The following is a 144179-nucleotide window of genomic DNA, read 5'->3' as shown; positions in this document are numbered from 1 at the left end:
CCTTCTACAGAGGGAAGTAAAGGTCTTAAGAAAAAACTGATCATCTTCCAAAAGGCCAGCAATAAGAAAGCTTTTCTGAAAAGTTTCCTCGATCTGGCCAATATTATGGCAAATCTTTCAAGCTTTGGCAGTAAAGTTGCCCAGGGAACATGGGAAACAAAGAAAGAGGTTGGCAATTGTCATGACCAGAAGCAGAAGAACTGGAACGTTATCATCACATCTGGAGGTACTGAATCACCACCAGGTGCTGAATCAGACATCTAAATGAAGAACCTGCAAGAACCAACTGGAAGAGAGGACATGCAGGTCGTGGAGTAGGAAACTGAGAAATGCTGCTCCTCTCTAGCTGGGCAAACCTCAGAAAAACCCATAAAGGCCTCCCAGCTGGTCCCAGTCAAGACAGATGATGCAGACGGTTGTCTCTGCAATGCCAACCCGGAGGGGCTGGCAGTGCATATGGCTCTTGGAGGCACAGGTGGATCCCACAGCGGTTTTCTGCTTTCCAGAAGTGAAGGGCATCATCACAATAATAAAGGATACTTATGTGGGGCATCCCAGACTGGTATATTTGGTGGGGATCTACACTGGTGACATCAGTTTCACCTAAGGCACTGTCCATTAAGGACATTGCCACTTTTTAGACCATTACAGATCTTGACCAGGCTCTCTGAAAGGTTATAGGCTACACTTCCAAGTGGTGAATTAAAGAGATGTTGGTGTTGGTGAGCTTTTATTAAAGTGCATCTAATCTTATGTGATCTTAATCTTTCTATATAATGTGCAGTAAAACTGCATTATCATGTGCACCTTTCTCTCAGGACGCACTGACTAGACTCCTCTGGCCAGTAGCAACATTTCCTGAGTTTCCAGAAATGACGAATGATTTCTTAATGCAGAAGTGCTGTGGCTTCGCTGCAGTCACAAAAGCAGATTAAATTAGTATTGACCTCTGTGCTGCAGTAGCCGCGTGTGTATCAGTAGAACGTATGACAACTCCACGTATCGGTTCTCATTCTGCTTGAAGAAGATGAGATCATCACTGACCTAAAAATTGGCAACTGCCCCTGCACCAGTGAAAGCAGCCTCGTTTCATTGACCTTGTAAAGAAAGTACGAACATCTATCACGTATATCTGGAACTTCAAAAGGGAAAGTTTTCCAAAAACTCAAACCTTTTGCTGACGTAACTGATTTGTAATGTGGGAAGCATTACCTCAGACTGAGGATTATTTCATGCTATCCTACTGGCATCCCTCAGCCTTGGTTCTGCAGTCACACGGGGAAGTTGTGCTGCCGGAAAGATTTCCAGGCTGAAAGGATGGATGGACAGTGAAGCTAACAACTGTAAATAATGCACAGTGATGTGGTGAGCTAAAGGAATCACTCACATAGCTTGGGATTAAATGGCTAAAGGCAATAAGAAGGTATTTTTGTCATATTAGGAATAAAAAATGTGTAGGTCAGGTAAGGGTCCACTGCTACTTGCAAATGGTGGATGTGAAAATTGGATCTCGAAAAGGCAGACATTTTCGAAGACATTTTTGTGCTGTAGGTGGGGTGGAGCAGGAGGATATGCCTGGATCAGATGAAGTTATAGCCAGAAGTAGAAACTTCTCGTGTACAGAAAAAAGTGCATGAAGCAGCATCTGCTAAAGATAAAAACTTTCAAATCAGCCTGTTCAGATTATGCATAGCCAAGAGGCTGAAAGGAGTGAGTCAGGGTGCTCAGACCTTGAAAAAACTCGGATACTTAGGCAAGGAGTGAGCAGTGTGATTCAGGGAAGTATAAGACCCTGATGAAGATCTTGGTCAAAATAATAGAACAGTGAATTCAGGACTCTACAAACAACAAACTAAGCTCTAGTTACATCTAAAATTATAGCGAATGCCAGTCAGTGTGGTTTCAGGGATGGTATGTCTCATCACACAAACCTGTTGCCCTTTTTTGCGAGGATTACTTGACCGCAGATCTGCATAGATATATACTCTTATACTTCTCAAAGCCATTTGTCTTAATACTGCATTACCTTTTGATTGAAAAACTTGCACAGAATGAGGAGCACTTTCTTGGAAAGTGGTACTGAACAGAAGGACACAGGGGTCATTGCAAATAATTACCCAACCACAAGCACTTAATGCAATGCCGTGGGAAAAATTGGCCAATGCAACCCATAGATGTATAATAAGGGAATATGAAGTAAAAGAAGGAAAGTGATTTTGAATTAATGACTGCTATTATGATACTTTGTCCACTTCTCATTTTCATGCTTCAAGAAAGATGTGAAATACTGCAGAGAATTCAAAGGACAGCTACAAAAATGACCCAAGGGCTGGAAGACAAGCCCCAAAGATAAGGCTTATGCAGGTTGAGAAGTGACTTGATCTGTGTTTATAGATATTTACACAGAGAAATGAGATCTAGGGCAATGTTTTAATGTCATATATAAAAACGTAACAAGGTCCAATATCTGTAAGCTGAAGTTAAATGAATTCAACCTTGAAGTAAAACCAGCTTCCTAGGAGTGGTGGTAAATGACTATTGAAATAGCTTACCACAATGGTGGTGGGCTTGACATTGCTTCATGTCTTTAGGGTGAGATCAGTTGCCTTTCTGAATGATGTGTCTTTATCCCGCTACTGTCAGAATGTCTATGGCGATACAACCATTTCTGGCTTTGGGAAGGAGGAGGCTGAGCCCCACACCTGAGATCGACCGGTGCTGTGATGGAGCCAGGGCGCGGAGGGATGCGGCTGTTGGGTGGCACAAAGGGTTGAGAGCCAGGTTTGTAACTCGGGGCTGTGCAGCAGGAGCAGAAGTTTGCTGCTGGGCGTATCTGGGCATTACCCCCTGATTATTTCCTTTCCACAGTGGTGGCCACAGACATTGGGGAAAATCGGTATTTTTCCTGCATTGGGCCTGTGGCTGAGAGTCCCAAGGCTTACTTTAAATTTTTAGGCCTTATCTTGCTCACATTATTTAGGCTACATAATGTTTATATACGGGACAAAATTATTCTTATTATAAGGAGTGCTAAGGAGCTAAACCAAGATAACTTCTAAGTGATGATAAACTTCTTGGGTGGAAGTTTAAAAAAAAAAAGAGGTTTGACAACTGTCTGTAAAGCACGGACCTGCCTGATTCAGACCAGGGAGCACAGCGGTTTTCACAGACTGGCCTGAGGGCCATCCACGCAAGCAAGCCAACGCTCGGTTTTATGCTACAACTAAGCTGATGCAGCCAATGCCTTGAAAATTCCCTGCTACCTCTGGCCCTTTGTGGTCCCGCAGCTCCCTGCGCCGCTACCAAGTGTGGTTTGGTGACCTGGCCCTGCAGTGACCTGGCTGGGGCAGAAAGCCAGCAGGAAACTAACCCCAGAAGACAAGGTGAGTTGCTGCCTGTGGGTTCAGCTCCTGTACTGGAGGACCCTGGCCTCATATGACCGCCAGCGCCTGGGAGGAAAGAGGACACGAGTAACTCATGGGGATGATGATGAGGTGGAGGACCATTCATTTTGGCGATGGTTTGCCTTAGGTGTGATGTCGGGTTATGCTCAAAAGCCACCTGAGTTCACCCATGCCACCTACTAACCTCAGAAGAAGACCTTGCTGTCACAGGGAAGGTTTTCAAGGCCCACAGTTCAAGGAAGACTGAGAACAACTGGAGTAGGTGATATCATCCTGTCCCTTCCAGCCCGACTTGGCGTGCTTCTGCGGTAATGATGGGAAAACATCGGCCGACAGAAGGACGATGAGAGCAGAGGCAACAACACGTTTTGTCGGTGTCACATCAAATATGGAAATGTTTAGCCCCAGCTTTTGGAAATGGTACCAAATAGGATTTGTCCCAGTCTTCACTGACTGTCATGTTGTGTACAGTGCTGGTTCAGCTAACCGGCTTCCTCAGGGGTGCCTCCGAACAGCTCTGCTTTCTTCTATTATTTCTGTGTTTCGATGGTGTTTGTATTCCATACGTAATGAAAAAATACCCGTTCTAAATCAAAAATAACTGTTAAACAGTTTATTATGCAAATGACCTGTGTTTTTACAGACAGCATTCTCTAGTCCTGAGATGGCCAGATTATTGATACCAAGTTTTAAAAAAGAGAAATATAAAAATTTGGATTAATACATACAAGCAACATGGTATAATTATTTAAAAATCATTAAGACAGGTGTTAAAATTAAGAATAACAATCTTTTTGCTCAGTCACCAAGTTCAGGATCGATCATGTCTTTGGACAATTCATGTAAAATGCTTTTTCTTCCCCTGTTCAAGAAGCGTGTGTGTGTTTTGAGTGTAGGTGTGCATATAGATTAGGTCAGGAGAGGACCTAATGGTCCTAGCAGACATATAGGCTATCAGACATAGCCACAGTCGGATCTGCTCTGTTAGTCAGCAGTACTTATATATACATAAATGCACAAAGATACCTTACTTTGAGACATTTTTCTACTGGGATCATAAATTTATATTAGAGTGCTTTTATTATAGTCCGCTTTCCTTGGCTTGAAAATACCAGAGTATAATTTAATCCTTCCCGCTCGCTGCCTCTCTTTTCTGTTCCTCCCCTGAAGAGAAGGAGCTTGCAGTAAGTAGTGGCCAGAAGATGCCCCGAGGAAAGCACGGTCCCCCATAAATAGGAAATGAAACAGAAAGCTGCAATCATGAAAGAAGGGGCTAGGAAGGATTTTAATAACATTCTTCAAAAGGTGTCTTCTGAACACTCACCACAATTTAATCCTCGAGCGTTTAAGTGCTCCTGAAACGTTACATCTTCTAAAGGGGGAAAACCACCCCTTTCTTCTCTAGAGTTTCTAAACCCCGTGATTTTTTAGCAGTACATTTTCTTGTAAAGCTAGTACACGAGAAAGGGAAGACAGTCCACACCCCTTGCAAAAGGTTTGCACCAACACCATCCCATGCTGCTTGCAGTTGTTATTGGTGTTCCCTTTCCTAAAGTCAGTCAGAGCAGCCCTCGGGCACTGACTGCTCTTGTCCAAAGGGCTGACTGGGAGACTGGTGCAAGGCAAATGTTGCAGCTTTGGCTGTTTTACAATTTGCTGGTAAAGCTGCGTAGCCACTTTATGCCTCCAGATGCGACCAGACTTGCTGAGTAAAGGCTTGCTGTCTGAAAAATTACCTTCTAACCCTGAGCTTGCTGCTCTCCCAAGAAGAGCGCTTGCTGGATTTGAGGTGAGGGGGGCCGGTGGGCTACGATGCCTTTCCCAGCCCCGAGGCGGCCAGGGATCTGCAGCAGGAATTGCGCTGGGAGCTGGACTCCGGACTTGTCCTCTGGACTCCCAGCCCTGCAACACCGGGCGCTGCAGGGAAGAAAAACCCTGCAGGAAAGGCACACGTTAAAATATCCGAGTGAAGAAAGACACTGTGCAGCCAGCGCAGGAAGCAAGCATGTACTGGTCAAGGAATTAGATTACTCAAGGTGGTGACTCACCCAGTAACTATTCAGTGTTTGTGGTTAAAAGCGAAACCTTTGCCAGAGAATGACTAAAATCCATTGGCACAAGCTCTAAAGGAATCATGACTGGGCCTAAATGACTGTGTACGCAAGTGAGTTATTTTTCCGCCCCTTTCCACTGAAGCAAGGCAGAGGATAAAAAAAATACACCATGCCTGTTTACGTAGGTTATTACAGTGCTGGAGTCGCCTCAGGGGGCCTTTCCAGCAGCCGCTGTCGCTGGGGCCAGGTTCAGGCTTACATTTCCCTGTTCAGGCTGGGCTGTGATTTTTGTGTTCGTTTTAAGGGCTTGAGTTGGCAGTGTACAGCTAGCTCCGGGGCATTCATTCTTGCTTCGTTGAATGGTATATAGGAGGAGAAGGAACAAATTCCAGGATCTTGCAGTTTTGCCACAGAAATGAAAAACAGAATGACTGGCTTTCACAGGCTGCACTGGGGTAATCTGGGACTAATCTCAGCTCGATTGCTGCAAGCTGCTGAGTCTGGCTGTAGCTTGTCGCTCGGCATCTGGCAGGATCAAACCAAAGTCATCTCAAGTAATTCAGAAAAAGTACTGCTAATGTATGCAAAAAGCAAGAAGGACGTGGCGTGATAGAGAGATAAATGAGATGCCTATTTTGATTCCCATTGGTCTCCAAAGTTGTTTTCATGTTACTGTTTTCTTTGTTTAATTCTGAGATCCCCGATGCCCTGATTTTTTTCCTCCCTACAGCCTAGCAAACCATATTTACTGTCTTTGTCAAAGGTCAGTGAAATATTTCAGTGGCATGGGCTGTCAGCAAACATGCTTAGAAGAACTTGAGAGTATTTGGTTGCTTTTGTCAGTTTTTTGTGGCTCTAAGGGAACTATGCAATAAGGCAATAGCCTGGCATGCACAGATGTGTATTTTCCTCCAGTAAAGGTTAAAGCACAGCCCTGGCATCATTCAGAAAAGCCTTCCCACACCTGCTTTTCATTTCCTTTTGCTATTTCTGGTAATGAAAATTGGAAGTGTTGCTATAGATTTGGGGTGTAGAAGGCCTTCTACACATTTTCTTTTTTCTTAAAGGCAAGCCTGGGATTAAATGAATGTTTAAGACTCAAAAAGATGAAACCAGGGAATTTCTGGAAGGAGGAGAAGAAAAGGAAAAAATGCTTGCTCTCCGTTATTCTTTTTTACTGCCGATCCAGCTGGGAAGCTCAAGTTGCCTTTCGTCCTTTTCAAACCTCCGCTGGTTTTGCACCAGCAAATCCACTGCTTGCCGGAGCTGCCCCTTTCTAGGGTTTAACATGGAAACAACAGCACTGCAGTCTGTTTTACAACAAGCCATTGAGCTTCCTGTAGAAACAAATTCCTTTCCAGCACTTTCTTCCCCTGCTCGCCAGTCAGTCTTTTGTTCTCTGTCTTTTCAAAGCTTGGCTGTGCTGCCTGAAGGAAAGGAGCTAGCCTAGCCAAATGCACTTTGTTGCTGCTCCCCCCAACCCTGACTGCTACCGAGACACCCCCAGCAGACTCTGGCAGCAATTAGGGTGCTCTAAATCCTCAGGGAGATCCTGGTTCATGTCACTTGGCTTCAGCAGGACTTTTGGGTGTGTTCTCTTTTTCTGGGTGGGATTTTGCAGCCCCCTGAGGGAGAGCAGTACCAAGTTCCCACCAGCCCTGGCGAAAGAAACTGCTGCCTTAACGGCTCTGTAAACAGTGCAGATGAAACCCTCAGAGCAACGCTGCGTGTATGTTCGCATCTCACCTGAGTGTTCAGAGTATTTCCCCAAAACATGCAAAGCCCAAGCTTCACTCTTGTGCTGCAGAAACCACTTTGAATGTTTGCATCCCGTGGGATCCCATCTCCCGCAACAGGGTATGGGTTGTAACAACTGGAATGTCCTTAACGGAGGAGGTCAAGACTCATCCAAAGTGCTCATAGTTTGGCAGTGAGGGCAGCCTGCATACATGGTGGGTGTCCTGGACTCATAACCTGCTCCCATCAGAGGTGCGGGGCTGTGAGCACAGCTCCTCTCCCCAGCCGGTGCTCTGTTTGTGGGCTAATGGGTGTACAAAGCTGGGACAGGGCAGGAAAGCTCTTTGCCTCCTGTAAGAAATGCCCGGGCAAGTTTTGGCAGCCAGCTCCAGGTGAGAATCCCAAACGGAGCAAAGGATGTAGCCGTCCTTGAGGGGCTTTGCCTAGTCCATGGCCGCTCACTTTCACAGGGCTGGTTGCTCACTCCCCGCTCACCTTGCCAGCTTCTCGAGATCCCACTGTTAGGATTTTCACCCTGCGCGTACAGCCTGTGGGGAACGCGGGTTTCTGCCCTGGGGCTACGTTTCCTACCGATCTGAACCACCAAGTCAGGCAGCACTGAGTCACCAGGAGGTTTAGCCTCGGGTGCGCCAACGCCCTCAGGCGTGTTTGCAGATCTCATCCTATGACTCCAACCTCCTCTTTTCCTGACAATGCTTTTGCTCCTCCAGGGTTTTTGGTCAAACAATAATGTTGTGATGTCTGTGCTCATAAGTGCCATTTTGAATACATGTGAATGTGCAGATTTGAGTGTTTCGTTTCGAGATACGGATGAGATGATCTCATTTTTTTGGACGTCCCTGCCTACCTCTGCATGTCTGTGTGATTTGGGGGTGTGGGATTTCATATATGGAGCAACATTCCTACCCTTCCCGCTCTCTCCACTTCTAAATCCCTTTTGGTGCCTCTCCATGCTTTTGCACTCCATTAAGGTTATTAGAAGACGCTTAGGAAGAGTGTAGCTTGGCCTACCCGCTCTGAAAGCTTCTCATCTAAATGGGAACTTTATAGGCAGGTCTCAAAGCCCGCAGGTCAGTTTAGTGTTTTCCAGACACTGCACGTTCTCTTTTAGCATTCATAAAGCAGACTGACTCCATCACTTTATCTCATGGCTCAGGAAGAGAATCTCTCTGCTTGTTAATATCCTTATTTTAACATTTAGGACAGAATCCCAATTGCCATATATGAAGAGTGAAACTGAAGATGATGGGCCTTGAAAAAATGAGCAGGATCTGGTCCTGAGTTAAGTGCAGCACTGTGCTTAGCTCCGGGGAAAGCAGGAAGGATGCAAAAAAGCGATCTCCACTGAGGCATTCCTTTACTACAGGTTTTGTATCTCATCTTTATTCTCTGTCAGGGTTTCCTCCACCTCCTTTAAACCACAGTGGATTGCGTGTGCTCCTTTGAAAGAAACATGCAATTGTTAATCGGTATATGCGATGCATAAAGAAGTGTAATAGCCGAAGCTTTCAACTTTGGCAGTATCGGATTGTCCTGATTTACCCGTGGTCTCATTTTTTTTTGGTAATATATGCTGAAAGTGCTCTAACATCCCCCATCACCGTAAGGATTCAGACTTAAAACAACCACCCCATCCTTTCTGCCTTTGGCACTATTTGCTGATTAACCATCTGCTGTCATCAAAGTCCTGGTGAAGAAACGTGTGCTCCGCAGTGCTGACTGAGCGGGCGGTGTTTGGCAGTACCAAACCGCAGAAATACCCAAAGTGGCGTGTGTGCAAAGACCGGAGCCCCAGGCAGCGTATCTATTGCAGGCTGGGCAGAAAGCCGAGGGAAGCACTAGGAACCCCAGGTGCTGTGAGGGGCTCCGGTGATGGGCATTGCCACTGTCCACCTCAGATGAAACATTTTCCTCATGGGGTGCCCCATGAGATTAGTCTTGCTTTGGTTCAAACCTCCTTGAGTTTTATCAGGGTATGACATCAGCTTCTGTGTTTGGCCTTTCAAATAAATAACATAACATTTGCAGGAAATAATTGCTGTGAATATAAATGATGTGCTATCATGCGCCCTAAATTTTTAGGAGGAAAGATTACTGAACAATCAGGAATGGCACTTGGTCAAGAACACTCATTTGTGCCGATGAAGAAGCAAAAGTGCCGTGTTTGAAAGAGAGCTGACCTCCTGCAGCAGTGTTGCTGCTCCTTCACTTCAGGTGCTTGTTGGTTTTTGTTTGCTGTGGCACACTCAACTCATTATTTCCTACAAGAAAATAACTGCCATTTGACGTAGTGATGCTAGTCTACGCAGAAAAATAACATCAACGTCACATCCAGTGCACCATAATAATACATTACATAAAGACCCTCTCTCTATCAAAAGAGACCCTAAAAAAGAACATTTGCTTGCATTTTTCTGATTATGCACCACACACTCAACATTGAAGGGTGGATCTGTGGATGTGGACACATATGGATGCTTCACTTGGGCACCTGTGTTGGCCTCTAGATAAGGAGGGGGGGTGCCGGTCTGTGCCCCTGTGGCAGGGTGCAGAGGACACCAACACATCCTGACTCTGGGTGGGCAATGACTTTTTTTGGTCCCAAATGTCTGGCAAGAACATGGCCCACATCTGGGTAGGGCTCCATCTCATGTATCCCCTCTGATGCCAGTGGTGTCTTCTGCTGCAGGACTAAGTAGGGTTCAGGACAGCCTGTTTAAGCACCCACATTTTAAGACCAAAGGCCCTAAGCCACTTTCCGCGTGAGGCTGACTCAGGATGCAACTGGCTTTGGACTGAACAGTGGCAGCAATGCAATGATGTGCAGAAAAAGAATGTAACAAACTGGGACAGGAAGGGGACACTTTCCCCACACCTGAAATTACTGGGAGAACTCTAGGAAAAGAGTATCACCTTGTCCTTGGAATTCTGGCTGAGGCACAGCATTTAAGCCCCCTACTGAAAGTGCATCTGATGTCCCTTTTTCAGCTTCTGGTTAGCTCTTAACAAAATGTCTGTTGCACTTGGATCTCTACCTAATTAATAGAGATCTTCTCCCCAAACCAAGAAAACAGAAAGCAAAAGAAACTGACAGTGCAACCCCTATAGGTGGAGAACAGCAAAAAAATCTCCATGAAGCTGTTTGCTAGACACAGAGCCCCAGAACACATGATGGGATGAACAAATGCATGGTGAAAATTTAACACACTCCCTGAAGCTATAGAAACAGGCTCACAAATTTTAAACAGTCCTCCAGTGTCCCCAGTGCTCCTATTTGGGACCAGTGCTTTATTATGCAATCATCTGGTTAAAAAACCCCATGTTTCGAGGCACGGCTGGGTGCTAGTAGGGAAGCCGAGCAGCAGAGACAGAGCCGACATTACTATACACAGTAGTTATTGCCATTGGGGATAAAAGGATGCAGCAATTGCCCTTAATTTAGAAACAAATAGCAGAGGGACAACTAGCAGCTGGGCGAGTCTGCATGCACGTGCACTAACAGAGAATCTATAGCATGGGAGCAAGAGGATGTGTTTTCAAGACGACATGGAAAGAACCCACTTTGAAGTTCCCAGGCTGAGTAAAATCAATATCTAAATGCTTCAGTAAAACATGTTTGATGTTGTCTACATGTAGAAACCCAATAGAGGCCACTTATTATTGAATAGTACTAGACTGAGCAAAGTAGGTCATATTACAGCTTTGTTTGGGAAGCAGCATTGTACCTGCCAGAACAGCATCCTTAATGCATCATATCTGGCACTGGAGAATATGTAGGATATGCACCCAAACCACTTGCAAGAATGAATACACAGACAAACAGATCTCATCTGTGACTGTTTTCTGAAATAATCATTGGTCAAATAGCCAGATTCTGTCAAGTGGCTACTTGAACCCATCTCACATGCCAGGCATTTGCAAAGGCTATTTATAGAGCAACTATGACTGCGGTGGTGCTGAAGGTCTGTCAGCATTTCCATTACAGGCTCCTATAACTTGGCAGTATGATACCCACTCCAGGCTACAGCCTGACGTGAAGGGTGGGATCTTGTTTTAAAACAAACAATACTTCTCCTTACCTTTGGGTTCCTCTCCCTAAATGCATTAAAATTTGTTGGTATCTATTAGACTTTTGCGTTCCTGTAGCTTTAAAAAAAAACCAGTATAGATCTTCTTTATTTTTTAAATGTTTTTTTTTTCATGGCCAAAAATCAAGCTATGTTTTCCTGTAGGGAAAACAGAGATGTCTAGAGAATTGGAAATGGCAAGTGGCTGCCCCTGTGCATTATTAACACCGTTGCTGTCTGATGGCCGTATGTGACACGGGGATGTTGTGTTCCTGGGGAATGTGCGTGACACTCCCCTCTAGCCACGCGGAGGGCTGTCAGGTGTTCCTCACAAGACACAGAGAGCTGCTCTGCTGTTGTGCTTGACACCCTCTCACACCGTCACATGTTTCGGGACACAGTTCAAGCAGATGGGGGTCTGCCCGCACCTGCAGCTGGGCACGGCCCCTGCCTGCGCGGACGCCTCTGCTTCTGGGGCCAAGGAAAGGGCTTGCCGTTGCTTCTCTCGCTGCTCAGGACCCCTTGGATCTCACATCAGGGAGAGCCCGGGAAGAAGACGACGCAGCTCGCCCGGCCGCTTTGCGCTGGGGTAGCTCCATCCACGTGCTGCCCGAATTGTGGGTGACCCCGGCTGCGGCGTGAGCGCTGCGCTCACGGCCCGGCGGAGACATCCTATGCCCGTGCGTTCGGCAGCTGCCCCGCGTGCGCGTCCGTACATGACGGGCGTCTGGAGCCGCCTTCTTTACAAACAGGAGGTGGGCTGGCGGGGCAGAGGGTGCAGGACGCCCGGGGCACTGCCTCCCTCTGATGGTCCCCGCTGCCTGCGGGCACTGGAGGAGATGTTTTGTGGATGTGCCCTTCCTTGCTCACCGCCTCACTCTCGTCGTCTGGCCCAAGAGGGATTGCAGTGCCTGGCAGCCCCAGCTCCTCGCCCGCTCTCGTACGGAGTCTGGACATGCATTGATTTTTCCGCTTTTCTCAGACTGCACTCATCCGTCATTTTATATTACTGGAGATACCATTAGCAATAAAATAAAGGATGAAGGGTACAGAACCCATTAGAGTGCTTACTTCATGTGTATGAGAGAGTAAGTGAAACAATTAAAAGCACATCAGCTTATAAACATGCTGATACAGTTATTAGCACAGTGAATAACATTCAGAGCGTGATACCAGGGGATAGAGATGAAATCTCCCCTTTCCTTTCTCCTTCCTTTCCTGGGAAGCAGAGGGAGGGATCTGATATTTCATAACCGCTCTGAATGTATGTAGCCACAGATATTGTACACGAGCAAGATGAAAAGAAGATTAAATAATAAAATCAAGGGACATTACGCAACAACCAGTGCGCAGTTGCCTTCTACGTGAATGAATTTCAGACCCTCAGTGTTAAAACTAGAGTGACAGGAAGGTTAAATGTAAAAGGAAGAGGTAGCAATACAGTCCTGGAACTAGTTTATAGTAAGCTGGGAAAAGCTTCAGCAAAGAAAAGAACAATTTTGATTATTCCCATGCACGGAATGATTTAACCAAAATCCTTCTGAGAGCTTGATACCCTGAGAGGATGATATGAATAAGAATAAAATGTGTATAAATATTAGATGATAAGCAGGCACTCACCCACCTTCCTGAACACTCCAGCGTCATTTGCAAGGAAAAACATCTGCTGTGTGTGTTTTGCAGCTTTTGTTATCATTTGCCTTTTTGTCTCAGCAACCTCAGGTGAAGTGCCTGGCATCTGGAGCCCCGGGTAACTTCACTCCGACCAGCAGGAGCGGGCACACCTTACTGGTGGCGCCAGGTCTCTCCCTCCAGGTTTTAGACCCGCTTACTCCAAAGGGTTTTGTGTTTGGTGCCTCTGTGGGTTAGTGGTCCCCATTGCAGATAGCCTTCTGGCACTTCAGATAGTGTCCCAGATAGTGTCCCAGGAGATCGGGCCAGGTTAGGACCAAGCCATTTTGGAGGCTGGTGGTGCTTGAGAACTTGCACAGAACAGAAAGTAATCGAAGAGTTGCACTGTTATTTGGCATGGGAGTTTTTACGAATGGTCATTTTGATGAGGTCAGTGTTGAAAAAGCATGGACTTTCTGTATTTTTTCTGTATCTCTTCCTTTTTTACTCTGTGACACTGTGTAGAAAAGAGCTCCTGCTGTGATAATGTACCGGACGACAATGTACTGACGTGGGGTGGGTGAGTCGAGCAGGACAGGGGTGCGGCGGTGACACGGTTAGCCCAACTGACAGCACCACGTGGTGGGCGAACCAGTCTGCGGCTGCTGAGTGCACACTTGCCTTTGCACACTTTCCCTGCCCTGGGCACGCTCTCCTTGGGCAGAGTCTATGCAGGCCTTGGTCCTGCTGGTCGCTGTTGCTCCGTGCTTGTGGCTAAGAGCTCCAAAGAGCCAGTGAGGCAGCCAAGCTCAGTAAAGCATAGCCCAGTGGTGTCCACAGAGTGCTCTCTGGGGCAACCACCCTCCTTTCTAGGAAATGGTAGGCATGAATATGGATCTTAACTCTGCAGAAAGATGGTTACTAGAAGTTAAGGAGCTTGTCTACACCCACACCTCCATGAGTTTAATTGTATCAGTGCAAATCTCTCTGGACTGATTTAGGATGTGGTTATGCTCATTTACGTTGCTGTATGTGTAGAAGGTTGAGTTAAGTCCTATAAAGGGTACTCGTGTACAAACATCTGCCCCAGGTTCAGTAAGCAGATGTATTCACATGGATCAAAACCTGCTTAATATCTCACCTATCAGCTAAACGAAAAACCAGTGTGTTTACATCAGGCTTAATAACTCCCTGTGGAGTAAAACTGTGGTGCCCTGATGCCTGAGTTCAGTCATGTTTGTGCTTGACAAGGATACGGATGGCAGAAGTTGAAGGTGAAATAAAAGAGAAGAAAAAAATGCCCTCAAAGTTATTAGTTTGGTAAAGGGGGATCACTTTGAAAAAAAGAAAAAAAAGGAAGGGAAACGATCTTCTGATTTTGACCCGTGTGGTGTTTTAATCTTGCTTTGAACAGCAAGCACCGCAATCCTTCAGCCTCCAATTCAACACAAAGTTTAGAGCAGAGGTAGAAAAGACAAAATGGATCCTGCAAGCCTGAGCACGTTTTGAGAAGACACATAGTGTCAGGACATTTCCACGGCCCCGGGGCAGACGGCAGGGTTGCAGCACAGGTAGGAGTAGCGTGAAGGCTCTCCTCTCCTCTCCTCTCCTCTCCTCTCCTCTCCTCTCCTCTCCTCTCCTCTCCTCTCCTCTCCTCTCCTCTCCTCTCCTTGGCTCTTCTCTCCTCTCCTCTCCTCTCCTCTCCTCTCCTCTCCTCTCCTCTCCTCTCCTCGGCTCTCCTCTCCTCTCCTCGGCTCTCCTCTCCTCTCCTCTCCTCTCCTCTCCTCTCTCCTCTCCTCCTCTCCTCTCCTCTCCTCGCTCTCCTCTCCTCTCCTCTCCTCTCCTCTCCTCTCCTCTCCTCGGCTCTCCTCTCCTCTCCTCTCCTCTCCTCTCCTCGCTCTCCTCTCTCCTCGGCTCTCCTCTCCTCTCCTCTCCTCTCCTCTCCTCTCCTCTCCTCTCCTCTCCTCTCCTCTCCTCTCCTCTCCTCTCCTCGGCTCTCCTCTCCTCTCCTCTCCTCTCCCCGGTGGGCGGGAGGCAAGTGTGCCCAGGGAGGGCGAAGCGCAGCCCTGGTACACACGCACCGCAGTTCCTGTGGTGGGATCAGGAAGGAAATGCTGACTAACAGGAGAGCTCTCAGCTGGGGTTTTTTCGTCACCGATCCCCTGGCATTAAGCAACGGTGACTTTGCATGGACTGACTCATTTCAGATATCCCAAGTACGGAAAAATAACTGAAAGATCCCAAATCTGTCACAAAGCTTGTTTTGATTCAGGTATTTGCCTACCCGAATATTTAACTAGATCACATCAGCACAGCTGCGTACCCCTTCTGGGTGCTTCGGTTTGTGTTCTCAGGGAAACTGCCAAATGCAATTATGATTTCCCTTTCTCGTGTGAAACGGCAGGGCCCAAACTTTTCAGGTCGCTAGGCCACGTGGCTTATCACAGTGGCAGGCAAAGCTGTGCCGTGCAATGCCTCCAGTCGCGTACAGCCCCGGCGAGGTCCTGGAGGTGCTGAGCACGCTCCGCACATCCCACTCAGACCGTGTGTCCCAGGGGAAGGGGCTTCGGGAGCCAGCGGCACTTGTCCAGAGCTCATACAGCTAGAATTGAACCAGCTGCTTCCCCGGACGAGCAGCCGGGCGATGGGGTGAGTCAGATAATTTGGGGTGGCGAGCACCCTCCCAGTCTCCTTGGGACCCTTCTCTGCTCCCCTGCCGTGCGGTGATATTGCAGAGCCGTGCCAGGGCTGTGCCCCCGTGGGAAAGGGGGAGGTCAGCAGCCGGCTGCTGTTGTCGCCACGGGATTTGACCCAGACCTTTGGATTTCTGGGAAAGGGGGTGACTAGGCCATGGGATGCACGATGAGGCTGCGGCCAGTCAGCAGGGCACTGCTGGTAAACGGGCCGTGCGGTGCGCAACCCACAGGTCCTCTTAAAATGGTCAGGCGCAGGTTCTCAGAGGGGATTTCTGCGGTGCCTAACTGCCAAGGGCTGAAAGACCTTCTTTAACTGAAAAGATCCTTTATTTACATTATTTTGTTCTTCAGAACAAATAAGGTTGTTGGAAATAGAGAACTGCCGAAGAGAAAACCTTGTGAGTGGGAAAAGACAGAATAAGAAACAATGAGAAGAAAAGTATGAGAATAAGCCAGAGCCACTCAGCTCTTTACTTCGCCACAACTATTTCCTGACCTGTTTATTGCAGTAAGTGCCTATTAATGGCCTGACTCGAGCTCTCAGATGTGTGAGCTCCTACCCCAATAGTTATGTTGTGGTAAAAACAAAGCACGAACAACAACAACCCCAAACCCTCCACAACCAGTTCTTGGCATTGAAAGTGTTAGCAAGAGCTAATGTAGTAATTAAATGTACCCAATGCTTTCTGACTTCACAGATGACAGTCTGTGGTTTGCCTGCCCACCCAAAATGCGTGGGAGGGCAAACCCAAGTCTTAGAGCTCTAGTGTCTCATCACTTTCCTTATCAAGATTTTCACAGTCACTGGGAAAGGGTTGCACCCATCAGCAGGAGACATTCCAGCGCAGGAGATGAGATGACTTTCCTACAATTCAAGCTGCACAGGATTCCTGCATAATCATACTCCCGTATCTCATCTCTTTCTGCTGTGCACCTTTTTCCCTCCTGTGAAATTTTGCATTGCTTCTTCATCTGAATATAAAGGAAACTCACAGGAAAAAGCAGGAGTTTAAAGCAAAAAGAAAACACTACAGCTCCACAGAGACCTTAGAGGCATGGCCAAGGTTGTTCTACGGTGACTCTGAGTACCTGCACTTTCAGGAAGCCTTTGACAAAGTCCCTGACAAAAAGTTAGCAAACCAAATAGTCCCAGGATGAGGGGAGTTGCGTTTAATGGCTGAGAAGTGCAGGGCAGGAGTAGGCTGGCAATTGTCAGGGTGGCTGATTGCTAAGGAGGAGAAGCTCCAAGCACCTTATCTAGAGCAAGTGTTTGAAATATGTCAGTCTGGAAAGGTGGGGAAACCGCTGCAGCCACAAAGATGTACACAACCCGTCATTGGTTCATGACTCAAGAGAGGGCTGTGAAGAGCAACAAAGAGACCTGAGAAGATGGAGTGAGATGGCAGGAGGGAAACCGAGCTGTTCACAGCAGTGGTGTAACACTTTTGGAGGCTTGAGTCTGCTGGGGTGCCTGCTTGGCAGCTATATGGAGAGGTGATCTTTCCTTCTCCATGCCCTTAGTTTTTAGGGGTCAGGTAGTTTAAATAGTATTTCTGGCTTTGGAGCTGTAGACATGCACTTTTGCCAATGTCCAGATAACTGTAGTTTGAAACATGCGCCACAAACGTTTTCCTATCTCGTCCCTGGAAGTCCTCTATTGGCTTCGTGCTGCTGACAGATGCCATCTTATTCCTCTTCTCCTCTCTCCTTCGTCCTCCTTTTGCTGCTGCTGCTGACCAGGACTCTCACCTTTTTTCTGACACCCGCTGTGTTGCTTGTCAGGCTGACTGTGGAGCTGATCCACTTACCTGATCCGTCAGAAAATGTCCTTTGCTTCTGACATCCATTTTCCTCTCGTTCCGTGAGCGGCTTCAGCTCAGCGAGAGATCCAGGAAGCACCGGTGCTCCGGGGTGGGAATCAGCGCAACTGCGTGATGTAGAGGGGTGACCCTATCTGACTGCAGTTCGGTCATGGTGCCCCACCAGCGCTCAGACCACCTCTGCGGCCCATCACCGGGGGAGAGCTGGGCTGGGTGTTCAGGTTGCCGACTGCTGTACAGCTCTAGCCCAAACTGGATTTTCCAAAAGAACCGGAAGGATTCGTGAGTATCTTTGAAAACAGCAACATCAAGATGCCACAAAATATACCATAGCTGTTAGAAAACAAGCAAGACGCTTCGGTCAATTAAAGAAGGAGTGAGAGCTTACTGTTTACATCTGCAAAAGCATTGTAAGGTAATCTGTCATGCAAAGTATGCTCACTTTAGTGGTAGGCCAGTCTTTCTAAAGAGGATCCAGAAACCTGGTGATAGAACTACTAAAGTGATGGGGGACTTCTCAGTGAAAAGTTGACAAAAAGGCTGGGCTTGCTCAGTTAGTGAATAAAAGGGGACAGACAAGAGCATCCTATGGCACACAAACAATGCCTATAGCACTGCCTGAGTTAAAAATGAATTGAAACTGAAAGGTAACCATTTCCAGTAAATGGTAAATACTTTTGCAACAATCTGTCAGGTACATTGCCACAAGATATGAGGAAAGTAAAGGCACTATTAGGCATTTAGACATTTACATCTGTAAAAGAATATGTATTGTTATTCTCTGTAGGATAACTGGAAAATCTAAGTAGGTAAGTACTCACATCGCAGATGATAAGCCACTTTCTTTTCCTGGTGCAGGTAAATTGGAAACTTGGAGATCACGTAAATTTGGAAATCGTGCTACTCCACAACTACTTAATAAGATCTTGGCACCTTTCTCAGAAACATCTAGAATTGGCCAGTCTCAAGCAGGATACAAAATGCTTTAACCTTCTATGGAAATCTTCCTATTCCTAGCACAATAAAGAAATCCCATGTGAACACAAGTGCAGTGGATGTCGGGAGCTCATTTTTCTGACACTAAGAACCAGGAATATTTGAAGGAATGGGTAATGGTGTGACCCCATATGCCCATCTCTGTCTCCAAAAACGGCGATTACGAGGTGCAGTGACAGCCCCTGAATAGCCATATAAAGGCATTCAGGGCAGAGTGCAAGACCCATCCATCCACTCTTCTTCTCAGCTTTAAGCCAAGAAACATTCAGCAAATTGTGTAACCCAGAATTATAACAGATCCTTCCAACAAAAGGCACTGCAGGCCTGTGTGATGTGAGGGTCTTCTGGCATGTATCGCCATAGAGGCTAAGAGAAGAACAGCACCCACTCGTGAACAATATGAGCCAGGAAACTGAAATTAAGAAGCCTGTTTCATGTTAGATTAACAGCTCTTAATGGCTTTTTGATCTGCCATTCTGTATGAATTTATAGGAAAGAACTCACTTGTTTTGGATCCGTAAATAATCATAAACAAATGTTGGACCAGATAATCTTGCTCCTCCACACAGAGGAGGATTTTGCAAACCTTTCAGAAACATCACGTCTTGTTGCATTTGGGTACAGAAATTAAAGTTGCCTTGAGGCAGCTTTAACTTGTGTGACCAACACTTACAAAGCAAATCACAGTAGGTTTTACTGACCTTGGCAAAATGAGAGGTCATATTTTCACAGATATAAGCCCTTTTAGACATACTCCCCTGACGTATTCACGGCAAAAAGGTTTCTTTCTGTACCTCTACAGAATGTAATGCATGTCCTCACCTTCATTCTTCTCTCTTCAAAGTATTACTGAGGCTATCGAGAAGGAAATTAAGTTCCTTTTAGAACATTTCAGTACAATTATTCAGGGCAGGATTCTCTGCCACGCTCTTGGGTATTTTTATATTTATGAGTTCTCTTTAAGGCTTTAATGGGGCAGCAGCCACAGTAAGATGAACCAGATTGAACTCTCAAAGAGACACTTGGTACATTAGGGGCAGATTCTCATTCTCATTAGCCTTATAATTTTTAATCCTCTAAGCAGTGGCAGTGGTTGCAATGTGACTTGTATTTGAGTGAGGTGCAACATAGGGTGAATCCAGTTTTCAGAGTCTGACCCTTCCTTATTCCACTAGAAAAGCTCAGACCAAAATGGCGGTCATTTCCTGCTGAAGAACAGCTGATGGACAAGGGAGGTTACCAGATCAGCATATCTTCATTTTCTTTATAAAGGAAGCAACACTGCTGACAATTCAGGTAAAATAAGAATGAAGACAAAACATCCAGAGGGTGTTGAGAGGGTTTGCAAAAGCCTAATACCAAGTATTCTGCTTCCCTTCATGCATTCCGTGAGTTGCCCCTTTTAGTTTGAAGTAAAAGAGCATGCAATGCCAAGGTGGGATGGAGTAGTACCATAACTGTGTGTGGGCTCTTATAAATTTATGGTAAATCTGAAGCAGGTGATGGAGATTAGCTTTCAGTGAAAAACATTGAGTTACCTCACATTTAGCACAGCCTGAGATCAGTTCCTATGGCTCAAATGATCCAGCATGAGAGGACTTTGCCCAGACCGAAGCCCCAGCTAGCTCAGTACCTGTCTCTAACAGTGGCTTACAGTGGATAGGAAAATGGTTTTGGGGTGACGGTGATACAGGTATATTCCCAGCTTCTGACAATCTCTAGCCTAGAAACTTCCTGAGCCAGAAGTGGCATCTTTGTACATACTAGCTCAGGATGGTCTTTTCCCATTACTTTGTCCAGCTGCTTTTTGGAACCCGTGCAAACTTTTGGGATTTACATCATCCTGTGGCAATTAATTCCTCAGTATAACCTTTGCATTGTGAAAAAGTGCCACCTTTGTTTTGTAACTACCACCTGGTAGGTTCAAAATTTGATGCTGTGTATGTCATGTTGTATAGGAAGAGTGAATAATCATTCCCTATCCAACTCCTCCACGCCATTCAAGATTTCCTAGATGCCTGTCATCTCCCTGCTGATCTCTCTCTAGGCGGAAGACTCCTCAGTTGTTTACTTGCTTCTTGAATCTTTTTTTCCGTACTTCTAATCACTGTATTGCATGTCTGTCCTTTTTGTAATTGTATTGGGTTTTTTTTTTTAGATGGATGGTAGGACTGGAACTCCACAGAGGGTTCAAGATATGGGAATAACAAGGAGTTTTGGTTTCTGTTCCTTTCCTAATAGTTCCTAGGATGCCATTTGCTCTTTTGGTGCTGCTAAACCCTGAGCTAACATGGTTGTAGAAAAGGCTGTTGTAATGCCATGTTTACTTTTCTGAGGGGTAACAGGTAGCTCAAAACCCACCACTGTATCTCTGAAGTTAGAGTTGTTTTTCCCTGTATGCATAGCTGTTGTGTTCATAGGCACCAAATTTTGTCTGACGTCTTATTGCCCTGTTGTTTTGTACCATAGCACTGAATTGTGATACTGCAGAGTCATCACTCATTTTTACAACTTCAGTGGCTTAGTATCATCAATAAACCTCATCGGCTTACTCTCTGTTGCCTTTTCTAGGTGGTTAGTGAATACGCTTAATGACACAGAAGTAGAACAGATCTCCAAAGGACCTTAAGGTTTATTCCTCCTCTTTGTTTTCTTTTACTTAATCCATGAAAGAACTTTCCCCTTAGTTTGGCATCTTTAAGACCCCTTGGTGACGGATATTGTGAAACCTTGTTGAAAATCCACTCCTACTTTATCAAGCAAACGAGCTACATCTACATGCTCATTACCTCCTTTAGAAAACTCTGGTAAATTTGTGAGATACTGCTTCCCTGCACGACAACCACTATGACTCTTCTCCATTATATCATATTTTTCCATGTGTCTACTTGTTCTATGCTTTTTCAAAAGTTTTTATTGATTTGTCCAGTACAGCTGGTGGTGTTACTGGTAAGGCAGCTCCGTGTTTGTCCTGTCTTTATTTCATGAAGCCACATGCCAACCAGTGATGTCCGAAACATCAGGAAGAGAAGCCTGGAAGATAGAATCGTTCTGAAATGTCCAAGGGATGCAAAGATTGCTACACAGACATTTTCAGGCCTCCTTCCTGGAACTGCCATCTGCTAGCAGATATGTGAGCATCAGTTGCTATGGTAGCACACAAAATGCTATGTCCAAACCCTGGAAACACAGAGTATAGGTCTAGAGCTGGGCTGTGGACCAAGAATCTCTGCAAGGTCTGGAGGATGAGAGTTTTATCCCCTTCCTGGCCTATGCAAAGAAATCTTTTTACTGTTGTATAGTCTCACAGCTGACATGGGTTCAGTGGCAGATATTGTCATCCTGCTTGGGGATGACAATATGTAGAGCTTCTTGTAAAACAAGCCTTACTTTTGTTTTGCAAATCTCCCAGTGGAGAGGCCTATATGAAGCAGCAATGGGCTGCAGTGAGACATTTCAGTGACTGTTTCCCAGTAAACTTATGCAACATCCATTGTGCTTGTGCAGCCTGTTGCAAAAAATGGATGCCATCCCCAGAATGTCAGCTGAATATTGATTTAGCAAATGGGGAGAAAAAAGGAATGAAATAAAAGGCCATTGTAGCTGGTACTGCATATAAATAGCTGGGAGGTTAATTTATGTTATTTATGGAAATCTGGAATACTGGGAATGCTCTAATGCCTATCCCAGCTAGACTATTAGTGCTTTCAAGTTCTTATATGCATTCATCACCATGTTATCTAAATGTTGCTAAGCCCTCTTAAAAGCAGTCAGGCAAGGCTTTAAACAGTCTAGAAAGGGGACTGTGAAAATAAGTATCATTTTCTGTAACTATTTATAAACCTAAAAGAATGCATGTAATACAAGTGCACGTAAGAAATGCTTTTATTTACCAAACAGTAGAGAAAAGCTGCAATAAAAGAAGAAAAAAAGAATCTCCCTCCCCCAAAAGAACAGTTCCGGGTGATTTTAAAAAAAAAACATATATATAGTTCCTTCCTTTTTTTTTTGCTGCTGGAAGGGTGCACATGTGACTAAGGGAATCTCTCTGAACCAAAGAAAACACTTCAGACCAAATTATGTTCAACATGAATTTACCTTGTACAAAACACACACTCCTCACTCATTTGACTATGCAAATAACATAAATTAAAAAAAGAAAAAAAAGCAAATGGAATATGTATCATCTCGTCTCTTAGGGGGATAATAACCACAGCACTTCTACGAGGGGTGCCGCAATTTGCTCTCAAGCCTTCTCTTCTAACATCTTGTGGAAAAGGTGTGACAAGGAGATCCAATGGTGAAATGACTGTGCTACATCAGCTAAAAATACTCCCTGGTCAAAGCAAAGAGTGGATGAGAATGTGCCAGAGGTGGGGAGGGAGGCAAGCCTGCAACGTGTATAAACAAATGCCCCAGCGACAACTGGAATGTATACAAAGCCATTGTCGGAGATTTCCTACACCTTCAGGGGCTCATTCTTCTGCTGAGATGCACAAACATAGATGCTTTTCTGACAGGGTATCTCAAAGAGTGTAAAAGCAAAAGCCACCGCTAAATATAGACGGCTGTCACATGCTGCCTTTAGTCACATTTCAATTCATTGTAAACTGCAGCGTGCCTCACACCACGGTTCTTTTAACCTTGGCGACGTGTTTGAGGCATTTTTTTGTTTGTGCACATCCTTTTCCCCCCTCTAATTTGGAAGTGCAAATGTAGATGCACAGTCAATAAACAGGCAGTTCTGATGGTTCTGTTGAGCTTTAAAATGTACAGGCATGTCTGAAACAACATGGAAAGTGCTGGTGAAAGGGGGAGTGAGTGGATGAGTCACTTTTAAAGCAAAGCAGGCAAACTGGGGAAAAAAAAAAGAAAAGAAAAAGATCTGTGTCTTGACTCAGTGCCCAAACTCCTAAGCTGATGCTTCACTGCAGACTCTGAAGTTCAGCTTATTTTTCCTCTCATTTGTTCTCTTATTTTTATGTCTTACATAATGGAGCTTTGATTCATAGAAATCTATTTATATAGTCTAGGATTTGGGCCAAATTCTGAAGTCCTGACTCCATCTTTCCTCAGGCAAAATGGCCATTGTGGTAAACGATATGAATGAGGTTTGCTAGGACTGTGTGTTCAGGGCTGGATTCCTGGGGGGCTACGCTCGATCACCCTGCAATTTCTTATATTCTTGCTAGAGTAGTGACTGAATGTAAGGAACTCTAGGCTGTATTGCAGCTGGAGGACAAATTGCCCGAGACTAACAAAATATCCCGGCTTTTACTGGTGAGGCCGGTACGAACCTGTGCTCCGTCCACATGCCCAAAGGCCACCGGTCAGCACTTTGGGTCCTGGCATTTTGCCTTATTCCCCTCCCTCCGTATCAGTCCTGCAGCGGGACAGATGTGGAAGCCGCCCGCAAGCTGCTGGCTGGGAAAGCCCTGATGTGAGGATGGGGGCACGCAGCCCCCCCTTCCCATGGCCCCGGCGTGGGACGTTTGCTGTGGCGTAGGAACGGCTGAACCACGAGGCACCGGCACCACCCCAGCTGCAAATACGTACTGTCGAGGGCTGCAGCTGGTATAACCGAGGGCAGGTTCACAACTGAATGGGATCTTGGAAGCGGAGAGCGGGAGCTGGCTTGTCCCGGGGCTGCTTTGCTTGGGGTGGTTGGGTGTGAGCAGAGGACCACATGTGCTAGGTCTGTCTAAGGAGCCGGCAGAGCCGGCTGACCTTTTATCTGACAAGCTGGCAGCGAGGAGACGGCTGCCAGAGAGAGAGCTCCCCACTGACATCAGAGTTATTCTTGGGGCTAGATGGAAAACAGCGAGAGATAATGCTCTTTGCTGTAATGATGAGGCTGATTTCAAATACTTCACATGAAAATAGCAACCCAAACCCAGCTAAGTAGGACAGAGGAGCAGGACTGAGGGAGGTTGCTTCTCTGTGGCACTATGACCAGGGGCTGGAGTTTCTGCTCTCTGATAAAGTGTGAACCCCCAAAGAAGCTCCTCTGGGGGCCAGACATCCCCAGGTATATTCTTAGCAGGCTGCTAATACCTCAGCTCACCGTCCAGCATTTCTTCCAGTGCAAATGGTCTCATAATCCTGGTTTTTAATGGCTGCTTGTGACAATGCAGCATCTTTGATACTGCTACCTCTTGGTTATATTTCATGACACCACGTTCATGTTTTTAGCCAGACTAAAAGAGATCATTGTAACAATTCAGGGGCAATCAGGGAAAATGCTTTCAGTTTATGCTAGAATACATGCACACACATATTTATATATAGCGCACTCTCTCTCTCTCTCTCAAGTTTTGTCTTTTGACTAATTTGTCACAGCTCAGAATGCAAAAGCCATAGATAAAGTACTCCAGGTTTTGGCAATACCAGAGCAATGAAATAGCCAAACGAGCACTCCTTAGCCCTTCACTCCCTCAGCTATTATTCTTCGAATGTTGGAGATAAATGTCATTTGTAAATCCCACTCATTGCTAACATTAGTACTATGCATATGTACTTCCTTTGACAAGTAACCCTACCAGTGAAATCTGCAAGGCAGCAAACTTTAAACAGTTTTCTTTTAAGGATGGGTAATTAGTAATTGGGGGCATCTGTCTCTGCTGAACACCCACGCTCGCTCTTCTTTAAGGTGTTACAGGTTGGTGACTTGCAGTCAAAGAGCTTTGAAACGTTTGACATCCATTCTCCTAATTATGAACTCCATTATCAACTTTCTCTCTGCTGGAGTGGCTTTTCCTTTCTCTCCCCGTCTCTTTCGTTTTGCAGTGCAAACTCTGTCTATGGGGCTCAGGCTATGGTCCTTTTCACTTACAGCCCAGCAAACCGAACTGACCCGCAGGACAACCCTGAACGATTTGAGCCCGTTGGCTCAGCCGCTGCTTGGCCTCCCACCAGCTCTCCGGGAGCATCATGCAGCCGAGAGCAGAGCCACTCTTGTACGATACTGTCCCATGCCAGGAAATCTGAGGACTTCGCTTGTGTGGGAGGAATCATCCCTTTTTCACAAGAAAGATGCTGTTCCTCAGGAGTCTGTTTCCACTAGGTTGAAGTTTGTGTCTGGTTATATTGCCACAGGAGGCACTGTGAGGGGTACAGCCCATGGAAATAAATCATCCAGCCTGGTGGGCAGAGCTACTCTTTCCCTCAGCCTGGAGAGAAGAGCACATTTTCTCCCTCTGCTTCTCTCCCAGGCTTTGCCACAACAAGAGGGAGGGTGATAACGTTAAAGGTACCTCAAGCCACCATCACTTGGCTCCTGGTGTGCTGGAGCACAAGGGCTCTGGATCTGAAGTCTCTCAAGGTCTCCTGAATTGCCTTCTGGAGTTGCCTTTCTTTCTCCAGACAGGCCCTTGGGAAACTGGCCTCCAAAGTCAGCCTAGAGAGGAGGTGAAATCTGGCGTTTGTGAATACCTCTGTCTCTTGTCCTTCCCTTCCCATCTCACCCAGGTATCTTGAAACCTTGAAGCCATTGGTGGTGATGAAAGGATGGAACAGAAATCCTAAAAGGTAAAAACCATCTTTGCTTAAATTAAGCCTCTTTGTGAAATCATTTTTCAAAGTACAATGATGGCAATGCTAAAACACAGAATTTATGAAATAAATAGGTTTCCAGGCTGAGATTTTTATGTCAGCCTTAACACCCTTGCAAATACTACCACAGTTGCCAAGCTATAAACTTCTAAAACCAAAAGTTAATAACAGACATTGTCACTAATGGACATTTAACGGTAACAGCACTAGCAGGTGATACAGCAATAATGAAAATAACAGCCCATTGCAAATAAAGGATGGGTAATGTCTTTCCATGATAGCCCCGCACCACTGAGCACACAGCACAATTATGGCATCTGCACTTTCCAGTGGTTTTATGAAGAGCAGATTGCAATTCCCTGACTATATTACATTTTGATTTCTGTGTGGATGTTGCAAGGTACATCTAAACTGAGGTAACCCATAAGGAAATTAGGTTTCCTTAAGTTTACTTGACTCCCTCTCACTGTAATCATTTTTCTTTTCAACAAGTGTCAACCTATGCCCCTTCATGGGACCCCCATGCCACAAGGACCTCTGTGCCCCGAGTCAGCCCTTTCCCGTCTCTTTCTAAAACTCCTGTTGCAAGTGATGCGTCACTGGAACAACCCAAAATTACTTCATCTGATCCTGGAGATGGATGGAAGAAGTCTCCAACAACATGAATTTTCCAGAGTTAAGTCAGGAGGAGAAAGCAGGTAAGCTGCAATGGGCTCACCCATGCTGCCATGTCCTGTGAGAGCACGCCTGGCAGGATACTACACAGAGTATGTCTGCCTTCCCCAGATGGTGGCCCAAATGCATTCACAATACATATTCACAAGGTGTATATAACTTATTTAAAAAAAAAAAAAAAAAGAAAATTATTTTCTTCCTTTCAGCCCTGGCAATTCAGTGCTTGAGTAGAATTGCTTCCTGACCCCTAACTTGCAAATCTTTTAAACACCAAACATGCTCATCAGATGGGCAAAGCAATGCTTGCAAAACAGTTGCGCTGGGCAAAGGAGGTGGCAGGTTTTAGTAGTGATGGAGGGCTGCAGAAAGCCCTGCTTCCTTCAGACTTGGCAGTACCTGAGAGCAACACCAAACACCTGCAGTGGCTGCCTCCTTCACCCTATAGCATGACAGTAGTTCCAGGCAATTTTACTTTTGCCATTAGCAAATCTGATTGGTCTTATGGGTTGCTGCAACTGGATGCTTTTGTGAGAGGTCTTAGTGTGAGCACAAGCTTGTGAAAATATTAGCATGCCTGAACTGGAGATATTTTTGTGAAGCTGTGACTTAAGTTTTCATTCTCTGTATGCTTTCCTCTTTATCATCCACTGCTGTTGCATTTTTGTTTTACCCTGTAGTAATCACTGCAAGCTCATCTGTGGTCCTAGCAAATTTTTTTTCCTAACAAGGAGGAGCCTGTTGGTGCTTCCAGGAGGAGAGAAAGTGTTAAGTAGCTTTTGGGATACGTAGAGAAATCCCTGCTGGGTCTTTAACCTACATTTGTTTTCAATTTACAGGAGTGTTCAGGTCTAAGTCTGCTGTTAAAGATGAAAACAAAGTAACTGAAGTAATTCAATAGGATTTAGCTGAATTACTGAAAAGGCCATAGTAACAAACTTTGTAGTGTCTTTCCATGGAGATCACAAAGTCTTGAAACAGGGAGGAGATTACTGGACAAGTTAAATTTCCTTGGAGCTGACAGCCTTACCTTTCCCCAGTTAGCAGCTCATTTTAATTGTAAAGATGCTCTCTGTCCTAAGCTCAGCATTTGACAGACAAATTCAATACCACGCGGGCAATATTATTCCCTGGCAGCCCTAGGCAGGTTGATGAGAGAAGCAAATTCTGCAAAACAGGGAAACAAAGGCAAGTGGCAAGCCACACAATGCATTTTTTGTCTGTGTGTATGTGAAGTTCATTGTCAAAAGCCTTCCTTTCCTCCAACTGTAGGAGAAGGCTGCAATTGTGGAAATTCCTAACAATGGTTTTGAAGTAACAGGGGCTCTAGCGCATCTAGGCAGAAGTACTAGATGTTCAAAGGGACAAAAAGGAAGGCCCTCTAAAGCCCAAGAAAATGGAGCAAGGAAGGATAAACACACAGTTTGTCTTTATAAAGCCAGCTACTGAGCAGCTATGCTTCCCTTGTAACTCCCAGTACTTGAAACTCTGCTGCCAGATCTTCTGTATCTTAAATTCAATATTTGGTGCTGCATCTCATAACAAGGAACTGGTTAAAGGCAGGGTAATCTTTTAAAATTCTGCTAAAGGATTTTGCCTAGAAATTGTCTGCTTAGGAACATTTTTGCATGCTACATTCCTGTCTGTGCTTTCGATGTGAGTCTGTAGTTTCACACCTAGACTGTAAGTAGAGAACATCTGTAGGGCCATGTATAAATGGTTACATAAATAGCTGACAGTGGACAAAGCAATTGCTTTGGTGCATCAGGTAATTGCTGGGCAAGTTACCCAAAAGAAAAGCTGACTCCTCTTTCTTGAGAAAGGCATAACAATCCTTCTGGCGTAAGGTTTTTCAGATATTAGTGGAAGCATTTTTTTCTTTCTGATGACCTAAGTAATTAGTATTTTCTCTTTAAATAAACATGCCAAGTTTATGCCTTGTTGGTTTCGTGTTCATTACCCATCTACATATAACTTTTCCTGGCTGTCCGCACAGCTTCTTAGCAGCCAGCATTTTCATGGTTTTATTGCAGCAGGAGCTTTGCTGCAATGGTCATTTCCTTAGCCCATCGCTCGGACTACTCCATCGTCACTTTTTCTTTGCTGGCTCCTTTCTCTCTGTGGTGATCACATCCCTGTGCTGGCTCTTGCCTCTGTGATATCAGGCAGAAATAATTTTTCTTCACTTGCAAGCTCTATCAGAGCCTATCCCCACCCTGCCCATAAAGCTTCATTCACTGTCAGGAGGCTGACTTCCACCTTCATCAACCACAAGCAAGCACCTCTGCTATTTTCTCCTCAGGCTTGGGAGGAACTCCTCATTAAAAATGTGCAATGCTTTCTCCCTTTCTTCCAGCCCCTGTTTTCAGAAAGACTCTCCTTTGAACACTGCAGGCCAAAATCTTGTCAGTAGTTTGTTGGACCTGCAGGACGGCTAAAATTGTCCCGTGCTCTCTTGTGGCTCTGTCTCCGGGTCTAGTTTTTCATGTTTGTGTTGTAAGCAAGGACTGTGTTCTTGTGCGCTGAATAGTACAGTGGGGATCCCAAGCCTGCGACAACCACCAGTGACTCATTGTACGGGAGCGTGCTTGGGCAGAAGGAAAGGAAGGGAGGGGAAGGTACACAGAGATTTTAAGAAGCTCCTTTCCCTCCCTTTAAACACTCTCTTTGATACACCTCAGTACCGTCCCTCCGGGGGAGTGCTGCGTAAACCTCACAGACCTTTACTTCAACCTCCAGCTCCGGCCTGGCTTTCTCCAGGAATGCAGGGACCTACACAGGATGCCTTCAGATACTGCATTACGGTCTGAAACCAAGGCAGTGCTTTCGAGTGGAAAACCCAAGTCAGCCTCAAAGAATTGGGAATTTGGTCGGTAGCCAACTCCTTCTGTGTAGCTCTGCTTTTCGCCTCGCCCTGCCCTTCCTTCTCCTCTAGGCTTAGTCCTGAGGAGAGTTAGGTTCTTGCTTTCTCCAAGAGTTTTACTGTTCTGAACGGTGCAGTGTTTTACCATCAGGTGCGTCCTCCCTCTGCGACTATCCCTAAGAGGAGAAGCAGCACATGTAGGAGAGAAAAGAGTGTTGTGAAGGACAGTTTATAAATGACTTCAGTGAGGCAGAGTGATGTGTCATTCTGGCAGAGAGCCCATTAAAGAGGAAGCGCTGCTCTTGAATGTGTTCAGCTGGGGTTTCTGAGAACTCCTTTATACCCACTCATTATCCATTTCACATTCTGGAAGTGGATGGTTATGTTTGCCTATGTGACGCAGATCTTAATAGTTTTCTGCAGTACTACATCATTTAGCTCTCAGCTAATACAAAACCAAGCTAGTAATTAACATTAAATGCTGAGAAATGGATCTGATGTGATGAACACTCGGCATATAATGAGAACACTGTGATTTCTTACTTGGAAGCCATCATGGTCTTACAACATAACCAGTCGTTACAGATGCCCAAACAGAGCTGGGATTAACAATAGGATCTGGTTACACTTGCAAACCTAATTGTTGCTAGTCTGGTAGAAGTTGCACTCTTGGGCTCCACTTCGACGGATAACAGCTCTGGCATCTATTGTCATTTCATAATGGTGTAATGCTATTTATGCCACAGAAATCCTAGCTGAGCCATGAATTACACGCAGATCAGGCACACCACGGAAAATGCAGCTGTGTCGGGGGACAAGGCTTGTAAGCGACCGCTCTGCAAGGCCAACTCGTACACTATGGAGTGAGGCAATGTAAGTCAACCATAATAAATATTAATAAAAAGATTTGTTAGAACAGCCATTAAAGGGCCACCAGAACTGGAACCCAAGTGTGCCAGACACTGCAAAATCAGCAGCTGGTTCCTGCTGGACAAACAGACAGACAGACAAAGCTAGGCCTCAGCAAGGGGTAGGCTGGAGACCTTGCCCTTGATGCCGCTAAGAAAAGAGATGCCAGGAGGAGGTGAATATTCTGCAGCCCTTCTGTCTCCTGATGCTGCCAGGGAACCGATGGTGGTAGTGACTGTGAGGGCTCCTGCAGGACCGCAGTCTCCTGGGGTCGAGGATGAGGGGACCAAATGTCCTGGGATGACCCCTGAATGCGAGGCCATGTTCCCAGCATCCCGTTTTTTCAGAATGAGCTGAGCAGGGGAAAAGCCCCAGTTTCTTGCCCCATGCAAAACTGCTGCAGAGCCCCAGCTTCTCCAAGCTGGGGGGTCCAGGCCCCTTAAAAGCCACCCAGGCAATACTTGTGATAGAGAAATGTAGGGAGAGGCCGTCCCCCACTGTGGGATGGTGACCCTGCCCTCTCTACAGAGTCTTGACCTTCCCCGATTTAGCTGCTGCTGCTGTATTTCTCTGTTGGGGGGGGGGAGAAACTCACTGGGGCGGTGGCGATGCCCGAGAGCCGTGGGGAGGAGAGGACCTGCCCCCAGCCCATGGGGTGCCCCATCGCCCTGTGTCTCTCCAGCCTGGGTGCTTGGTGCTTGTGGCAGGGGAGGAGAGGGGACCCAAAGCAATGTTTAAAAAAAAGGGAGAGTAGGGTGGCCCCAATATGTCTTCATCTAGCTCTGGACCCAGGCAGAAATAGGATGTAATGATCAAGCACAGCAAATGATGTGATGGCAGCAAATACGAGACTAATTGTGTGCTTCTTGTGTGATTTGGGTTTGGATTTTGGGGTTGGGGGGGGGTGTCTTTTGTAGGGTTGTATCTCCAGTTGAGAAGGCACAATCCAAGTGAAAATAAAAGATGAGTGGGAGGGGGGTTAAGGAATGAAAACAGGGGAGAAACAGGTGAGTAGAAAAGCAGAGAGTGAACTCAAGGTGAAGAGATCACAAGCAATTTACATAGATTTGAAACAAAGCGCTGATTAACCCAGGCCAGAGAAAAGCCAGCCTGTGCTGTGGAAAATTTTGAGTGCACTGTATCAGACTTTAGCCTCACCCTGACCAAAATGTTCCATGTCCATATCAGGCAGATAACAATGAAAGTTCTTATGAAAGTTCCTATAAAATTTCACACACAGTAGCAGCTTGGAAAATACAGTGATGTGAATTCTAGGAGTGTAAAAAGAGATAGAGCACTGACAGGTATTCACTGGGCTTACCTTCGAAAAATTAAAAGTGTTGCGTTGATTCTACTAAAATTGGAACTTGTCTCAAATGCAAAGGCTGGATCACAAAACTTGCCTCCTTGGTGAGTATGCAACAATTCCTTGCAAATGGTCATTAACTTGTGGCTTACCATGAAATACCTTATTTTCCCTTTTTCTAATAAAAGTACATTTTCTAAATTGCCGTAAACTGAGCCGAATAGAAACTTTTCTACCAGATACAGGATGTTGAACATCGGACATACTACTTCATGGCCATCTCTCTCGGGCTTATGCCTTTGCTTTGTGTATTTTTAAGATTTTGCGTTGCTTAGAATAGCCTGCAGTTGAAACAGCAGGCATTGATAATATATCCACAGTCCCCGTGGACTAAATTAAACCCCAAAGACATAGAAACAGGTTCTCAAGGGGGAATTCTTCATGTACCCTTTCAGTAAGTCCTTCTTTTCTCTGTGCTTTTATTTTTCAGTTTTAGTGTAAAAATGTCAGAGTCATGATCTGTCTTGTTTGTATGCTGGTGATTTAATTTCCCAGGTTTGTTCAGTTCCCCTTGAGCTATTGGATGCAAAACGCACAAAGGAAAAATAAAAATATTTGAGTCTAGTGGGGTAGGGTCAGCTTTGGTCCTGCAGTATGAACGGGGAAAGGATAATCTCTGGCAATGTGTCTTCATGCACGTTCTGCAATGGCATATATTAATTTTTAATCTATTAATTTTCTAAATTATTCATGTCAGAGAAATAGAATAAAGAGAGGAAAAGCAATGGCAGTCAGTACCTAAAAACACTGTTCCTGTGCAGCTAATGGTCTCTTTCCTCTCTTGGTATGCTCTAATTCTCCTTCTCTCCACCCTGGTACTCTTGCGGGCACAGCTGTGAATGGACATATGTTGTCTGGCAGCAGCAGAGGTGCCCATACCTAATACTCTTGAGGCCGAGCTTTGCAGACATCCCAGTGCTGGTGTCAGTGCCAACTTCAGGAGCCCCCACCCCACCTTCAGCCGCTCTTTTTCCCCCTGCAGGGCTCCTTCCCCATAGCTGTGCTGACAGAGCTGCTTGTGGGTCCAGGCTGTAAATTAGATCAGGCATCTCTTCTGTTTGAAAGAAAGAAGCAAATGTATATTTCTAGGGTTCCTAGGTCTAGAAGCATACACAGTCCACAAACAGTTGCGTTGATACAGATGAGGAGAGGGTTTGCTGTGATGTGAAGGTGGTGGGAGATGCAGTAGGGTTGCCTTGTGCCAGTAGTGCTGGCATTGAAGCCTCTGCATTGCTACACCATAGCCCAAATGCACTCCTGCATGAGAGGTGTAAAGCACCCAGACTCAGGGGGAAACAGGCTTCAAGATGTGCAGCTTTCCTGAATATTTCTTGGTAGCTGGCTCATGGCTCAGGTGCCTCCACAGCATAAACGGTTGTGCTGACCATGTGCTGACTTGTTACATGTACATATGTGCAAAGAGCGGTCTGAGGATTTTGAGTATCAGCTTGGGAAAACAGCCAAAATTCAGCTAAAAGTACTCCCAGAATGGATGCAGTGCATGGACAGAGCTACGATTTGGTGAATCAGATCAAGTTTTTCTTTGACAACACCTTGTTTTAATAGTGTCAGTAGTGCACGTGCGTGCAGATAACACTGTGCAGACCTGGCCTCTGGCTTCTTCAGCTTCTGCTCTATCTGTCAAGTGAGAGTTGCTGTTACCTCAAGATGCTATACAGATCAAAGGCAGCTAGTTAAATATGCCTACAGATTTTCAGACCTGCAACTGTATCTCTCTGTGTATTTGGGCGACAGACAGCACAACTGATGCTGATCTTGATTGTGCCTTTTTTGCATTACAGTCAAACAAAAAATGAAAGAGCCGTGAAGAGCATCCTCTAAGGTATTGCCGTCTGCATGCCATCTCCCCGCTTGATTTCTTCAGGTCAGTAAGACTGTAAGAGCAATCCTCTGCAGGAGCTTTTGTTTTAAATTAAAGATGCTACAAGACTATTATGTGATGAGGCATCATGAAAAATACCCTTTCAGAAGATCAGATTGACACTTCCACGCTGTAAGTGCACAGTGCAAAGGCTACACGTATTGTTAATGTTTGTGTAGGCGCCATGTAAGGTCCTTGAGGGCAGGCAGGGAGGCACCGCTTTGTTCTTTCACCTGTGCTGAATAAAGAGTGTTATCAGTGTGCCAATAAATCCTGCCACAGAGTTTTGTTACGCTTGGAAGGAAAATAATATGATGTGTAACAAAGCCAGGGAGGTGATAAGAAAAGAAAAAGTTTGCTTTGCTTTGTTTTAAATGGGAGTTGTTTTGTGCGTGGGAATCTGCACAAGGGGATACAGCAGTGATCAAGAAGGCTAGATGAGGAGATTGACAGCTATGTTTAGACTGAATTCCAATGCCCTGCTCTGTGCTTGTTTCCTGACCCATCTTCAGCATGGTCTTCAGGTAAAACGTTAACAAACAGTTCCCCTGCTGGAAAATTCAAGGCCAGTTTTCTTCATTGCCCAGGTGCCCCATTGTCGAAGCAGCATGCACTTCAGCTAGCATCTCTAGGGGTGAAACCTATAAGAAACCTGCCCTTATGTTGCCCTCCACAGCACCCACTCTTGGAGAAATGGATAGTGCTCTGCAATACCGTCTCCGGAGTTTGCTCCAAGTCCTGTGCGCAGCCATGAAGCTGTGAGAAAACTGTGTGACAAGATCAATCATATCCTCATGCACCTTTTTGCGGTTTGCCTCCCAGAACCACCGAGGCATGGACAGAAGATGTATCCTGGTGTACGGCCTGGCTGGAGTCCCGTGTCCTCCTTTCTATACTGAAAGAGTAAGTGTGGGATTGCTGCTTTGGAAAAGCCACCTGCAACAGCCACCACTGCACCGAGATTGCTGCTGACGGCAACAGGGGTTATGGGTAAATTCCTGCCACAACCAGTGCCACAGAAAAAGGGAAGAACCGAGGAAAGCCTACTACCAGGCTAGGGATGGGGACAGCCCCAGGAATGAAGTAAGGATGTGGGGAGGCAATTCTGCCACAGATGTGGGGTGCTCCACACAGCACCTAAGCCTGACCCTGTGGGTGGCCCTGGGAGAGGCGAGTGGCCCAGCTGGCAGATCTGCAGGGCTGTAGCCCTTCTTCTGACACAGCCACACCAGTGCCCCAGCAGACACCTCCAACAGCTGGAGCCAAGCCTCCGCCTTGGCTTGGTGGCCTGCTTGTCAGGATCGAGATGGCTTCTGACTGCCTTGCAAAGTTCAGGTAGACTGGACAGAGTAAATGACATCCTGGTTGTTGCTGAGAAGGTCCGGAAGGAGTTTCATTTGGAGGAGACCTCCTGAAAGTCAAATACTTGAGCAATGGGCTGCATCTGGACCGTTAATGCGCTCAGGAAGACCCTGAGGAGTAGCAACCCAGGCAATCCTGAGGACACTGGGCAGCAAGAACTTGACTGCCAGATCTTAGCTCTGCACCACCTTGTGTAAGACCATGAATGCATAGCCACGGTTGCCCCGCACACCTCCTCAGTGCGTCCGAGAGGGGTTATACAGGCTGGTGTCACCTCTGTGAGCCTGAGGGCTCTGTCTAGGTAGCCCCGTCTGTGGGACATTGGCCTCAGAGCCAGGCCAGTGAGCTGGAGGCAGTGGTTCACCAGGGTGGTAAAGGACACCATGAAAAATAAGAACAGGACCCAAGGGAAGACCATCAGGCTATTTCCTGGATTTTCCACCCCTTTGATTTTCTTTTGGTAGGGTAAACTGTTCTGTCTCTGTTCTTTTACAGATGATGGTAACAGATCCACTTTACCAGGAAGATGGATGGATAGCTCATAATCTGGATTTGAGACCTGACACGGTAAGTCAGAACAGGCTAGTGGCTCTAATTTTTTATTTATTGCACTTCTGCAGACCCCAAGTAAGTGCTAAAAGGGCAGACTGTATTTCTTACTTATTTTTAAGGTTTTGGCCACATTACAACTTTATGCTTTCTGTTTTTCTGCAGTAACCTATTCCAGCCATAAACCAGTGACGGTCTGGGCACATTTAATCTGAGGGGATTCCAGATGGCTGTTGTAATAGAGAGTGACCAGTCTTTCAGTGTGTGGTCTGTGCTTAATCTGAGCTGGCCCAAATAAAAAAGCAATATGAAAATACCTCTGTATCTGTGGATTCCCCAGTGAGGAAGTCTGGAACTTTTGTAAAAGTTTTATTTTATTTTTAGTCATTAATGGCAAAAAACTATTGAATGTGGACTGTTTTTCACGTTTACCCCTTGCCAGTAGCCTCTCTGCAGGAAACCATTACAATTTTCTTGCATTTGAGAACAGAAGTTTTTGCGTTTGACAATTGCAAAATATTTTTGCACTCTACAACATCTGCTTGTTATTTTGATTTAGGGCCTTGGGCAAACTCTTAGTCCGCACACCATCTTCCATCCCGTATGTGCAAAAAGTAAGTGAGGTTCATGATAGGTGCCCTGAACTTAACAGGTCTGAGCTTGGTGGAAGTAGCCTCTAGAGCTTTTCAGAGCTCCTAGTACAGGGGAGAGCAGTCTGGCTGTGGCCCGCCGTGTCTGATCACAACATGGGTGGTGTTATCACCCCCTTTTCTAAAAGGTCCCTTTCTGCTCACCCATATCAATCTACCATAGCACCATGATCAGCGGGAAGCCGAGGGCTGCAGGGGTTTGGACACCTGACGTGTCTACACTCCCAGGGGTTGGGATCAGAGGGTGTAAGAAGTGCAGGCACGTCAGGTATGGGGCAAGTGTGAGAACGACCCTTTGAGGTAGGTTGTTCGGTCAACCATACCTCTGGTCTGATGGCAGCTAGGGTGCCCTAAGGGCCTGCACCGTGGTGGTGGCCTTCAGGAGGGACCTCACCAAACCACGTGGGCGCTGCCTCAACCTCCTGGGACCTCTGCTGTGAGCACAACAGAAGATAACAATGCCTCCCTACCTTACAGAGACTTTGGATTTGTGTTTGTAAGGTTTTCTACGACGGCAGATAAGTAATTATCTAAGTAAGGGAAACTAAGTACCTAACATAAGCAGATGAATCTTCTCATTTGCTTTGCCTCATCTCTAGCTGGACTAACTCCAATCACGAATCGTAATTCCTCTCTCCTTAAAAAATCAATACTCCACTAAATCATTGTCTTTTTCAACTCCAAACATGAACATTTTATTGCACAATGACATCTACCTCAAATCCAGGCAATCTTTCACCCTGAATGCCCGTGAATTTTCGGGGCCAGTATTTGACGATGTTGAGAATAGTGTAAATGAATGACATTAGGTATTTTGGTCTACAGGTTCTGAAAAACACTGATAAACTTGAAAGAAATATTCTGTCAAATGCAGCACAGAGTGTACACTGATATGGCATAAACACACCATCTACTCTTCCTGGAAACACAATGTGACAATTTACTAGTCTAGCATAAGGTCTCTTTACATAACCGGTCACCCCGCACCATATGGGAATCACCTGCCTGTATCTTAATTATATCTTATAGTCTGGCACCAGAGCCACCCTCACGGTGCGTCAATAAGCAGCCCATTTTCTAGTGCTGTCAGACCTTATCTATAGAAAGGAGAGGAAGTAACTGTTATGTTCTGGCAGAAAGGCCAGAAAACAGTGATGGGGACTTGTGGGATTATTGCTGGAGGGTTCCCAGTGCTCAGGGTGGATGTACCTCGGTACGCTCCCGCCATGCCACGGGATGGGGCAGGGTGGGAGACCAGGGCATCGGCGTGAGCGCCAGAAATGCATCAGGACTTGCAAGCTTGAGCCGGGTTGTCATCTGCCCCTGTGTGGCCACCACAGATGCTTAACGTAGGGCGATCTGAGAATCACTGTAGGGCTGCCATGACTAAAGGTTTAAATTTAGTAGCACTGATCGCTGCCAGCATTGGTCCGGTGGCCCACTTAGAGGCTGAATGAAGCGTCCTTCCTATAAGCTACGTGACATGTCAGGACAATGGCTTGTTTGCATTTTTATCCATTTCTTTATGAGAAGATGACAAGTTTACTGAGTAAAAGTGTGAAGCTTTTGTTCAAAGTGGTGGTGTCTCTACTTGACTTGAGGGGAGCTTTGCCAGAAAAAATCCTGAATGAAAAAGGAGGCAGGGCTTCAGGTTTTGATGGAGTGTTTTAACTGACATTTTAAGTTGAAGCACATTTGCAAGGGGACTCTGACTGAAAGAAAGTTTTTGTGGTAAATATAGCAATTTGGGATTCAAAGGAAGTTGCAGAATTGTTGCCATGTGTGCTTAATCTTATCCCATGCAGGAATCCTTCAGATGATAGACTTTGACTAGTAGAGAGGGTGAGATTAATAATGATTTGAATAATTTATATCACTGAAATATTTTTGTGGGGGTTTTGCACTTCCTACAAACGTCTTAGTTGGACTTTTAGCCACGATGTCTAACAACTTTGAATACATGATTACAAATGCTTAAACTTACAGCAAGTATGTAATGCTTTTTCGTGCTATTCACCCATTACTAGACATCCAGAGTAATAAAAGCTGATCAGGGCATAAGGCCTCCTTTCATAAGATCTCCCGTGCAAATATCTTATGAAAACAAAGGCATAATGAAGGTACTAGTATTTTCTCTTCACATCACTTGCACATGCCACAGAGATGGAAAAGAGGAAAATTTTACCAAATAAGGAGAAAAGGCAAGCTTTTACGTGGGTCCCGAGTGGGTTTCTTTTCCAAATGGAGCTTATTTGTCACTGCATTAACACAGAAAAAGAGAGCAAAGGTGGGATCTCGGGGCAGCCCTGCCTCTAGGCACATCTCAAATTAGAACTGGCACATTACAGCTTCACAGCTACGTGTACAGCATCAGGGGTGGGAGACGTGGCACCTGCAAAGACTTGGCCTGGAGAGGTGAGGAGAAAGCCTGGGCCAGCTGCTGATGCTGTGCAATGCTCACCGATAACCCACTTGGCAGCATCACGTCGGTGCTCCAGGTTCCACACTCTTGCTCAGGGCCTCCCGCCCATAGAGGCTGCCGCTGCCTGTGTCCTCGCGTGCACGTTATATTCACATCTTACTGCCCATCAGATCTTTGAAAGAGGGATGGGTTTTTTTTCTGTTACAGGGGTGTAGTGTCTCATATTGTGCCGTGGTTCTCATTAGCACTTACAAATCCAGCTGCAATACAAGTAAATCTTCCCGCTGCTGTCGATGAGAGCTTTAGCTCTGAATCTGGAGTCGAAAAGGTAAAGGTGAGAGGTGGGCTCCGTAAATGATGTTTCAGACATCAGAAAAGACCTAGATGTATGAAGCCGCCTGCATCCCTGTGAGAGAGCCCTTGTGCCTTGCTGTCCTCCCCATGTCTTTCTTGAAAGGGAGGGGGACCTGGTAAGACCACGTGAAAGAGCTGAGTGAAAATGAGCAAACGTCATTAAAATTATCTGGTGGACCTCAGTAAAAATGTTCTGAGCAGTCCTGGCTGAGAGAGACATTTTTCACGCTGTAATGGCCACATGGCTCCCTAAGTGGAAGAAGGAAGGTCATTTACTTCACAGAAGAAAAAAAAGTCTATGAGATCATTTATAACATTACTCACAACCATTATCTATCCCAAATCATTCTTATGCCTTGTCTGTGATATTGGCTGCCTTGCAGTGCTCTGAGTCTCTCTTAACATATAAAACCCTTTCTTATTCCTTAATGGCATACCAGCTGAAATATTTAAAGCATTTGCAGACAAATTTATCTAATTGTATCCTAGATGCAGGAAGGCCCCGGGGAACGCTAACTGCTGCCACAGTCACATTTACCTGCCCTGGGGAAGGCTGTTGTTTCAGTAAAACCCATGTCAAACACAGGTTGGTTAATAAGAAAATGCTTTTCCACAAATCGAGCACATTTAGGCTCACATCCTGTGCTGACGCACTCCTCCGAGGGACGAAAGCTCCCTGACCTCTCCCACAGCCGCCGGCCCGCTGCGCCCTGGAGAAAGGGCTTCCCTGGCAGCACTCGGCTCACCTCGGGCCAGCCACCGAGGTCCCCCTTCGCCTGAAGAAAGAGGGGGGGCATGGACTGGGTTGTCCTCCGAGAGGCTTCCGCGTTCAAAACTGGCCCTGAGCGCGTGATTAAATACAGGTGCAGAAAGAAAGACCTAAGCCCTCGCTCAGGAAGGTCAGGCAATGAAAGAAGACTAGATCCTTGCCACCCTTGAGCCATGCAGTTTCTTGCTTGATTTGTACTCGAGTCCCGTTTCCCATCCCCACGCAAGACCAGCCTCAACCCTGATGTGTGTGACAATGGCTTTTCATGTGTGACCCTAGCAGATATCTCCGGGCTCCAGCCCACCGTGACGGCTGATCTAGTGAACGTCTTGAATAGCTTCTTGTCTGCGCATGATTTTTAGTGGTTGGACTAGCAACTACAGAATGATGCCCGGTCCACTACGTGAGGGGGTGGTAAAGATCATTCATGATTTCCTGAATATTTTTTTTCTCACTCGCTGCCTTTATTTGTCTGTGAGTCCTACCCTGTGCTTTCCAAATACATTTGTTTTGCCTCTGCATCTGTGCTGCAGAGCAGAATTGATGCATTGCAGGGCCCTGGGGGAGTGTCTGGGGCCTCCCGCCAAATCATCATTATGTTTTCTTCAAAGATCTGGCGCAGTTGCTTCCTCTGACTGGGGCTAGCGAGTAGGTCCTGTTTACCATTGCCAGGAACACGAGAAATAGTGATGTGCCTGTGTAAGATAGGGTATCCAAAAAGAAAACCACTCTTTGGCGTGTCCCAATGCTGAAGAAATTACACCTATTGCTCAGGATCTCCGCAAACAGCCCCTGAACACTGCTTGTTCCCTCACACATTCAAAATGACCACCGCACTAGTAAGACATTATTTGAATAGCAGACAACTGTGGAAACGTTTGGCAAGAAAACACGTGGGAGATGATAACAAAGCAATTGCAAACTTTGGCTGCCACAAAGCGGAGTGTTTGAAAATCCTGCCCAGAAAGTCCTGAAGGGAAAATGTTACGCGTGGTGCCCCAGATTATTTCCTATGAGACATTAACATTTTTGCTGGTAATGACTATCACTTTACCTGCGCTACTGGCAGTGCTCTAAACCGATACAAGGGCAAAAATAAATTGTCTTGCCCAGCTCTTTTAACTGTGAAAAAGCACGCCCTATTCCCCAGAGTAAAAGTGGTTGAATTATCTACTCTGAGAAACATGACTCCAACTATTTAGTGGCAACCATCTCAGATCACGGCTGTGCAGCCTCAATAAAAAAAATAAATAAATTGAGAGGTGGGTGGTGAGCAGCTGAGAACACCATGAATGAGCATGAGTTAGTCCTAAACCTGGGTTAAGACTCACAGCCAAAGAATAAAGGAGCTGGTGAGGGGAGGAACACGTTGTTCTCATTATCTGACAGTGGTTGCACATCTGCACTAAAAGTCAACAAAAGGGCATTTTTTGTACAATTGTACATTGTGTAATAAGATAAGAATAAAACTAATTCACATTTATCTAGAATTTCTCAGAATGGCTGTAGTCCCTATAGACATAGCTGACTTTATAAAATGTGAAAGTCTGAGTCACACCAGCAGATTGTACATGGCAGGGAAACTAATCTGATGTAATAGAAATGTTTACAAGCCCAGTAACCCTTCTCCCTCCACCCTCCTCCGCTTTAAAAAGCCACGTAAGGCCATGGATCAAAGCAATGCAGCGGCAGCATGCTGAACACTGAAACAATAACAGCCCTGACTTCCTCAGACGTCAATAGTACAAGTTACCAGAGGATTTTTGCATTCACTGGAGAAGGAGGTAATACAATCATATGCATCAAAGACTGGAAGCAGAGCTATAATAACACCAACTCTTATCACTAAAATATTGCTAAACATGATTAAACACGGTTCAGTGGAAATATCAGAAGCTGACTACCCAGTGGGATCGAAAAAGCAGCAAACAGTTCAGAAATGTGTACTCGGTTAATGCTTACCAGATGCGATCAATTTAAGAGCAATAGTCAGTTCCAGTCCTTAATTCATTTCTTTATGAAATGAGTACAGATACACTCCTCTTATGTCTAACAGATTTCCTGCCTCTATTTTTTTTTCTTTCTTTTCCAAGCAGCACACCACCTTTGGTTTCTTGAACTCTTTGTCACTCCCTAAAAAAGCTGGAGGTTCCCTCCAGATAGCAATTTGCTATTGCTTCCTGAGCAGATCTCAGGTTTGGTAAGGGTAAATGTGATGACACAACACGTTTAGGGTTTTGTAAGACATGGGACTTCACTGCGCATGACACTGTGAAAATAAATGAGAAGTGCAAAGTCAGAAGAGCCCATACTGAACAGATTAAATGTCGCCTGTAAATGAGAATTTGTCACCCTGGGGGATATTCCTCGCAGGGTCCCACAGGTTTCCTTTCTGGTCCTGGTCGAAGATCTGCAGATAACAAAAAAACTGGTGAAGAAGCATTAGGGGTAGGTCAGCTAGAAAAATTGATCTGGATTACTTGTTAAAGGAAGGTCAGTTAAACAGTATACATTTTGACAGCCAAATGAAAGACCATGAAGCTAGGGATAAATAAAGGCAGCTTACCTACAGGAATGGGGGCTTTATTCTAGAAAGTGGTGGTTTAGCAAAGGATTTAGGTGAATAGGCTGGTAACCAAGCCTATGGGAGCTCTCGGGATAATTCATAGCATAAAGGCCGATTTGAATCTCAAAGAAGAGCAGCGATATATTTAGCTGCCCTACTAATGTGCTGGAGAAAGCTCAGACAAAAGCAACAAGAGTGATCAGAGGTCTAGTAAATGTGAACTCGGGGGAAAAATCGAAAGAAGAGACTGTCTAGTCAGGAAAAGAGAAGCCAAGACAACTGTCTTCAAAGATGTAAAAGGTAGCTGCAACGGAAACTGTAATAAAGTGTTGTCTGTATCTGCTGGCAGTAGCACAACAAGTAACAAGCTTAACTTGCAGCAAGGAAGATATAAATCCATCAGAAACATTTTCTAATGATAAGGACCACTGAGCACTGGAACATATTGCAGATTACCATAGGTTTAAGAACTGGTTAGGCCAGTGGTTTCCAATCTTTATTTTGCACCAAACCTCAACTGAGAAAACCGGCAGGGTTCTGCCTCCCATCGTTAAATGGCAAAATAGTTTTGTCTTAAAGAGCCTTAAAGGCTTTTCAATAGTGGAAATAATGAAGATGACGATGATGACACACACAAAAGACATGGCACAGGGAATGCACCAGGTCTATTAAAACAAATGAAAAGTCAGCTTGGGAGTTAGCCACCTTTCGTAATGGTCCTTAAGAGTGGGAGGGCGCTGGAAAAATGGCTGGGAAGTGACTGGGGTGGGCAGGAGCTGATATGGTGGTAAAGGTTGGGAGGCTGTGCAGGAGGAGTCATTGCAGACAACTGCGATGAATCAGTCTTAAAGCAAGCAAGAAGTAACTGGGGTTTGGGACGAGTGGAAATGAAGGGGAGCTAAGGACTCTTGTGGGTGGTCATGGGGTTGGTAGCATGACACAGGGCTGGGAGCAGAGAGGACTGATGTGAGGGACATGAGATGATAGCAAGGCAGAGGGCACAGCTGGGGCACTTGCAGCAGCTTGTCCTTCTCCCTTCCTCCACAGCGGTGGTGACCCCACAGCGTACACCTTGCTGGAGGGACTACCAACAGAAGTGGCTGTGCACCTCTGAGGGAGGCTCAGACCCAGTCTCGAGGTGACGGTAGTCAAGCAGACCTTTTTATGATTGCAAATACCTATGGAGCAGCCTTTGTCAGATATATTGCCCTTGCCAAGCAAAAAGTGATGCAGAGCTGCTGACAAAGGAAAGGGGGGCATCTTTCTGTTTTCTGTGCTTCTTGTGCTGTTTAAACTGTACCTGTCTGAAGCCTAACGAAATGTGCACTGATGTAAATATGCACGTGAAAATGGGGAGGTCCTGCTCTGCTGGCCATTGAGGGGCTGTGCAGATGGTGTCCTCAGTTATCCTTTTCCTGAGAGCCCAAGGATGTGTCCTCACATTGTGTCACTCCTACAGCCTCGACCAAAATCCCTTATTGCTCATGTTTGGGAGCTAGAGTCACGATCTCAAATGTTGTCACATTAGCTGAGTAGAAAAATGCCAGGCCTCCCACTATGTATGCGTGGGTAGCACCTTTTCTTTGATTATCTCAGAATACTTTCTAATAGGAGTTAACCTTCGTGACATCCTTGAGGGACTGGTCCGCTGTGATTAATCTTAGTATCTCTATCTTACAAATAGGAAAATCAGTACCAAAACTTGCTCAACATCATCCTCTAAATCATTGCTTGAGCCTGAAAAAGAGTATGATATTTCTCTTTTTTTTTTTCCTAATGAGTTGCTCTAACGATTAAAATGTACTGCTAGATGTAGGGAAGAAGCCAATCTGGAAATGCAACTCCTTAACAGTATCTATACATTAAAGGAGGCCTTACTGCTATCGTAAGCCCTGCCTGGACAGATCTGTGCATCCTCTCAGTTCCTGGCCCGACAAGGACTTGAAATGTGTCTGGCTGGAGTCACAAGGGTCCAGCACTGCCGCAGTGCTGTATATACTGTAATTCCTTGTGGAGGGAGTCCCAGCCCATGCTCAGCACCCTGAGATTAAGAAATGCTCAGAACTGTAAAAACACAAATCACAAAACAAGCTTAGTAAAGTTTGAAGAGCAGTTTTTGAACACCCCGATGTGGACGGTAAACCACAACAACAGTAACAGGAAAAGCAGCACCACAAACGAAAACCCAGTACTCCATTTGAAACTAAATTCATTTAATAAACTAGAAGAAATTGCTCAGCAATGAAAAACTCCAGCACCACCACCCTGACCACATAAGATACATGAGAATAAACAGACTTGTGGGCACACCTCAAGCAAGCTTAAAACAGCAGCCTCCTCCAAAACAGTCTCCACACTAGCAAGGTGATCTCACTGTCTGATAGAAATAACGCTCATCAGCCAACTGTAATCAATCAATTTCACAGGAGTGCTTGCTATATATAAAAAATGAGGTTGGTAAAATGTACAGGACGTTTGTGCCAGACTGCTATCTTCTGACCTCGATGAACAAACAAACTGAAAATATTTCTCACGGAAACCAGTTTTAGGTTACAGATCAGGTAATAACTTGGGAACTTCAGCAAAGGACAAAGCACAGCTCAGCAAAGCCTCCAGAAAACATTTGCGGTGATGTTTTGATTTGGTAGTGAAACCCCACCTGGGGGCTGCTTTTGCAGAAGGGTCCAGGGAACAAGTTTTATTCTTGCTGGTGGCCTGGCAAAACAACTTTGGAAGGCGGGCGATCTATGTTGGAGAGGCAGGTCCTAGAGGGGATGAAGGTCTACTTGCTGCAGCGGGTGGCAGGTAACCCGGAGCCCCTTTCTGGTGCTCGGGCACAGGACCAGTTGACTGAGCAAGGGAAATATCTAACTTCCCTGATCACAAGCAAGACTGTAGATATAGACACACAAGTGTCATATCAGCAAATGGTAAATTACAACATTTCTTACTCACCATGTGAGAACTAATTTTTCCATGATTTTTGTCAAGCAGTTGATGGGTGGAAGTAGAAAGTCAATTAAAAGTACACAAATCAGATCTTTTACCATCATTTGCTATTAATAAAAGAACCCCAACTGCTTCAAATGTGCTGGGTGTTTTGTGGGGAAGGTTGAATAGACGAGGCATCAAAACAAGTTTTTTACTTACATCTAACGGATGTATGAAATAAGGGAAGTAGTAACTGTAGTTAATGAACGGACAGGCTGTTTCTGGTCACTGTGAACTAGATATTCAAAGACATGTAAGTTCTTAAAGATACAGATGAGTGCTCTGTGGAGTTTCCCAAAGCATCTCACTGGAAATCGGTGACAGTTGTGTGAAGCGGGAACGCTACCTGCTCGAGTTGCAGTTTGGAAAATCTCACCCACATCCTTCATGTTTCTAAAATGAGTGTGTCTTGACCTTGCCCACCTGTTTCTAGTCACAGGCTGGAAGAGGAAACGAGCTTTGCTGCTTCTTCCACTCCCAACTGATTTCTTAACTGTGAATGAACGAGTCCAAATGAAGAAAGTGCTCTTTTCACACCCGTTAGCTAAACTGAAACCAAAAGTCACTACACGAAACAGTTTTCTACATAACAGAAACCAAAAGTCTGTGCATTTAAAAAGGGTAAATACCAAACAGAAAAATATTGATAATGCGATACATGTTTCAAACCAGTCATAAGAGTTAAGATGGTTTCCTCTTTTTTCCTGTGACTTTGCATCTTGACTTGAAAGTCACCATTATCAAACTGGCAAATCAAGGGCAGCAATTGCTGGAGCTGAAAAGAAAGGTTTGTCTGAAGTCTCTTCTCTGCATGACCTCTTCTGCTGGGCAGGGCAGATGATCTCCACCCAAGAGCAGGGCCTGATGGCACTAGGCCTTCTCCCAGTACAGTGGAAGAGTGGAATACAGTGGAGAGTGCAAATGGAAAGGATAAAAAGGACTGGGAATGGAGGAAAGGAAGGGTTCACAAGGTGCTGGGAGGCTGGGTGTGTTGTCCGAAGCCACACAGGAAATTTGTGGCAGGCAGGTGAACCAGCCGCCGGCGCCTGTGGAGGGTGTGTGCCGACTTCAGTGCCTCTTCCCCAAGAAGCTGCCAAGGCAATGATTATCAACTGTCACCCAAGTGTCCCTTCACAGTGACATTATCATTCATCAACTCCTAGTAGAGCATGTCCACAAGTGACTCGGCAGGGAAAAAAATGATCTTTTGTGCTAAATGACATGCTGCTGTATTTTGCACAAAGCAGGAGGTATCAGAACATCTAGCAGAAAGTGAAGCAAATGGAAGTCACCTAGTAATACCATCAGGATGCATTTGATACCTAGCCAAACCCGTTCCTCTCAGATTATTGACTAATTCAGCCCAACCCAGGCGCATACAAGCTGCTGGACCACATCGGCACGTGCAAGATTGGCACCTAACATGGTAGACAACTTAGTCCTCATGGTGGAGGTCTTTTGGCAGAAGATACTGTAAATTGCTGTATCTCATGGTAGCCAGTTAGGAAGGATTCTCTATTTTGACAGCAGCTCTGCTACCAAGAGGGAACACTATGAATCTTGAGGCAAGCATGGACTCCAACAGGTAAATAGCCCTAAAGGAGTTTTACCATGTTCAGAATGCTTGTTAGCATAACTACTCCTGGGTAGTTACTGTCATCATCTGGGGAAAATGAGGTGGAGAGTTACCTGCCTTTGCTAAGGCCACAGAGGTAGGTAAGCACTCCAACCAAATTCCTGTACCTTGTTTGCAGAGATCCTCCAGGTCTCTCTGTATCGTCCTCATGCATATTCCACAGCATCAAGGCTGGGGACTGGATGGATCCTATACGTGAACTTTGCCAAATAATGAGCATCAGGTATTATTTAAATGCTACCAGGTTTAGGAATGGGAAACAGGGAAAGAAAGAAAAGCGCAATATACTTTCCCCAGAGGGGTAGGGCAGTGCCTACAAATGGAAAATGGTGGGTTTTCTTTTGCAACAGACATAAATCCAGACTCCCTTCCCTTACTCCCCACACCCTCATGGGAGCTTCTGCTGAATTGTAGCTCCCCTGACATGGCCCTTAGAGCGGCGTGTGGCTTTCAGCCACAGTGTTTCTAGCTCTCTTTGGGATACAAACTTTGGGCTTCATTCAAGAAAGCACTTAGGCATGTGTAATTCCTTAAATTTCAATGTGACTATTCATAAGCATAGAGTTAGCACATATTTAATTGCCTTCCTGAATATGGGCCAAAATAGAGAGTATCCCAAGAGTGCATGGGAAAGAAACTTAGTTTTCGTTGCTTTAATAGAGATAGCTGCTCCACTTAGAAGCATTTGCAAATGGTTTGGGAAGGTTTGGGACTTCTTGCTAGCACATCTCTAGAGGGTAAAGCAGGCAACCAACCCTACAGCAAATGAGATGAGGATCGCGTGTGTCTGCACCACCCCATGGGGGAGGACGCACATGAGAATTGATACTTTTTCTCATTTTTTTTTATGTCTGCCCAACGAGAGCTCAGCTCCAATATTCTCTCCATCCATTTGTGAATTTATCAGTTTTTTATTAATGTCCTTTGGGAAAGAGCTCTGGATTTAGAGTATTCGATTGTGCAGGTAAAAATGGAAAAGAAAACTTTTTAAGTGTCTCATTTTTAAGGCTCTGCTTTCCATTTTAAAAATAAGCGGAAGGTGATGAGGAGAAAATCATGCTTTTTATGTTAACTGTGACGTGGGAACAAATTGGAGGTACAACACCAGTAATGATGGCACATTTCCTTAGTGCTCAAATTGCCACCTAGATCCCGCGGACCTCCACTGTGTTCAACAGAAATTGTTATGGAGTGTGAAAAACCACCAAAATCTTTAGTATTTACCACCAGTTCTTGACCAAATACCCTCTTCACTTTTTCAAAACCAGCTCTAAAACTTGATGTGGGTTGTCAGTGAGTAGCTGCAGTTTCCATTTGGCTTTTCAGTTGTAAATGCTGAACATCTGAAGCTGTGCTGGAATTTCAAAAACAAAGCATTTTGCCCAAGACTTACATTCATTTATTCACGTGTGGGTAATTATGGTGGATGCCTCCACATCTGTGATGAGATTCATCTAGTCTTAACATAGATGTCTCAAACATCTATTAGATGGCTAGTGGAGGCTGAGCAATCATTGCTTAATTTTCAGACCCCAGTTTGCGACACTGGCAGCTAGCAAGAAAAACCTACTTTCCTCACGGTCACTTTTAGTGGTAGCTTGTCCTATGACAGTCATGACCCATATATGCACGCGCCGAGCCGGCTGAGCCATGCTGAAGATTAGCACACTGACCACTGCTGCAGGCTTAGAGGGTTTTGGGTTGAGTCATGTGTGGGTGGGGGTAAGGCTTTCTCCTTCACAACCAGTGTTATTTTCACTGCCTGCCTGGGTGAGATGGGGGAGGAAGGAGCTTAATCAAACAGTGCGTGTGAGTCCTGCTTGTGGCAGCATCGGCTGCGATTGCACAGCACGATGGAGTTGAGGGTGGGCGTCCGGCCTCTGCGGTGGGCGAGAGGCTGCTGAAGCCTGGGGAGGGCACGTGGACCGTGCCTTGGGATGCAGAATAGTCCCCTTTTTGCTGCGAGAGGCACAGCTGAGCCCTGGTACGGGGCTGCTCCTCTCCTGCAGCACTGCCGAGTGCTGGGGACACTGGGGGACGGCTGGGACGTGGTGGGGGCTTGGCGCAGTGCCTGTGTGCTGCCTCGGTCCACCTCTCCTCCTGCCCTCTCTGCAGCTGAGCTGCTCTTCGTGGCGTGAAGGCTCCTTCACCTAAAGGATCCTGGGCCATTCCCAATTTTCCAACGGCAGAGCTGCTCTGTGCCATAGGGTGAAAGCAGATGAAGCCATGGTCCTACCCTCCCGGGTAGGAGGTGGGGTCAGTGTGCACAGGAGTGCGTGGCTGAGGATGCTAGGCAGCAAAGTACATTGCTGATATTGCAATACACTTGTCTGCCTGAGGTGACACGTGAATGTCTCCCTGATGGAGGCAAGAGAAGTGCTTTTGAAAGACATATGTGAGAACTCCAAAGATAATTTCTACTTTAGCTGTTCCTGAGGAGGATGGCCCAGGAAAGGCAAAACACAAAGGGATACTCACATTTACACACAAGCACAGTTTTATATGTTGTGTGTGAGGCTGGTGATCATGCGTGGAGACAGGTAACAGAAAGTTTGCCCAGGAAAAATGCAATTCTAAAGCAAGGCTGGCCTGTACAAAGAAAACGCACTATAACTGAAAGGACTATTTTCAAATTAGCAAACCCTGACGGTTCACTTTGGTTTTTCTAAAAAAAAAAAAAAAAACCACCAAACAAACAAAAAAAACTTGCTTCTAAATATAAAGGCATACCTATAGTGGCATCTAGTGGCTATTGTGTTTATAGAGCCCTCCTCCCCAACACGGCTGCTAGCGTAGGACTCAGGAGAGATCTGCAGCGCCAGTTGTTTGCCTTTTTGTCCAAGATTGACTTTCCAGTAGCATTTTTCTTGTCCATACTCTTTTTCTTAGAGTATTGTCTCATGGATCAATGCAAAGATCAAACCTGAAGTGGGTGGAGTCCCAGACTTTAGGGTGACTGTTTTGTTAGAGCACCTTAAAAAAACAAAGGTGAAGTTCTGGACTCAGATCTTCATTTTATTTCAGAATTATAGAAAATGAATTTGAAAAGGCAAAAATTTAGGGTGGTTCAAATTGACAAAAGCTGGAGGCAGCTCAGACCCAAGTTCCCATTTCATGTGAACTTTTAACGTTACAGCAAATGGGAAATGCACATGCACAGGTTTACCAAAGGGCAGGCGAGCTGGGTTCTGGCCATACCTCCCTTCGTGCTGGCTGGTGCCCACCTGGTGGGACAGGGTCACAGGGCATTTGCTGAGAGATGGGCCATGCCTTCTCCTGCTAGCGAGTACCCTCACGGGGGACACTGACAGCCAGGTTGCTGATAAAATGACCCAGTAAGCGCTCTTCCTCCCAAGAGACTGAACTGGCAGAAGAGCGCTTTCCCACAAGACAGCAAGAAAAAAGAGGGAGGTCCGTGCTGATGGCAGCTGTGAGGCCGTGCCAGAGAAGGTGCAGCCCCGCTGCCCGCCTCCTGCTCCTTTCCTTCACCTGCAGCCACCTGACATGGAGGGGAACACGCCGGCGGCTCCCGTGATATGCTCCAGCCCGGTTCCTTGTTGCTCACAGCATCTAGCATCTCTTTGCTCCTCTCTCGACCTGCTCCTCAGCCATGTCTCTCTCCTCTCCGTGCTGTGGACATCACCGATGATAGAAATATTAGCGTGATGCTGAGTTTTTCTAGTGCAGACTCCTCCTCTGTTTCATCTGCCATTGCACTAACTGGTCTCTCCACCTTCCTTGAGTCCTACACCAGGAATTTCAGCTCCTTTTCACCTGCTTTGGCCCATGCCTATCTCTTCTGCCACTGCATTCCCTTCTGCACCTTTCTGCAGAGCCCAGCAGGTTTTGCTAAGAAAAACAGTGAGCTCTGCTGTGACCGATCTCTTCCGTTTGACCCACTCTTTCCTTTAGTCACAAGCACAGCTTTGAGTAACGATGTTATTCTGGGGATTACGGCCTCTCCTTCTGCGAAGTTCAGACGCAACAGCCATGCTTCTGCTACAAAACTCAACAGACCAAGGGAAAGGGACTGAGCAGTGGCATGTCGTTGTCCACACAGTTAATTAGCAAGGTCCTGGCACACTAGCACTCTCTTGTCAATGCTGAGACATGGACCAGAACTACTCCTAACAGGCTGCAGCAGCCGGACGGGGTTACCTGTGCGGTGTGAGCGGGTGGGTGTCAGACCTAAAAAGCACTCTCAGGCCCATTTTATTTACTAAGGTAGTTGTAATCAGCATGATCGAAACTGTTATGACGAATGGCTCGTTGTCCGGAAGATGACACCAGTCCTCAATGAATAGCACGCTGGTCCTTCCCTCTCAGCAAGCAAGGGCTGTACGGGCATGGCTGTGCACCTTCCGTGCGACCTGCCCTTCCTATCGGAAAGATGTAACGGATTTGGGGAATCACTGAGATAGATAAACTCATGCAGAAAGCCCCACCAAAGAGCTTCAGACCCTTCATGCTTTCTTCAGAGGTCCCCAAGCCCCGGGTCACTGTGAGGTGAGTGGGGTGGCTGGGAGAGGAGGATACCTCATACCTGCTCTGCTTCTGACACGGCTCCCTAAGCATCCCCCAGCGGCTGCTCTCCGGGACGGGCTGGATGTGCCCTTGGTGGCTGTTCCTCTTTGCTTGCCCTGTACACAGTAACAAAAGCCAGTTCAAGGGCCAGAGCTCTAAGGGTGGTGTTTTCTTCAGTGTGAGGACGGCTAGATTTACACACTGAATTGCTGTGTTAAAACAATTCAGGCAACAACACGGGGGAGGACCTTGAGAGCTCACGCGCTACAAAAACCCAAGGGAGTTTTTTCTTATGTGCATACCTTAAATTGTAATGTATGAAATATTGTAGCTAATGAGACCCATTTACCTGAGATGTTAATACATCCACATCCTGTACCACTTTATCTTTTGACATTTTAGTGCTGCTTTTTTTTTTATGGAAGCGATAATTTTCTTGAGTATATTATCATGAATTCATTTAAACACCTAAAAGCTCAGCTATAGTCTAATTGTGACATAGATGTTGGTAATATGAAATCTGCTTTTGCAATGCAAATGCCTGTATATTAGCAGAATCTTGTAAATTTGATTTTGAGTTTGGAGCAGCAGCTGTTTATTCAGTTCACAGGTTTCTTGCGGTTTGTGGTTTCTTGTGGTTTAAACATTTGCAGGGTGTAGACACTAACGAGAGCACTGAATTGTTTATGGTGATCTTTGAAGCAGCATTGCAGATTTGTTATGAATTTTTGCCAGGCCAGCAGAAACATATTAGCCTCTCCTTATGCAAAGCCCCATGTGCAGAGTAACCTCACTAATCCAGTGCTTTGGGACCATGCCACCATGCAGGTCAGTGAGAGTTTACACTGCTACTGTATGGCAGTTGATCATATCCTTTCGTCAGTTCTATTATTTTGAGGATCGTCTTTTCCCCAAAACAGGGCATTCAGGCGTAAAGCAAAAAAAAAAAAAAAAAAGAAAAAAGAAAAAAAGAAAACTAATTTTAAAGTGCTTGCAGCAAAAGCCCATGTAAGAGCACTGGATGAGGCAGCAGGTTAGTGGCCATCTCAGCGACTTGTGAACTAGCTCTGTGATGCTGGCTCTGTACCAGGAACACATGAACGGGCCCTCCTACTTGGAAACTCATCTCTTACAACAAAAACCTCCCACCAGAATCTGTGAGGCAGAGCTCCTCCCACCTTTTCTGTGTACTTTTGCTGGTAATTCCATGCCAATTCCACCGCTGCCTGTTTTCCACTTCAGTAGTCAGCAAAATGACTTTCCAGAAGCCTGATCAGTTCATGCCAAGCTCCCTTGCATGAGCTATGGGGAGAATGGGCTGGTTATCCTAAACTCAGAGAGCAAATGGCCAGACTTATCCTAATGACTCCTAAGTTGATAAATACTGATTGCAGAGTGTCCACTAGATTGTTGTCACCTCTGTAGGGAAGGAGAGGAAGCTTATTTGAATTAGGTTGGGCAAACCTCTGAAGAGATATAGTTATTGAAACAATATTGCACTATGGAGGAATAGGAAGATTAATCTCACAAGCCCTTTCTACCTAATTCTTGACGACATGCTGCCTTCCTTAGGTACATGGTGAAAGGGAGCCCTCTAGGGTAAGTGTTGTATAGGAAGATCTCATTTTTCAAGATGCTTCACAGTTGGTTTCATTTTGTACTTCAGCAGCTATGAAGGTTCATGAAACACAACGATTTATGTTGCAACCTCCAGCTCAAGGGAAACCCAAGCTGCTTATCCCAGCCCAGGACACTTTGCCAGCAGAAAGATCTCAGCATCTATGCCCTGTTTCTCTAAGCATCCATCAAAGACAGGCTGGAAGGGCTGGGAGACCTTTGTAATGGCTCAGACTGGCCATTCTCATGCTCCCTAAAATGGGGTATGAATGGGTGAATGAATGCTGGGGAGTGGACACCCCTCTTACCTAAGTCCTATGCTGGCCTTCACTTTTTGCATTCCCGTGAATGTTTCGCAGCTGCCAAAACCCCATGTAAATGTGCTGCTTCTCCTTTTGCCATCGTTACCCATCATCACACACTGCCCCCACTCCCAGTTACCTACATGATGCCAGTACTGCCAGCCATCATGTTCTATTTGTCTACTTTTTCTGTAATTATCATGTCTTTTCCTCCCCCTGCGCTCAGACTCCTTCAATAACCATGCAAACCCATGCTGCTCAGGTTGTGTGTGCTGCAGCGTCGATGGGGAGCGCAGAAGGGCAGGAAGGGGAGAGCAGTCGTGGTGTCAGTGCTGTGCCGAGGAGAGCAGTGAGGGAGGAAAAAGACTGCTGGAAAGAGTGGGATTGACCGTGGTATCTAAAAATACAAGGAGATCTTTGTACCTAGCAAGTTAAGTGGCTTCTGGTTTATGTAGGGTCTCTTCCTTCCTATTGACTGAATGCAAGACTCAGACCTGCTCTGGTCCTCTGACAGCAGCCCCAAGGACAGGAGGGTGAAACAAGACCCTCAACGCTCAGTGGGATGGATGTCCTTCAAACCGGGCTCGGCAGACCCCGGCCAGCTGCAGCCCTCTTGCCGCTGCCTCGCCAGCCCTCCCCTCGCGCCCGGCTCGGAGGCACCACATCTGCTGGGCTCCGTAGCCTCGTGCCACTTTCTCATTAAGGATTTACTGTCGTGTCAAGTCTGACGGTACTCCCTCCATTCTCCCTGCCATTTTGCTAAAGCGCACGGCAGTAGCTCAGGTAAATCACAGGCCTGCAACACAAATTACTGGGTGTAACTCCCTGGCCTGAGTTAAAGGATGATAGACTCAGGGACTGCAGAGCTCCCTTCTGAGCCTGAGAAACCATGAATCGCCTTGCGAAGCCTGTGGCTTTGCACAGTACTGCAAAGTCTTCTTTTTTTTCAATCCCTTTTGTTTACCACCCCAATGGCAGTGCTGTTACGGGCTCGGGCAGCTGCATAGCTAAAGGACCATATGACTGTATCTTCTCTGGTCTTTTCTTCTAATCCAGAAATACTGTAGACAGTAAGAAATTCTTGTTCAGAAATTACTGTCAGGGAGGCAGTGTGAAGCGTTTTCATTTTAATGGGATTTCCCATTTCTTCTTTTTCAACTCTCGTGACAAAGAAATAGGAACGAGCAGTTTTGCCTTGGGTGCCAGCCTGTGGTGGTTCCTCTGCCACGCGCGGCAGCTCAGCCTCATGCTTCTAGCGGGACTGAGCTTTCTGCGCAACGCCTGACTTCAGGCAATGAAATATGAGGTGAGAGAGTGCAGCTGTGTGGGTAAGAAAGACACCACAACTCATCTATTTCTGTGCTTGTTAGAATTGGACTAGAGCAAGGGTAACACCAGTAAAATTCATTTCTGTTTCTTTCCTAATCAGATGCCACGGCAGTGTCAGAGATAGTTATGTGAAAACTTCCTCTCAGACTTCACTGCTGACCTGGAGCGTGCTTTAGATTTCAATTTTTAATTCCTCTAAAAGTTTCATCCAATTTTGAACTGGCTTAACCTGAGGGCCATCCCTACGTCAATGTGCCGCTCCGTTATCTGCTGGGGTGTCTGGTGAGTGCTGTGGGCTAAGCCCATCATGCTTCGCTCTCTTCAAGGATGCTTCATTCTCCCTGCCCGGACTACATCTCCTATCATTCCTCACTCTCCCACCTGACTCAATTTCTGAGGTGCATCCTGGTAACCACCCAAGCACAGAGGGGCTCCAGGCATGGCAGCATGGCTCACGGGAGCGGGGAGGGCTCCGCTGGGTGCAGCCTGTGGTGAGATCCGGCTGGAAGAGAAGGCAAAGGGAGCGCTCATCGGCAGGGCAAAACATTTTCAAGAGCTATCAACTGGCACAGTGCCCTTACCTTCCCCTGATGCCAACAGCCTGTCTTCATCAGAAAGGCATGAAGGCTTCGTCTTGGGTCACCAAATGGCATCAGCCTCCGAAAATAACCTCCTCCTCCTAGCACAAACCTGGTTATTGGGTCAAGCCTATTCAATACCTCGTCACTAATACAAGGGTTTGGCTGTGACAGATGCCGATTGCAAAAGGCTTGGCCTGATAAAGAATAGCTCAATTAGTCAATTTGTTGCTCCGAAGGGACAGAGAATGGCAAAAGACCAGATTTTGGGGCATTGGCTGCCACCTCTGGAGTGACAGAGAGTGTAAAACGCAGCACACAGGCGAGTTACGCAGTGTTTCCAGCCAGTGTCCTGGTCTCTGGACCAGAGAGGAGAGGTCAGAGTGTGACTGTCTTTTCTTTCAAAAAGGCCTTTCCATCCCAGCAAGCTCAATGTTCCCAACACTTGTACTCCTTTTTATCCAAATACTCCTCTTTGGAAAAAAATCCTTTAAAAAGGATTTGGCCAAAACCCAACCACCACCAACCAAATAAACTAGCAAGCAAAAACTCCAGGGGCTCCCTCAGGACAACATTTCTGTCACCTCTTGAACCTGGGAGACTTATTTCCTATGGCGGTGGGGCAGCACTCTTAATGCCTAGCTAGGTAACAATGATGCCACTTGCAAAGTAGTGTCATTAACTGTATTACAAAGATTGGTTTGTCAGATGCTCATACAGATGTTGTAGCTCCAGAGCATTTACAAGAGGCAAAGAGTAACTTAACAGCTCCCAGTTAGCTTGTAGAAAAGGATACATAGTGCTTAAGGTACGCTAAAAAAGCAGCATGCAACTCTTCTGAAAAAGCAATGCTGCTACTCCTTGTGATGCTTTAGCCTCCTGCAGTGCCAGATGTAGCTAGTGTTTTACTATTTCTTTCTTCAAATAGCAGTGCTCAGGGGGGATAAACTTTACTTAACCTAATTAATTTTAATCACAGCTTTCAAATCTCATACTGTGCAAAGAATTACAAATTGGAATACATTAATAGAAGCCATGGTTTATGCTGCAAGCTAATCGGGAAGTGTGCATTTACATTTTCTGCATGAGTTTGCAATTACCATTAAAATAAAATTCAGTTATGTCCTTTTAAATTACTAAAATGTGAAGAACAGATTGAGCTGGTCCCATTTGTTGTAGAAAATGACTTGAAAATGGCCTACATTTCAAAGAATTAAATGATTCTTACTGAATAAGAGGTTTTAGAAAATGATTTCCAGTTGTCTAGAGTTAAGGTGCTTCCAGGCATTCTGGTTTAAACAATCTTTCTTTTAAAATAATGGATTGGTTAATGTTTCCTACCTGCTTCAGTACAGGTTCATGGAGGGAACAAAGAGAGTTCTCCCACAAAGCCTCAGCTACATCTTCCTTTAGGAGTAAACCAGAGAAACAACATCTCAGCCGACCACATCCAAAACCTGCCTCTAAGGTACCACAGCACTGAGCATCAGTCCAGAAAATTTCCTTCCCAATGGGGAGGTTCCTCCTCATGTCATTAATAATGTGTGTGTGTGTGGGGGGACAGCAAAAATACCCCCAAATACTAAAATGCAGCAGATCTGGCCTTCCACTACAAACACAAAGCTCCTCCACGTGTCTTTGAAATTGTAATTCTGATAGGACCAGGCTAAAAATTTTACATATACCCAATGACTTAAGAGCCTTTGTCCCATTTAAAATTAGTAAATGTATGCACTTGGACAACTGATCCCTTCAGCTGCTGATGGTGACTGGGGCCCATTCCCCAGTGCCTGGCTGTGGGATTGCTGGACCACTCTTCAGCAATGCCCACTTTTATATCTGGAAGGTTAAGTGCCAAATTTCTGTGGTCTGTGTCACCCCAAGACCAGGGGCTTCAATTTCAGGGGTGCTAGTGACTACAGAAGGAGTAAAAATAAGGTGGTCTTGGCCTTGCTGCTATACACCAAAAGAGCTGTTTTGGTTTTTTTTTACAGGACTGTGATGCCAGATCAAAATGATTTGGCCAACTAGAGCTCATTTTCAAAAGTGACTCGATCTTTTAGGAAACTAATTCCCATTGGCTTCAGTGGAGACCTAGGTCTCAAGGTGCCAAACACCCTTCTGAGCATGCAGCTCAGATACCGAAGTCGTCTGGCTCTTTTGAGAAAGTGTTATCTCACTAGAAATGGCCTCATTTGCAAGAAAAGTTGAATCATTCCCAAAAGGAGCATTGTCCTCAGGAGTGTATTCTGTGTTGCAGTCTGACAGTGCCCAAAATTGGTTTTAATATAAAGTTTTACATCATAATGACAGCGTTCAAGAGAGTACAGCAGTGTTTGTATTTATTTTCCAGCATAAACCTGCTGCAACTTAACTTTTTTTAAATTCAAGATCATGTAAAGCGAGCAGTGCAAAATCAAGAGGAAAACCACAGTCCCATCATAGTTTGTACAGACACATAAACAGTTTACTCTTTTGTAAAGCAAAAAGGTCAAAATGCGTGGCTTTTGGGAAAACACAAGCAGATGTATCTATTATAGATGATAACCTTTAGCTAAGTTGTAAACTTCATGCTTATTAAATAATTGATGGTACATCAGAGCTTCAGGAAAGCCATGTTTAACATGCTGAGTTTAAATAAAATGGCTTGTGATAATGATTTTTTGTAAAACATAATATAAACTACAAATACTGACAGAGACCAACAGAATGAAACATTTCCTTTTTATTAAACAGATTATTATATCTAAAATAGCACTGAACCTCACTAAATCTCTGAAGAGGAAAACTAACCATGTTTTCACCACGAAATATCACTTCAAACTTGTATTTGCAACAGAAAGCTTGTTGAGGGTTCCTTCTCCTTAAAAATGCAGCTTAAATGCTTTGTAGAGTGCTCATAACCACAGAATGATATAAGCAGCTTTAAAGGAAATGATGAGCTGATTCTTAACTGATGTAAATCACCAGAGCTCTGCTAGAGTAAGTGGAAATCTACTCAATGGACAATTTTTATTTTAAATAAGATACAGACTGTAGATCCACCGAAATAGTTTCCATATGCGTTCTTTAAATTGCAATGAGAAGAGGAAAATTCACTTTTCCACCCCTCCAGTTTCCATAGGTGACTGTGAGACTACATGCTCATTTGGCAGAAGCAAATGCAAAAACACACCTCATTTTCCTTTCTGTCATGCTCAGGTAAATCACCGGTAAGTTTAGAAAGGTTGCACTGCAGCAAAAAAATAGTCGGAGGAAGCATGTAGTTAAATGCAGAGATGCCTCATCTCTAAGTGATTTGCCTGCATCTTTTGTGCCAGGTAGGAGTATGAGTGGTACAAATGCCACACTTCTGCCCCTCAAAAGAGCCCTGCCCGCTGCTGAAGCAGAAGCTGGACTCTAAGAAGCACTTTTTGAATCCTTTCAGGTTTAAAGATAAGAAGCCACTACGGGTATGAGGCTCATGCCAGGGCTTACCCCCGGCAGTCGCCAGCCGGAGCAGGAGAGCCCTGCACTTGTCCTGCTCCTTGGTGGCAGCTGCAAATACTGCAAGCATCCCTCCTTTGGCTGCTTGAGTCATTTCAAAGACTACTCTAGTAATTAATCTGGGTGACTTAGGTACTGTGTTGTTTTTTGCCCTTTTTTTTTTAAATGTGGAAAATCCCAAAGCAAAAGTATCATCTAAGGTGTTTATTAAAAATAAATAAAGGCTAATTTCAGATGCTTCTAAGATTACTCCTTCTTAACTGCTATAATCCAACTTCTTTTTTGTGTCCAAGCCTGTCCAGCTGTCAAGGTCAGCCTGGGTTTTAAGTAGGCTCTTTGTAGCAGCTGCAAACCCCAGCCTCTACCCAAGTGTACATTTTCTTTGCTCTTAAATTATTAACAGCGTCTAATTTCAGACACAAAACCATTTTGCACCCATTAGAGAGGCTTTGTGCATTGAACAGGCTCCACGTGACGTTCCTTCCGAACAATTCCGGACCAGAAGGAGGAAACCACTGCAATTCCCATTTCCAAGCTGTAAAGCAGCTTTCAGCACCACCAGCTGACTACTTAGTGCATTTTAATTAGCTCAGGAACATTCCCAGGCCACTGCATCAAAATGAAGTGTACGCACAACTGAAGACTCGCTCATTGGCAATCAGATTTTTAAGTTACCAGGCTTGCCAAGTTCTCTCTGCAGAGCAGAGCTGCTTCTTCAAAAGCAACGATATTCCTTCAGGGGCAAGAGGGGAAAAAAAAAAGGCCATATTTTTGCATAATCACAGCTTTCAGTAGTACAAAATTCACTGCTCTGTGGGAAATAGCAAAAGAAAAAGTCTTCGTAAGTAAAAAGTCCTTGGTGCTCTGACATGTTAAGGCAAGGGAAAGATTGCCTTGCACAAAAGAGATTATGAAGGCTGTTTGGCACCGTTTTTCTGTTGCCAGGTCTTTATTCAGGGTCTCATCGCAGTTACAGAGTGGAGTGTCACGGTTTGAAGGGCTCCGTGAGCAATATAGCTCAAAAAAAAGCTTTCTCCTGCTGCTCAGCCCTCCTTCAGCAGAAGTCTCTCTCACCTCCAGTAAACCCAGGTTATAGCATGATGTAATTTAGCCCCTGCTGGCAGTCTCAGTATTGTTTAATTAACTTTTTCAAATTTATTGTGGTTTCTTGCAGATCCAGCGTAAATGCTGTGTCTTGGCTACTGCAAAGCTGACACTGAGAAATTCTGCAGAAAAACTACATGCATTTATTACCACTTACATAGCAAAAATATATTGCTTTTGTCTACTAGTAAACATAAACCACACATAAAAGAGGAATAACATGTTTTTATTTTTCACTTTGAATTTAGAGGCTAATTTGTGTCTATCGTGTATTTATTTCTATATATTGGCAAATAAGATCAATAATTAGGCAGTTTAAAACCCATCTGTGCACACGTCCAGTCTTACAAGCGAGATTACAAGCAGAGGATGACTGTGTAAGACCTCTGTACTTGCCTGAACTTCAATGATGAAGAATACAGGAAAAAGAAACCTGAGCTGGGCAGGAAGAAGCCATTGGTCAAAAAATGGACCTGTCATTTCAATCATAATTTAAGGTACTGGTGGCGCAGATGTCTGGCACGCTCCACCGGACAGGCGCTAGCCTTGGCTGGCTCCCCGGCTGGGGCTGGGTGAGGGTCCCCAGGGGCTTAACAGCACCCCAGGCTAAGCATGTATAGAAATTTCTGCAACACTCCAAAAGGTGATTCTCCCAGCAAGGGACGACAAACCAGATCTTCGCTAACACAGCAATGGTACACTGAGAGCAAACACAGAACACAGTGCCGCCATTCTGTAGTGTGCTGGGATTTGGTTGTGCCCTCCTGAATTGAGCTGTATTTTTTGGATCATTGCAAGAAACTGGCATAAATTTTTTATTTTTTTTAAAGTAAAGAGAGTTTGGCCCGGTTTCTCAAGCCAAGTAGGCCACAGTTCTCTCAAAATGATGGGCCTCCAGGGAGCCAAGAGTAACTCATCTAAGTCAAGAGACTAGCAAAATTTATTATTTTGCAGAGCCTTAAAGGTTTTCTCCAGATATAAGTAAAACATGCCTTTATTGAGTTTTTGTTTGCTCTCTCACTGGTGTCACAAGAAAGTAATACATTTTTATTTACGGCTTTGCAGTCACTGCTGGATTTGTAAAAGGAAGACGATCTTGCGTTTCCTGTGTTCTAAATAGTAGAAAAGAAAGAATTTGAGCTTGGTGACAAATTCTTTCTTCTTACGAGCACTGCATGTAGAGATACAGCTTTAGGCACGTTCTTTCCTAACTGCACAGCATTTTAATGTAATTAAGCACAGTCACTTGTAAGGACAGTCGTGAAGCGTATAACAAATAGATCTCTCTTAGTTCAACAAAAAATGATACCATAATTTTAAAATGCTTTTACAGAATTTTTAACAAGTAACAATGTGTTTGGTTTAGAATATTTTGCTCTCTCCCTGAATTATAAAGTTCTTTAGAGCATTACCAGAAAGTTGTCTCTCAGATTGTTTTATTTTATTAATAGTTATGACCCTGAGCAAGATTAAGCAGAGTTAGCTAGTTTGTAGCAAGCCCAAACTCCATGGTCTTTCATACATAGGAAACACATTATCTCATATTTAGATGTAATTTCATCACCCTGCTATGTATATCCAAAAGATGTACCCATTCATTCATTGGTATCCCACTTTCACAACAGCTGACCTGGTTTGTAATTGGTTTGCTTCCATTTGTATCAGTCTAATCAACTTAGCTGCAAACAGCAGTTAAAAACAACAAAAAAAGTACCCAATCCTTGCCAAATAGAAGGATGTATTCTCTAGACAAGCTAGATCCAGGAAACCTCTCCTGAATTGTGCTGCTTAACTGATATTTAATCAGGGACAGAATCACTGGAGCCCACTAAATAAATTACTGGATGGACAGACAGGAAATGTGAATCCTATTCCCAAATTAGGTATGGACCTTCTGGAAGGTCAGCTATGCTCCCTTGGGCCTCTATTTTCCTGTAATCATGCTTTTTGGAAAGTGATTTGAAGCTTTCAGGTGAGAAATACTAAGTGTTACATATCAGTAATAAAAGTAGGCCTGATGACCACATCTTTTTCACTTAAAGGCTTCCCATGGGGCCAGCATCACCCATGGAGACTGTCCTGCAGCATTTTGCTCGTGTTTTTACCCTATGAATTGTTGCAAGATGGGCTCCAGTTACTGGTTTATCATTATAAGCCTGTGCTGAGATTTGTGCATCTAAATACTGGTGAAAATCCAATCGCTGCTGTAAATTTTCTTACTACCTATGCTCTGTACATTGCCAAATAAGCTTTTACCTCCTGGTTGCTGCTATGACATTTTTTACAAGACGCTGCTGCCTGTGAGACCAGATGACAGTGCTAATGACCCATGTCCTTGTTCTCTGCTTCCCTTGCTTACGCCTCTTGTTTCTCCACACTCAATTACAGAAAGGAATTGAGGTTAATATTCCTGTCCTTGAAATTAAATCTATCCTTGCCCCACAGTGCAATTAACAAAAACAATTTGTATACAGAGCCTTTCATCTGTAGGTCGCTGGTTTATTTAGTAGGAGTTGACATCGACTCACACCATTAATTTGTCTGCTGGGCGGCAGAGTGAATCGGCGACGTTAGCCTAGATTATAGGCATTCACCTTGCAAAACCACTGCCACAACTTAACACCCCTGCTGTTCTTTGAGGTGAAGAGTTGTGGTGGCAACAAGACTTCTCCTTGTATCACAGGTCCTCCTGCAGCCTGCCTGCAGACACACCAAGGGTACACATGGTCTGTGCTGCTCTTGATACTACTAATTCTAGGGATAATTAGATAAACCTGGCTATTCTATGTCAAACATTAGCCTTGGTCCAAATAATAGGGCAAGTTATGCTACGCACTCTCACTGTGAAAACTGCAGGTCAATTATATATTTGGCTATTAAATGATTTTAAGGTCCAGAACATGTTCAGCAGCACAAACACAACAGATGGGTCAAAACGGGTGTAGGTATCATCTCTGGTTTTCCTCATTGGCAGATGCTGACAAATGGGGAGTTCTTGGGATATTCACAAACGCTAAAGGCATCCGAGAGTAATCTCTCCCAGATCCACCTGTGTAGTCTATGGGGAGGCTGACTTGCAAGGCAGAGGGATTTATGGTCTGCACCATCCACTTCAGAAGCCTAAATTAGGCTCACGGCTTGAATTACTGTGGAGGAACACATCCCTCCCTTGCCTGTAAAGCAAGTGGGAGAAAGCATCTTTGTGAATACTTCTACCACCCCTCCAGTTACCTGCTCTGAAGCTGAGCTCTGAGAAAATGGTCAGTATGGGAAGAATAGCCATATACTGAGTAGAGACAGCATCATCCCTCTATAGTCCTGACTCTTGTTATAGAGAAGGCTGTGTATCTTCAAGCTCAGTGACAGGAACGTCTTCCATTTGCTGCTGCCCTGATACACTGGGGCAAGCTTTGCAACCCTGACAAGCACACTCAGCTCTTGAAAACAGAGAAACCTGTAGTTTTCTTTCCCATGTCTCTTCAGAGCAAAACAAAAAAGATCCCCAGAGTCACGGCTTGCTTACAATCACGTTGAAAATTTTTGAACTCTGCTGTGCCTGAAAGAAAGGGCAGTCGGCATTAGTGCATTATCATCACTCACAGAACAACTATTAGGTCTGTGCAGATACCATGGGGAACATTAGTCCAAGTAAATACCAGCCACTGGATCATAAAGGTTCAGGAGAGCTCAAAGTGCTTAGTGTTCATCATCTGATTCTTAAGGGATTTGTATTTATGCCAAGTTAATAAGTGAACAGCATAGTCTGCGATTCATTGCCATACTATACAGCAATATTTTTATGCAACTGACAGCAATAACACTGATGTTGAATTCAATTTTTGACTGGCTTGTGAAGGCGGCCACTTTTCTTCTCTTGACATGCTCAGGCTGGACCGCAGGGCAGACGATGGAGTTGATAGCATTGAGATTTCAGAAATCTGTTGTGATGATCTTGCAAAAATCTTCACAATGTAGAGTACTGCTGTGGTGGCTTGAATACAGATGAATAAACGCTTCGCCTGAATGCTTCTGTATTTAAGGCATATTTTAGAGCTACTGCACACTTGTCCATTACACAGCAGGAGGGACACTGAACCAGAACATAATCAGTCAGCACTTTTAAACTTCTTTTAAGCACTTTTTAAAACATTCAGCTCATTCATCCTGCAAGCAAAATGGGCTCTTGGGACCTGGCAGCATCGGCTGACAGAGGGCTACTACAGATAATTTTATATTAGACTGCCAGCATGGATGGCTCTTTTGTTTTAACAAGTGATCTAAACTTCAGATTTCTTAAATGTTAATTTATAGATTACCTTTTAATTGATTCTAATATGCTTTCTGGGGGGGGGGGGGGGGATAAGTAATTATGAGAAATGCTGTCTTTCGGTGCAAGAAGCCAATTCAAACAAAGAAACCTTAAGCAGCAAGTTGCTTATCACTATAAACCATTCATAAGAAACCTGGCCATTGCAGCTGCTGCTGTGATACTAGTGAGACTTTCCTGGGAAATGTGGAAGAGCATACCCTCATCCTACCCCTGCATGTGCTGGTACCGCTCAAGGACTGTACTGTCTTGGGAGCCTGACGTTTGTTAAAGAGCAAAGAGTGTGATATCGTCTACAGTTGTGATGGTGAAAGGGTCTCAGCCAGGCACGGTTTGCTGTAAGAGTAACAACTTCTCAGACCAACTGACAGAGTTGGAAAAAGCAAAATTTTTGGAACACCATCTCCCTCCTGCATCTGTGAGGGTAATACACCATTTGCTTCCCTGCCCAGCCAGTTTTAGACATCTGGATTAACATGCCAAATTGACTGCAAATTCATTTTCCTCACTGGCATTCTCCTTCATTTTTCTTGCAAATTTTTGGTACTTCAGCATTTTCTTTGATTTCAGAAAGGGACTTTGCAGGTTCACTTTCTGTGAACCCAAAGCTGTGCTTTCCCGCAGCAACTTCAATACCCAGACTAGAAGTAACCACTTGGGCAAACGAAGACACAGTGCTCCTTAAAAACTTGAAACATCAACACCTGCCATTGGACTGATGTTCTCTCTACTAAAGATATTCTGAAAATGACTAGCTTCACTGTTACAAAATCTGCTCCCAAATAAATCAAGTAAAGGCTAAACTTCTCTAGAGCCATCTTCTTTGTAATTAGATTTTATGATGTACTTCAGCAACTGTCTAATCTCTATACATGAGCCTCATCGGCAGAGACTAAATTTGTAGGAGCTTAATAGAATACAGAAAAGCTGTGTGCAATTGGTTTTATCAGCTAGCTCCTCTTCTAGCTCTGAGACTGGGCACCAGAGAAGGAAAAAGATCCCTAAAATCTGAGCTTTCAGACAATTAAAATCAAGTTAGATTCTTAATGTTCATCCCTTTTTGCACCTTTCATGATTCATCACAATAGGATTCTATTAAAAAGAGATCAAGTTCTTAGCCTGAGGTCCTGCTCCAGAAGTAGTTAGATAAAAAGTTATGCTTTATGGAGGGGCAAATTCACCTGCCCCTCCACCTCACTCAAGTCACTGACTTGGAGGAAAGAAGTTGCTGCTGCTGGTAGCTCTCACCTGAGTACACTGGCTCCTTCCACTCTTGGAGAGGAATAGCCCTTTCAGTTGTACCTGCTCAAAGCCAGTGAAGGCTGAGGTTTGCCCAGGAGGTGCAGGTTACACGGTCCTAAAACCAGAGAATTAAAGCTGCTGAGATTGAAAACTCAGTTTGACCTATAGCACTTTTTGGGGGGTGGCATGCCATAATACGCAAAATAGACAATAAGCCAGCCACATTCAGATCCCCAGCTGTGTTGGTAAGGCTTTTTCCTCTTTCTCCTTTCAGGTCTGAGAAGTCAGAGCACTCAGGAAAGCAACCACGAAAACCTCCTCCACACCTCTCGTTTCACCACGTGGTTCCTTCGGTAGCGCACTCGGAGGAGGGCTTGTGCCAAGGCTACGGGTGATTCCCCGATCCAGAGATGTGGGACACAGTCCGCTCAGTGACCCTCACCCTCATTTTTGTTTGCTTTTTTTGTTTTTCCCCCAAACAAATCCCTCCTCAGCCATCCCTTGGTACCTAGTGTTTTTGATGAGCATACAAAGATCACCCTAAACCTCACGCTTTGCGACAGCGTCGGTGTCTGCCAGCACTCGCGGACAGCCGGCGCGGTGGCTAAAGACCTCTAACGACAAACGGCAGCACGGCTCTCCCCAGCAGGCCTGCTAACGTTCAGCCACGGCACTCCGCTCTGGTGTAAAGACCAGCTGCGCCGACCAAAACAGCTCCTTGCGCCTTCTCTGCCTCTCGAGTCCTATCTGAGCACTTTACTGACAGAAGCAGTCTGTGCCCAGCAGCCCTGCAGACCCCAGGCGGCCCTCAGAGGACGAGCTAAATTAGCTTCACCTCCTACCTCATCAACAATTCCCGGCTACGCTCTAGCCGCGTTGCTAACGATGATGTAAGAAACTTTAATAAGAGTCTGATTTGCACGTACCAGGTTTAACTTTTTGGAGACAGCTGTTTGAGGAGTCCGCCGGTGACGGGCACAGGCAGGCTCTTCTGGGGCCTTGGAGAACTAAGACGTTCACAGGAACCCTTCTGCCGCAGCGGCTTGGCAAATACCTCCTGTCATCTGAGGATGTCCAATTTATTCCCTCTCTTAGCCTCATCTTTGTAACTTTGCCTGGTTTTGGAAGGGAGTCCGAGTAGTCTTACACGTATATTGCATTGACACCAGCAACGCTGCGTAAAAGGCTCCGTGCAAACAGCTCTCCTTTTCTTAAGCAGCTCTTTGGCCACCCCTCTTTTCACACTGCAGGAGCTACCACGACAGCCACGGTGGCTTTGCACATTGCTCAAAGGCGGCCCAACAGGTGAGGTCCACCTTGCTGCTCCTCGTGAAAAAAGAGAGGAACAGACTCAGGTAGAGCGCTCAGGCATATCCACCTCCTCATATGAAGTCTCCTCCAACTAGGGTTTTTTTTTTCTCATCTTCTGCTATAAGCCAAAATCCTGTCCCATCCCACGTGCTGTGCCCACAGGTTATATGAATGTAAGTCACCCCTTGGTCCTCTGCCTAAATACCACAGGACAGCAGCCTACGTGCAGCTGCTCCACAGCCTCTCCCATTCGACACCAGTGGGAGGGAAAAGCGTGGCTGGGAAAAGGGAAGACCGCTGCATTTCCACCAGTATGCGTGTCAGCATTAGCCGATCCCTATTTACGCAGGGAGCACGCACTGCTCAAGCGCAGGAAGAGGTCCGAGGGAAGCCACAACTCGCAGCTGCAGCCCGCCCACAGCGAGGGACCCGCCGTCGGGGTGTGCTGTGCCACCCCCCATCTCCCCCAGCACTGGCGAAGAGCTGTGGTCTCACACCGAGGAGGCAGGAGCTCCACTCTACCCGCTTCCAGGTCTGCCTCTCCCAGTGCCTTTTGCTTCACAAGGCTGGATATGCTTTTAACTTCTTACGATGCATCAATCTGCTCCTCTCTTTCCACCCGTAAAAGGAAACAGTTCCCAAGCTAAGAGTAGCTGGGCTGCCTTTATCCAAGTTAGAAGGGGGGTATTGACAAAGCATGTGTAATTACGTGAACACAAGCCTATTTCATCCTTTGGAGTATCTCAGATTTTTAGCTACTTAGTTTAAAGCACACAGCTATGAATAAAAACCTTTTTTTCATTAATGCTTGTTTAGGTTAAAGCCCTAGGATTAGCAGTGCTCTAAGTATTTTAAGACAGTATTTCATTAATAATTAAAAATTCAAAGTACTCTGTCTAAATTCAGTTTTGCTCTTTCATTAAGCACCTCTCCATGACCAGAGTCAGGATGTACATTCAAAGTCAAAACATTTATAGCAAATCTGTCCAAGTGCGGTGGGAGATCTGAATTGTCCCTGCAAGAAGTAGAAAAGGGTTACACGGGCACAGAAAATAACCAATGCACTCTCACATACACAGGCCTGTATTTATCTGCCTCTATAGAACATGATCCTCACAGGCTTAGAGCACCACTCATCTAGTGACATTATTAAAGTAAATAAAAGCTAACTACAGAAAGCTCAGATTTCGGAAATAGAAAGATATCTATCCATTATGATTTGATATATGCAGCTCTCTACACCTATATACATAAGTACATAACAGTGTGTATGTGTGTGCATATACAGGCACACAGGCTTACTTTCAAAAGATCCTCCTCTTCAACCAGTTCACCACAGGGAAATCTGTATTTTGAGTGTTGAGTTTGTGTTGAGTGCTGAGCTGAGGTTGAGTGTGCCGCACCTTTCTTTGCCCTCATCCTTTCAAACTTTCCTGCAGGTTTGAGCAGGGCACCCGAAACGGCTGAGTTGTTCAAAGCAGCTCAGAACAGCTCTGAAGCACGACTGTGTTTTCTTCATGGGCAAAGAGACAGTTAATGGGTTGTCTCTGTCTGTGGTATGGTAACGGAAACTCTCAAGCAGTAAAATCCATTATGAACAAAATAGAGAAGTTCAGGGAATGGAATTTGTCCAAAGCGAGCAACAAAAGACGAGTGCTTATCTTTTTGCAGAACATCCGTATGAAAGATGTCGCATTCTTAAAATATCTTGATACTCAGTTATGAGTAGGACTATTCATCCTACACCCTACTTCTGCACACAGGAAGGGAAGAGCTAATAGCAGAAGAATTTTCTTTCGGCAGTGGGAACAACTGCATGATGATTATCCCCCACCCCGTGTGGGATTCCATCGGAGATCAAGGATGCCCTGGCAAGTGTTGGGGCATTACTACATGTTTGTGGAAGGCTCTCAGCTTTTATTAATTAGATTCCTGACAACGCAATAAAACCCTGTAGCAGAAAGCCACACTCCTCATTTCTGAATCATATGAAATCATTCACCATTTTATGTACAAGTTTTGAATTACAATCTTCAACTTCTCATCAGAAAAAAACCCCAAAAGCCTAAAAAAAGCCATTTTTGGCAGAACTGCACAGTGTACAGAAGCATACTTTCAATTACATAACATCTTACAGAACACGTACTGTAACAAAAAGCAAAGCCTGTTACCTTTTCTGAGAAGGCAGTGCCCAGACAAAACTAGATGTTTCACCTCCGTTAATAGAGGAACAGCTTTAACTGGACAAAAGAGTACATGAAAAATTTCCTGAATATTCCAGATAGTTTAAGAGAAAAATAAAGGTACATTTGTAAACAACTTTAAAACAAGAGTCTTATGAAAATAATAAAGGTCACTGAAAGTTAAGCTGTTAAACTCTTCTTAGCCCAAACCACTATATTCTACCCTTACAGGTTGTTTTTTTTTTAATGATACACAGATTTTGCCACACAGAACACTTCACTGAGAAATCTGGGCAAATACTTTTCAAATTTTTGGTGGAATTAAGAAAGGGACAGTTTGAAGGCAAAAGGTCAAACTCCAAATTCCCTTTGAAAATTACAAGAGCAATATAATCTAACTATTGAATGGAGCCGAGTTCAACAGTGCATGGTAGCACAGTACTTATTTTGCCATCTGAGACCCTTTTTAACATGAACGCTGAAAAGTCATCAGCTACTGTTAGAACAGACTTCCATATTATGTACCATTAAGTTAGCATTGCATTCACTTTCATATTCCAACTTTGCCATAAAGTGACTTTTCATATACAATACTGATTTACCTTGAGCATATCTGTTTTATGACAAGGCAAACTGTAAAAACTGTCCTGGGAAATGATTTTGTGTATGTAATTACCAACCATGCATCTGAAGTTGAGCATTAGTATTTATGCTGTTCTACTTCATGCTTCAGCATATGTTAAGTAAGCTGCTGATCACCGAGTGTGTCCATTTTTGTAGATGGACAGATGTATGTTAACAGCAATGCTTTGGATAACTTGTGCTATTCCTAATACTACAGTTATTTTCTCTGCCAATTACATTTTGCTATAAATATGTGTGCCCTTAAGTTGATCCCAATATCAGTTTCAGCTAACTAATCAAATTATCTGCTAAGGTTTTGGGAATGATAACCCTTCCTTTATTTAAATAAAATGAGGGAAGGGTTTCTAACTCCCAAAGGTTCACTAACAATAGATTTATTTTCAAGACAGGATGACACTGTTCAGTAAACTGTCATCTTTGTTATTCACAGATAAGCACAATAGTATTAATGCTTTTTATCAGGTAGGCAGGAAGGGGAAGAGAAAATACTGTGAGGTTTTTACCCTTAGTGTTTTTCCAAGTTCTGCTCATGGACTTCTATGCATAATTATTCATTTGAAATAAGCGTAAGTCAAATTTCAGATTATTTCTATTTTGACGGCTCAGGAGCTAAACTTCAATTTTCTATCTTCCTTTTTCGAAAGAGTGTTATTAAAACCCTGCCCACAACCAAGTACACCAAGAGCTTATGTAAGGAATAATTTCTCATTATATTTAGAAGTGCCTCATTTTTGTACCAGTTAAAAGTCAATTCATAATCCAAATAATCAATCTGCAATGTAAACAAGTAGTTATTTTCTCCCATGTAATAATGGTAAATAATGACACTGATCATTACATATTCTGTTTGAGTTCATTAAACGCGATTCTTCAGTCACAAAGGCAGCAGGCATTCTGTGGTGGACTTCCTTTGAACTATGTTCAAGTGAGTGGAATAACTGAGATTCCTGATGGAGATCTAAGACATTTCCCTCATTTTCTTAATAGCTTCCGCTATTTGCATACTCAACTCCATTTCATGATTTGCTATTTAAAATAAATTCATTTCCCCAACCCATTGTCTCCATATCTAAACCAAACTTATTTACATTTATGGTATTTGCTGAAAAGCATTTCAGTTGTAAGAAAAAAAAAAAAAAATCCAAGAAGTGGTATAAAGGGACCAAGTATTTAAAGTTTTGTATTAATTTGCTTTCTGAATTTCATTCCAAAGATGCTACAGGAACAAAAGCTTTAAAGGTTTAAAACACACTGATTCTTTCTCTCTTTTATAAAAGGGACCAACTTTGCCCAGTGAATCACCTTCATAAGTTTTGCCCAGTAACTAAATGAAACTGCATGTCATTCCCCCCAAGAAAGTAAAGAAAATACAGCCTTTTACTTCAAATATTTTATGAATGCAAGATTACAAGAAATATATTAGTCAAAATGCAGGGCTATCAAGCACTGAACCAAGGATGCTGGCATCAGTTTGCCTACCATTTTGCACGTGGAAAAAATACACTACATCTACAGGTAAAAGGCATCGCTAATGCATCATGAATTATTCTGGTCAGCCAACATCACCTCTGCAGCTTGGTGCATGTTTAAGTCCTGAAAATAACTGTCATATTAATAGTTTGAGATGAGACACTGGAACAAAACCATTCTTAAACAGGAAAGTTTTTGTTTCGCTCTTATCGAGGTAACACCAAAAACTAAAACCAAGATCTTACAATTTAGCAGCCACTTTAACACTTGTTAGGCTAGCCTTCACACAAGGAGCATGCATACAGCCACTGTTCTTACTTTAAATTGAGGGCTGTTGGTTAATTCAAGTCACTGTTTTCTCACCTTATTTGATTAACCTGTTGAACTGGATGTCCACCATAGGAAAAAGAAAATTAAATGGTGTTAAGTGTAGCAGACAAATACAGATCACACCAAGAAGCTAACACTCATGAGTTGTCATAATAAGGGATAATAATAACAATAATAATAATAAAAAAAAAATCAGTCTTTTCTGTGCATATTTTTCATGTGAAAGGTCCCAGGAGATCATGATGTGCCTGGCCGTTTCTGTTGCTGATTTCTGATGACCTCTAATTGTTTTTTGCATTGCTGATAGTAAGTGGAGAGACTTTTGTTTTCATCTAACAGCTTTTTATGTTCTTGTACCAGACGGGATGTGTTTTGCTGGTCTTTTTCATCCTGGTCCAGTTCTGCTATTAGTTCTTGTCTAAAATTAAAAAAAAAAAAAAAAAAAAAAAAAAAAAAAAAAGTAATTGCCATTTATAATCTACTTCTGTTTGTGCGTAGATGACTTCACATGTTTCAAATCAGTATTTGATTATCAGTCTGAACTCATGGCTGGTGATATTTTGTGGGGAAAAAAAAAATGTTGCCCCAAAGAAATCTTACTCTTTACTCTAGTCTGGGGAAAAATTCTCTTCCAAATCAAATCCACATTTAAACTTTAAAAGAGCTGCAAGCCATAGCCTCAATCTCTAAAATTGTCATTTATATAATGTCTTTCAGATGTAGTTCTACAGGTCACAGTAAAACATCTAAGGATCTACACAGAATTTCATAAATATATTCAACTCTAATTTTGCTTAACTGTATGTACATTTAAAAACTCAAAAGGCAACTTAAAAGAAAAAATTGCAATAATTTGGTAACTTTTTAGTGAAGTGCTGTTTTCTATTTGGACTAGAACTTAAAGCAGTGGAAAAGTAGAATTAAGCCAATTATTTCGGTAACTGTCATTTCACTTAATTTATGCCATAAGTGTTCAATTTGTTTTTTAGCAACAATTTTAGAGGAACAAACACACTGATAAACTTGCTATAAATTATCCTGCAAAACTGATGTAGCAGTTTGTTTTACTATTTGTTTATGAGGTGACAAGACGGCAAGCTGCCAGCAATATTTTAGCAACAAAATAGTGGAGGAGAAAGTTCACGTTAATTAATTGTTGCCATATGGTTTGTAATTACAGTTAAAGAAAACTTAATCATTCTATAAAGGTTGAACTAATAACTACCTTAACCAGCATTAAATTCATCAATCACAATACCATTTTTTGTTTTAACTCCTATGCACAATTCTGTTCTGACTAAGAAAAAACAGTTTGGGAGAAATGTGTACGCAAACTTCCTAGAAAAAAAGATAAAGTAGGAATCTAAAGTTACAGAATTAACAGTTTTTAAACAGAAACACATTTTTATATAATTTATTGACCCTTAGGGACAACAGAAATAAAGCCAAAATTATGATCTTCATGCTAGCTTCAGTATCTCCTCATGAAGTCTAAAAATTCTAGTTGCACTTGAAAAAAAATTCTTCTCAGGATGCTGAGCCACAAGTGAATACATGATAGGAGGTCAATCTTACAGTAGCTTTTTTTCCCCCTTTCTGTATGCTACTTCTAATGTCCAAAAGGTTTATACACACATTGTTCTCACTAACTATTCCACAAACACCAAGGCAAGCTCCTCATTAACAACCGCTTGCCTGCAGTGACTCAGACAACTGGTGGGTAACAAGGTGGTTGCTTGGCCTAGCTATATGGGAGTATAGATGGCCTCTCAGAACTGCTGCCCAGCATCGGGAAACGAGCGATGAGAAGCAGAACACAACAGAACTTATAGCAAACTGAAGTTCTAAATCAGCAATAACTTTGGCCCCAATGCAACAATACATGAAGTTGTTTCACTTATATGTATACACTATGTGAGAGGAAAGAGTTTATTTCTAGTGCACAAGGATAAGAATGTATATAACAGCTTTTAAGTATTAGGTCCTAGATCCCTGGTAGAAAAACACAAGATGTGTGTTGATAAAACTGTTGTAAACGCGATGATCGGCAAAAGTCAGCTGTAAGATAAAAACTAACTGCAAAATGAGTAACATTGACATACTCAAAATTCTATAATCCATTATCCAAGTGATAGTCTACAAATTACAATTGGAAGTCTTTTACTGGACAGCGTTGTAAGTAAAATTCCAAGGTTCCTCATCCTCAACAGTCCAGGTCTTTCATTTAAGATGATACAAACATTACTAGTATACTACATACACTGATGTGCCACACACTTTGAAGTAGGACTTGTCCAGAAGAAGAGTCTTGATAATGATTAAAACTTTCAGTTACCTGCTCTAAATATCTCACCTGTACTGAGCAGCTCAGTATTTCTGAGATTAAGGCTGGAAAATAATTATGCCCTATGAAATGTAACTTTATAAAGCCAGAAATAACAGTCACAGATAACAGACTTCGTGTAAAAGAAACATACAAAAGAACAGAAAACGTTAAACACGTTTCACTTACTTCCTCTGCAACAGCAATGCAATTTCTGTCTGAACTTTCATATATTCTTGTGCCATTTTGCAGTGCTGTTCAAACACAGCCATAGATTCTTTGGAGTTTGGGCATGGTGCTAGAGGCTGAAAATAAATCAGACATGTTAAAAACTAATGAACTGATATCTTAGTATACAGTGTGTTAGAATGTCTCTGCAGTGTATTTATAATGTCTTTTAAAAAACAGTAAGCTTTTAAAAATAAGTGTTAAACCATGCCCTGAAAAATGTTACTGCGCTGATGTCAAAGTTGACTCAAACCTCAAATCTGCAGTTATTAATCTGATACTCTCTCTATCACAAAAATCAAAGTAGTGTTTAATCCCACACACGACAAATAAAGTGAATACGACAATTTAACTCAGTAACACTCAAGCAAATAATGTCTTATTTTGACAGTCAAACTCAGCTTACATTTGGTATCAGGGATCATGTTTCCCAGGGCTTGTTTTTAATAGCTTGATCAAATCTGAGTCAACCAATCTCAGATTACATAATATATTTTTTTAGCCTTGGTCAAAAGTTAGACAGAATATAAACACAGGTAAATATGTGGCACTGTATTTTGCAGCCCTAAATTCACACATTAGAATGAAATGCAAGATAAACAATCTAATAAAGCATATATTTATTACCTGTAACTGATGATCTAATGTAAGATATGCCATTGGGATGGAGTTATCTGACCCATTGGTCTCTGTAACAATACCAAGAAAATTTTCATGTATTTTCAGTTAATTCTATTCTTATAGGACAAAAACAAGAATTCTAAATCATTTCACAATACACAATCTGAATGTGGAAAGGCAAATGGAAATAGCAGCGTTCCAATCCCAAGGCAGATGAATCATTTTGTTTTTCTGATAAAGTTAAGAACTTCAAAAGTATGGTCTATCACACCAAGAAGAAATAAAGATTAAGGTTATCACCCTACACTTGTAGAAGCCATGTAACAGCATACAGATTTTAAAAATACTATTTTTGTACAGTTTGCAATCACGTTCTCTATTTATAAAAAAATTTGCCATTTCATTCTTGTTTATGAAGGATCAGCCAGCCAGCCCATGCATCTAATGATTTTAAAATTAGAAGCTGTGCAAACCAGCTCTGCCAGAATAAAATAAGCACAACCTCCTGCTCAGTTTTGAAATCTGCTCCCAGTGAGGTCTGTAAGTATCTTCCTCACAACATGCTCTAGGGCATCTTCTCTGCTCTGTAGAGATACTTTGTGGGTAGCAAGGAACCCAATAACCAATCTATCTCCTGGGCCTGGCTGCTCTATTCTTACGCTGCAATTACTCTGGATTTCTCTAGTGCTTTCATTCCAGATTTAACATGTTTCTGAATTCTTATACATCCTATCTTTTGGTAGCCCACAATCTGGGGATCACAAAGGTTACTGTTAAGCTTTAAGAGACATAGGAGTAAAGACACATGGAGAAACTACTGATTTTATAGCTGCATTATTGCTACTAGAGGATTATATGGAGGAGGGTAGGTGGGAAAAAAAAGGGGCTGCTTACCCATACCCCAAAAGCACCTGCCACAGAGTAGTCGTGGTAGAGAAACTAAGGTGTTGCCCTCAAAGACTATGCTATCTCCAAGAGCAGCTTCAAAAGGAAACAGAAATAAGAGGGTGGGAATGGAGAAAAAGTGGTTAAGTGTATGCTTGTAGGGAAACTGGAAGGTGGTAAAAAAAAAAAAAAAAAAAAAAAAGAAAAAGAAAACAACCCTAAAACCAACTTAATCACCACATTATCTTAAATGAGAACTATATAAAAAGTCCTTCCCTACATCAGACTATTGCCATATATGGAATACTGCTACAGCAAAGGAATTATTGCAATGTTTCAAATACATCGATCCACACAAAATACTTCAGATTACATTCCTGAGCATTTCAGCACTGTCACAGAACTGTAAATTTTCCTGTGACTGACCAGATTCGTCTGCATCCTCATTTTACCATTTTGCCTCATCAACTTAAAAACACACCCTCTTTTACAAAACACTACAATTATTTCTCCCTTTAGAAATTAAAAAAATTCTTTGTTCGTGGACTGCATAAACCTAACAAGAAAAAATATACATGTGGTACATTCTGTATTTACCTGAGTATAAGGTGAGGGATTTCTGTGTGCTAGAAAACAGACCTGACTTTTAGCTCTAGTGCTGTGCTGCATTTATGGCCAAAGGCTTGGGACAAACTGCCTTTGCACTGGCACACGATCAGCAACTTTCAGTACCCAATGAACTATTGATTGGGTAACAGCTTGCTTCCGTGTGAGGCAGCAATTCCCATAAGTGCTCACTGCCTACAAGCAACTCAGGACCCATGCTACACAAAAGAAGGCACAGGGTGGGCTGTGGCAGTGGGAAAGAGCTTTGGGACATTATGAGTGACAACGCACAGAGTGTGATCAGGCAAAGTGACAATGGACAGAGAGAAGAAAGCACAGAAGCAAAATACAAGAGTATGTTGCCCTCCTCCCACTAAAACGGGGGGAAAAAAGAAAAAGTACACATCTTACATACAGAATCACCTTATATTTGGTAAAATACAAGTGTGCATATATATACACACATACACACATATATATATATATGCTTGCGCAAGAGTCAGTCCACATGTGAGTTTCCATTTTGCAGTTGGTTACAGGAAAAGAATGAAAGAGTCTGATCAGCCAAAGATGGAACAGATCACAAAGAAAAAGATTTCAGAATTTGAGGCACTATGAGGTACCAGCTCAAGACTACGTTTAAGATTCAACACGTACATTTTGGTAGCAAAATGTAATTTTATTTATGTTCTGAAAAGGAATTTGTGGGGATCCATTGCTTTCATGCAGTCCAGTACTGGTTCTTTTCATAATGGAGCGCATTATGACTTTTAAAATTGAATGCAACTACTAAATTATGTTCATTCTTAATCCTATTCCATAACAAAAGAACAGTGATGCTACAGCAGAAGTATTTACAACACTTTCTGCAGACACACTTATGTTAGTTCATTTAAAAACAGAAAGATTGTGTGCACATGTACATTCTGCATAAGCAAAATTACAGCACAGATAAAAAATAGAGTTAACGTATTCTAGCTGATACTCACCTACATAACATTTCATTCCAAAAGTCAGAGCAATGAAAGCTTTAACTGTGCATTCATAATACAAATGCACAAGACTAAAATGCTCTGAGATGTCTATTTCCCTAATTCCCCCAAACCACACAACAGTCAAAAACTGGTGCTAAAAGATCTGCATTATATACTACTATCACTGCATATGTACAGTACTATCTTACAAGCAAAATGCTTACAAGTTTATGTAACTTAATATAATCTATATATAAAAAAGTTCTTAAAGCCAGTGTGCAAAACAAAGCAGTAATGTAATGATTTAATTTAAGCAGAAGTAAAATGGACTGTGACTTTCACTGCTTAGTTTTGTTAATGTCTAGGCACACACCACTGCATAATCAAATAAATATTTTATATTTTTTACAGGCAAAAAGTTAACTAATGAACAAAGGATTACCTGCATCATCAGGTGTCCATGGATTACGAGTTGGCTTTTCAGAGGTTGGTCCCGAGGTAGTGATCATTCTCACACTAGGACTAGATGATCTACTGCTGTTTCTACTCTCCTGAAATGATAAAATAAACAAAATAAAATGACAAGAAAAGTTAACAGAAGATTTTTTGAAGGGTTCATTTTAAAAAACATTATTAAAAAGAAAAATAGTGTGAAGAAATCTGAGTTTATAATCCTCCCAAATATCCTCCTCCCCAAGCTTTTACCCTGAAAGCTCTCCAGATAGTTTGATAAACTTTACAGGCATTGCAGGCATAATTTCATCCCCATTTCTACTCCATCTTCCCCATATAAAAAGAAATGGATATAATTTGGCTATTCAGCATAATAAAAAGCAGTGCTGAACAATGTATTCAAGATCTTTATATAAAAGCATGACACTATGTCTAGTAATTTTCACACCACCATTCAGTGAAATCTAGCAGCTCTGTAACATAAGGAGGAAATAAAAGTTTGTTTCCAATGTTTAATCAATGAATGGAACTACATTCAACTAAAGGAATGCAGCTTAGTAACTACACCAGACTGCGCTGTGTTAATCTACAGTTTTCTTGTGGTTCTTATGTTAACTCAGAGGTTATGTGATCCATCTTCAGAAAACATGAAAAAAGTGTTTAACCCAATAGGATCAATCAATTAAAGCAAAACAATTAAAAAATGAGTACATTCTCTCTCACAAAGCAAATTAAGAACTAAACCAGAAGTCTTTAGGAAGTTCCATTATAATACAGCGTGACTCCTCCAATCCTTTTGTTCACCAAAGCGCAAAAACATACTACAGACTTCATTATTCTGAGCTTCTTTTTCAGAATTATTATTTACAATATATATTCTTGTATTTCATACACCCCCTCACTGACATAAAAGTAACACAGTAAAAAGTTACATAAAAGTAACATAAAAAGGACTTAAGACTATAAACCCCAGCGAGTTTTGCAGGAAAAAAAATGAAGTAAAAAGAAAAGAAGCTATTAAAATACAACTATTTTCAGTATGGTATATTTATCATGAAATAATTAAATGTCTCTATTTTTCAAAAGAAGTACCGAAGTATGCATTACCCTGGAACTGTATTTCTTTATGACTCTGATTTCCAAATATCCTATCTTAAAAGCTAGGATTTCAGTCAGGTAACAATCCAAAGAGTAACAAGATTCTACACACTGAAATATCCGTTATTTCAACTGCATTATGTTTGTCTTGTAATTTTTATTAACCATTTAGTGTTTTATGTTAGTAGCCAGAAACAAGGCAATAAACTATTGTAGAAATAATCCAATGGATGATATCATCAGGATGACGGACGGCATCAGAGATTTTGAAAAAGCTTTTGCGTTGGAGTATTTGTTGACATTCAGCAAGGTTTAAGTTGCCGAGCTTACTGCTTACTGTCAGTGTCCTCAAATATGAATGATAAACACACTCTGCTCATGCGAAAGGTCAGAAGACAGAGAAAGCACTTTTAACAGTGTCTAAGTCCTTTAAGCAAAAATAGATTTGAGTATCTACAGCTGATAGCAAAGGGCACCTGAGATGTACTCTAGTTACAGTAAGTTCTCAATGCTGTACTAAATTGCTTGCTGTACCAGATTGTTTTGATCCATCAACAGAAAAAAACCATTTCCTTGATAACATTATTTAGACAAAATTAGTAGAGATAGAAATGAAGGATTCTTATCTAAAGCATATCTAAAAAGCATCGAAAAGTCCCAGGGAAGTTCCCCAAACTGAACACCTGTTAGATTACAGCATTTGAGTGTGTGTTGAGATGCTTTAGCCTGCCTGGACACCAGCCCCTCTGACAGGTAAGCCAGTGACTGTTCTTTAGCAACCAGTTTCTGCTACCCTTTCACAGGTTATCTTTTCATCCTTCCTTCCTCCAGGTATCTCAGTACGCTCAACAAACTTGTTATCAGGTTACTCTCAAATCATCTTTGCCAGGTGGCGAAAACCACATGGCATTTTTAGCTGCTTAGCTTCCATTTCTCAAAGACTTGCAGTCTTGAAAAGCTGGTGTGCTCTGAGGAATAATGCCCCCCTCAAGTTTAATTTAAATGGGCAACCCAATTTAAAGAAATCATCATTACTAACCCTGTCTCCTCATCTGTGGATTTTATCTCGCTGTGAAAGGGGAGAAAAAACCCATGTGTATCCGTGACCAATTTCACAATCTCACGGATAGAATGATTCATCTGTACAATATCAGATCCCCCAAATTATCACACTTAGCTTGCATGCATGCGGGCATGTACATTCTGATCGTGCTTTTCAACTGTTCAATACAGTACATGGTTTTAATATATTAAATTCTTTTTCCCCCTTGAAAGTAAACCGTAGGAGTTATGAAGGCCCAGCAACAGTTATTTAAAAAAAAAAAAAAAAAAAAAAAAAAAAAAAAAAAAGTTTAAAAGAGGTAGTTTTGATATTACAATAGCACTGTGAAGGATGATGCACCAAAACAACCAACCCAATAAAAGATACACAGGACGTGGACACCTTACTAGGCATCTGACCACAGCCTGCAGTTCTTGAGTGATTATGCAAAATATGTTTCTCAGTATCTGTATAAAATATCGAATTCTGTAAAGACTCTATCCAGTATAAATAGCAGGTTCGCTGTGTTCCTTCAAGCCGCCACAAGTTTTTATGGCTGCAGTTCAGAGTCTGCACATCTGTTTCTGTGTTACAAAGGTGTTTAGGCAAGAGCTGGAGAGACGGCACAATACGATGTTTTAAAATGCATGTTACAGGGAAATGGAAAGGCAGAAGAAACAATTCAGTGCAAAAAAAATTTATGTGGAAAAATGAATAGAGCATCACAGTATATGGATGGAAACAAAGGGAAATGTAGCATTTGACTGTACAGGGAGTGTTGCATCAGTGCTGCTCATGTCACTTGGAGTAAGGTCCAGCCTAAGGTCACCAAGCACTTGAGAAATCTGTGAAAAATTGAACACAGGTTCTCAACACCAAACCACTCTAACAGCTGATCCAATGACAGAAAACCTTTGGCTTAGCATATTTTCTTATCTAAACTGTTGATGTAAAAGGGTCAGTTGAGTAGCAAAATCATCTGCAAAGCACTATTACTGTGCTGTTGATAACATCAGTAAGAGCAATACTGGAAAATGCCTTAAGTGTCTCAACAACATAAAAATAGTAATCATCAGCCATACAAACCACACAAAAAATTCTTCTAACAGCATGTGGAAATAAAATATACATACAATCACAAAAACATACAAGAAGGTCAGATTAAAACAGACCAGCAGTTAAACAGGGAGACAAGAGTCATGGTCTACCCTTTCTGGTAAGCACCCCAAACTTTGGTATATTTATTATTATCAAGTCCAGTGTTTTCCTCCACCTTAACAAAAATTCCATTCTGAATTGGACAAACCTTCCTGATTGAAAAAACCAGTTAGAATAATTTTCTATTGACACAGTGGCAATTTTCAGGAAACACACGTTTAATAAAAAAACTTCTGATCAGCTTTAGTGTCAGTCAAATAGTTAAAAAAAAGGAAACGCAGCACCGTGGCAATCCTTCAATTTTGAGCGGGATAGGGGCTTACAAGGGCTGGGTGCGGGAGCGGAGGCACGCAGTGCCATCGCTGCTCAGTGAAGAAGGCTGTGCCGCAGGGTGGGTGTAAAGCAGAATGGAATGCAGGGAAGAAGGATGTTTGCAATGAAAGGAGGGGGGGAAGGGGATTTTCACATTAGAAAGGATAACCTATATATGGTATGGTGCATATGGGGAGAGACGATAAATTGACCAGAGCTATGCTAGTCACAGATGTTTTTTCTGCTTTGGCTAGTAGATTGCTTATATGGATAGCAGTTCGAGATTTTTAATAAAAATTCAAGGCAGTGAGGTCCAGAGCTATAGAAACCCATAAAGAGTAATCTTAAGTCTTTTGCCATAATTACATTGTGCTTGCTTTCTTCATTGTTTTCCAATTTATTTTTTAAAAAAATACACAAGCATACATATGTCAAAAGTCAGAAAAGTCTGCTGAAACTAATGCTATCTCTTCTCAACCAAAAAGGGGGTGAAAATTCATTATTCGTTTGTATGGACAGTGCAAAAATTTCTTCCAAAGTGCATTTTTCATGCCTGTTAATATATTATGTTTTCCAGATTTTATTATAAAGTTGCCCCAAACTGCAAGATAGAAGCAGATAACTGTAATTCTTCCACTTAGATTTCCAATATGTACACTCTCAGAAGCAAGAAAGTAAAATGTGATTCTGGTACTTCTACAGACCCTCATCTGAAATTGGTGAGGTAAACAAAAACACTTTTCTGTATCCTCCCGGTCACAAGGAAAACTTAGCTAGAACATCCATATAAGCAGTAGAGCAGCTTTCAAAGAAAGATTATTATAGTAGTTATTAAGATATGAAGTAAATGCTGAAATTCTATATTTTTAAATATTAACCATTCATTAAAACGAACAGAATAAAAAAATTTAAGTAAAAAAAAAAAGCTATAATTAAATATATTCATATATCAATCAGTGCAATTTGGGATAACTGATGTACTGACACTTAATTTTTTTTCCCCCAAGTCTTTCATAATTTTAGTTCTACAGTTAACTGAATAGGCTAATCTATTTCTTTACTAAATTTTGCAGATTAATTTCTTTCTAACAAACGCATCTTCTCTAAAGATATTAAAATGTATTTAAGACTCATTTGTTATTTTCTGATAGATGTACATAGTAAATCCTACTAAGAATACCTGGGGGATTGATGAGGTTTCTGTGGCTATCACACTCTACAGAATTAAAGAAGGATCAAATGTTGATTTCCCTGATAACTATACGCCCCCCAAATTACCCCCTATTTTACATTATTGCAGTAGGTTGTTTAAGATGAAAACCTGATTAACCCAATGAATATGCTAAGCTCCAGTTTCCCACATCCAAAGAATAGTAGGGATATCAAAATTGCCAATTCACACTAACGACCAAATAGCCTTTGTGAATTACTGAAACAAACAATGAAGCAATTAAAAACACAAAATAAACACATCTGAATGAAGCATTAGCTGTACTTTTCTCATTTAATATGTTTTTAGTTTAATTTGTTCTTAGTTTAATTTCAATTTAATGTAGCATACCACTGTGTCTGTTACCATGGCACTTACAATACCAGATAAGAAGCTATGTTATTATAAAATATCTTATCGAGATAGTCTGTTTTTAAACAAAACTTTGTGACAGCACCCTCCTGTAAACCTTTCACAAGAAATGGAGAGATACTACTGTCAGTTACTATTCAGGGCTCAGAGATTGATAATAAATACATTTATAATACTGATGCACATGCTTTTTATTTTTATGCAAAAAGTGAGTCTAATGTATGTATAACTGCTTCAGACAATCTTATGTGGTAATTAGAATTGTTTTCTACATCTAGAGAGGTGAAAAGGCTTTCCTGCCTAACACCTATCCTCAGCCAAATTAAGTGGTACACGAAAACTATGTGTACATAAAAATGATAAATGCTGCATGAGCTATACAGAAAACACTTCTTATCTAGAGCTCATTCATAGATTACCCTTGTGGAACCTCATTTAAATGCAGTACAAATGACACTACAGTCTGCCAAACTTCCACATCATTTCTACGAAAGCATCAAAGGTGAAGACTTCCAGACCAGTTTCCCTGTATAGATTCGGTGTTGACTTTAGTGAAAGATAAAGAAGAGACGAGAAAGACGTTACCTGACTGGACTCTGTTCCAGCAACACTAAGATCTTGAATGGATCTGCGCCTCTGCTGTCCGTTTCCTGCTGGGAAAAAAAACAAAACAAAAACAAACCAGTGAAATCTATTCAGAACAAAATAAGAAGGGTGCGACTGTTGCAGAGGAGCTTGGAATTTGTACAAATCCACAGAGAGAAAGTGAGAGAGGGGGAGAGAGAGACAGCTGCAGAATTTTAACTCAAAACATGCTGGCCTGTGAACAAAAAGTATACCCTAATACAATAACCACTCCTACCACATGAATAGCTGCTGCACTCTACTCCACCATCTTCTGTCACATGTATTTGGTCAGGCTTAGTACTCGGGGCAGGAGCTGATGACGACATCTATTTCAAGTGCGTTACGTTATGGGGATTTCTAAAAGCTAGACCGCGAAGATAACAGGCTGCCAGCTTTAACCTGTTGCTCTTTGGCGTGCTCAAGGAACACAGCAAGGACTTCTGCCCGCGTGCCGCTCCCCTCATGAAAATTAAGAAGCGAAAGCGCTTCCTTCTGGTCTTTGTCTCCTTCGGATGAACGCAACTATGTCCTATTCTCATGCTCTGAGAAGTGTGAAAAGGGGACCGTTCAGCTAAATCACATCTCACCATCAACCTACTGAGCACAATGCTGTAATCTTTTCCTCTTCTCCTTCCACCTGTTAGCAATTATCCACCAGTGACAGCTACATAAAACAGTTTAAATTTTAACACTGACACACAATCAAAGGCATTTCCAGGAAACAAAGTCTCCATAAAAATAAGAGGAGATTATGCAACGGAATCTCCCTGGCTACTTTGATTTTTATTAGGGTGATTGTTTATATTGTCTCTTGAGAGCAGGTCAGCTGTCCAAAAGGAAACACCAAAACGTCCTGAGTAACAGCTGACAATGCTCAAAATTCTTGCTCTTAGCTCTGCATTACGTAACTTTTCTACTGGAGGGGAGCGTCTGAAACATGTCCTGCAGCCCTGGCAGCCCCTTGCCCAGTGACCCTGCACGCAACAGCCAACCCAGCTCACTCAAAGGCCTGAAGAGGCGTTGCACTTTTTAACCTTTTAGATACTTCTTATTCAGCATCACTTCCATATGACTCCACAGCCTACCTCGACAGGTGTTTTGATTTGCAACAGCTACTACAAAAATGTAAGACTATTTAATATTAATTAATACATTTCATGGTATCATATGTTAAATTTTTAAATATAGGTAGTATTACATGTAGGAACACATTACCACAAAACAGCAATACAAAATTCTCAGTGTCACTTTACCGATTTGTCATGTCATTTTATAGTCTGAAATTTATAGAAAGTATTATGAGAAACAAGCATATAAGAAAATCAAGAAAGATTCTAGAATGGAAATATATTCTTTGCTCTGACTACAAATAAATTTGAATTGCAACTTTTTTGTGGTCTTGATCTTTTGCTTCTGAAATTCAGGAAGGTATATACTTACCTAAGGAACAATGGCTATATTATGTTTAATACTTCAATATTAGAGATCGTGTGAATGACAAATCTATGTCAAAATTTCTGAACTCATTCATTTGCAGTGAACTTTTTCACTGCCTAATCATTTAACAAACAAGACTATACAATTAATAGAATTCTATGCTGTGGATACTTCATCTGGCTGCCACAGCTCATCTCAATATTCAAGATATGGGCGATCCACCCACGACTGATACAAAATTATGTGCACATTTCATTCAACAACACTGTTATAAAATTAGCTTAGCTGAAATAGGCTTGCAAAAATATCTGAAATTCTCATTTCAGATTAGCAACATTTGTGAATTTAAAGAACCTGGCACATGTGTTGCTGAAATATTAGAACATGGCTGCCAAAACATTAAAATAATCAGGGTGGGGTGCAAGAAAGAAAAGAAAATGCCTTGGGGAGAGAAAAAGGGGCCAAAACTACTGTGCCATAATAAATGAACACCTTTAAATGAAATATCTTCAAGTTAGTAGCATGAGGGAAGAGCAAGCTCTACTAGGCAATGCCATTTTAATTAGTATAACTACTGCAGACATCTGGCAAATAGCTTAGACAAAGCAGAAACAGACTACGAATCAACAAATACTTATTGCTCCAGATTCAAGACAAATTTCAATTGAAAAATATACAACACATAATATTTGTTTGAAATGATCACTGCTACTCCTCTATGCTTTCTTCTCACAGTTTTGATCTTGTTTTTAACTCTACATCCATTTAAAACTAATTTTTCTCATTACAAAAACTAAGAGATCTGTAAATGCACAGAAGTTAATGTACAGTAGCTTGATGCACTATGTCAGGATTTCAGTCGTTTACAGAATTTTAAGACCAAAAATCAATCATCACAAACATACTTCCTGGCCTCAAAAAACCCATTTCACATACTGTTGTTTTATTTTCTAAAATTAAATGAAAAAGGAAACTTCCATCATGTCCTGCCCCACATACTCCAGCAAAAACAAATTCTACAGCTTATTAAGGCTTTTGATCACCCTTCCCCCTCCAGCCAAATATCCAGACCAGCTATGAACTCTTCTCCCTGCCCTTTAGCAGATACTTGCGTCTCCTTTTACACTTTCTTATTTGCACACAGTACTCTCTTTTCCTTACACACCTACAAGACCCAAACCTCTCTCGCAGTGCAGGATGATCAGTGAATGTAACAGTGCTAGAAGACATTTTAAAGAAGTTAAAACATTGATCTGAATTCCAGAAGAATGAAGTGATCTGGGGAGACGTGTGTGGGATTTCTGGCTTATATTCATTTTAAAAGTAGATGGAAAAGTTACAGACCTAAAGCATCTCTATTTCCTATCCACCTTCTAAAGACACTCAACAAAATGTGTCTATCCTGAGTAATCATTTATGCAGTGTCAATGCTATGAAAATCTTAATGCTGTGGCACAGTTTCAGATGCCAAAATTACAAAGCCAAATGCATGCATGCTATATGCATGAGATGTCTAACGTTGCCAGTGAAGTCTGTACTTGAAGGTATGTTTGCTAGATGCTGCTTGACTGGTTTGTATCAAAAAGGTGTTCTGATTATTTTTCTTGATCATATTACAAATTATACTTAGATTTTTTTTTGTTTCTTTAAACACATAGCTACTTAAGCCTTTTGTACTTAATAGGGTTTTTATTTTTCATATATATATAAAATAATAAAATGTTGTTGTTTATTATCTATACTATATATTACATGTACTATAAACTGAAAAGAAAAAAAAACCTTGGTACTTCACTTGGCTATGTGGTTGCAGGATACCACCACTGAAAGTTCATTTGTGAAGTTGTTACACAAAAAAGGAATTAGTTGATCCATTTTTCAGTTTCTAAGTTTTGTAAGCTAGTAACACCAAATAGCATCTTAAATGAAAGAAAGTTCTATTGACCCTTATTTAAACCTATTTAGAAAGAATAGCAAATATATATGAAAAACTTCCACTTCTGCCAACATTTTACCTTCAACTGATAAAAATTTGTATTTTATGACCTCGGTAGCATAATCAGTTCATGGATGAAAAGCAGCTGAGGCAACACATTATGAAAAACCCCAATGACAGCAGATGTAGCACTCATACTTCTAAAATAGCCCTGCCCCAAAGCAGCTGACTCACGGTAACATGCCTGCGCGGTGCCTCCCCTCTCTGGAAAGCAGCTGCTTTCCCATGTGCTCAGCAGAACTTCAGGCAGCAGCACAGACTGGGTCGGCACTCGCGCTGCCCAAGGACGGAGAGAGGCTGCTCGCCCCACCGACAGACACGTCCAGGGAAGTTCGGAGGAGCTGGGTACGTGGCAGAAGTGCTGAGGAATGTAATGGGGTGGGATTGAGATGGAGGTGCCAGTTCGGGGGTCTTGGAAATATAACTAGAAGGGGAAAAGTGTGTTAAGAGGCCAGGACTGAAAGCCTTGTGCTGAGAGGGTAAGGAAAGGAAAGAGGTGAGAAATAGACCACGTTATATTGTCTTTAAAAGAATAACTGACCAAGGTACCTTTGAATAACTGCTTTAAGTATACAGCCAAATATGATTAGTTTACTGGGCAGATGATCACATCCTGTCGTCTAACAATTAATCTCTTTTTTTCTGGCCTTGGGATTCTTATGGAAAAGCTGTTCTGACAACCAGAAAACTTTAGATATATCCCAGACTTATTTGCAGACAATTTACATCTTTTTTCCATAGTGCCAATACTGTCTTTTAGCTTAAGTAGTTCTCTCTTCCTAGTCCTTAGCTGCAGGAAGGAAAATAATTACTATAGAAATCTATAGAAAATAATTACTAATTTCTCAGCTTTCCTTTTGTGGGCTAAAACCCCCATACTTTCAGATTCTCCTTTATACTCTCCATACCATCCTAGTAGCTTTTCTTACTATTATTTCAGAACGCGCGTATGTTTCTTTTTTATGGCTGCCCAGAACAGTATGTTAAATTTATGATTAAACCTCAACAAGGGCCTGTAAATAGTGTTAGTGCTTCCTTATCTTTCCTGGAAATGAACCCTAAGATTTCACAGTTTTTCACAACTGCATTACATCTATGGCTTATACTATCTGGGATTAAACTGCACGCATCTGCTATGGTCCCATGTCATCTTATTAAAAGAAACTGTTGCTAGTGTATGACCCACAGTGCGTGGCCCTGGCTTTTACTGTATTTCTATTTTTTCCCCCAGTCACAACAAAATTCACCCTATGTGATACTCTAATCTTCCTCTTTATGAATAGTCGCTTCTGATAAAGCATTAACAGTGAATTTCATTATCGCTCATTTAAGACTTACATACCTTAAGAGTAAATTTTGAGAGAATTCATTAATATGCTTGGACCAATCCTATACCTTCTTTCTTTTCTACAGGTTGCAATTTCTCTCATATCATATTCCAAATTCAGCTTGGAATTCCCATCCTGTCAAGTTCAATTAACATAGTCTAGGTGAAGAATATCTACTTCCTCTGCCTAAATAAGTAAAACCAATAGACTGGTACAATCTATTTTGTGAAAACAACACGGCATTTTATTTCACTGACTTTTTAATTATTCTCTAAAAGTTTCAAGGTTTCATGGAAGCCTTAGTGCTGTTATGCACAGACAGCGTGCAGACAAGAGGCACTCAGCTTCTAGAGCTTATTTACCAGGCTCTCATCACATGTTGACATCGCAAAACTTGACAGTTCTCTTCACTTGCTCTTTCCTTGCTCTCTCAGGATTTCATTTATGTTATGGCAGGCCAGGACCATTTGAAAATTACAGTGCAAAGCTATGCTAGTAAACTTTCTTGCTGACTTAGCCTCAATGCCAAATAGGTTTTCTTTTCATGGGTAGTGCTATTGTTCTTTGGAATCTACTTTTTGACATTCTGTAGTTCTATATGTAAACTTCAATAAAGTTATTTGAAAGAAACTTTTGTACAAAATTATCTTTTGCATTCAACTTTAAAATACCAAACAATGTCAAGATTTACAAGGAAGCCTCCTCAGATGACACAAACTTAGAGTAGGGGTGTCCACAGTTTTTAATGGATCTCTACATTAGCAGTAGATGCTATTACTTGCATCTCCTGCCTCTGACAAATCATTTTGAAGCGACTTGCACACCGCTAATGGTATACCTATCACAGTTTGGGATTGATTATACTTGTGTTTAGGCTTTGAGAAGTATAAAATGAAAGAAAGAAATCCACTTTGATTGCAAAAAAAGGAATGGGAAAGGAAAACGATATGCTGCTAACTAAATATAGACTTGGGATAGATGAGAATTATTCATTAAAGTCCCAACTGAAATGATCAGCTATGGTGCCTGATTATACTGATTTTCTTCCTGTCAGAAGCCTTTCCTAATAATTTTAGTTTGCATTAACTTAAACACAACAGAAATACCTCCTGCAGACACATTTTAGCTCTAGAAAACTGTAGTCACATAGAAGAATTACATAGATTAAGCGTTAATTTTTTTAATCACAAGTATCATGTGGATTTGAAGTTCTGTATGTAATGTACTTAAGTTTTTTGTTCTACTAATGTTTGATTAGATTAAAAATGAGTGCTCAAGCACAACAAAGATCAGGGCAAGATAATTACCTAGACAGGAATTTTTCAACTTAAGTCCATTTTCACCGAATGAGGTATTGTAATAAAAGACTGCATATATAGTTTTGCTCTATAAGAAGACTCTGAACATCAGATCATAAAGGAAAAAATCCTTTATCAATAAAAGTAAATTTGAACTAGAAGATCAAATCATTTACTGATAAAAGTAATTTCGTACTAAAATATCATGTTCCTCTTTACAGAGACATTACAAAAATTATTGGGATAATTTCTAGTTCTGCCCTAGAGCAACTGGAGCAAGAAGTATTTTTAGCAGTCTGATCATTATTCCGGCATCTTAACCAATTGACCCGTTCACCTGGTCTGCGATACCTGGTATGATGATCTCAGGGACATCCAGAATGTTGCCAAATGAAGCAGTTTTACGATGGCCTCGTTTAGGCTTGGAATAGGCTGAAAAAATACACATATACAATACACATGCAAAACACTAAAATGGCAATAGCAAAATTATTAAATTCCTAATATTGCATTTTTCATAAACTTGGTTAAACTATAGTTCATGCAAAAATGTGTCATGCAGAATAAACTGCATTGCCTTCCACTCATGCTTACACATAGTAAAGCAACTGTTAAAAAGCAAAAAATGCAGAACTAGCCGTCATTACAACACCGTGTAATTAGTTATAGTTAGCAACACAAAAGTCAAACACAGAAAGCAGCATGGCAACAAGGAAGGGAAAACCAAATGTAATTATCCAAACAGAGAACAATTTATTTCAGATCACCTGTATATTCAGAATAAATTCTTGATAGCCTGAACATACTTAACATTTTCTCTTTAGTGTTGGGTACAAACTATTTTATAAACAAGATTAATAGCTGTGTACTTCTGTTTCTTTAAATCACCTCCTTTTAAAGGAAATCTCATCTGTCTCTGAAAAAATGCTTACTCTTGTTACATTTGACAATCATTCCTGCCTTCCATTCTTCTGTCCTATTAGTGAAGATTTTTTGTTTTGCAAACTGGGTATCACTACCAACCTTTTCATTTTTAAATGATGTTCAAGAAACATATACTATGGAATAAAATCTAATCATACTATTTTTGTTTTACTACTTGTGTAGTTTAAGATAAATAGTTCCCATTTAGAGGAAAGTCTGAATACATCTATCTCCTAAGGGTAGAACATTGCAGCATATACATCTCAAACTTGGTAAGTAATGGTGATGTGCATTAAGTGATTTACTCTTACACTTAATCTAGCAATAGATGAAACAAGAAGATTAAATAATTCTTGACCTGATTTACTCTTAACAACAGCCCAATTCTCACCCAGACACACAATTTTTTTAGGTTCATAGCATATTATTGCTGTCACAAACTTAACAGGATTAAAAAACAAAGCAAAACCAATACAGTGCTGTTTCAGCTCTTTTTCAAAAAAGTTACAGTCAGATGGGCTTGACCTCATTTCTAGTCGTCCACTACTGCCTGAAGTAATTTCTTAAAAAAAACCCCAAACCCTAGTACGTTCAATATATACTTTTGTTTCAAGAAAAAGAAACCCTACAGTCATAACAACAACAACAACAACAAAAATCTTAGAATATTCTAAAATAATAATTACTATTCAGAGCAATGTACTTAAGAAAGAGAGAACAGGAAAATTGAAAACTTGCACAAAGGAGGGCCAGGTTATCTCCACTAATGTCAAAAACTTAAATTGACTTTAGAGTGTCAGTGACCAAATTGACTCCTGACATATTTTAAAATAAAACCAGCATGTTGTTATTATCAGGTAAGTACACAGCTGCCTTCTGTGTTAGGAAACCTTTAGAGATATTCAGGGTGAGATGTGCTACACAATCATCCAGTCAAAGACTGACAATACAAAAGACAAATCTTGGAATAAGGCTTTAAAATAAGAACATAAAACTAAAAAGTGTTTAGGGCAAGATAAATATTATTTCATGAGTAACTTCAGTATTTAGTAAAACAAGATCCTGGAGTAATCATAATACAATGAAGAACAAAAATGAAATAGTCATGGTGCACAAGAAAGCCAGAACATGATGCGTATTTCCTTATTAATTACAGCTACTCTATTACCCTAATTTTCAGATTGGTAGAAAAATACTAGAACAGCTACATAACCCTGGACTAACCAAAGTAATTTTGTCTGATTATTTAAACCTGTGGTTATATACCATAACAAAAAAAAGTTTCACATATGAAACTTAAAACCTGAACTTTGCACAGATTAACAAACAATATCTTTGATGAAGAAAAGAGACAAGAAAGTGTTTGCCAAGTATACACATTTTTATTAATTCGCTCTTCTGGGAAGAATAAAGATTGCTTTCACCATAAAATTATGTATTTATACTTACACATAAACTCCAATTCACTCAAGGATTCAATGTTTAGACACAACAGTTTATAGCTACCTGAAGCAAACCTGGCAAAACACCTGTAGCTTTTTTTTTTTTTTTTTTAAAAAAAAACAAAAGACACCAATGCTTTGTTAATCTGATGAATAAAATCTAACTATGTTTCTCTTTCTGAAATCTGTCACAGTGGATTTTAAAACTTACTTGGTAACTTGCTGAACTTTAAACCCTCCTCTTAATTTCAAAATATTATAGGAATAACCTTGAAGGAAATGTTATTTTAGAAATAATTATGCTAGCAGAGATGGAATAACATTATTTCAGATGCAAAGGAGAAAGTTGTGCATTTGGAATGAGACTGATATTTAGGTGTCTCATAATGATTTCTTAAAAAGGTAAAAGTCTAATTCAACAAAAGTAGTCTCTTCCGCAACCTTAAAAGTACCCAATTAAAATACTCAACCTTCTTGAGTGTACAACTGTGAATGAAGCCATTTTCCCCCCACAATTAATACAGGACAATAAAGACTACATGGAAAGTTAAAGCATTTTCATATGGCTAGTGGTATTAACCTTTCGTACGACTACGCATGTTTTACATCTTCCTTCCACCTTTCCTTCCTTCCAATTCCTTAGTCTATCCCCCAAACATCCTTTAATTTTACCTGTGATGGAAGCTATTCTTGCTTCTATTTCAGACATGTCAGCACTCATCCTTTTGGCTTCTCCTGAAACAAGGGCTGACTGTGGTCGCGCGCGAACATCTGATAAGCTCTCCACGCTGCTCCCACGAGATGGGGGTAAGCTCAAACGGCCAGGATCACCCTGTTTCAACAGTCACATTTTTAAAAAGAAAAAAAATTCTGCAGAAGCCCCTCCATGGTATGCACAGTATGTAGGTTAAAATACATTTCTATAATGTGCATTTTAAAAGTGACAATTTAAAATTTGTAATTCAATAAATGGTAATAATTTAGCTATTATTGGCATACAAGTACCAAATATTTGTAACTTTCAAAATAATGTAACTTTATATGGATAAAAATTGAGTAAATTAGGCCAATATTATCACAAGAGAATCTTTGTATTTTTTCATCTGCTTGAGGTAAAACATAGTATTTTCAAAATTCACATAGATATTTAATTCTTTTATGCTATACTAACATTTCAATTCTAAATTAAGGCAGCGATTTTCAAATATAAATCTTTTTAACCTAATGAATCCCTTTAAATAAAATGAATTATTTCTTTTTTATTTCATTGGAGATATTATTAGAGCCTTCCAGTTTACCTTTTTGAAACAATTCAATATTTTTCCATCGCCTTTCATGTTCTTTTCCTATAACTAACTGGCTCCAATTTTGTACTATTTTTGAAAGACGACACTAATGTTTCGTAGCAGTTACAATACTTTTGTCCATCTTTGTCCATTTCATTATTATGGTTCAAAATTGCACACATTGGCTTACCGGTTGCTTGGCTGTATTTTTCATTTGCTGTGCCAATTTTGACTCTAAACGTTTAATAGTGTCATTGGTAGAAGCTCCTTGGAAGTCACTTGGTTCCATGTTAGCATCACTCTTGTTACTTGTGTTTGTAGAAGTGATGTCCATGAATGAACCTAGAAATCAGTAACAAGGAAAAACTTTTGAGAATTTCCATTAAAAATACTGAAATGCATCTCTTCACTTGAGGATTCTCAGAAGCCTAACTTTGCTTTAAAACTACACTTTTGAAAACTTTTAATGAAAGGCAAGCTGCAAGATTGCAACAGATCCATTAATGTAAGAAGCAAAAGGAGTGAAAAAGACAGAATACACAACTAAGTACTACGATGACATTCTGAAGTCGATCTTTAGCTTCCTCTGAAATTGTTGGGATAGATGTTATATTAACAACACAACCAGCAACCTCATTCACAATTAATGACAAAGTCCATCATTAATCACAGAGGAGCACAAATACCTGAAAAATAACATTGTATGTTCACAGTTTAAAGTGATAAATCGTATCTTAAAATCCTGTGCTGAGGGGTGGAGAACAGCTAGTAAAGTCAGTACAATGCTACAGCTGAAAAGATTTTGTAATATACACATCACTAAGTTGCAAAGTAGCCAAGAAAACTTTATCCAAAATAACAGCAATTTGTTTGGAGATAGAAAACAAACCAACAAAGCAGTGGAAGGTGAAGACACCTAAGATTAAAAACAACTGAAGTGCGAAAACTGTACTCTAAAGAATGAGAACACCAATTATCTTTATTTTTTATTATTAAAAGGATTTCTCTGAAGGCAAGACTACCTGAAAGCCTAGCCCACATTTTGTTCCATTCACCTTTCTAGTTATTTCCTCAAACTTAATTTAAATTACTGTATTTACTGCATCTTAACATAAAACAACTGCATGTTTAAATTGTGGAGATCATAACTGAAAGCAGGTGAAGCTTTCCAGAATAGTCAGAAATTTAAAAATGCCAACTCCTAAACATTACATTTGAGTGAAAGAGTGTCAATTGCTAGCAATCTTCATGAGGAAAAAAGGAGAAGACCTTAAAGCTGGACATTTGGAGACAGCTTTTATTATATGCTTGTACTCTGTTAGAGGTACACTTCAGCAAAACCATTTGACTGAGAACACTAAATATGATGTGGTATGAAGTTTTAACAAAAAAATAGATTCCTGCCAAGGCTTAAGATTTTGGAAAGGTTACCTTTCCCAATTTGAGTTCAAAATCAGTATGAGAATGTGCTTTATAATCCATCTGCATCATTTCATGTTGCTGTTCTTTTCTCTTATTTATACAAGTGTACCTGTACTAGTGGCAGAGTTGCTTTGGCCTTCATCTGAATACTGGCAAGGATACTGCAGAGGTTCATCAGCTCCCGGAAAGTACTGTGAAAAAACAGGAATGATTTGACAAAGTAATTAACAATTGTTTTAAAATTATTTAAATTGTATCTCATAAAATAATTTATAAATATGTTTATAATAATTTATTTAGAAGATAAATAAATGCAATTATTTTTAGTAATACATTAAATACATCTATGACTATTTTTATTTATTTCCCCAAATCTGTTGTAGTTAGTATGCCTCTCCCATAAGAAGAGGAATGATTTCCCTTCTCTATTGTAATAATTTGATAATTTTTATCAAAAAGAGAGAGAAGGAGAGAGAAAACATGCAAGCCTGCCTTTAGAGTGTGATAAAAGGCATACCTTTTATAATTCAATTTCCCAACTTAACAGGTTAAGAAATGATTAAGACACTAAAATAAATTTTTATACCCGCATCAAGTGTGTCATTATTTTAACAATTTCCTCCATGGATGGTCGTTGTGAGGGATCCTTGGACCAACAACGGGTCATTAAACTCTCAATTGGTTTAGGTAAGTTTTTGATCAGTGGTGGCCGAGTACCTATAATGGAAATTAGAAAAAAACCTTAATTTGTTAAACAGACTATAAGATGACCGACAGCGACTGATCTCTCTCTGGTATTTTGCTAAATAAATACAGGAAAACGTATAATTAATTGTAGTCTGAAAGAACTGGCCTGTACTTAATCCTCTCTCTTACAAACAAAAAACTGACAAAAAAAAGTTCCTTTGCAGGACATACAAATTACAATTACATACAAACAAGTAGAAAGAAAATTAAACTTTTCATGTGGTAGCGGTTTGAATATATTCAGCGACTGACCAAGTATAACATATTACAGTGGCTAATGAATGTGTTACCACTTTCTGAAGAATAAAACTCTAGACCAAACTAGGAAGCAAGCAGTAACAGCCTTTGGTTTCTAATGCTGTACTCACAAGGGGGCGGGGGAAGAAAGGAAAAAAGTATTTTTGAGGGCTGATCTTGCTCTTAAGAACTTCCTGAAAAATTATTAAGCACTGGAAGTACCAATTTTGGGTGACTTTTTCATGGCCTATACACATTTTTAATTATGTATTTTACTTCAACTGTTGTGTAAGTATTCGGCTGGTTTTTGGTTCAAGTTCTACTCTTTTTACTATTTCACCAATGACTACAATTAATGGACATCCAGTTGTGTTTAATCCATGAGATGTAGTGACATTTTGCATAGAAAGCAGCCAGTATTTAAAAATGTATCAACCATAACAAGTAATACATGAAGTAAGAGTGTCACAATGGTTTCAAGTGAGATGAAGTGCACTAACACTTCCTTCTTAAGAAGGAAAAGAAGAAAAGGGGAAAAAAAAGAGAAAAATAAAAAAGAGAAGTTTTTAAAGCAAAAGTAGGGACAGATAGGGAATTTGTCTTCCCCTAAAGGATACTCTCACACCTTACCGAGGCTTTCTGATTTGACTATTACATTTACGCTTACTTTTACAGTTAAAGCTTTTATGCAAGGCACTCATCACTCCTAATCTCAATGACTCGTGTCCTTGAAAAACTGAAACGGAGAATCTCTTTCTTCATTAAAAATGCCATTTACAAACATCTATCTTTGGGCATTATTATGACTATAATGCTCATCCATTCTATCACTGTCTGCCCCTTTCTCTTCATTGAATAGGATGCCTGTGCTCACCTAAGCTTCTATCATTTAGTACTGAAGCAATGACACTCAGGCAGAGTACCGGCCTTCGTTCCTTGTTTGTTAATTACATCTTCCAAACAAGTTCATGCTTTCTTTGATGTTGTCTTTCACAAATGGCAGAAACTCTTGGCAGACATTCACTGAACTACTTCACTATCATTACTTAATTCTTCTTAAAACTCTGCTTTGCTATGGTACCTAAACCCACACTGTTGAAAGAGTTACACCACTAGCATGAAGATACTACAGTCTATTATTCTGACCAATGTTGTAGTACTGCTTTCTTTTGTCCATTTGAATCCAACCATTGTCTCCTGTTTATATTCTAAACTCCTGAGAATCTGTTCTGTATAGTACCTAGCACAGTAGAATCCCGCTCCATGACTGCACATAACTAGATATAAAGGTAAAACAATTCAAACAGCAGAACAACAACAACAACAAATAAACCAGATGAAAACCAAAGTAACATTTTTAATGCCTAATGGTCCTGCAGGAGTTTGAAAGTTTCTAGCATTTCTAAAGACAGGTCAAGTTACTTAAACTCACACATTTACTGTAGACTCCCAATTTTAAAAAAAAAAAAAAAAAGAGAGAGAGAGAGAGAGAGAGAGAGACAACTTGGCTAATAAAATTCATCCAGACAGAGGGGTTCTGGGTTTTTTTGTAGCACATGATTGAGATCACTTTTAAAATGGAGTGTCATAACAAAAAGAACATGGCTCTTCCCTTGTTTGTTCATACACTAGTTACATGTAGCAGGAAATGCAAGCACTGTAGCAGCCAAGTAACACAAAAACCACACTACACAAATGTGGCAGTGTCTAACTATTAAGTCTTTATGACAAAAAAGCATATTTAATGAAGTATAAAACAGAAAAACTAGTAATTTAAAACTGCACAGTTACAAGTGTTTAGCAAATTTATAGGTCAAGTCCACAACTTCAAAGACGATAAAGTATTTTCAACTCACCATTGTGAACTGCCCACATTATGCGGAAAGCTGGACCACCAATCTCATCAAAAGGTTTCCTACGGGTGATTACCTCCCAGAGAATAATACCCCAGCTGAAAACGTCACATTTTTCACTGTAATTGCTACCTGGAAGAAAGCCATCAATGTAATTTGTCTCTTTTCTATATAACACATTAAAAAGAAGTACAGTTTGAGCTGATAAATAGCTCTATATGCTTTCTTTCACTTCACATTTTTTTTACTGAGAAAAAACAGTTTTCTAAAGCTGGCTGATTCACACTAACTTAAGTCTGAAATAATTTGACAGTAGGATCGTTAAGAATGCCTCTCTCTGGAAATCATTCCTTTTCACTTGGAGTCATCCTGAAATGATAAAACGCATCCGTTTTCTTAGATAATATTTATAGTATATAATATAAACCGCAAACGTTAAGTTTCAAAGATCTCTTGCATTCAGGATTTAACTGACTATGCTTGCTTCCTCTAAATATTCTTCTTCAACTCACTTCTTCCATGTTAGTGGCAATATGCCAGCCAATAACATGTCATATCCATTGCTCTTTATTAATTACAGGTTTCTAGCAAAACTACTAAGTTACCATATGAACAAATCAGCAGATTCCTCAGTTCCTCACCATCTTATTTCCTCCCTGTTTATTATTCTTACTCTTTTTGTTATGTCATTACTTAATTGAAGTTCTTTGACCGCAAGTTCAATATTTCCAAGACTCCTGATAAAGGTGCAGAGACACATAGGTGATTTAGAATAATGAATAAAAATATTCAGAGACTGCAAAGAAAGAATTATTTAAATGTCAGGAGAGTTTGAAATTACTTAATCTCAGAAACAGAATAACCCTGGGGAAATAGCCCTCTGGCTGTGTTTTACTTATAAAATAAGAAACAGCAGCTGTCTAAAGGTACTCCTTATGTAAATCTCAGCAATGACACAAATAAAGGTTCCACATCTTCATGTAATTAATGGTCTAATACTAACACAACAGAGTCAGTTCTGTGCTGGTTTTGGAAACTCCGCATAATTATGTGGCAATATACAATCATACAGATTTTTAAATAAATGTTAGACTTCTGCCAAAACTCTTTCAGCTGTTACCTCAAACTTTAATACACTGACTGACATAAAGTAAGATTACATGATGCTCTTACTTCCTACACCAAATTCATTCACATTTGCATTCCTGGAAAGAACACATAATATTGACACTGTAAATTATTGTTACCTTCAAAAACTTCAGGTGCCATCCAAGCAGCACTTCCCTTATTGTTGGTCATGTGTGTTTGAATATCACAAGCTGTACCAAAATCACAGATTTTTAGAACTGTCCCCCCAGCTACCAAGAGCAAACTGTCAAAGAAAAAAAATAATTAAAATTGCAGGATGAAATACTCTGGTAATAAACCACTGATTTTTTTTTACCCCAACAACTATCATTCTAATATAGTTGAGTACCTAAGGCTTTGCTTCTTAGTGCTTTAGTTTTATAATTTGAGAAATAAGTAAAGTCACTTTTGCCTAATCTGAACATAAGAAATATTTTAAAATAATCAAATATATATTATAATTTATTAATATTTCTACATGCTAATTTTAAATAAATATCTTTAGCCATAACAAACTACTAAGCATATATTGACAAAATTAGTCTTTCAGATGCCAGAGGTTGAAAAACAAGTGCTGTAAAAATTTTACCAAAAGAAGAACGATCAAGACTCCCATTAATGTCAGTCAACGTAGATATTTATTTAAATGAAAGCACTCGAAGTTACATGTTAACAGCTCTCTAAATCAAGACTGGGGATACAAGAAAGAATTCAAGATTTAAAGTGTGGCTTCACATTATAATTTTATCTGGTAGTACCTGCAGGCTACCACCAAAAGGGGATGATCCTGCTGATCCCCTAATCTGTTTCCACCTAATCTGTGGAGCCAGATCTGAAGTTGTGAAATGAGTCAGATAACAAACTGACTGGGCAGAAAACTATCCATTTTTGTTTCAGTGGAAAGTGATGGGAGATTCTGGCAGGGGTAGTGGAACAGGCAGAAGGAAGGGATAGAGGAGGATGGCTATGTGGGGAAAGAGCTCTGATGTATCAGAATAAATATGATGTTAAAACCAAGCAACCAAACAACTCCCACTTAATGTTCTCTTACTGAATAGCACAACCCATTGTAGAATTGGGGCATTTTAAATGCCTCTGATTAGAAGCCACATCCCTATCAAAACCCTCTTCCATGACGTAGGGCAGGAGCAGGATGTTTTTCCAGTTTAACAGAAAGTAACTGAGTACAGTTCATTTCCTGTACTATGCACCATCATTCTGTAACTGAAGTTTCAAATGCAGAGCTTTCATTTAGAATACAGTGCATCCAATAAAGTTAGTATGAATTAAAGGTATTTCTTTCAAATGTAATGAAATTATTACAAATTATCTTAAATTCCAATTTTAAGAAAATATGAAATATGAGCCATAAAACCTACTTTGGTGGTTTCAGGTCTCTGTGAATTAGAGCCTTTGGTTTCATACTGTGGAGATATGCCACTCCTTGGGAACACTGTAAACACCAACTCATGGCATGTGCAGCAGTATAATGAGGCAGAGGTTCAGCACCATGCAGCACTGGAAAACAAAGGCACAAACTAAAAAGAACTTTATTGCATATTACAACAGATACAACAGAGTTAACAACATACCAGTCAGAAAGCTCTATGGAATCTAAGTCATTATCAATGCCTCATTACCGCAACTGAAAATATCCTTCTGCTGACTGTTAAAATAATGGAAATGTCAAAATATTTTCCGTTTTTTTAGTATGGTTTTCATAATTTTTGATGTTAAAATTCAATATGAAAGATGTTGCTTGTTCTCAGCTATCCCTGGTAAAGTATATGTTAAACAAATGCTCAGGTAATTTACAAGGTAAGGAACAATCCTTTCAGATGTTCCACTGGAAAACCTGAAATGACTTCTATAAAATGTAACAAACTAATATCAAGAAACAAACCAGTGGACTGAAAAGCAGTTTTTTAAATCACACTCCTTTCTCCTTAAAATTATGTTAAGAATTTCAAAGAACCACAGAATGGTTGGGGTTGGAAAGGACCTCTGGAGGTCTACCAAGCAAGGTCAAGCCGGCCACCTACAGCTGGTTGCCCAGGACTGTGTCCAGGTGGCTTCCGAGTATCTCCAAGGATGGAGACGCAGGTACGAAACAACTTTATATTTTAGATCATGTTTGCCCTAACACTAGCACTTCAGCTCCAGGAAGACACTATGTTGAAATGATACTCACCATTGTATAGAGAACCTCCTTCAGCATACTCCATAACAAGACACACCTTTGGGAGGGGGAGGGGACAAAAAATAGGGATGTTTTAAACGTAGGGGCGGAAAACAGCTTTTGTAAACTGAAAGGAAAGTTCTTTGAGAGGAACTGCAAAGTCTCCATACCTAAGCTAATGGAAAATTTATCTATGAGGTAAAGAGTCAGTCTGAATGGTACATATTTAAGAAACAGAAATCAGTTTTATACTTAGTTCCCACTGTAAGTTAGGAAACAAGAGAATGACCTCCCTTCCCCCAGTCTTGAAAAGCAAATGCTATCTTCAAACTGTAATTAATTTGCCTTTTTTTTTTTTTAGTGGCTTACAAAAAATTTTAAATACCATGTGTCGTGGTTTAACCACAGCCAGCAACAGCACCATGCAGCCACTTGCTCACTTCCCCCCCACCCAGTGGGATGGGGGAGAAAATCGGGAAAAGAAGTAAAACTCATGGGTTGAGATAAGAATGGTTTAATAGAACAGAAAAGAAGAAACTAATAATGATAATGATAACACTAATAAAATGACAACAGTAGTAATAAAAGGATTGGAATGTACAAATGATGCGCAGTGCAATTGCTCACCACCCGCTGATCGGCACCCAGCTAGTCCCCCAGCGGTGATTCCCCGCCCCCACTTCCCAGTTCCTATACTAGATGGGACGCCCCATCATATGGAATACCCCCTTGGCCAGTTTGGGTCAGCTGCCCTGGCTCTGTCCTGTGCCAACTTCTTGTGCCCCTCCAGCTTTCTCACTGGCTGGGCACGAGAAGCTGAAAAATCCTTGACTTTATACTAAACATTACTTAGCAACAACTGAAAACATCAGTGTTATCAACACAATTCTTCAATTCTTCTCATACTGAACTCAAAACACAGCACTGTACCAGCTACTAGGAAGACAGTTAACTCTATCCCAGCTGAAACTAGGACACCATGTCAAAAGAATTTCACTAGTACTAAGAAAAAAGGGATGCAGCATTATTTTAACCAATTAAATAGCCCATACCAGAATTAGCTAAGGATACATCTGTCCTGTCACAGTACTTGCTTTTCTGCTTTGAGAATTTGTGGGACTGTTTGCAGCTGTGGCAGAAAGAAAGCAAATCCTGAAAATTGCATATATGAGAATAGGAACTGATTTACAAGCTATGAATCTTGTGTTGCTAATGTATTTTCTTTTCATATTGCAGATTTGCAATTAATAGGACTGTAGATATGAATGACACTACATATGTAATACACCAGATGCCATTCTGACAAACTGAAGTATAATTGGTGTTAAGAAATAGCTTTGAGGTTTTCTTGAAAGAATTTATTTCTCATAGCAGGGGAAAGAAAAAACAAAAACCTGAAAATATCAACCAACCTACATATCTGTATATTTCCTTATTATGGCTAAAACACACAATATATATAAAATACACATTTTTGTATATAAAATACTCATTTTGTGCATTGATGCTTGCATATGTTAAGCTAGTCACCTTTTGTCATACTGAAAAAGCTATAACTTACTGGGTTTAGACAGGCTCCATACAACTTGACAATATTGGGATGGTTTACTCGTGACAGTTGTCGAAGCTGCAATACAAATCACACTTCATTTCAAACCACAGGAAAAAAAAGGCTAATGCTTTATTTTCACATCTATAATTCATAAACCACAACAGCAATTACAATTTTCTGTCTGCATAACCCTAGACGGTGATTTTAGGAATCACAAGACTGATGGCCCTGTTTGCATTTTAATTTATTTCATTAGGTTTGTGTCTAACTGGAACTGTATTTTCAAAGAAATTTTGAGGAAATTAAATTTAAAGAAAGTATTTTTTTCACGGTATAGTAAAATCACTCAAGTCATAAGTACTGTGCAACTACGACCTCTATAGGTTCGGTGCTCTTCCTAGAGCCTACAATTTTGGAATCCCAATTGTCTGACTACATAAACACTCTGAATCATATTGGCTTTATTCACAATATAGAAGATTACTGTTCTTAAAAAAAAAAAAAAAAAAAAAAAAAAAAAAGGCAAAACCCCACAACCCTATAAAATAAGCCAGCCAGTTTAATATTAACGTGACATAGTTCCAAGAACCTACCACTGCTTGCACTAACTGGCGATCAGACTATTTTGCACTGAATTTTTCTTTATCAGGAGGTAGTAGAAGGGAAGGAAAAAGGAGGTTTTTTCCCTTTATACAGACTTCTGAGGCAGCTTATGCTGTTCATTGTCTAGGGAGCTGATGTTATGTTTTCTGTACACTTCAGAAGTTCTAAAAAACCAGAATGAAGTATTACAACTGATGCTTGCACTGTGTAGGGTTTCCTGAATCCCAGTAATTACTGAAGTACTTCTGGCATTATCTTCTCAGATCTCTTTCGAACACAAAAATGCTAAGAGACTGATCAGATCTACTCAGTATTAAACTAGACTCAGATTAATAACATTACAAACTTTCCATGGTAATGAACAACATGTAAATATTTACACAGAGGGGCTTATTACAAATATGCTTCCTTTAACCCTTCAGTGTGTTAAATTTTTAGTTCCAAAATTAAGAGATTTATTTTTAGCATATTTTGTATATCTTGAACATCCTAGATTCTTACTGACTAAATACTAAGCAGCATGTCACAAAATATCTCATTTAAATTACATGGCTAACTTTTGATTCTAGAAAATGTTATGTATCTTTGGAAGTTTATCAGTTTATCTGAACTACTCAAGATCTTTCTGAAGAAGTAGACATTGAACGGAAAGAATGATTGCCCTTAAATGAGTTAGTAATAATAAACTGACATCTAAGAAAAAAACCCAAAATTATTAGAGCTGCTAAAAAAACTAAGAAACCATTTCAAGTATGGACCTGATCCTTTGAAGAACCTATGCTGTAGTCCCTGGAAGTGTTAATCAGCTCTAAGATTTTGGTGGGTATTTCAGCTGCACCCCGACTCAACACTCGGACAGAATCTAGACACTGGTGTTTCCCCAACTGTGTGCCCTCCTTTCTCCCCCTTGCTTCCAGTTTTTATGGAAAGCGAACTAAAGGAGCTGCAATGTGCTCTGACAGATGTCCTGTTCTGCAAGACAAGGAGTCCAGGCTTATACTGGGTACCACAGGCTGCATTTACCTTGTAATACAGACATAGCTTTTAGTACACTAAATGCACCCATGATTTTAAGAAAACAAGCTCTATCAAACCCCATATTTTCCAGCAAACTTACTGTACCTCTACAATGAAGGCTTTTCTTTCAGATTCACTTTCTATTTGTTTAATGGCCACATCTTTAGCTCGCCATTTTGCCTTGCACACCACACCAAAAGCTCCTCTTCCAACAACCTAGAACAAAATATGAACACTTGAGTTAAAACTTGAAATGGTTTCATTTGCTGCGCAGGACTTCACAAACAGAAAAGAAATTTAACTTAGAAAATTGAAGACACACAGAATCAAGTTTTGCGGCAGCAATTTAATATTACGCCATCAAAGCATAACTGGTCCTTAGCTAAGCTTCCTCACAGAAGAACTGGAAAACACACATACAAACATTTTAACATGCAGTAACAGTATTTCAGAAAAGTATGATCTTAATTATTTCAAACAAGATTTGCTCAGAAGAAAATTAGGGGAATGATGGCAAATTTACTTTTATAGATTTGACCAGTGAAATGATATCTATCTGCTGTATTTGTTTATTCTTGCTAGTAATAGGAATTCAAACTTCTGAAATTTAAATGCATATGCAAACAATTGCACAGGACTACGATGAAGTCAGGATGAGGGGTTCAATGTGCTCAAAGTTACCCTTTCATTTTCTCACAGATGCCTCAATAGTGTGAGAGTAGCAAATTCTCCTGAAAGTCCTCTAAATAAGCACAGTGTCTGTATAAACTATGCTTTCTCTGTTTTTGTTGAAGTCTGCTTTCTAGTTTATTTGGAATTAACATTGTCTAAAAATATACAAGACCAGACAAGAGTCATAACTCTTCACTGTAACTTTACAGAAGCAGACTACATTATTCAAGAATCCTCTTACTTTTGGTGTGAAGAAGCCCTACCACCACCATTATTTGGAGTAGTTCTTTGAAACAAAGCATGCAAATGAAAGCAAGATAGAGAGAAGTGTCCTTTTACTATGAGGTCACTTTCAGTTACTGGTGAGTTACAAACTATGGTAAATTGAAATTTCACTTTTTAATTGTGTTCTTCAGGGGAAAAATGGCAACATACAGAAATAACAACAAAACATGCATATGCAATGTAAAGTTGAAACTAGCGTGTCACTAAAAGTGACTCTAGCTGCTACAAGAAAGCACAGACAAGCAAGTTGTTACACATACACCAAAGAGAAAGGTGGAGAGAAGAGGAGGAAGAAATGGAAGGCACACAAAGGCACAGAAGAAGCTAAGGGATAGGAGCTCCTCCAACTCCAAAAAATGCAAGGCAGGGCAGATGAGAAGGATGGGGACGGGGGAACAAACAAGGGGCTAGGTAGGGGGGTCTCAGATTCTGTATTTGGCCCTAGCAGCCTTTCTTCACTGTTGGTTTTAACAGCATTCCGTGCTTGTCTTCCTAGTCCTTGATTTCAAGTAATATCATATGTATCCTGAGGAACAAAGCAGACACTTCTAATGAAATGAACACTTTTTTGGGAGGTGAATGAGAAGAGAAGGGAAAGGAAGGGAAGTAAGGAGAAGGTGGACAAGAAGCATTTACAAATGTGATTATCATAGCAGTTTATTATGGCAGAATTTAATTTTTCTGTCTTCCTTAAATGGGTAATGCACACAAAAGAATATTATTTTGGATGGAAAAACACACTTCCCAAAATTACAAAGCTCTTCGCTAGAAAATCATAGTTATTTATGACTTTATTAAAAAAAAAAAAAAACCAAACCCCAAAAACCCAGAAAAGGGGATGGGAAGGAATATTTAAAATTAAAATACAGAGATGCATCATAATTAAAGGACCCACAAAATGTTCAAACATAATATTACATCCACATTATAAACAGCACACCAATTCTTATAGGTTCACTAGTGAATTCATTCCTTAACAGGATGATTTCTTAAGAGAAAAGTGTGATTTGTAGGAGATCAGTGAATGACCACACATTCCCAATGCTGAAACAATGCAAACTGCCTGCTGCCTGAATGCTCATCCTTTGAGGAAACAACATTTAATAATTTTACCTTCCTTTTTTTTTTTTTTTAGATCCCCCCGCCCAGTAATAATCCAGAACATAAATTAAGAGTGCTGATCCAGAGAAGGCAACTTGGTAGCCAGGACTGTACAAGCACCAGACTGTACTTGTCAAGGCTCCATGTCAAAGCAAACTGACTACCATTTATGTAAACCATACTTGGGTTAGGTTCTCGCTACATGATTTCCTCATAAATAAATAAATAGTGAAGCTGATTTCCCCTGAGAATGGGGTGGAAAAGGCTGCAGGTGCACAGCTCAAGACCTGCTAAACTTTCATGATGAATATGAGAAAGTCTGGAATCAAGGGCCCGATTTGAAGAGGGGAGAAATATAATTAAGAAATAATCAAGATTTTGCATTAAGAAGATGAGAAAAGGGGAAGTATGCTCAATATTTTTGAAAGGTTACATGTGGATATGAGAGACAGCTGCCCAGCAGCGGTGATCAACAGCATTTTCCTCTTCTGGTTTCCTTAATACACACAAAGAAGTATTCTTCTCTTTTACATTACAGCACACACTTACCCTTCCAGGAGTTCCTGGTTTCTCACCTTTACCCTCCACAACAGTGGTTCATAGACTGAGTCTACCACAAGGTATCCACAGCAGATCCACAGAACGTGTCCCGTTCTGCCCCATGTGAAAAGGGACCTGTTGATTGTCACCTTCTCCCCCAACTACAGTATAGGGCCTTGACTCTTCTCTTGATATAACACACACCAACTATCTTCTGGCAGTCCACAACTGAGATTGGAAACACCAACCCATATGAATGATAGTCAAGCAGCCTATGAAAATAGTACATCTAAACAAACTGGAAACAGTGAATCACCTGAAGACCTAAAAGTCCCAAATAGTCTCCCTTGGTGCTTCCTATTCTCTCTCAGACCACGTTTTGAATAAAATCGCCCAATTTCTTGGGGTTGGCAGGACCCCCACCTTCTTCTACTGGCACAAGAGAGTTGTCCATTACAACTCCTCTACCCACCTCGCACAGCGCGTAACCAGACCTACAGTTTAAGAAAAATCTCATCAGTCTGTGCGCGCGCCATTAAGCCTGCATTTCACAGAAGTGCTGACTTACTGAGCGCATGGAAATCATCCACTGTGCAAGCACACGTAACTCAGACAGCAGCCTGCTCGCTCCCGAGAAGTACTGATGACAGACGGTTACAGAGAGAAGGATGCCACAGCGCAACTCGGGCAGGACGAACTGCACTGGCAGCAGCAATGCAAGGTCTGCTGCTCCCCTACGGTATGAAGGAACCCAGACTGGTGAAGTAACTGGGAAGAACTCTTCACTTTAGGAAAAGGAGGTGTGCATGTAATGATTTCTCCTAGCTGGATACAGCTGGCCTTATGGCACAAGGCTGAGTGAGACTCCTTTTAGAAGGCTCCTTTTCTCAGTGTACCTTTTCTCACACTCTTTCACGGTTTTTGACTACGGCTCTGTCACATTCAATTCAGTAACATGGAAAAAAAAAATTGCTATTTGAAAACAGTGCATATATGTCAGTTAAAAGATTGGTCTCAGATACATCTGATAAAATTTAATGAAGCAATTTGAACTTTTTTTTTTTTTTTTTTTTTTTTTACTTAGCCCGAATAATTTACAACAGTTTGTGACAGATCAGGCTTACTTTTTTTGGCTAGTCATATCTTTCCTCGCTGAAAACACTTGTGTATGTCCATATGTACAAATATATGTATTGCAGATATAGTTTTAATATTATGACTATATAATATATACTACATATTTTATATATTAAATATATTTATTTTTCACTTGTATATAAAAATAAAATTACATGTATAACAGAAAAAAGAACGCCCAAGTATCTCTTGCATTTGATCCCACATGGTCAAATTCAGCCCATAAGCCAATACAACTGCATACTGTTCCCCTCAAGATAAATCCATGACTATCTGCAAGTTTAATACCAAGAATTGGTACATGTGTTTCCAGTTCACATACTAGAGAAACTACTATTTTTCAATTTTGCCATATTTTATATAACATTTCTATTCAATGAAGAAACTAAGATAAACAAGTGTACCACCCAATGTGATGCTTTACATTGTGCCATGAATGTCACAATACTTGGGCTCTAGATGAAAAGTGGAATAAATTCCATGAATCAGATGCACTTTATGAAGTCCCTATGATGACTGGGGTGGGGGGAATAATAATAATAATAATAATAAAAAAAACAAAACCCATCAATGTCAAGCACCAACAGCAAGAGCTTACCAGGTAATCTAAATCTTAATTACATAAGAGAAGGCTGTGAGAGACCATCTGATATATAGATTTTATGGTTGGCGAAAAGAGTTTGATAAATGACTATGCAGTCAAGGTTTCATAACAATTTATCAGTGACTTGGTGCCTGCTTAGGCAGAGGGTTGAACTTGAGAAGAGGACACGAATGCACTGAATATTTACCTAGGATACAGGGAAAACAGAGAAGAGCTGATCCTCCATTAAAGCAGCTCAGCCTCTTGGACAGCATACGAAAGGAGCAACCGTCAGAAGCAATGACAGATCTGATACAAATTTGAAGTTTACCATATGTGAAAGCCCAGTATGTCTTTCCTACTTAATCTGGAAAAAATATCTTACTCATCGTAAAAACATCCTTTACAATCGACAGAATGGAGCTTGTGGTGGATTCCACTTGCATTTCATTTTCTTCCTTTAAGATTTCACTGAACTTATACTTTAAAGGAGTAGGTATTAGAATTTGTCAGAACAGTTTAAACACTACGTAGTTTCCTTCAACACCGTGTGCTGGAACTAAGTAACTTAATAGCACAGGAGGGAGGCGCTGCCTGAACTTTAGTTTCTTCACGCTCATTCCTTCTTGTCCCCTGCTGTTGGTGCCACACCATATGTTTGGGCAGTAGTGCATATTCTGAATTATATGAAGCACAGTTAATGGAATTATTGACACAACAAATCAATAAACAGAAGTTGATCTGTAGCACTGTGTATGTTTGGAAAATGATCTAAAAATAAACACATTCTTTTGGTAAAAGACTTTATCTCTCTAAATATCTTCTAGGAGAAAAAAGGAAAATATAGGGCATGACACATTTAGAAATAGAACACCAGTGCTTCTACTTTTCCACATAATAGAATTAAGTTTGTTAAGAACCACTCGGTTAGTACACGACACAGACACGGTTTAAACTGGTAGAAATGCTTAAAGAGCTTTAAAGATTGAAAAGTATATACAAATTTATTCCTCTCCCTATGAAATTCATACCAGTAAAAAGCTATGTTTTACTGTGCGACAAAGCGACATGGTGAAAGAGTGTGCCGTTTGCATGTTTTCCAGATAATGTATTTGGAGTCTTATTTAAAGAATATGAACCACGCAAGCTCCCTGGAACAAACATTACCTCTGCGTACAAATAGAATCAAATGCTGTACATAAACAAAGATACATGATACTGACTTGTAAGTATGTAGACTATACTGACTGGTAAGTATGTAGACTAGAAATCATGCAGGAAATAGAGATTGCAGATACGTTAAGCTCTCAAGGATATATTTCACCCTAAGGGATGTGACCAATAACCCCCCCTGCCCAAGTAAAACAAGAAAAATGCATCTCTGTTTATTCAGATGCACCCTATTCCCCTGTCAACTGTCAAAACTTTGGAAGAATTAATTTCAACTTTGTGTTAACTGCACAGGTTTTCTATTCACTCAAAAATATAAAGAAACAAAGTTTTCATCTCTATCCATGAAGTTTCCATGTTAGTTAGCTCTGCATGCTGGACACCTAATGCTTTTCTTTCCAAAAAAACCTTGCTGGATATGTAAGAGAGCAATAAAATATAATAGCTCCCTGGTTAGCAGATGTAGTATTCTTTGGAGAATTGTCTTCATAATTTGCAGTAGCTACACGACATTTTTGTTTATGATTTTGGGAAGACAAGCAGTTAAAAAACCCAACACAACACCAACAAAATCCGTGCTTCCAAACAGACAGCAGTCTCTAAATTATCTTTAATATCTATGTCCCTTTGGTTACTGGTATATTTGCAAATGAAAGGTTTATGCAAACTGAACTTTTGGATCTCTCAACCTTCAGACACAATGCAAGATGGAGGGGGAAGAAAAAAAAGATGTTCTACAATGCTTTGTAAAAACAGAAACACATTTTAAAATTCAGTTGCTTCTACTTTCTATCTACCACAGTTCCAGCAGTACCAACAAAGCATACTAATACTTTCAGAGACTTTCACACATCTGCCCATACGACACATAGAAAGCATATAGATTAAAAAAAAAAAAAAAGTGCCAAAAGCAGCCATGAACAACAGTTTACAGCCCCTAAAAATATATGCCTACATTTTCTATCATTCATTCAACCAGCCTCAAATTCCAACTTTGGTTCCTCTGTGTGTGCTATGCTTTATTAAGCAGGTTGAAGCAAATCGGCCCCGTGCCACAAATAACTGTGGCCAATACCCTGGCAGTACTTTTAGGAAGGAGTTCAGATCTGCCAATTCTTACAGCTATGTTCTTTGACTGGTTAAGTTTATTTGTACAAGTGCTCAACCCAATTCTAAATGTTGCTTTCACTTTCTGGGATTCACACAGCAATGAAAAAAACCCAAACCCCCAAATCGCTCCCCCCTTCCTATCCTCCCCCCAAAACCCCCCATAAGCATTCCCACTAATTTTAAGTGAACTAAGTAACTTAGTTCAGATTTAGTTTCCAAGTTTCAACTTTAAAGTTATGCAAAACGTTGTAAGAAAAAGATATTTCTTAATGAAAATATCAGTTATTAAAAATCAACTTATATTCTTAATAAATACATATAACTTCTGCTTGCCACAAACTACTATAGTTGGTTCATATATAGGGCATCATCTGTTAGAGCTGAACAACACTGTACAGTTATTATTTAGTGACACAGCTATCTGAATTTAGTTCTGTTTTAAGATATCATTCTCTTTTCAACTTCTTCAGAACATGTTTATGGAGCATCAAAGTACCATCACATAGGTTCCTAAAATTATGGGTGTTTTCAGAAATTCTTCCTTTGCTCTGAACACACAACCAACCCTCTTTGCATTTTGATAGCTCAGTCATTCTAAGAAATGCGTGCATCTCAAGCAAAGATAACAGTTTATCAGGTTATACTTTAATTCCAGCTTTTTACGTACTCATAGTCTTTTATGCATCTGTCTCAAGAACTAAACTCATTTGAATTACCAGTAATTTAAACACATTAACAAAACACTTGTCTGATGTTCTAGTATGAATCAGTTTGTCCTGTTCCAGCACCCCAGACAGGAGATTCTAGTTTTATACACAAAATGCTGTGAAATGAGGCACTTGGGGTAAAGTGCTCCAACATGAGTTGGGCTTGCTGGACTGGCACAGTCTAAAATTACTGGTCTTTGAAAAACAAATAATCATTCTGCAGTCAGTAAAATACTGCTAGAATCCACTGGGTGGGATAAATAAGGGACACATGAAGCTTTTTCTGTTGTTTTCAGTTTTTGCTTTGGGAAAGGCCTTCCCCCCTGCCCCCAATTCCTGATAGCAGTTACACTGTCAGTTGTGACCTTAGCTGCTGCATTAGACATGGAACTTTATTACTTTCTCAAATGCGCATCTTGCTTTCATTGCTCAAATAGAACAACCTGTGAGGTTTCTTTCCCACGCATTCTTTAGGAGAGTAAAATAGAAGTTTATTTTACAGGATGCAGATTGATTAATTAAATAAATCTGCATGTGTAGAAATAAGTGTAAAGTCTTACATTAACAGTTTAACTAGCTTATTAGCCACCTCCTAACATTTGCTGCACCCTAAATTTCATCCACATTAAATTGGTGTTGTGTAACTTCCACTATAAACTCACACCCCAGCTGACACTTCAGCTATTTTCTTACGTAGATGAATGAAGAGAATCTTCCACTGGTATAACTAAACAAAATTTAAATAGTGATTTGAATTATATCAGAAATGTATTTAGATTAAAATCACAGAAAATTCTGGTGTACGTTTTCACCATGTACTAATTTTTTGCCTTTGCTTCTGGATGCCCAGCTTTACACCTTGAAGGCTTACTTTCTGAAAAAGGCTGAGAAACTGTAGATTTGACTGACTTCAAACAGATTCCTAACTACCAGCCTTGGCTCTTGAGAACCAAACCTTTTGTACTCATGTCAGATATCCAAGAATATTGTTCACGTCTCAGATCACACCTGCAGCTGTCATCTAAACTTCTTCCAATTTTGCAGATTGATGTTCTACAATTGGACTGAATCCCCCAGGAGATAAAAACAATGGAGGTAGTAACAACTCCATGTTCAGCGGGAGCTCATGCAAATCTGCTTTACCTTGTAGTGTAATGGACATAATCAGTCACTGCATCTCATTAACTTTTAAAAAGGTAACTACTATAAAGGGGAGCAAAACTCAGTTGTCTTGCTGTATTCCTCATTCTCTTGTCTCTGAGCTACTCTGCTCCATAACTGCAAGGAACACATGCAGTTCTCAGCACACTTCTCAGACAGTAAATGACATTATTCAACTCTTTCAAAAATGTCTAAGGTAGGTGAACGTGCCATAAATTGCATCTCCTTAGCTGCTGGCACCTTAAGTAGGTTTTTAAAAATAAATATTTAGAAAGCTTACCTGTTCATCTTAAAGAAAACATGACCCTAAATCCCCTTAGAATTAACTGCTGTTGCCTAAATAGATTGTTGAAAGTAAACTTCAGTGGATACTACAGTATACCAGCAGAGCGTTAAACAACAGTTTCCAAATAATTTACACTTTCAGACTGTTTGAAAGTAACTTGCAACCATGCAAATATGGCAATAGTTTTCAGCCTGGCTACATCAGACAGTGACTGGGCAGGGCCACAGCATACATGACCAGACACGCATCCTTTGGCTGTGCGATCCAAGGCATACACACATCATGTGATGAAGAGGTCTGCGTTTTGGTCATGTATGGGACTGTTATCAAGTTACATGATGGAGGAAGGGCTGTGGGATTTTCAGGAAAGAGTGGCAGGGAGCAGATTGCCAGAACAATTCAAAACCAAGGTCTGTTGATTGCTTAGATGTGAAAGCACCTCTGGGAAGAAGAGACAGCAGTATTTAGGCTAGATTTAAATATGAGATTTTAGAATAGGGCTATTAGGCTATCGTTGACTTGATTTCAGTGACATTAAGTTTTCAGATAAATTCTGTAGTTTTATTTATTCAGTTTCTAATGATTTGTCCATCTACTACCTGAAAACTTAAGAGGGGACATTCTCACAGCCAAAAATTTGCATGGTAAAGTAGGGAACATTTCTGTTGAACCCAAGTTTTACGTTGTTTTTCCCCATCTAGTTTTGCAGATGCTCCCACTGTGTCACATCAATTTTGATTTGACTCCAACTCATTCATAATAATTATCTCTGTATTTTACTTCAATCTAAGCACTTTAAATAATGAAAAGGCAGTTTGAAGTTGGAGACATGTTTGACATGTTGGTACGAAGTAACACTACAGTACAGTTAGTCATGTGCGTGGTAGCTAAAACAAAATATGGTATATTCTTGGTATTATCCAGTAGAGTTCAGCCAAACCTAAATGAAAGCACACTTATAGATCTCACATTTATTAGCAAGGACTCAGGGCCTGCAAGTATTCCAGAACTTCAATATCTATTAATAAACCAGTGGCAGAGTGGGACTGCTATCTGCTGACAAGACAGCCTTGATAATACAACAGCAAAGCTATGATTATACAGGCATTCATTTGAGTTCCCAGTGTAGATCTGTTGACACTCCATTTTGAAACACGTGAAGTTTGCCAAGCATATTAAGATCTGACCATTTTGAGTCCTTACAGCCATTTGAAAATTCTTGAAAACTTCTGAGCCTGAAGCTAGAGCACAGAAAATCCTCAGTAACAATGTATGTTTTGTTATGACTCCAAAGTTGACTGTTTGCGCTGAAACTGTATCCTGAGTAAGAGGTCAATACCCACAGTTGAGAAAAGCAACATCTAAGTATGGTCTCTAATTCATCTGTGTTATCGTAAAGTAGATCTTATTTCTTCCTCTGTGCAATGACATTTAGACCATGTTCAGCACTATGGTATCCCCACTGCATGTAAGAATTTCTGGTAGGACAGGTACACTGAGCGTAACTCAAAATGCTACACCAGCCGTCATCATCATCAGATTTTCTCACAGAGACATGACTTTAGGAGAGCTCGCCCTGCTTACATCACATAAGTTTTGTCATCTCCAACAGAGATACTACTTTGTGGATAATGCAACAACTACATTAAATAAAGCACAAATTACTGCTTAGGCATCATCTCTACATACATTTTTCTGCATGTAGTCCTGTCTCTGGGGGTGCTAGGCAGGTACGTAGGACACAGACAAGCTCTGAACACTAAATCTTAGAATGATAAATTCTAGTTACACCAATTATGCACTATGCAGCTCCACATTTCCTACATGTAAAACAGAGATATAATCCTTGCTAACAGCCTTCCCCAGGGTGTCATGAGAATTAAAGATTTGTATAGCATTTTATTAATTCAAAGTGCTATGTGTAACATATTAGATGTGCTACTCACTTCTAGGAGCCATCACAGGACATCTTTTTATGATGGATAAATTCCTATCAACTTTATTTTCTTCTTTGGGCGAGAAGAGCCATTGCTCCCAAAGCAGATGATTTGATCCCTGTCCATTCGTAAGTGTTGCAAAAACATCAGCATATTATCAAATGCAAAAATACTTTCAGTTCCCAAACACTGTAAAATTTTCTCACTTCAGAACAGTTAAATGCATAAAGGGAAGAGGAACTATTAGACTTACAGAGTCAAAAATCTTCATGATTGCCACATTCAGAGAAAGGGGAAAAGGGAATCTTTTGGAAGATACTATGTTCTGAGAATTTCCAGTGTCTGTTATGGTGAAAGCCAAAGTTACCACAACACTACCTGAATAAAGCAGAAAGTGCCCTGGTGTTCTAAGAAAATATTGCAGGTTTTATGTTCTGTGAACTCTCCCAGGCCACGCGAGCCCGCCATAATAATTATGAACAAACCAGTAGCTAGCAAACCACTTTAAAAAGGTGAGACACTGTGAGCTACTACACAAAACTAAATTCACTTCCCCATAAACTTTTTAAGAAAAGGAGGGTAATTATTACTGAAAGAGAAAGATGTTAATCTATGAATAAAAGCACAAAGACTGTTTTCAGCAGTCTTGGGTGTCTGCTAGGTCCAAGCTGGCCTCATCAAATTCATCACGGATCTGCATGAAGCAACTTCATTCCTGTAGAGACGTTAGCAGGGGAGGAAGAAAAAAAAAAAATCTAACAGCGACAATATTTTTGTGCGATTCTGAGAGTTAAACAACATTGTGGTATATACATACTACTGAGCCCTTTAGTAAAGCACATAAGCTATCCTAGATCACACCCATCCTACTTTCACAGGAAATCCAGACAGACGAAAGGTACATATGAAATTCTGTACTTTATCCATCCCATTCCAGCCACAAACAACTTGAGTAACATCATTTTACTATGTAACTTTCTACAGAAGAAGGGGAAATACTTGCTTCCAGCTACATTACACGATAACTGAATGTCACTTCCTGGGTAACATGCACAGGTCACAGATGAAATGTTACAGATCAACAGAGTGCAACATCACTAGCCTATGTTAAGAGAAAATAGTAAAGAGAGATCTGTACGTCCTTACAGCTAACAGAGCTGTAAATTTAGCAAATAATTAACACTGGTACGATGATTATATATACGGTGGTTCAGTTCGGTGGCAGATGGCATACAGAAGCAGAGATCCGAAAGAAACATCGGAATTAACAGTTGCCTCTTGTGACAGCGTTTGACAACGGTGTTTGCCACCCGTACTAAAGCGGGTGGCAAAATGGGCGGCGAAACTTTAAAGTCCTGAACAAATCTATCCCGCTTAAGTAACCCCCCGCCCCAGTACAGCAGCAGCACCAGGGTTGGCAGAAGTAAGCTGGCACCTCCGCTCCGAGCCACATCGCCTTTGTCCTCCGGTGCCAGCCGCTGCAGCATCCAGCGGAGAAGGCAACAACCCCCGTGCAGGTACACTGCGGTGGGGGGGGGGTGTCCCGGCAGGCCCGGGAAGCCCCCGCGGCCCCTTCCGCCAGCGGCGGGACGGCGCCGGGGACGGAAACCCCGGCGGCCCGCGGGGGCCAGGCCGCGCCCGGGGAGCGGGCGTGTGTGTGTGTGTGTGCGTGTGTGGCTGGGGGAGGCCGCCCGGCGGCGGGGCCCGCACTCACCTCTTCCACCTCGATCTCTTTGTAGTCGATTTCTTCGAAGTTGAGGACCGGGGGGGTTTCAATCATTTCAGCGGAGGCGGCAGCGGACATGCCTCCTCTTTCACCTGGGGGAGGAGAGGCCAGGGCAGGCCGGGGGCGGGGGGCCCGGCGCCGGGCGGCCGAGGGCCTGGGCCGGGGCTACGCGGGGCGCGGCGGCGGCTCCCGCCCTCCGCGCGGGCGCGGGTCGGCGAGGGCCTGGCCGAGGCGCCGCCTGGGCCGCCCGCGCGGGGCGAGGCCGCATCCGCGGCGGCCGCGGGCCTCAGCGGCGGCGGGCGGCGGCCCCGCCGGCGGCGGCCGCTCCGCATCCCGCGCCCTCCCGCACCCCCGCGGAGCGCCGCGCCGGCTGCCCTAGGCCGCGGCCTCTGCCGAGCCCGGGAGCCGCCTCGGCCGCGCGTCCCCGGCGGAGAGAAGGGGGCGCCCCCGGGGCCGAAGCTGGCCGCCTCCGCCAGCCCCGGCGGCGGCGGGCGAGAGGGCCGCGGCGGGGTCGGGGGAGCCGCTCAGAGCCGCGCCGCGGCCGCCGGCGCTGACATCAGAGCCGCTTCCTGCTGCCCCGGCCGGGGAGGCGGGGGAGAGGCAGCGCCGAGGGAGGGGGCGGGAAGGGGAAACGCGCCGGCAGCGGCTGCTGCTCAGGCGGCCGCGGCGGGGCCACGGCCTGGCGGCGGCGGCGGCCCCGCCCCGCCCCGCCCCGCCCCGCCGCCCGCCTCCGCCAGGGGGAGCCGCCGCGGCGCCGCCCCGGCCCCGCTTCCTCTTCCTGCCGCCTCGGCCGGCGCCGCCGGCGGCCGCCGCAGCAGGGGCGGGCAGCGCCGGCGGGTCTCAGCCGCGGCTGGAGGGGCAGAGGCGGGCGGGCGGGCCTCTCCGGGCTGCGGGCAGCTGACAGGCCCACCCCACCCCGGGGCGGCGCTGCTCCGCAGGGGGCCGGCGGGGGCAGAGGCCGAGGCCGAGGCCCCGGCCCGGGCCCGGGCCTGCCGCGCGTTACCGCCGCGCGGGTGCGGGGCAGCGCGCCTCGAGTGCCGGATTTTTATACCTTTTCCTAACACGTGTAATTTTTCCCCAGGGGAAGAGGTGTGCGTATGGGGGACGTGCGTCCCGGGACGTCTTTCTCTGAAGGCAGAAGCGCAGCGTTGGCTGGCCTGTGCTTTCCAGCGGCTCTTTCTCGGGCGCGGGGGGGAGCGTGTGTGTAGGAGGATGGCTGGGGAGCAGGGGGTAATTAAGCGAATGATGTAAACACATAGCGATAAGGGGACTCGGGAATGAACGTATACCTCAACCGCTCCCTCTGCAGTCCCCAGCTAATGGGAATCCCGGCCTGCTCTTCAACAGCTAGCGCCTGCTTCTGCTTTTGGCTGGAGCAACGTGTCAGTGTTTCAGTGGTAAATCTCCCAGGCTGAGGCTTCAGGGTGACCCACAGTGTGAAATCAGTGCTGGGATGAGTGGATGTAGCTGCTGTGTTTCACTGAAACAGCTGTGCTTCGTTTTGATATGTTTAGCCTCGGGGCTATATATAAAAAGTTATGTTATTGTACAATACTATTAATAGTATGTAATTTTAGTAGATCTGGTAAGCTTTCCTAGATCTTCCTCTGCTAAAATGCTAGTGAATGTCTGTCCATCACAGTGAAGTCTCGTAAATGGGAGATAGAGCTGGTTTACAGAGCTAGCCTGAGAAAGCCGCTTAAGCAATTAACTAGGAGAGAGAGGATCAAGGATGAATATGGGCAGTGACCTACTGTCACGATGGCTCAGCTGTTGTTAGGAAAACTAAAGTGAAAGTGCCTCTGTCAGAGCTACTGCGCCTTGTGACAGGCTGTCACTTTGGGTTGTTTGCTCCCCTCTTGCCCTTTTCTGTCAGCCTTAGTAATTTGTCCAGGATTTCAAGATGTCTAACAATCCAGAAATCCCAGACGAGCAGACATAGCGCGTGTACGGGCAGACTGTGTTGCATGCAAGTTGAAACTAGCCTCCTGAACAGGTTGGGTCAGTGCGATTACATCGTGCAAGCCATCTGTGTGCATGTGGGGAGCAGACTCGTATCCTGAATGGGTTGAGTTCCTGTTGCTTTTTGATTTTCTGATGTGACTTGGTCTAGAAGGATCTAAAGAGGCTTCTGTTAGACACGGGAGGGTTCCAGGTACCACAAAATCTGACTAATATCTTCTTCATCCAGCAATGGGATTATTCAGAGCCCCTAGTTTTTCAGGTTGTACACAGGTTTGGATGTTCGTATTGACCCTGGTGCTCTCCAGAGACGTAGTCTGTGGATGATTCAGATCTAGCACGGGCATATATCCAGAGGTGCATTTGAGTTTTGTTTTAATGAAAGCCACCATTAGTACGCATCTTGATCATACTGTGACATGGTGTCACAAAGTATCATGTTTGTACCTGGACCTGACAACATCTTAAAGGAAAGCGTACCACTTTTGTATAAGTAGCTGCTACTGTCTCAGCTGCTGAGTGTGCAATCTGTTGGTTTTTGGAAGTTGAAGAATATGGATTTCTGAGGTATTGAGAAGGTGCAGATCAGATCAAAACCAGACTCCTCTCAGATAAATTTGTAGTGCTGGATGAATTGCTTCAGTTCTCTAAACACTTTTAAGACTGGGATTCAAGACAGCCAACACATAAAGTCAACCCAAGCCAAGGAACAGGAGTGAATGAAAAAAAAGGATGTGTGAAAATCTGTCACTGCTGGTCTTGATACCTAGTTGCAGTCCTGAGCGTGGTGTCAGGCAGAATTCTGAACTTAAAACTTTTTAAAAAATATTTTATTTGGACACATATGCTCTGCATTGGGGAAGGTGAACTACCTCAGTGCTTTTTGGAAAGCGGGCTAGGGGGTTGGTGGTCCTTTAGGTGGCAGTTGGTGATCTATAGTAAAAGAAACTGAATATGTGTCTTTTTGTTAGGCTTCACAGACCTCTCTTGAGGATATATATCAGGCAAGTGACAGTTGCAGTCTTTTATATGTTAGTGGTGAGATTTTTCTGTTACCTTTACTTTTTTTTGTTGATGAGAATTAAGAGTGCAGAGGAGAGCATTCCAATTATAGTTGCTTGTAGGCTTCATTTCCTTTCAGAAATTGATGTAGAAATATGTATCTCAAAAATAATGAGTTCTCTCTTTGTGAAGGCAGAGTCATCATCATTATCAAAATGTCACTGTCGTGAAGATCAGGTGGGGTTTTAAGGGTGTGGTAATTGTGATGTTACTTCTTTTTGTTTTCTGACTGATACAGTCTTAATTAGCTGTGTGTTGGGGACTGGGTATAACTTGTACACCCCCAAAATAGGACATTTTAAATATTTATTCAACAAACGCATTTGAAGGGTGAAGGAAAAGAAGAGTTGCATCCTCCACAGGCTGTGTTTATCTGGGAGGAAGGTGGCTTTTGTGTTAAGGAGAAAAACCTAGAACCTGGGAAGCCCACGTTCTGGGTCTCACTCACCTGTCTCTAATATCAGAAAGAGGTTACACTGCTGGGAAGGTGTGCACTTAAAGATTGTTGGAATTCTCGGGATACTGTGGTCAGAGCACACACAAATGCTCAAACCTGAGGTAACTGCTATGGAGCTCCTGTCATAGAGCAGGTTTAAGAGCTATATTTTTTCAAAAGATTAGGCAGTAGGTCTTACGCAAAATATAAATTAAGTTTACAGGGTCAACTTAACAGACCTGAGACTTAGCCCAAACTTCTAGATATCTTAGCTAGAATTTATCCAACATATACAGAATCTTGCAGCTTAGAATTTGGGCACATTTTCATGAGTACAGACAAAGGTGCAGATATATTATCCTGGCTACCCTCTGTCCAGCTCCCTTAAAGTTACTCCACGTAACAGTTGTAGGAGTTTTTTAAGAGGAGCAAACCAGCCTTATTCTTCTCTAACTTAATTTAGAAAAAAGCTAAGTGATTTCTTCTCGCAGAAGATTTCAACTTGTGTTGTATTTTCAGTATACGCAAATTTTTTTAAGTTGGTGAAAATATCTCATTTTAAGCAATGGAAGAATGATACTAGAAAGTAGTGGTGGAAGGCGTTGGATGGTCTCAACAACTGGCATACCTACAACAAGAAAGGTTCCCTTTTAGCTTTAAGCACAGGAATAGTTCAGGCTTCTGACAAGACTTGACTGTTTTTTTCCTTGTTAATTATGGTCTTGTAAATATGAAGTTATGTCATTTCCGTTCGTGGGAACCCTGTGTGCTTAAAGACCTTGATACCAGCTGTAGAACTGATTGTGAGTCATCAGCCTCATCTCACCTGTGTGTTGGAAGGTGTCTGGATGCATGCTATTCCTAGGAAACCTGCAGGAATTAAAAGGAGAGGAATTAGCCTGGATGACTGAGTGACAAGAACTGGTGGATGAACTGTCTTGTACATTGCCTTGCAAGGGTGAGGTTAGAGCAGGTCCCTGGTGACCAATAGTATGGAGCACACCATGAAACACATGCCATACAAATTCAGGTCCCAGTCAGGAGGGACCCTGGAGAAGCCTGCTTCTTCCAATGCAGGTACAGTGAAAATATCTCTGGACTACAAATCACCATGATGATACTGAAAGATTTCTGTTGCTCAGCATGGCAGAGCTGTTGCCTAATCCGCTCTTCTCATGTAGCTCTTTTGGCTCTTTGTGTTCAGGTTTCCCAAGAGCAGGTTGCAAAATTTTGTGTGTCAGATTTCACTATGAATCTCGATGATTTCACCAATTCTGTCTTGCATTAGTGGTTTGCAAACTCCTGCAAAGCAGCATGAGGGTGTCTTCTGCAAAATACATTGAGATAGCAGCCCCAACACGCTTCATGCTTTCTTACTACTTCTTTCCCTTTCTGGGAAGACTTCCTCACACTATGTAAAGTCTTCTAAAAAGCTATGAATTCCTTCAATTGTGGTGTGCCTTATCATTTGTAATAAAATGCATATATTAAAAAAAAAAAAAAAAAAGCTTTGCAAAATAAATGCATGAGCTGCTTTGCTAAATACCAAATACAACTGTATGCAAGGAACTGTATTCATTTCAGTAAAAAGAAAAAGTTCTTTTGTATGAATGTTACAGGAACTCAAATGGTCACAATTGTTTCTGAACCTTATTTTGCCTCCTAATCTGAGGCATGTTAGATCTCTCAAAGTTTTCCAGCAGCCTAAACCCCCAAGAGAGCTAAGAAAGAGGTGTGTAAGTGCCCTTACAGCCACTGTGCAGTAAGGGCAAAGTAAAGGTGAGAGAGAATCTAGATGCAGTCCTGAAACCAAACTAATGTGTTTCCCCTCTTGCAGCTATCAGCAGCTGGGGTTGGCTGACTGACTAAATGGCTAGTGGGAAAAAGATACTAAAGAATTTAACACACAGAGAAGGAGAGACAGATGGCAATAGACTGGCCTATCTTCAACTGAGAGGTCTGAAGGACATGGTATGTGAAATTCCTGATAGAAGATGTGTTGGAGAAAGACAGAGGTGTTACCAGGTAACTATAAAGTAGCAAAGGTATTCTAGAAAGGTGCAAAAACTGATCCAGGCATCTAAGTATGTGTTGGTCTGCTCTCAGTAGGCTTTAAAATAAAATGTGGAGAGAATAATACATGGAGGTAAATGGAATGAAATGTCACATCTTTTTAATCAAAGGTAGATTATCTCAGATTAACGAAAGATCATTTTTGATAAATTCTGTGGTATTTTTAGGCAAAGAGAATGGATAGAACTATTCTATCTTGATTGTATTTGATATACTGCCTTGTGGGAAATTATTAATTAAGTTGGACATGATAAGAATCATTAAAAAAATTGAAAGTGGGTAAGGAGAGTGGGGGAGTAGTCAGAGGACAATGGGGACTATCAAAAAGGAAGTATTGGAATGAAGTTACTAATAGTTTTTTTTTTTTAAGATTCAATTTTGAGAGCAACCGTGTTAATCTTAATAATTTCATTAATGATGTTGATAAGAGAATTAGGAGAGTGACAGTGATTCTGGTTACAGAATTTTAGACAGCATAGTTAATGGAGAGGAGGATAAGAATATCAAATGGGAAAAATTAGACGACTCCAAGGACAAGAGAAATAAAGTGGCTAATATTTAAAATATTAGAGTGCAAGTTCATGAATTAATTTGAGAACTCATAACGTCTTGTTATCCTATAACAGCCTCATTGGGAAGGGACAAAGAAGAATACAACTCGAATGTTTTAACTGGTTTTAGGAGGACTATGAGTCTTGTAGATAATGCGCCTAGAAAAAAGTGCAAGCTTATATATCCTGTATGATATATTCAATAAAGCTATATGCACACCTCATCTGAAAGACTCTACAGTGTTGGTTATCTGCTTTCCAAGAAAAATGAATTGAGGCCTAACTAGTTGCAGAGAAAAGCTACCAAGATGGTCAAGATAAGAGAGGGCTTACAACAGAAGGGAAAATAAAACAACTTGGCATGTTTAATCCTGCAAAGCAAAGACAGAGAGGATATATGTTGCCTCTTTTTAAAGAGATTGGAAAGATAAAGATACTGGGGAGGTAAACAGTACTGATGGAAAAGTGATGTTCAAGCAAAAGGAAACTTCTTTTAGCACAAGAATCTTGTTAATGCATGCGGATTGGAAACCTGAAAAAGGTTTCTTGCCATCAGGACAAAAGTCGCTTCACTGGATGGTGCCTGATCAATGAAATCATTTATTTGTCATAACTCTCTGTGAGAGCATAGTACTATATTCGTTGCCTAAGGAGGTCTCTTCCAATCATGTGCTGGCCAAACAAGTGCTATTAAAAGTGTAAATAATATAATGAACTCTTATCATGGTCTTTCTTTAGCGGAGTATATATTGAAATGAACTGGTATGTTCTTCAGATGAAGTAAAAATTATATTGATAGAAGTACGTGAGTTAAGGCCTTGTTCTGAAGTATGAGGTGAAGGTTGGAGGGAGGGGGGATTTTTGTTTTTTATTTCTTGGAGAAGGAATATCAATCTCTGTTCATCTTTTAAAGCTTCACATTTGTGAATTGGAGCAAGTGGAGGGAATTCTTGCAGGTATGATTTTTAAACAATATTAGAAAAGGGAGATGGCAGCCTTGTATGTTTTACGTAAGACACACAAGCGGGTGGAGTACCCCAAAGCGCTGGAGCAGTGGTCTGGCAGCAGGAGGGGAGACTGTTCATGACTTTTTATCACATAATGAGGATAACAACAGATGTAGCCTGAGTGCATGTACACTGAGGCTTTAGTGGATGAGGAACTTGTCTTCAAAGTCTTTCTATTCTACAAGATCTATTCTGCTATTTAAATGAGAAACAGGAATACCTGCTCTGTGTGCTTAGTTTCTGGTTTCATACCAGCTAGAACTGACAGAAGCAAGGAACATGTAGAGCTGTAAGTCAAATGGAGAACCTGCCCTATGAGGAAAGTCTGAAGGATTTAGGTCTTTTCTCCCTGGAGAAGAGAAGGTTCAGGAGAGAACCTCATCACAGTATTCCAGTGCTTAAAGGGTGGCTACAAAGAGGATGGAGGCTCTCTCTTCATAAAGAGCCACAGGGAGAAGACAAGGAACGATCGGTACGAGTTGCACCAGGAGAGGTTTCATCTTGATATAAGAAAGAAATATTTTACAGTGAGAGCAATCAATGACTGGAACAACCTCCCCAGGGGTGTGGTGGAGTCCCCGTCACTGGAGGTTTTCAAGATGTGACTGAACAGGGTGCTGGTTAATCTCATCTACCCTCCCCTTCCCACACAAGGTTGGACCAGATGATCTTGTGAGGTGCCTTCCAACCTGGGCTGTTCCATGTTTCTAGGAAATATGCTAGCAGGCTAGAAACATCTCCGCAGATGGCAGCCTGATTCTTGTGCTCTTCACAATAGCCAACGGCACGAGTGCCAAATGCAGACCTGCAGCTCCAGCCTGGTTCCGCGTGGAGGAGTGCCTGGTGCATGGCTCTGGCTTCTGGTCGCTTGTGGATGTGCGTTTGGCAAACAGCCTATGTATGCATGTGGAGGACCCAAAGACGCCACAAAATAGTCATATTTCTAATTGATACCCAATTCACATGTTATATAACCAATACGCTGAAAGTCAGTGTTTTGTAATGTAGAATACAAATCACAAAGATCTGGCTCTTAAACAGGTTCTTATTAATGTGCTTTGCCATACGTCATTAGGGTGGTGTATTTTTCTAGAAGGTATCTTAAAAAATGGTCTGTCAAAATCATCTGATCAAGATAACATGTTCTCACCAGTGGAAGAATAAAGCAAATACAATTACAGAAGGAGGAAGTAAGTGGTTTATATCATTGTATCACTTGTTTGGTAATGAAATATGAACATTGTCTTCTGATTTACTGGGAGTACAAGACATATGATGCTCCCAATTAAATGAGATCAGATAGGACCAAAAGTCACAGTAAAGCTGAAAGTGACAAATGACCAGAAATTTTCTTGTCCCCCCTAGAAACTTCCAGTCAGGTGGTACTTGACCACTGGCAGTAACCGAGTGTTTCAAAAAGGCAGTGGTTCTTCAGGCCATTACTGTAGCCGTTACTTCCAGCAGCCAGATCAATGTAATAGCTGAGCCAATTAACTTGCTAAGGCCTAATTTTTGGCATAACCTCAACAAGTTTTAGTATCTAAGCGTATCATTCTTCAGCGAGCACAAATATATCTATCTCTTGGTATCAGACCAGTAGGTTAGATGTTAATGACACTTTCGAGAATTTCTTCTCAGTGAAGGTCAAGCTTCTGAATGCAAAATCATTATTATTTTTCATACCTAGTAGTTCATAAATTTACTATCTGCTACAAGGCTCAATTTCTTTAAAATTTGAGAGAATTTTAACCTACAGATGCTGCCTTCTAGTGGAGAATCCAGCCCCAAAGACACTGAATGTTTTATGTGGGAGGTGCTCACAGCCATTCCCCTTGATGCTCTCCCACCCCATGTGATCCGCCATTCACTGGAGCAAAGGATGGAGTCTAAAGAATGTGTAGTTACTCCTTGATTCGATTGATTTTTAAGTATTTTACGCAAAGCGGAACAAGACAAGATGAAGAATGCTGAATTTATAATGCCCTAAAAATAATATTTAATGAAATCTTTGGGAGATGAATGTTTGAATCCCCTCAGGCAGAGGAAGGATGTGAATGGTGGTCTGTTGCACAATGACTGAACTATTGGATAAGAAGGGCTTGTAATAGTGATACTTGCTTCTCTTCTATCCCGTTGGTCAGTCCAGCACAGAATTTGGTTTGATTTTCTTGCAAAAGCCTTAAACCAGAACATTAAAGATAAGGAATTTAAAAGCTGAAAATAACACAGCATGCAAATGTTTCAGATCAGTGGCTAATTTGTCAAGTTGAGAAGCTTGTACTGCCTCGTGTCGTGTGATGGGAGGAGTGGAGGTGCAGCTGCAAAGCCCCTTTGCTGCTGCTGTGGCTACATGGCACTCTGCAGCTCTTCTCATCTTTCTTCGAGGAAGAGTCTGCATTGAAATGCAACAAAATACCACTGCCCACATCACTTCCTTCTGGAGTCAGATCAAATTCTCAAAGGCATTTCATTGTCTAATTCATAGAATCATCATAGAATGGTTTGGGTCGGAAGGGACCTTTAAAGGTCATCTAGTCCACCCCCCCTGCAGTGAGCAGGGACATCTTCAATTAGATCAGGCAGCTCAGAACCCCAACCAACCTGACCCGGAATGTTTCCAGGCATGGGGCATGTACAACCTCCCCAGGCAACCTGTTCCAGTGTTTCACCACCCTCATCACAAAAAATTGCTTCCTTATATCTAATTAATTTACTTTGATGAGGCATGGAGGCTTATGCCCTCTTGGGAATGTAAATCTGTTGCCCCCTACTTTTGAAGAGGAAGGAATATGAACTTTTGTAATAAAATTAAATGCATAGATCTCATGATTGTGGGGTAAAACTCCAAACATAGCTGATGTCTAGATTCACAGCCAGCCTGAAACAGTAACTTTGAGACTTGTGTATTCTTTCTGAGAAACGCTCTTGACCTCGCAGACTGTGGAGCATCTATGGCTAGTGGCACAGTAAGCACTCAGAGATGTGCCAGGTGATGGCAGCAGCCATAGCTCTGCATTTTGTAGAACAATATCTACTCCTGGGATGTGTGACAGATCCACCCTGATAGACACTAGGGATGTGAAGATTGAACTTGGGGAATTCGGGGGAGGCCGTGTCTTCAAGGTGTTGGCTTGTGGAGGTGGAGAACATGGCGAGAGGGAAGCACACAGCAGGCATTGGTTTTGAAGTCTTTTTGCCAATTGAAATGCGTGTTTGGAGAAAAGAGGTGCTGCCTGCATTGGGAAGAGAGCGCAGAAGGAAGGTGGGTCCATAGAGCATGGGATCCTAAAAGAGCAGGTGGGTGCAGAGGCTTTGCTCCTGCATATGAACACTACCTGGCAATCAGACCACAATTGCTGCTACTGCTGCTGCTGAAGGCCACACTCACTGCCACCGCTAATGATGGGACCTGAGCTGACTGTTTGGTATCCTCCTTCTGAGGCTTGTGGCACAATGTATACAGTATAGTTCAGATCACGTTATCCAAATCGTATATACAATGTGCAACCTGGAGTGTATTATCAGGATGCAAAAATAGGGAGAAGGTCTATAATCTGTTGTACATTAGGTTTTGGATTCATCTCAGCAGAATGTGATCACCTGAGAGTTAGACATCTGGTTTCCAAGTGCCTGCCTTGGTCAGTAAGGAGGGATAGGCATCTTCAGAGGGTATTTCTTCCCATCTGTCATAGACATTTATGTTAGGACGTCGCGAATTACTGTTGGAGATGTCTCTTTCTCTACTGCCTGTAGATGGAACCTATATGACAAACTTCAATTAGACACCTAGGGCTTGATTCAGCTTCCCACTCACGGCCATCTAGTGACTTTGGAGGCCCCTAAAGATTTCTGAGACCTCTGCATGGGGCTGGTAAATGTGACATAGGTCACAAGCTGAAGGTCCAGGAAGCATATCCTGCGGAATCCGAGATGACACTAGATGGGTATGTATGGGCAATTGGACTGATCGCCTAATTTCTGGTTACTTCAAGTGAGGTGAGAGGAACCCTACCATTGGGATCTGACCTCACCCAGCTAAAGTCAGTGTCAGTCTCTCAGTGGAATACAGGTGCAGGTGGACCAGCCCCTGAACTCAATGTCTAAATTCACAGCCTAGCTTTGTGTGAAGAGTAAACCTGAATACAATTTGTTTTGTTTCTTGTGGGTTTGATCCTGCACGGTTTCCATTAATGGAAGGTTTTCCACAGCATGAATGCAAACAGGTTTAAACTTTATATTGGAAAAAAATAAAAACTAACCAAGCAAAAATCTCACAAAATAATACTCGTCACCCTCCCCTGACAACATTATATTAAAGACTGTTATACATGCTTTGGCACAGTTTATCCCAATTTGACCCGACTGTTGGTCTCCAGCAAAGGATACCCCAAAAGGAAATGTCAGGAAGAGCTAATGTTAAGAGTGCTGCCCATTGGTAAAATAGAGAGGGAAGACTGCCTGTTGGTTTGTCCAACACTCAACCCACTTAGGGAAGAAAGAACTAGTTACTCTGCTTTATTAGTGGCATTAAATTCAGAGATGCCTGTAAGAATTTATATTTGAAAGTGTGAAAATTGCATTTAATAGAGCTCTTAAAACATGACGACTGGGTGACTAGTTTCTTCTGACAGCCAGCAATTACTTAATCATACAAATTTCTTTCACTGTGTGAAAGAAATGGAGAAAAGCAGGTGATAGTTCCCTTTGGGCATCGGAAGATTTGATAACCTTATTTCTTCAAAAGTACTGAGGAATATTACTGTCTCTAATCTCTACATCAGTTACAGAAAAGCAATAAAAAAAGTCATCTCAAAGATCCTGGCATTAGTTTGTTTATGTCATAGCCTTTAACTTTATGAAGCATTTTGTGGGAGTGGAATTTGACATGCCTGATGCAATTGTTCTCTCGAGTCAGTGTAACTAGAGAAATAAATCTGCAGCAAATGGAAGTCAAGAAAGGAATGCAAGCAAATGTAAAAGGAGACATTTTTCTTCCAGGAAGTTTTTACATTAGACTTCTGAAAGATTTTGGCTGGAACATGGATTCTTCAAAAAAAGTAATTTGACACTGGAAGAAATCATGCATTGCATATGTTGCTGGTGCCTGAGTCTGTTTCATTTGTCTTAGTTACAATTTTATGTTTATGTGGTGGGTATTTCCTGAAACTGTGCAGTGGAAGGAGTCAATACTGAGGCCATTTTTATTTCCCCACAAGGTGGTACTGTGGTACTGACTATAGAACTCTTGTTTTGGCTATAGTTGATTTGTTTCTGTAACCCTCTGCAGATGTTTTAAAGACAGATTTTTGTCTGCGAAGAAGACAGTTGCAGTGTTAGAATCAAATTTCTTAGCAGAATGGTCTTAAGACTCTTTTTTGGTGTGCTTTCTTTTCCTAACTTTTTGTCTCATTAAAAATAGATTTTACTGCAAGTTGTGATTGTCAGAAAAAATCCGTTATTGCTGTTTGGACTTTTTCACCTTTTATTGCATTTTTTAAATCTAATTAGTCTATTTCAGACTCCCTTGTTTTTCAAACTAAAACAATAGCTGTTGTAAGTTTATTCAGAAATTAATATCTTTTTTTCCCCTTTAGTTACATGTAGGTAAAGAGACACCTACAACTAATTATAGAAATGAAAATAAATTAAAAACATTAAATATTCAGGAGAATGCAGTTTTCCCCCAGAAAACAGACGTAACCACTATCAAGCACAGAAACAAAACATAATTAATTGCTTAAATCAACCTCTGTGGCAGTACATGGGGTTCTTCCAGTTGCTTGAGGAGGTGTGTAAGATCTATTGTGAACAGCTCCATGTGTTTGTACACCCACCATCACATTTGAGAACTTGCATAATTTCTGGGGTCGTGTCTATACTACTACACTACTGTAGTTTATAGCTGATATTAGAAAATGGAATAAGGCTACGGTAGAGGCCTGAGCACTAGTCTGGGGGTTTGCGTGCTGTTAAATGGTCAGCATAGTCCTTGGCAGGCCCAGGACACCAAGTACTCCCCCAGACAGAGTTTATCAGGGTTTGACCGTAGCCTGTGCTTTGCAGGGAAGAGAGTTAAGCTATATTGATGCAGGCTGTGCAGTGATTATTGGTCTCAAGACCAGAGGACAGGCCCTGGTCCATTTTATTCACCAGTATCAGTGTAGCCACTAGGACCCACTGAGTCATACTTGTGCTCAAAGCTAAGCATGTACTCGGGTGGGTTCGGGGCTGCTCAGTTTTAGAAACATGAACTCCTATTTTTATGGTCTAGCTTTTACATCCATTATTTTTCTGTGTGCGGGCTGTTTCTATTCATCCCATGTACATGGATATACTATAGATAGCTTGAAAAAACAGTTACTGTACAGATGCTGGTCGTACAAGATATGAAGCATCATCACAATCTATAGTTAAAAGCGGGGGGGGACATCAAAATGGGCTCCAGTTATATAAAATTAAGTTTTTAAATGCATTTGGATGCTCACATTTAACTGTTATTTTAAAAAATTATGACATTAGAAAACAGTAATCTATGCCTTATTTGGTGATATCTAATAGCTTTTTTAAAAAATAAGTTATTTAGTTTTTTGTAGGTTTTCTATATACTGTTCATGAGTGGAAGAAATACATTTGAGAGCTGAGTGTGGCTATTACCTTTCAAATCTTCCTTTCAAATAGCATCCCACTCCAGGTTCTTGCGTTTCATGGCAGGCCAGGGACTGCAATGTGCATCAGGCAAGTGACAGAGACTCCAAGCAAGTCCCAAAGTAAGGGTGTACATCCTTGTGGTACCATATAATCCTTTATCAAGGCAGAGTGACTGCCTTGAGCCCACAAGCAGTCTAGCAGGCCTTGTTTGCTAATGTCCACAGCCTTCCCTTCATGGCCTCTAGGTCAGAGGATAGAGCTGGTCCTGCTGGGGTGAAAACGGGACAGAAAATACTCGTCTTTTTAGGAATATGTGACTTCCCAACACTGAGGTGAGGATGTGGGAGGCATGGGAACAGGAGATAGGGGCTAAAAGAAGAGCCGAAGGGCCACTAGTCACCTGGCAAGTAATGCTTGCAAGGCAGATCAGTGGGATCTGTTGTCAATATTATGGTCATATTATTATGCTGGTGGTAACATGAGGGTGGGATAGGAAGAGCTACACAAGACACTTCTACTCAGACTTTCTGTACACTCTACAAATGGGAACCCTTTCTTTAGGCATCGGATCCCGAGCAAAGAATTTCTCTATGACTGTATCTTCTCAAAGCATAAAGCTATGGTCTATTAAATGCCTGTACACCCTAACCAGAAAATGACCTAATAGCATCTTCAGCTTTTGGCTCTGCTTTTGGGCAATCTCCATCTGTTATTGTTGATAAAGACTTCTTTCTTCCTACTGTTTTCCCCCATTACAAAGAAGTCCCCTGAATCCTGGAAATTTCCTGCAAATGTGCATGCCTAAAATAACACTTTCTGTGGGTCCTTTTAGATGATTTCCATTTTTTTCTTGATGGAGATAATTAAGAATATTAATTCTACATGAGAGAAAAAGATATCCAATGCCCTGGGAAGGTGTTCTGGACCTGGGAGCAATGTCTCAAATGTGTTGGAGATCTAACAAAGAAGAATAAGCATGTGTCTTAGGCAGGCTCTTGAGACTGGGAGAAATACGCTTGAAGGAATCACAGTGAAGTGGTTTGCCAGTAGTACAGAGATAGGATTGCTGGTAGGGATATTTAGTAACATGGGTATGGTGCTTGTTTCCAGGACTTAGAGTTCATAAAAAACAGGTGGAAAGAGATTAAATGCTTCTCCGACATCATTTTTCCATGTCAGAATTTGCTGTTGGTGCCACAAGTCATCTTTGCAGGGGGAAAAGTGTGCTACGTAGCTACAAGCGGGAAAGGGAGGTGTGTGTATGCCCTATAAACTGAGAATCTTGTTTCCCATGACACTGGATCCCGGTAACAGTATTTCTTTGTTATAAAAATGCACTTCAGAGATTGAATCGAAGCCATACAAGACAATTTTAAGAATCGTACTTCTAAAGGCAGAGGAATATCATACAAAAAGTAGCAGACACTGAAAATATTTGCCCCGTGGCTTCCAGCTTTGGTTTCTGTTCCTAAATGCTCCTTCTCTGAAGCCTAAGAAAACTGTTAAGCTGGACTCACCTCTTTACAGGCCAGATTTAGCTCACATGCACTGTGAAACATCTGCAGACTCTGATGTAAAGCAACCAGAAACCCCAGTGATTTATGAGCCATTTTGGGCTTTAGGGAACCTCTACTAAAGCACAGCTTTGGTATTACAGAAAGAAAATTAAGGGTCACCAATTTGAGATACCTACCAAAGGGGACAGCAGGATCAAGATTATAAGAAATCTTTTAAGAATGCACTTAAGAGGTAATAGATCCAAGAAAATGACCTTTGGAAAGTCCCTTATTCTCCTGTAATTTCTTTGTCAGTTGTTTTTGCCAGGTATGTCTGTGTGATGCTCTGGGGTGAAGTAGCTGACCCTCAAAGCTTGGGAGTCCATGTACTTTCCTCTTCTACTGCTTTATCATTTTTTGGAAGAATTCAAACATATATTCTAGTCACCCACTGAAGAATGGATTCTGGTTTATCTAATAAATGATATAAATTGCCGGTCTGTTCTATCTGGAAATGAAAAAGACCTCAGATAAAAGCCTTTCTTTATTAAAGAGCCAAAGACATTTTAGATCTCATTTGGCCTTCATGTCCTACTCGTTCCTCCTCTCTTTATCTAGTGGTGCTTTGCTGATACAGGTGTTATCCTTTTCAGCTACTCTAAACATATATTACTAATTCTGGAACTAGCTTTCTACCTGCAGCCCTTTTAATAGTAAGCTCACTAAAATCCTGTAAGGCTACATACCCTAGGAACACCCTGCATGTTTCTCACCCGAGTGTACATACTCTGATTCCCTCTGAATGGTCCCTTTGGGCCATCCCCTCCTTGCTGTGTTCCCTTGCCTTCTCCTTTCTCCTTGCTGTGCTTCCCTGTCTGCATCCCTTCTTCTCCTGTATCAGGAAAACCTCTTTGCCCTCATTTTCTGAATCTTTTTTTCCATTCATGAGGAAGCAAAAAAAAATCAGGGAAATAAGCAGTAAGACTTGGAATTGAATCCCACCTGTGAGGTGGGTTCAAGACCTAGGTTGAAATATTTCAGTGAGTGTCCATTTTGACATTGCAGCCTGCTTTTTGCATCATATAAAATGGTTGGCCTAGACTATCGTAGTGGTCATATTGACCACCTTTAGGAGAGTGTTAGCTCCGAAGGCTGGATTTCAAATTGGCGAGTGACGAGGGTCAAGGCAGAGTGACTCTCCGATGGGGAGGACTGTGAGAGGGGGACCTGGCACCCCTCGGAGTGCAGCAGCCATTAACAGCGCTTCCCAAGGAGCCGTGGCAGAGGAACAGCAAGCACTGCTCCTGAAACCAAATGCATCAATGTCAGTGTCGTCCTTGCTAGCTCAGATGCACAGCTTTCAGCTGGCATATTTATTATTAATTATTATTAAATTTATTTATTTAAGTGTGCTTTGCATAGATAGACACATTGTCAGTCACCAAGGACTTAATATCTAAATTAGTTAGGACAAACAAACACAAGATGAAACAACACTGTAGCAAAGAGCATGTGAGGGGATTACTAATGAAGAGAGAAAGAAAGAAGTAATTGTTTGAAGTGGTGGGTTATTTAAGTGAGCCTTTAAAGAAGAACCCATGGATTTTAATCTCCCCCAAACCAGATTCTATGTTTGGGGGAGAGGATCCTGCAAATCCCTGAGATCTCCCCAAAATCACTATTCACAACTAGTACCAGTCCCTTACAGGCAGTAAAATTTTTATGTCTTTTTTCATCCTTCTGTGTAGGGCAAATTATTTTTTTTCTCTCTCTCTTTTTTTTTCCCTCTCAGTTTCCTATATACAAAAGGCTTGCAAAGGAAGTAAGCGCTTTTGTGAAACAGGCTCTGTAAACACTCAGGCAGAATCATTGAAGCTGGCAGGAAAGAATTCATGTGGTGTGTGTTAACAATTGTCTAAGCTAGAACACTATTTAATCTGTTATTCCTGGTGGGCACTACCTTGTAGAAAAATAATATTATGACAGATATAATCTTTCAGTTAGTAATAAACCTCAGGAGTGGTCTGGTGGAGAAAGGGGAGAAGTGAGTCCTTCCTGAGCAGAGGTAAACTGGGCAAAATCTGCCCTTCATGTGTCTGCCTGAAGAATTGTGACTTCTGATAGAAGCAAGTTAGTCACAGTATATATTGCCTTTTTACTTCATTATGGGACGAAGGGATTACTTTGCATATACTTTCTCTGGTTCACCCCATAGCTGGAACTGCAATAAAAGTCAGGAAAAGAATAGCTGAATAATATGTAGCAAAGGCAGAGGAATTATTGTAATTCCTATGATTATTAATCCATCTGAACATGACAATTTTTATCAGAGATGGCAACTTCTAGCATGTGTCCTCTGTAGTAGCAGTTTTACTGCCATCAAAATCATAAAGTATTTACTGCCAAGAGTAACGTTTATCACTGGGGGTTTATTCTCCCATTTCACCCCTGGGGAAGAGGGGGGGGTGCTCATGAGCTTTGGTTTTTGTAGAATCTTTAATTTTTTACATAGGTATAAAACACACCTTGGAGGAAGCGGTGGGATGCTCTGTGGGATTAAGGAGCTGCACACTGGATCACAAGGCAGTTCATTCTCAGGCAAATAACTTTTCTTCTTACCCTGTAAGGCTTCACTGTGACAGAGCTTTCCAAGGTCCGGGGAGTACTTTGAATATAAACACTGCAATCTTGAGCTTAATTCAATATTTTGCGGAGTCAGTGGAGAAAGTAATATAATTTGTTCACTGTAATCAGCTAGTAGGTGTCTCTGAAGGTCTGATTGCTTCATGTTCAAATAAAATGCACTGTTACAATCCAGATGGGAGTTAATGATGGCATATATAACTAAGATGGACTTGCTTAGGATGGAGTCTTTTAACCAATCAGAGATAAAAGAAAGCATTAGCAATGGATATGGCTCCTTGGGAGCTTGGTGTGAATGAGAAATCCAAACCTAAACTAAATACTGTGGGCATGCAGTGTCAAAGAAAGGATATTGCACAGTGACTACAAACTTTTTGAAGTCTGCTGCAGAGCCTCCAACATAATCTCCGTGTATCTCAAGTTCCAGGTTGTGCAGTCATTTTTCAAATATGAGCTACTTTTGGCTCATGTGGTGATGCCAGTATATTCACCCTCCCCTTCTCCCCAACTTTTTCCTTAACAGTAGCAAAGGTGTGGCCACTTATGGCATCTTTTATACTTTATGGTGATGTGTGGCTCATTACCAGTTTGGGGATACAGTCAGTGGGCTCAGCCATCACTCATGTGCAGCTGTGATTTGAGCAAAGGTGGGGGATAATGAAGACTACGCAGTGCTGTATGTCATTGCTGGATTGTTGGCTTTTTAGTCCATATCGTCTGACCCCACCATTTCGTGGCTGCGCGTAGATGCTGACAAGACCTTGAGAGAGAATTGTTTCTTGCAGAACTCTGTTTTTAAGAATTCTGTTGACGGACAAGCATTTTTCTCATTAGTACTTGTTAGGTGCTTCTAACCCTGAAATAAGCAACTGTTTTAGCCTATTCCTCATGATGACTTCCTCTTCTAGGCAGGACAGCAATACCTGTCAGACCCCTTTAACGGGTTATGTTTGAAGCTTACCCGAGGATCTCATACTCACTGTATTGAAGATCCTATGAGCTTTATGTGAAGCAGAGAAATGCTATATAACGGTCTTCTAATTTTTGTTTCTTTTGACAGCTAAATACCAAGTCATTGTGAATGAGACTCATCTGTCCAAATGCAGCTGTCTGTAGCTGAGCTAATCACCTTCCTTCATTAATTAATGAAGAAAACTGGGCACTTCTGGGATGCAATTTATTTTATACCAGAGTAGATACCTCAAACACACAAGAGGTGTTGAGACCTGGAAGTTTCAAAATCAGTGATCTAATTAGGTCACTAAAATTAGTTCAGGCCAGGGAACAGGCTGTTTAGGCTTCAGGGACAACAGTTGGCTATTTATAGCTTTACTTATTAAGAGGAATCTCGGTAATCAATATTCCCCTGTTTTGCAGTACTTTTTACAGGAATTGTATTTCTTACAAGTTCTGTCTTTTTTTTCTCTTTGGGAAAGGAGAGCTAGGATTCCTTTCTTTCCAATTCAAATGTGACTTCCATCCATATTTTTGAAAGGCAATTCTACCCAGGGATCCCTTAGAATGAATGAGCTGAAACTGAAAGATGTGTGTGACTCAAACAAATGCAAAGGGCTCAAGACAGGACTAACTGGATGCTATTTTATCAGCAATACAGGAGGTCAGATTAAATGATTCAGTGGTCCCTTCTAGCCTTAAAATCTATTAAAAAACCTGAACAAGTTCAATAAAAATGTAATAACATTTTACAGAAATTACTCTAATCCCCCTAAGAATTAAACAATAGTCATTAATAGCCTTTTTATGATGTTTTCACTATATATTTCTAGAGCAACAAATCCTACAGAGAGGGATATATTTCTCTTTAAATTGATGACTTGATGGGGAAAAAAAGTCCTCACTCGAATAATCAGCCCTGGTATAGCAAAAAAGCTCATTTCCTAGTGTGGATGCTTCATATGCATTTGCAAGTAGGAAGAACAGTAATTTAGAAATGAGAGGGGGATCTCGTTTTAACGTGAATTTTCAAAGCATCACTCTGTGTATCGTTTAGACAACCCTTGGCTCTGACCGCTGCGTACAAATGCACGAGCCAGTGTGTGTGGGCAGTGTGAGTCATTCAATTTTCCTACTATATAATAATAAAAAAACAAATGGTGTTGAAGCCGGCATTTAGGTCTAGAGAAGGAAGCTGTGATAATGCCATGAATCCTTGCACTCGGGGATCAACAGTGATGGCATACAAAGCAGACACAATGACAGGCAGCTTCTTGCTTAACGGATGTTGATCTGAGCCACAGACACAGATTTATCCAACCTTATTTTTATCTCGCAGCTCCTGTACCCCAACTAATACCTTTAAGAAAATGAGTGGTGCTTTAAAACATGGTAACTTAAGCCTACAGGAATTAAACACATTTGAAAACAAGTTTATTCATCCTGGCTAATATCACAGATTTCTGGCCTTTCTTCCTTCCTCTTATTCCCCTCAGTTATATCTGTTTTACATTTTAATGTAATATATTGCACTGTAGAGGCAGTAGTTTCAATTTATGCTAGTGAAAAAGAATAGAAACCCAGAACTGCTGCAATACCATGTGCCTTCTGGGGATGCCCATAGCCAAATGTGTCTGGAGAACTTCCCTTCATAGGATATAGCTTCTGCATCATCCCTGGTAAGAAACTTGATTAAATGTACCATAATATAGTTAAATACCTACTCTGCACACACAAACAAGTTTGTCATGACAGAAAAAATACTTTTTATTGCTTTTATTAGCATTATTGCACAAAGACTGGACTAACAATTGTTCTCACAAATTTTATTTATGGTGAGACATGGGTATTTAAAGAAGATCAAGTGTGGAAAGAGAAGATGATTTCAATAATTTTTAATAATCAGACCATCACATTCTGGTTTACAGTCTGGTTGGAGATAGTGTGATGGTTCAAATTAAGAGAATTGAGAATGATGACTGTCAGAAAGGGAGTATTAAATAGACAGGGAAAGAGTCAAGCCTCTAATTCCATTACAATATTCACAGATAAAAAATAGCAAATTCAGTGGCACATAAAATACTGACATGTTGACTCTAGAGAAACTTGGCGAGGCCATTCACATAAGTAGAATATTAATTCTGATGGCAGAAATTCTGTGTGTAAAATTGGCTCAAGAAAGAGTTGCTGAACTGCTAAAGACTCAGAAAAAATTTTGGGTTTGAAGTGCTTTAAGGGCGAAGCATTATTTTTAGTTGTATATAACATACTGAACCATGGAGACTCTAAATGCTAGCAAAATGTAGTATCTTTTAGTAGCAGGCTCATGGTGATGCTTCGTGATACAAAGAGAAATGTGGAAGTGCTGATAATGATATTCTTGCCTAATTTTTTTCTCCATGTAAAAGGGACCAGGATGCGAATCGGAAGTGTGGATATGCCATAGCAATGTCCACAGTTCCTTCCAAACCTTGCTGGGGTTGGAATACTATAAATATTCCTGTGAGATTTTGGTCCAAAATGGAGCGCAAATTATGGGAGGGCTGAAGACTGTTTATTGTTGCTGGAGCAGTAAGATACAAATTAATAAAGAAAGCAGCAGCAACAAAATGCTGCCGGTCACAATTTGTGATATAAAATTAAAGTAGACAGCCCAAAGGAGCTAGTGACAATAAGTAAATAACATTTACAAATATGCTGGAGGGAAAAAAAAAAAAAAAGCAAAAGCAAGAGAAGCAGTCAGTCTCTTGATAGATGACAAGGGTAATAAAAACCAGAGGGATGAGGCTTTGCACAATTCTCTTATCTTTCTGTCCTTGTTCTCACTCATGCATCCTAAGCTGCAAATGGGATCCTCTCATGTCTAATGGGAAGGGACATATAGTATAATGGAAATAAGAGGAGCAGACATATTCCAGTGCCTTCACTGCTGCTTGTGTGAGTTTATCACCATACAGGGAACACAAAATCTTCAACCCTGTAACAAAACTCAGCCCAAGTGTCTGGCAAGGCTCACTACATTGCAGGCAAATCCTGCCTTTCCTGCTTGGTCTTCACATCTGGCCCCTCCATCATCCCACAGCACCTCCATCCTGGTATAGATGAACTCATCACAACCCTGCACGGGCGCTCCAGGACTAGACGGGTCAGGAGGGAGCCGCTCTCGGGCTTCTTTCTGCCTCTGCTCTAGTTCCTCAACAGAGGCTTTACCTGCCTTTCTCCTAAGATGTGCCCCTGCACTGCTGGTTGTTCTAAAACTCTTCCACGTCTGCTGGAGATGCGCATCACACAAAAAGGACATGACACACTGGAGTGACTTTTTTCGACTTCCCAGATTCCCTCCTAGTGTAGGTGAGACTTTCTCAGTGGAACAAACAACCAAGCCAATGCTCCAGTGCTTGTGTTTCCCTACTGTGGTCTCTCTGGGTGCCTTGACATCAACCCCCTACTCTGGCAGGCTCTGCCAGGATTCCCGTCAAGAGTAGCCACAAAGCCTCCTTCACCAGTCTGTCTTCACCCCCTGCTTTCCCAGCAGCTCTCTGTCACTGCTTTTCCAGGACTCGCATATTTCTCAGTGCCAATCCTCTCTCCTCCCTCCCGCTCCCCTCCTCGACGTCCTTTTTCCCCCCCGTTTTCCCAGCAGCAGCAGCCCTTGTCTCCGTGTCAGCCTGGCGCCTCTGCCTCAGTTCAGTTGTTAACAGAAGTCACTGGCGTAACATACAATTACATGGTTACGGATTACGGGGCTCTATTTAGTAATCAAATCTTTGCTTTTCTCCAAGTGGCAGAATGTAAGTAAACTTGAAGTTTTACCTTCCGTGGAATTTTAACGGCTGAGGCAGGGAGCCACATCTCTGTGGAAAGGAAACTGGAGAGATTTATGGAAGGAAGGTAATGAGAGATTGACACGTAGGGGAATTATGCCGTAGAGGATCCCCGCGCGCCTCAGGCTGCCTTCCTCAGAGCTGAAGCAGCGCTGGCCTCCAGGGCTGTTCAAAAGGGGTCTGCGAGCCCACAGCGCTGCGGGAGGGTGACGAATGCAACCGAAAATGTGCTGGCAGCTGAGATCTCCCCGGGCCCGTAAGGCTAGCCGGAGAAGAGTGGGATGGAAGGGCAAAGGAAATAATCTGGGGGCAACCTCAGAGGAAGAGGGTGCCTGGGCTGGCTGCGTGCTGAGCGCCGGCGCTGGGCGCGGACGGAGCCCGGGGAGGCTCTCCCGCCCCGGGGGAAGGGGTCGGCCAGCGGCTGGGCTTGCTGGGCGGGCCGAGGCTGGGCCGCGTCCCCTGGGCGGTCAGGAGAGAGCAGGTCGGACGTCTCGGTGAGCCCCAGCCGCTGCCCGCGGGGACGACCCCCGGGAGCCTGTGGAAGGGAAGGTGCGCGGAGCGGGCCCGCAGCCCGGCCAGCCTCAGCGGACGTGTGGGAAGGGGAGCCTTCCGCACCGGCACACGGCATATGCCGTTTATCCCTCTTCAGCCGGCATCGGCCCAACGTGGCTACGCTGCTCTTGCTAACGCCGCGGGTTCATTCAGAGCAGATTGCCGGCGTTGCGGCCTGGGTTAGCCGCGGGAGCCTGGTCAGAGAGTGAAATGCAGGAGCGCAGCGCGTGGCCCCGGCAGCTGGCTCTTCACGCCCGCGTGGGCTGGCGCTCTGTGGCCTCCATCGCCTTCGCTCGGCGCAGAGCTTGGAAAGATCAGCAAGTAAAACCTGCACCACGCTGAAGTGTATTAACTAATGCAAAGTGCTTTTCCACCCCTGATACAATTATGAGCTATTGCTAGTTCTTCTTTTAAATAAATACATTAAATTTTTTTCCCCCAAACACGCGATGCCTACAATCGCTTGAACGAAAGCTCTGGTTTGATCATGCGTTCATGTTCCTTGATCATGTTCCAGAACATGTGTCACATATGCATTGCTTCTGTCTATAGAAAAAATAAATGTGGAGAAAGAATTGTAGTGAAATGCAGTGAAGAATTTCAGAAAGTGAAATTCCCACAGCAATGTTGCTGAGCAGGACTGAGAGCACACGCTTAACATCAAAACCATTGCAGAAGAAAAACGTGTCATATGTATTATGCAATAAGATAAAGCTAATACCTCTCTTGGAATCTTAAGTTTTGGATCTCGTGATTTCTGTGTGTTTAGCATTTTCAGACTTTGTGTTGTGATAGCAGACTTTTCCATTAATTTACCATCTGGTTGGAAAAACAAAGGACTGCTTTTGTTTTATTTGTTTACATTTTATTTACGGCATTCCTGATTTACCAGAGGTGTGTTAAATTATTAACAGGTTATGTCCATGTTCACAGAAAAGCTAAATTGAATCCAGTACAATGTGGGCTTATTAAAAGACTGGCTAACAGATTCGCTTTGCCCACAAAACTGTGCACTGTGGTCTGAAATATTCCTTTTCCAATTAAAGCTATTTATTTATTTTGATTTCTAGCAGTCACGGTGAATTCTTGTCAGTGGTATTTTTTCCACAGAAATGCTCTGTATTTTTGCAGGAGTAAAACTGCATGTTTAATTGGTTATTTTAACACCTTTAGTGCAATATCTCCGTGCTTTAATAGGGCTATAATTTTTAAATGTAGGTCCGTTATTTTCTATGGCACGAACATTGGCAGACTTCTCAAGTGTCTTGCTTCTCACTGGTGTCTCTGATTTCACATTAAAATCCCTCTTTGTCCCTCCTTAGTCCCTGCTGATGACCCTTATTAACCAGAAGGATTTCTAGAGCTGAAAAGCTTATCAGGTTAGAAAGGGGCATGTTACAAAAATGTGTTTTTGTCAGAACTTAAAGTAACCATCAGGATAAAGTAAGAAAAGCCTGTGGTGTTGCACTGGGCTGCATAAAGATAAAGATAAGTATGCCATAAGTTAGCTGATTTTTTCTGAGCGTTTTTTCTGCTGTGATAGAATGAAGCGTTAGGCAGAATCATATAAGTTCTAGTCCACTAAAGGGCATCGATGCTGTGCAGTATCCTGCTTACCTAGCACTTGGCTGAGCCTTCATGTCAGCAGGTCAGGTCTCATAGATGGTGGCAAGCAGGTCATCTACCTACTTTCCAGATGTGTTTGGGGGAAACTCAGTTGAACTCTTGCCCTCTTTCTGTCCTATCTGGTAGAAAAGGATGTGAAAGTTTGAGGGAGAAATGGCTGTATGAATGGCTGTAAAATACCTTGCTGTGCTTATGCTGAATGCATGAGGCCAAATCTTGCCTTGGTGTCAGCTGGTGTCAAGCCATGGGTTGGCAAGGGGGACTCTGTTCATTGGTGCTGGTTGGGACCTGGCTCTTTTGAGTTGTGCCTCTTTAGAGAGCAGAGTTTCATTGATTTAATCAGAACAACTCATGTAGCTCTGCAGAGCTCTCTATGAATAAAGTTAGCAAAATTGGGCCAATTATGGTAAGAAAAATCATCCTAAAATGCAGTCTGACTGAAAAACGCTAGGATTCATGATATGCCACTGAACAGGGAACTCACTGGGAAGTGCTCAGGACAAAGGACAAACACAATGTTTAGGTGTGTAAGGAAGGAATATCAAGTATGAAGGGGAAACCAGTGTTCCACATTGTTTGATGCTGAGGAGATATTTACTGGAATAATAATAAATCAAGCCAGAATATCTTCAAGAAGGATACTGAAAACCAGGGAAATGTTACTGCCCTTATCACAAATCTTTCACCAAGATTTAACAAAGATAGTTTCAAGTCTATAAATATACCATAAATTTAGAGATGTAAGAAGCTTGATGTATTTTGATTCTCCAAGAGGAGATTACGAGGTGAACTGATTATGATTTACACTTACGTAAGGAAGATATTTGTGGAGGTAGGTCTTTAATGCCATGGAAAAGCCATAATGGGATCCAATAGTCAGAAAATAAGATGGACAAATAAGATGTGTGTTTTTAGTATTGAGGGTGATTAATACACAAAATGATTTAACTTGGAATATGATGGCTTTTCAATTGCCTGATGTCTTCAAATCAGTTGTGGATATTTTCCTCAGACATGGGCTATAGCTCACTGAGACGTTATAGACTTGATGCAGGAGTCAGTTAAAGTTCTGTGGGGAAAGGAAAGGTCAGGCTAACTCATCATATATCATATCATATCATCTACCCTTGTGATTTATGAATGAATTATGTCATCTTGGCCAGCCCTACATTTTGATTTCTGTTTTTATCTGACCTAAGTTTGGGTATAGGAGCTTTGTGCACAGTAGTCTATAAAACCAGGGAGAGAGTCAGCAACGTTTCCTGGGAAAAATTGTGAACTGCTAATTTTTCTGCTTTTCCAAAGTAGTGAACATCAACTGTAAAGCAAATGGACCTTGAAACGCTTAGTAATCCCTTCCTGCTGACCTGACAAAGTAGTCAGCTGGCATATAATAACTTGTGGCTGGGTTCAGGGTCCACTGTCTTAGCCTACATAGAGATGCAAAGAAGATATTTTGCTCAGCCTGGACCCTCATGAGAGTAGTTCAGGCTGAGCGGAATATACAAGAGGATTTGCATTTTTTCCCTGTTTAACTCTTCATTCCTTTTAAAGTATGTCCTCTTTCCAACAATACTATAAGGGAGGAGTGGAAACAGAAAAGACCAATCTTAGATGGGTTTTTTCTTTGTATCCACTTAAACCAAGAACATAAGTGAGGATTAAGCTATCTGAACAAATAGAAGGCTGATTCTCCGTAAGTTCCGACATGAATCAAAGCAAAATGAAAATACCTCCTTTGCAAAAGTATGTCATTACGTTGCTGGTGCTATTGAAAACATTTGTTTTATTCAAAAGCCTTGTTATAAAATCTTCATGGGAGTGAAGAGATGGCTGAGAAGCAGTCCCCATAAGCCATAATTGGAGAATCATAAATGTAACAATTATTTTTCTGCTGCTGGAGTCTGCAAAATTTCTTTCTCTCATCAAGGATTAAAATAATGAAAAAATTACAATCATGTTGTCAGAGCATGGTTAATACTTTAATTCAAAGTTTGTGGGATAATCCTGGCAGTGGTATAACTACAGTGAAGTTTATTGAAGTTACTCCACAGAGGGATTAGATGCTGTTTGTCTCCTCATGCCTCTACTTTCCACTCTGATAAGATACCTTTATGTAATCAGTCAGGTTTCTCAACCATGGGTGAAATATTGACTATAATATTGTTTTTATCACTTCAAGCTGCACCTTAATTTTTATTTTGTTTCAGTAATATCTTTGTGAATTGGCAACAAACTGTGGTGAGTATAATAAGTTTGTATTTAGGCTACAAATGTGTGATGAATGTATACTCCCAGAGTAATCAGAAGCTGAACTCTAGTAATTATGATTAATACTGTCTGGAAATAAGTTGTGTTAATTTTAAGCTTAATGAAATTCCAATAGTCAATTTTACACTAAAAATTATGCTTGCAAGATCTTGAACAAGCCCCCATCTGTGATGAATGCATTCACATCACAGTGCTCTTACTTGTGAGGAAATCTCAGCTTCATTTTGCTGTGGAATGCAATTTATGGCATGAAAACAGTATGGTCCAGAACTGTGCATTTCCAAATGGCTAATACAGGATTTTTGACTTGCAAGTAATCCGTTGCCTAAAATAAGAAGGAAAAATGGAAAAAAAAAAAAGGGGGGTATTTCTAATTCTAAAGGCTTTGACGTATTACCAGTGAAGAGAAACAATATATTCTTACATCCCGAGTACAGTAATATCTCCCGTGTTATCAGTTTACAGAGGGATTACACATATTTAGATATCCTTTATGGAATTTAAGAAGAAATGCGAGGCATATGTCATACTGCTCTTAACCCTAAGAGGTGCCTAAAGGCACCTAGAGAAGCCAAACTGGTAGCTGTGTACATTCATATAAGTCTTCCGATGCTTGGTCAGCTATGCAAAAGCGCAGCACAGAGTGAGTTTCCTGGCAAACATAACTCCCCTGAAGTGTTCCAGTAGCAGCACGGAGTGTTTGTGTAGCCCCCGAGGACTGTCTGCAGGAAGCAAAATGTCCTTTCTGGGGCAGGCGTGGAGGTATTTGCTTAGCTCTAGGGGCAAGTGCAGAAACCCCCCAGGGTGGGAATGATGTACGGCCACCACGCCAGCCATTTCTGTGTTACCTTCTTCTAGAGGCCAAGCTGCAGGGTGTCATAGTCATTTTTCTTGGAGCCGCTCTA

General features: G+C 41.9%; 2 protein-coding genes across 11 annotated transcripts; one reads left to right on the top strand and one right to left on the bottom strand.

Moving 5' to 3' along the window:
* Positions 1-68752: 68752 nt before the first annotated feature.
* MAP3K7 (mitogen-activated protein kinase kinase kinase 7) lies at positions 68753-116360 on the bottom strand. 10 transcript variants are annotated; one of them, XM_030000194.2, is made up of 18 exons: positions 116158-116360; positions 103860-103970; positions 102144-102209; positions 100595-100640; positions 99783-99921; positions 98523-98647; positions 97279-97407; positions 95025-95155; positions 94548-94629; positions 93207-93358; positions 92403-92562; positions 89716-89796; positions 83264-83331; positions 77476-77584; positions 75463-75549; positions 74575-74636; positions 73909-74024; positions 68753-71814 (listed from the first exon to the last, which is right to left on the bottom strand). In XM_030000194.2, exons 1-18 carry the CDS (start codon positions 116245-116247, stop codon positions 71634-71636), a joined length of 1935 nt encoding a protein of 644 aa, XP_029856054.1. In that variant the 5' UTR covers positions 116248-116360; the 3' UTR covers positions 68753-71633. The 10 variants fall into 10 exon arrangements, with proteins under 10 accessions (XP_029856054.1, XP_029856062.1, XP_029856072.1 ...); XM_030000202.2 differs by having other exon boundaries at positions 83264-83328; XM_030000212.2 differs by lacking the exon at positions 89716-89796.
* On the top strand, positions 116246-122274 carry LOC121232543. Its single transcript, XM_041119412.1, has 4 exons — positions 116246-116379; positions 116907-117399; positions 119103-119168; positions 120379-122274. The coding sequence occupies exons 1-4, from the start codon at positions 116246-116248 to the stop codon at positions 120538-120540; spliced, it is 855 nt and encodes a 284-aa protein (XP_040975346.1). The 3' UTR covers positions 120541-122274.
* The last annotated feature ends 21905 nt before the right edge of the window (positions 122275-144179 follow it).

This window comes from Aquila chrysaetos, chromosome 2 (assembly GCF_900496995.4).
Source record: "Aquila chrysaetos chrysaetos chromosome 2, bAquChr1.4, whole genome shotgun sequence".
Classification (NCBI taxonomy): domain Eukaryota; kingdom Metazoa; phylum Chordata; class Aves; order Accipitriformes; family Accipitridae; genus Aquila; species Aquila chrysaetos.
This window is presented reverse-complemented; position numbering and strand designations above follow the sequence as displayed.

Coding starts and splice junctions, on each gene's coding strand:
- LOC121232543 (XM_041119412.1), top strand. CDS start 116,246: ATGCCTCCTCTTTCACCTGGGGGAGGAGAGGCCAGGGCAGGCCGGGGG. Junction 117,400..119,102: donor GGATGGCTGGGGAGCAGGGG/GTAATTAAGCGA, acceptor TCTTTTTGTTAG/GCTTCACAGACCTCTCTTGA. Junction 119,169..120,378: donor GCAGTCTTTTATATGTTAGT/GGTGAGATTTTT, acceptor TATGTCATTTCC/GTTCGTGGGAACCCTGTGTG.
- MAP3K7 (XM_030000194.2), bottom strand. CDS start 116,247: ATGTCCGCTGCCGCCTCCGCTGAAATGATTGAAACCCCCCCGGTCCTC. Junction 103,971..116,157: donor AAGAGATCGAGGTGGAAGAG/GTGAGTGCGGGC, acceptor ATTTTGTTCTAG/GTTGTTGGAAGAGGAGCTTT. Junction 92,563..93,206: donor AAAATACAGCCAAGCAACCG/GTAAGCCAATGT, acceptor CTGTTGAAACAG/GGTGATCCTGGCCGTTTGAG.